Source organism: Mesocricetus auratus, unplaced genomic scaffold, assembly GCF_017639785.1.
Source record: "Mesocricetus auratus isolate SY011 unplaced genomic scaffold, BCM_Maur_2.0 Super-Scaffold_100003, whole genome shotgun sequence".
NCBI classification, from domain to species: domain Eukaryota; kingdom Metazoa; phylum Chordata; class Mammalia; order Rodentia; family Cricetidae; genus Mesocricetus; species Mesocricetus auratus.
The window spans coordinates 71,199,714-71,343,892 of NW_024429188.1; the positions used below are offsets into that span (position 1 = coordinate 71,199,714).

Sequence of the window (144,179 nt, forward strand, 5' to 3'; positions counted from 1 at the left end):
TGCACATGTGCACACACGTACATGGGTGCATGCATGGATGCAAGGGCACCTATGTGTATACTGTGAGGAATCCAAGTCAACATACAAAAGAAATATCTGCTATTGATGGCTAATCATCAACTTGATGGGATTTAGAATAACCCTGAAAACAAATCTCTGGGCATATCTATGCCTATCTAAATTAAGTTAATTAACATAGGAAGACATGGCCATAATATGCATTAGCATATCACGGGCTGGAATCTTAGACTGAATAAAACAGAGAAAAGGGAGCTGAGATAAGGTGTTCATCACTCTCTCACTCTCTACTCCCTGACTTCAGTTGCAATTTGACCAGAAGCCATGTGCCCCTGCTGCCGTGTTTTCCCTGCCACAGTGAATTATATACTCTTTAACTGTAAGTCAAAACACTCCCTGTTTTTCTTAATTTGCTTCTTGTTGGGTGTTTTATCACTACAACGAGAAAAGTAACTAATACATCTGCATTCCCATATTTATCATGACACTATTCATAATGGCAAAATTATGGTTCACCAAGAAATTAATGGATGAACAAACTGTGATATATATGCATAATTAAGTTTTATTCATCCATAAAGAAGAAAACAGTACTGATCTTTAGGGGAAATAGGTGAACCTATATACGTTATAGTAAGTGAAGCAAACCATCCCCATAAAACAAGTATTGCTTGTTTTTTCTTATATGTAGAAGGTGTGGATATGGAAACAAAAGATGTGAAACTAAAAAGGGATCCAGGAAGGATGTGGAAGAGAAAGGGAAAAAGTTGGGAGAAGAAATAATAATACATGTGGTGAATATGTTCAAAGTACCATATGTGTGTGTGTAGAAATATTATAATGAAGTGTGTCGCTTTGTATAATTAATATACACAGATAAAATACAATGAAAACATAGGTAATTAAAGTGTCGGCAGGCATAAGAGCCACTTACCAAGATATAGGAGAATTATAACTATAATGGCAACACCCATCTTCTCTTATGGTAAGATTTTTCTTTTGAAGCCCTATCACCTTCCAAGTAGTGGACATCTTTAATCATGTCTACACTCTCAAACTAAAATAATGCAAGTGGTTAGGCACATATTTTGTCTCTGGTACCGACTCCATACGCTCATGTACTCCACACACAGCATACCATTATCACATGTGAAATACATCACAGGTACTTTGTTGCCACTACGAAGCAGATAATTTAGGGTTTTTTTGGTTTCCCAAATTGACAATATTTGAATTTATGCTTATATAATATTGTTAGTGATCATTGTTAAACTCTACAGTATGTCTTTGTTGTATATATAAGAATTTATTTACTCTTCTTTGTTCCAAAGAAAGAATTGACTTTTTTAGCTCTGTCCCTCCTTCCCCACTCAAAAAAAATAGTAGATGGAAAATACTCCAAGAACTTTATTTTGTGTTTTTTGGTGCAGGCTAACATAGGATCATTCCTTTGACCTTCTGTGTCTTAATTGTTTCCAGGCCAGGAACAGGCCAGTCTCTTTCCAATGTGCCTTTCCATCTGTGAGACCATGTGAACATTTGTACATATACCAGTGGGTGGTATTCCAGTACCTAAGCATGTCTGTTTGCATTCTGATGAAACACCTATTAAAATGCAGTACCAAATCTCTGTCTATTGCTTTGACTCTAGGGCTAATTCTGGGGAATAAGATACAATTTCAATTTAATACAGGTGAGCAGAGATAACAGGAAGATGGAGATCCAGTAAGACAGTGGATTTCCTTGAGATCACTTTTAATTATCTGGAAAGAATAGGTCATGCCGAAACAATTTAGCCTTTAACCACTAAAGGCACTGTTTGTAATGGTCTGATGTGCCCCCTTGCCTCTAGCCACCCCCTCCAGTTGCAGCTGGAATGAATACTTGCAGCCCAAGTGTTAAGTCCCACAGAATAATTGTTTGGATAAAGAGAGCTTGTCGGAACTTTCTCTCCAGCCTTGTTATGCACAAAGCCAGAGCCTCTCCTGATGCTTCATTTTCAAACCTGAAGGCATCAAGGGGCAGCCAGGTCGTCTTTGTTTTACACTTTTTCCCAACTGACAGCTTCAACTAAAGCTTGCCCTTTTAAAAAATTAATTCTGCAGAGAAGTCCCACTGTGCAGTTGCCCCTGAAATGATTTATTTTGAAGAATAATTTTCGTGTGCTTGTTTAAAGTCGCTCATGGGAAAATCTTCAGCATCCCGGATGTGAAATGGGTTTACCTCCTTCTATAACGCTATCAATGGGGCTGGCAATAGTAGGGGTTACAATGTAAATGATTGGAGCCTGGATCCAGAAAGAGGCCTCTCTGTTAGGAAGTTGAAAGTTTGACATAGGAAAGGCAAACTGAAGTCCTTCCTGGAACATCAATGACCCTCACCAAGAGCTGCTTAATTTCAAGTTCTGAGACATTTCCACCCCCAATAAAGGGAAAAAACACTCTCCAAGACACATTGCACCAAAACCTCAATACTTTTTCCATAATAGCCTTTAATACTAAAATGCATTAAATTTTTGAAGCAGAGAAAACACATTTAAGAGGGAAACAGAGAACCACCAGGTAAAAGGAAACAATGTGGCAGGTAACACCATTTAAAACAGAACTGTAATAATTTAATAAAGCTGCTTTATCATCTTCATAAAATAGACAGAGTGGTGATTCTTTTTTGTCTTTTTTTTGTCTTTTTTGTTTTTACAATGATTCAATCACTGTGAAAATGTACATAACATACAGATCAGCATATACAACCATTTCATCTTCATATAATCAGCAACAGAGACTGCTTAATGAGACGTACTGTACTTGCATCCTTCTAAATTGCCACCCTGGTTTGACAGGTAAACTATAATAGTGTCATCAGGCTCATTCCCCTCACTAGAGGAGCGAAGGCGTAAGCCTTTTGCAACTAATACCTTAGCATTCAAATAGCACAAAGAGGTATTTGTTGCTGAATTTCTAGCTAGACCTAGTCTAGCTCTTGGTCATTAGTCTGTATCTTAGCCTTCCTCAGCTGAATGCCAGCCAGTGCCAGTAAACATCTACTTAACCAGTGCTGTAAAGGTGTTAGCTGGTTTGTTTGCTAGGGTTGACAGCAACACTCAGTTAGTAACAAGGTCATCTTTAATTGCCAACACAGCTGGAGCAACAGTCAGCATCATCAGATTTCCCTAATGACCTACAATGCTTTCCAATCAAGGTCAGGTGCTTCTGGGTTGTTCTTTACCAAGAGCGCCTTACAATGTATACTTCAGACAAGGTGGTTGATTTTCTTTGTTTTACAAAAGCAATGTGATTCCTATTTGAAATTAATTCACTTTTGCACAACAAGTGACCCACGGGCCAATTCCAGCTTCACAAGAAAACAAAGAGAGCTGCAACAACTTCATTAGGACAATGTGTTTTGCTCTGGAATATTTCATTATCAATATAAAGCCACCCAGTCCCAGTCCCACCCCCATACATCCCCTTTGAATATTACTTTGATACATACTTAAACTAAAGAACAACATCTCAATACACTTTAGTGTCAGCAGATACAATTTGACTCATGAAATGACATCCTTAAAATGTAATTTTACCAAGAAGGCAAACACTAGGACTGTATACAATGGACTTCTTCAGCTCATTTATGCCAGTTTTTCAAAGTCAGAAGGGTCTTATTACCCTGTGAAAAGAGCCAAGTGGACCAGACTTGTCGAGAGTGCCTTGGGGGAACATTTAGCATCAAAATGATCCCCATAAAATGGATTATGTACAGTAATAATCCTTTCTCCACCTTGGATGCCCAAAAAATCTATCCCTTCATCCCTGCCTCACCCCAAACTGCCCCTTGTATTTCTACTTCAAGTGGAACACTTGTGTTTCCTTTTTAGTGGTATGATAGGTGTACAGGGAAATGTCATCCGAATTCCCCTCTAGTAGCTATATGCTGAGACCACAGGAAGGTACTCTAGGTGGTTTCAATTTTCAAAGATTAGAGTTACATCTTTCATATGATCACCATGTCAACAAATTTGTATAAATGGCAACCTTAGATGCAGTTAGTCCTATGGGGCAAGTTTCCTCTGGAGCATTGTCCCATCACTCTCTCCTAGGCATCTGTAGATAGGAAAAAAATCCTACCCCAAAACAACTGAACAAGAAACTCTAAGGATTAGGCTCTACCAACCTGTGCTTTATCAAGCCCTCAAACTTCAGTGAGCAACTGACTCATGGATTTCTGTGCCAAATACTCCACATTTCTTATACAACCATTCTAGTCAGGGATAGAAAATTATCATTTCTAAGAAGTTCCTAAGTGATGCTGCGTTGAGAAGGTACTTTGAGAACCACTGTTCTGCAGGAACTACTGGATTCCAAAACCCACTATCTATTCAGTACCAAGACGGACCCTCACTTTTTCTACTGGCTTCAGAGGATCAACGAAATACTAAGTTTCATCCAGAACAGATTAATTTTCTAGTCTGCATAGGGAAAAGTTTCCACAGGGGAATTGTGGTTCATCTCCCCATTTCTTTTTGAAGATCGTGTTCATATGCTTAGAAGAAAGCAGTCAATCAACACAAACTAGATTCCTTGTACTGAATAAAGAAGTTTACCTGGCCAGGAAATTTTGAAGCATGTCACACGTCATTACCAAGGGACATCTGAACAAGTAGAATAGAACTCCCTGGGACTTGAGAACGAAAATTATTCCCACATGTTTAAGTGTGTAACATGTTTGCAGAAAGGGAAAATATTTGCTCCGCTGGCCTTGGTAGTTTTTCATCACATGTGTTAAAAAGGGAGGGGGAAAATCCCAAGTCCATGGGAAATTTAAGATCCTTGCACAAAAGTCCCATTTGCAAGCACAGCCTGGCTGTAGAACCTGCCTACAAAGCCCTCCTAGGATGCACTTGCACTACCATCAAACAATTGGAGGGGGAAAAGATACTTCCTTAATGAGAATTCTCTGAACATACTCAAAAAAGAGTTTGAAAACAAAACAAAAAAATTTCTGACTGCCCACTGAGAACAATGATTTTAGATGGACTAAGCTTGGAACTAAAACTAATTATGAGGACAAAACTTAAGAATTTTAGTTGCTTTTTTTAAAAAAGGTAAAAAAAATCAATGCCACTGCTACTCTGTTTTTAATTGGCTAGTAAGACAAGTGGCAGGCAGTGGCCTCTCTACATTCCAACATTCATTTCCACTTTCCACAGTCTTTCAAACTCCCTAGTTTTCACTGAGCAGAGTAAGAAACCCACCTGAAGAAAGCCGTTCAATCTGATTACAAAGTGGCCTTGAGATGTTATCTAACGAGATATATCAGATGGATCATGGTGAAGATCCGTCTAAATTCTATAGGCAGTCATCCTAACATAAACGGCACTTTCAAAAAGTTAAGTATGTTAATCCAATAGTCATTTGGAAGGGAAAATAAATACCTAATTCATAATCTCTACTATACCAAAATGAGACAAACCAGAATAGGAGAACGTATACGAAAGAAAATTAAATGAAGCAAGAAGAAGCTGTAAAGGTCTCTAACTGTGTCAGTGTCAGGGAGAAATTTGCAGCCAACCCAATATTTTGCATGAGGTAGTATTCAGCACTAAATAGGAAATAAGGATGAATTTGTAGCTTCATTATAGATTTCTTTTTCCCCCAGAAATCTTCTCCCCTACCTAACCCCATGCCCAGTGACATACCCACCCCCTCCCTTCCAACCCTCCCAAGTCCCACGAAAGAAAATACTCCTAGTAATGTATAAAGCTAGGAACTTAGGTAAAAATAATGAAAACATTTAAAAGAGATGACTTTATCTACCAAAACTTAAGAAAATAAATTCTTTTCTGAATTCTAGTGCTCTAACTTCTACGCTTTCTTTCTAAGTGTTCTCGAATTACAAAATCAAGAGGGGGGACCAAAAAAAAACCATGTTTCTTCAAAAGTAATTCTTTTAAGACAAAGATAGAGCAAAGGTGACGTGTTTCTTCAGTGTATTTTAAATAATGAACTCTTAGGCTGCAAGAATACTATGTTGGCTAGTGAATATTAATAGACATATGATAAAAAAAGGCGGCATTTGAGCAGTGTTAAAAAAAACCAACAAAAGAATGGGCTGGTCTGTTAGTTTAAAAAGGCATATTCCTAGCCTACAGCAAAAAAGAGTTAGCTTAATCTAAGGGATTTTTGTTTTAATAATTTCTTGTTCACATTTTTAATCAAAAAAGTATTAGTCATAAAAGGACGAGTTCAAGTGTCTGAGTGTCTCCATTTAGAAGGCACAGTAATTAGATTAGTGATGTTAGTACCTGTATTTTCCTAAGTGTACACTTCATACTGCTTACTCTACCATTATTTATAAGTCTAAGATAAAGAGCAACATGGAGGCCTGGATTCCAGCCCATGATGTGCTTTACCATCTAATTCCAATCATGATTGGGAAAACACTGAATCAGGAAGTGTGTGTCTAAAGAGATGGTAATTTAGATCTCAAAATAGACTCAGTCATGTTGCATGAGTTTCAGATGATTGGAGACAGGGAATTTTTCAGCCTGAAAACTGATAACTTCAGGAGTAACTTTCCTGTTCAGGGTCTGAAAATTAGAAAAAAAATGTATCTCATAAAATTTTCAGCACTATATTTCTGACAACTGCAAATTAGATAGCAGCATATCCAAAAATGACTTTCTACAATGATCTACCAGAGACCCGGGCAGAAGACTGAAAGGCAGGAGAAATCCTCTGCAAGGTGGTAAACAATCACTACATGGATAAAAAACGTGAGTAACCACTAAGTTACTCAACCTCTAGGTGTGGTGTTGCTCATTCATTTGCTGTCTCAGTTTTCTGCATTTTATTTTTGTCTGTATTTTTATTATTTTTTTAAGAAAAGAAAACATCAACCTTTAAAAGCCTTTTGCCATCACCACACACATAGCAATTTGCAATATCAAATACAACAACAGCACAGCTAGCAAAAGGGTTTTTAAAGCAGGGGCGTCCACAGCAAAGTAGCGGCATTGGAAAGTACTCGAGCTTCAGAAACAACCTTTTGGGGGCTCGATTTCACGTCACTGAATCAATGAGTAATACACAATAAATGACCAATAACTTGTCTACACTACAAAAAACAGTGGCGAGCTTATTAAAGGTGTCCAGAGCTTTTTTTTTTCCTTTTGTTTTCTTTTTGCTTTTTTAAATGTAATTCTTCACAAACAATGGTAATTTATATTATCATTTTGACATATAAAAATATATAAATTCAAACACTTAATACATAATACTTTTCACAACTGAATTGCCTCTGTTTCCCCAACATCAAGGCCCCATGAACAACTCAAGCCAAAGCTAATTTGCTCCAACTGATCACCCCTGCTGCCTGTTGAAACGAGAGGGATTGTCACGGAATGATAGTCACTTATACACAATACATTTAGGGAAAGCTCTACAGAGCAGCCACTCAAGAACCAACCATTGGTGAGCAATTAAAATGAGTAGCTGCAGCATCTTTACTAGCCATTGTGATTTCTTTCTCTTTACTTCCCCAGACGGGTTTACAGAACGATATCCTTCAGGCGCTTCACACCAGGAGATTCCTTGTCACGACCTTCCTTCAGAATAGGATTGACCTCATGCATGACTTTCTCACTGTCGGCTCCACGGGGCTCAGCTTCAGAAGGACGAGAGGCGCCATTGTTGGCATGATACTCCAGATCATGGGCTGGAGGAGCCAGGGCGACCATGTAAGACATGGAAGGCTTGGTGGGCAGAGGGCTCTTGAGATGCAGTGGGGAGGTGACAGGGCTAATAGCCTCACAGCCATTGCCTGCCTCCCGGATAGCGCTGTTGACTTTAGGGCTGCAGATGGTCACATCGACAGTCCTCTTGCCTTTCAGGATGGGACGCTCCTCAGCTGGGTGGTTGCTCACATCTTTTCCAAAGGTTGCGAAAGTCCGCTTGGTGGGGCCGCAGTCGTCATATGCCTCAACATCAGCAGCAGTAGCTTCAATGGACAGAGCGATGATGTTCCTCACGTGCTCAGGAGACTTGGAGCGGGTGGGCATGGGATTCCGGGGCATCCAGCATCTATCAGAGTGGCCAAGAATCCGGCATTCCTCCCTGCAATGAAATCCTTCATTCTGGTCTGTAAGAAGAAAAGGAAGACGTCAATTTCTTCAGCTTTTCCTGGAATCACTGCAACCCCACAGTGTTTGGGTCTCTTTTACATCCATAGGCCTTTTGGGAAATGGCACTTCGGATAGTCATTTATTGACTTTTGGGACTAGTGTGAAAAGGGGGATTTTTAAAAAGCTATAGATCTCTTCTAAACACTACTCTTTTTTTTTGTTCCTCGATGTTCCCACTGCTGACAAAGCAAAAATCCTAAAAAGAAACAAGTTATGATGAAATAGTATTTTTAAAAGTTTATCCTGAGTGTAAGGTGCAGGGAGTCAGCAGTTTTATCAACACCTACTGCTAAAAAATAACCTATGTTTGAAACTGCATTCAGCAGAAGAGGAAGTGGAAGCTTGGCTAGGAAATCCAATACTCACTCTATCAAAGACACTTGCTCATAGTTTTTTTAATGAACACTATCAACCTCTTTACACCTTAGCCATCAGTAAAACATGGTGCTTCCATTTAGATTACTGTGCATTCTCTTTAAAAACCTAATACATAATTTCTTTTTGACCATCAGTTCCAAAAAAACATTTCATTATAACATTGTTATGACTAGATTTCCCATCAGAAGGAATACATTGTGACCCCTTCCTTCCGGAAAACTCCTTATTTGTTTTAACCTTCACATTTATTAAGGAACTATTTCCTAAAGAAATACACACATAGTTAGTAGGAGTGCAAATTACAACAGCTATTAGGGAGAACAAAATAGACAGTTCCTCAAAAAATTAAAAACAGAAAAACTACATAATTTACCTCTCTCTCATTTCTGGACATATATTTAAAAAATAAAAATCATAAAGATCCCTGAAAAACCAAGTATATCATTATACTGCTAACATTAGTCAAGACAGAATCACCTGAGCTGCCCAACAGCAGGATAGTGGATAAAGAAAGCTTGGTGTGGATGCTTACTGAAATTATATAGCCATAAACAAAAATCAAAAATGAAATCCTATCCTTTGAGAAAAGTAGATAAAACTGAAGGTCATTTCATTGATCAAAATAAGCCAAGACTGGAAAAACAAGTGTCACATGTTGTCCTTCATATAAGGAAGCTACAAAAGCAGAAGAGTAATCATTAGAAACTAAGAAAGACACAGCTGAGGGGTGATAGAAGTAGACACAAAAGCACAAGTTCTAGAAGTCTAACACACAGCAATAGCTCTACAATTTACAATAAACTGGGATTGAAGTATCTAAAGAACAAGAAGCAGATCAAAATGTTACTACATTGATTTAAACAGTACACTTTACATATGTATATTAACATATCACAGTACACCCCTGTGGAGGTTTGAATAGGTATGGCCCCCATAGATGCATGTGTTTGAATGTTTCAACTATAGAGAGTGACATTATTAGGAGGTGTGAGCCTGTTGGAGTAGGTGTGGCCTTGTTGGAGGAAGGGTGTCACTGTGGAGGCAGGCTTTGAGGTCTCAAGCTACACCCAGTGTGGCACACAGTCTCCTTCTGCTGCCTGTGGATCAAGATGTGGAACTCTCAACTCCTTCTTTAGCACTATGTTTGCCTGTGTGTTGCCATGGTTCCTGCCATGATGATAATGGACAAAACCTGTGAAACTGTAAGGTAGCCCCAATTATGTCTTCCTTCCTTTATAAGAGTTGCCATAGTCATGGTGTCTCTTCACAGCAATAGAACCCTAACTAAGAAAACCCCCAAAATATGTATAGTTCATCCCATGCTACTGTAAAACCATAAAGGTTTTGTTGATTGCTTTAGCGCTACCATAGAAGATCTCCACAGTTTGAATTCCCAATTATTATAGTAACGCTTTTTTATCTTTCAGCTCAGGTTCATTCAAGGCTAAGTCTTTTATTTGCCTCTCAGAGGAGCTTTCTACAAAAACAACTTTACCAAAGTATGGATGAGGGGTTAACAACTGCCTGACCATTGAATAAACATGCATTAAAATGGTTTGTTTATAGCCCTAATTTTCAAGCTTAGCTGATGTTTGTGATAATCTTATATAAAGGTAACCTAATTAAAATTTTCATCATATTGTACCATGTTTCATAATATGATCAGCTTAATATTTAAAAAACTAAAACCCTAGGTAGGACTGGAAGTGGTGGGAAGACTTGAAGAAATTCAAAGGCAAAGGAATTCACATGCAAATACATATAAATTAAGTACAGGTGTGTCTACCATGCAAACACACAGAGAGAGAGAGAGAGAGACAGACAGACAGACAGACAGAAAGATACAGAGACAGAAACAGAAACATAAAGACAGAGAGAGAGAGTGCATAACAAATGGAACTTTATGCTGTGACCCCCATTTTTGTAAAAGTAAGAGCCTAACATATAAGGGTCTTTCCTGAAATGAGTCTATATATAGCACACCTGCCTTGTATAATTGTATTGTGTGTGTGTGTGTGTGTGTGTCGCACACGTACACATACATGAGTTCCTTTAATTTTTTAAAAAAGAATAAATGTCACAGGAGAGAAAAGCTTTTGGAAGTAGTTAGATGGCAAAGATTTCTTCCATGTTGAGTACAGATTTGAGGACAACTGTGAACATGACATTTGACCTCATTTAAGCTACTTACTGACTAAAGGAAAAACTCTGTATATCTGGGTGCAAACTTTACCAACATCTTTAATATGAATGTTTGCTGAACCATTTCAGTGTTTAAGAATGAAACATTCAAAATTTTACATATTTGAAAACAAACAACAAATGAGCATCATCACCAACAAGAGAAGTGCCTACCACAGAGCTAGAACAATTCTTCAAATGTCAGCACAGTTTTACATCATGACTGCATGAACAGCCATGCATGTGGAAAATGAAGGGTTTGCCAAACCCCTTTCTCCAGCCTTACCTTGCAAACTCCAAGGGATTCCATCTACTACTTTATCACAATTCAACATGCAATTCCTAGGGAGGCATGAAATATGAAAATAGTAGCAAATGTGTTTGCACATACAAAGAAGGCAGCACATGAACAGAAGAGTTGATACATGTCCTGTCAGTTTTGCCTAAGTCCTGTGCTTTCTTTGGAAGGTACTAGGATTGTTATAGTACAACAAAATATACAGCTTTGGAGCTTTCCATAGAAGAAAACCTTACCTTTTAAGGTATATCTGATAATTTTTCAAGTAACACCTATAAAAAATTAGTGCCAGTTTGGGGGGAGGTATGGGATAGATGGTGAAGAAGCAAAAATAAACATAGTTCAATAATTGACTTCCACTTCTATAAATCAAAACAAGTATCTCTAGAAGCCAGGAGAAAAATCCAGAATGCAAGCAAATTTCTGTTCTTTTTGTCCTTAAATCAAGGCACAAAGTTAGAGAGGCTTTGGCTTTTAAGCCATGAGCCTTAATGATCATGTGAGCAGATAAAAGGAAGAGATTATAGTCTGTCATTAAACTGATACTGCAGGCCACTCACAATTCTAGAGTATAACAATGGTGAGTAAAGTAGACTCTGACCAATGAAATCAAATTTTTATTTCTTATACTTTGTTTTCATTTTTACTATGAGGAAGCTCTCTTTAAATTTTGAGATGGAATTGTTTGCTCCACTATGAAATAGGAGAATTCCATCCATGTGTTACCCTCAATTCCAAGTATATTGTTCCTTCCCCATTCTAGATTACTTCAAATGAATAGCTATGAGGAAGCCTGGGTCTCTAGCACACATTGACAAAAATTAAAAATGCCTGATACAGATGCCTCCTAGATGTTATGAATCCAGGAAAGGAGAAGTAGTAACTCAGACTTTTTAGAGGAATCTTTGCAAAAAAACAGGGTTGCCTTCTGCTTATCAACTAATAAATAAAAAAATCACTGTCTTGGAAGAGAAAAACATAAACTAACATAACACCCTCAAAAATGAAATTATTCCAAGCATACTAACCAAGCTTGCTATGCTCATCTCAATTGCACATGAGATAGAATAATGCATATTAAATTAACTATGTGAGCTTATATTCACTATTCTCACTTATGCAAGTAATGACATAAATCTAAAAGGTCCATTTATTAATAATTTCTCATTTATGATTTAAATCAGATATTTATATTTCCTTATGCATATGCCATAGATAGTGAATTGCTGTTTATCAGTTTTGGCTTCTGATGGCGGAGTCCTTCTGTGTGTATGTTGTCCTACTGGTTGATAAATAAAGCACTGTTGGCCATTAGGGAAGCAAGATAGGTGGGACTAGGAGTCAAGGAAGATTCTTGAAAATGTAGTCAAGAGTGGAGAGTCATCCTGTGATCCCGGGAATAGGGGACACATGAGGCTGTGTCCATAGTAAGATAAGACCTTATAGAAATATATATTAGTAATTATCAGTTAATGATTAAGTCAGAGCTAACCGATAAGAAACCATAGCAAATGGCCAACAGCTTCATAATTAATATAGTGTCTTGTGTGTTATTTGGGGGCAGAGACAGCAGCAGGATGCAGGCAGCTGGAAGGAAGAACACACATTACAGGCTTCAAACAGCCTGATATTTGTGTGATATTTACATCCATCTTTTTATAAGAGAAGTCATAGTTAATACTGACAGAATAAATGTATTCCAAATCATAATTTAAGTTTAGAAAAGAAACTCATTGCAATATTAAATGTAAGAACATCACAATAAAAAATACCCCTGTGAATATCAATAAAGATAGATTGTAAAAAAAGGAGAAAAATAAAATAAAGAGAATAGTATTAATAAAGTTTATGTGCCTGTAATTACAGAAGTTGGGTGTTGGACAGAGGTGTGAAACTAGAGAGGAGCCATTTTGTATCACCCATCACAAATAGTCAGTATGCTGTCTCTTGCTCTAAAGTCTAATGATTTAACAATTCCCCGCTAGGGTGTCCCTAAAAAGCACATGTGACTTGATATTTTATTTCATCTTTATCTGAAAGTATTGGCCTAAACCTAGGCAAAGTGTAAAATTCCAAAACCCACAGATCGCTGTGATCATTCAAACTTGCTGTCATATACAGATGAGTGAAGACAGGGTTTTTTTAAAAGATATATTTTTATTTTACATGTTTGAGTGCTTTGCTTCTGTGTATGTAAGTAAATTGTGCGTATGCTTGGTGCCGGAAGAGGCCAAAAGGTGGTAGGGGATCCCATAAACCTGGGTTTACAGATGATTTTAAGGTGCCATATGGGCAGTGGGAAATGATCATTGCTCATATTCAAGAGTAACAACTGCTCATAACCACTAAGCCATTTCTCCAGTCCCAAGGCAAGTGATTTTTAATTCAAACATACACATGACTCAGGTTGACTGATGAATTTTTCAGTTAGTCCTCCCTACTTCTGAAGTCATCCCCAGGTCTTACAAATCAGAAAAAAAATACAAAGTGGGTGCATAAATTTGGAAGAGGGACAAAAATCATGGTGTCAAAAAAGTATTACCTTAAAATCACAGTTTTAGACAAATAGGAAGGAGAAGCAGAGATAAAGCTCCTGAAATCTACATGGAAATCAATAATTATGTTATTAATTGTTATCAGGACATTGATAAGAGAATTTCCAAGCATCTGGCAACAAATAAACAGTAAATAAATCATCAAAACATCAGTCTTGCAAACTTGTAAGAAGTATAACAGACAATAATAATTATGTCATGATGGATAAAGAAGTAATTCAGATAGAAAAAAACCTGAATATGTTGTTTTATACAAACAGCAAAAGTTTATACAGCAATTATCACTGTCTTTGAGAAACAAAAGAGCTGTCTTTTCAGATAAAGGCAAATAATGTGCTTCAACAATAGTCTATCCATGGCCTCTCCAAATTAAATAAAAGCTAATTCCGACTTTTCTAAAAAGTTTCAGAGTCCTGGAAGAATAGAGGAGCTTAGAGGCTCTCATGGGTTTCTATAGGTGTCCAGTCACAATGAATATGGTCAACAACACCACTAGTTCTTTACTGTGATACGAATTTTTAGTGCATTATCTCAAAGACCTTAATGATCAAATACAAGACTCCAACACTAAAATAGTTCAAAGCTACAGTTGCAAAAGCACTGTTACCGCTTTAAAAGTGATTTGTAAATAGGGAAATGTAAATTGAGTTCCAACTACTGCAGGTTCTAAGTAGCAACAGTAATCCAACATATAAACAAGTGATATTTTAATGAGAAAACCTTCCTGGATTGTACCAATACTCACCTACATAACTTATTCTGCAAAAAGCCCATGGGCAAGACAATCTACAACCAAGACTGAGTCAGTTTTTGTAAATTATAATGAAAAGCATCGTTGCAAAGATTATGAAGGAGGTAAGTGCCATTAAAATTGGCCACCTTTGCCCCATTAAGAAAATTTGGGATTGACTGGAGAGATTGCTAAGTGGTGAAACCCATTTGCTCATCTTCCAGAAGACCCAAGTTTGGATCGTAGTACCCAAGTCAGGTGGTTCACAAGTGATTGTAACTCCAGGACCAGGGAATCTGATGCCAACTTCTGATCTCCATGGGTACCTAGATACACATGGCCTATACTCCCACACATACACACAAAACATATGTTTAAATGATACACAATTTTTATAGGTATCCAGCTTGAGTAACTTTCTACTCATCTATAGTGGGGATTTTTTTAAAAACCTGCCTAGAAATAACTACCTATTTTATCATTAGAAACAGAGTCCCACTTTCATTAGGGATGACAATGTGCTTTGTTTTTTTTTTTAAATCATTGGACTTCCTTCAAGACAGGTGTGATCATATAACTAAGATCAAACCAACCTTATGGAGGCAGGATTTTGTGAAAATTTGAAAGAGAACTGGCTTATCTATGAGATTATTTGTTCTTATTTTTTCATGTTTTGTCCTACCTGGAACAAAATCATAGTGACTTTAACTGCGATCTATATTTTTCTTTTTCTTTTGTTTTTTGAGACAGACTTTCTCTGTGAAGCCTTGGCTGTCCTGGAACTCACTCTGTAGACCAGGCTGGCCTTGAATTCAGAGAAATTTGCCAAAACATTGCAATATCTATCTTAAAGTAATGCATTAACTCTGAAAATAATGAGCCTATGGGTAGCAAAACAAAAAGATATAAGGACCTTGGGATGCTGAAAATGTATAGCCACCTCATCATATCTTAACAACTCTTACAAAAGAGGCAAAAAATAAACTTTTTATTTACGGTATTTATTTTCTTTGGTAGAGTCTTTATTTCCAATAGATGAATACAACTCGTGGTGGATAACATTATTTCTGAAGTCCCAACTAGAATTTTAGTTTCTCAAGAGTGTAAGGAATCATTCAACGATACCTTAGACTAAGATAGGGTTCATAGAACCTCTCTTTCTTAGCACTCATCCCACTTGAAATTACTTGTTTAAGTCATAAAAGCTTTGCTTGCTTTTTAAAGTTCTAAATGAGCAAAAACTATGTCAGTCTGGTTTTTCCCCTACACAACAAAACTAGCAAAACAGCCACTACTGAGAAATAGTGAATAACAGTTTAACTTAATGGAATGATTTCTATAAAGTACAGAAAGAACAAAAAGAAATCTAGATTGAGCCTCAAGATACTATGCCAATGATGCAACTCCTGAAATTGGAAATAAATGTTCTAGCTAATAGAAACAGTATAGAAACCTAAAAAGTAATCTGTGTCACTTTGTCAAAGGCAATAAAAATGAAACTTGAGAAACCGAAGTTAAGTGACAAATGGTTTGGAGTTATTCTGAAGAGATCTAGCATGCATTTGACATCCAATTGAAAATATAATTGTTTCAACCTGAAAGTTTCTAATACTAGCAATAGTTATCAGTGACTGCATTGTGATAAATTAAGAACTTTTAACTAAGTTTAAAAGTGTAGTCTATGAACTGAATGTGTTGTTCAAATATCACACAGTTTCTTAACATCTATTGATAAATGACAATAAAATATAATACTAATATGACATCAGATAAGTCTTTCAGATCTACAGGAAAAGTTAGTGTACTCTGGAAAGATTATTCCCGAAAAATATTACAGGACTTCATTATAAAGTTTACGTATCAATCTCTTATACAGTGGCATTACCAAAAGGAAGAATTACTCAAGGAAGAATTCATAAAGGCACTTTCAATGCCTTTGGAGTTTGAAGAAAAAGACATCTATTCTGTTTCTATAACTTGAAAAAGCATTCAGAGTACTAATGGGCTCAATGAAGAAAAAAAGGATGAACAGGAATGCTGAAGAACAGCTAAGAGCAGAAAACACTATGGAACTCAGTCATTTTATGTTTGCTTGAATCTAGTTGATAATTTGAGAATTTGCTTTGCTTGAATGTTCAGATACAAGGAGAAAAGTACCTTCTAATTATCTAAAAAGTATCAATAAAGACTTGAGGACAACTTTTCAAAGTCAGAGGTGAGTGGAATTACCTTCACTTAATAAAGTCAATTTTAACCATAAAATACAGTATTCCATCTGTAAAACATGTAAAGGGACATCCATGAAGGCTGGCACAGTTTTACAGACTTAGGAGCCAATAGTACTAAGCCATCCAGTAGCCAGTCTAATTTTGATGAAACTAGCATTACGGATTTTATTACAAACAGCGACTTGTATCTTACTCCCTTCTACCTTTACTCCTTCCCTAAATCATTCATTTTGTTCTCCACTTCCCTAGCCTCCTACTTATCAACAGCCCCTTAGCCCTATAGCACTATGCTCTGATACACAGTGGACAGAATCAGTGGGGTAGCAGAATTGTGATTGACACTTGAAATACTGATGTGCAATTATTTGACAGATGTCAAAAAGTGCTCTCTGCAAACCAGTCCTTATCACTTGGAGAAAAATTTCTACATTTTTCACTTAATCTGGGTATACACATTAAGAAATTTCAATGGTAAAAGAGGGTAATTTATCAAATTCAGACAATTTTCCCTTTGGTAATTTAGAAGAACACTCAGTATATGGGACCCAAATTTTATGAAGTGAGGAAGAATAAACAGAGCTTCTGGTGGAGAAGGGTCAGAGTGGGAATGGGCTATCAAAAAAAAGTTATGAGAATGGTAAAGTGATGCTGCCAAAAACAGAGACCAAAAGAGAAAAAGTCATTCCTAATAGCCAAGTACGGCATTTCGGAATGGTTGATAAACACTATGAATTCTACAAAGGTTAGTTTTGGCTTGACACAGGGGAAGGCAGCTCAAAAGATTCATGATTCCCAACCTTGTCCCAGACAATTTGACAGACCAGCATTAGTTATCAAGTGCCACCCAACAGCCAGTCTCTGATGACAAGTGGTACATAACCCTTTATGCTCATTCATGGTCTGTTCACCTGCAATTCACTTATCACCAACGGAACATGGAAGTGGATTTAAAAGATGGCCCTTTCGGAATTCAAAGAAATCAAATTATCTTCAGTGGAATCTTTAGTGCTGAGCTGGTTGAAGGGACAAAGTTAAAACCTATTGAAGTATAAGTGCTTGAGAATTTAATATTTATGATAGATGACAGTGTGGCATGTGCAGTTCATATGAACTAAGTTGCATTTTGCCAATCACAAAAGTTCCAGGAATTTTCATTTTTGTACTGGTGCTCAATTCAATTCAGTCCAAGAAGAGCAAGTATCAAGATGTTTAGAAGTATAAATCATTTGTGCTGATTCATGAGGAGCAAGGAAATGAAGCAAAGGGCTACCCAGAAAAATAAGAAAGAGAAATAAGAAGTGGTGACAGTGACTGAGGTAACCAGAGGTTGAGTAGACTAAGATCTTTATATTTGTCTTCTGTGATGAAAAAAGTATGTGACAAAGAGCTGGGCTTCATCTAAGTGCTTAGAAACCATTTGAAAAGGCCTCTTTATAGATAAAATATGAGACAACAGAGGTCCCTGAACTATTCCCTATGGTGTGGAGCACTGAGATACTGAAATTCTGAATGACATGAGACTGTTTTCAGGGGTCTCGCTGAAAGATTCTTGACAGAATTAAGCCTCTTAGTCTATACATTAGGACTCTTACAATACCTATTCAGGTCTCTAAAAAAATTGATCCATTTGTTTGATTTTGTATAGATTAAACAAAGCCAGATCATTTTACACATTCAGAAAATATTTACCCTGCTGGAGGTTTGACATTGTGCTTACCGGGAGCTCTGAACCTAAACATAGCTATAATTGAGTTTCCCCAGAAAAAACAGACAAACTACTAGTACATTGTGGAGTTGTACAAAAGCCACTTTGAGATGGATTTGAGCTATTGGGTGCCTGAGACAAAAACACACAGTAAAAATAGCATAAGTGATGTTGTCAGATAAAGCAAGAAAAGACAGGGTATGTTAACTATGAGAAAAAATCCCTTGTAGCAGGGTTGGGAATATAGTTTTATGATAAGAGTGCTTGCCTAACATATGGGAGATTCTGGCTTTGACACTCAGAACTGAAAACAAAGCACTTCCATTTTTAAAATGAAAATTTCATGTTGGAGGTGGGAGGAACATCCAGCAGCAGTGTTCCCCTTAACAGGAATTGAGATTTCCTTCAGTTTAGTCCCAGGACACTTGGCGTTGTAGAAAGTACAACACTGGCCTTGAGTCAATAAACATACTGCAATTTTAAATTTCAGATTCCTTCGAGATTTTTTTAGTTCCAAACAGTTTGTGGGACTCAAGGGACAAATTAAAAGACTATGTTGGTAATTCTCCAATCACTCATTCGAATTTGAAAATAAAATGTTCAGTAAACGAATCATCGTCTCTTGCAATGACTAAAGGGGCTATCGTGCCATGTCTTTAGCTGTATAGCAATCACTGGAAGTAAGCAGGAATATTGGAGCATTGGTAACTGTTAGTTACCTAGGGTAGACTATCTGTTACCAACAGAAGCCTTGTAGAAAATTTTAGCACTATCTTGATGGTTCAGTGTAACTTCAGCAACCATCTGGAATACTGTCATGTGATGACACTGCTTCTGGGTACAGCAAACAGCACAATCATTAAAATTTTCATTTCAGATATCTTCCTGCAAGCTAATAAATTTTATAGCACTTTCAATCCTTCTTTCTTGCAACAAAGAAAAGCTTAGTTCCAGACAAATTAAAAGTAAATTGATTGCCTTAGGGAAATATATTCAAATATCACTTTTCTGTGCTAGAAATCTTTTGGAGTGGAATATTGGGTAGAATACTGAAATAGATGATGGAGATAATAATGTAAAACATATAGAAGTAAGTATATGAAAATGATAAGCAACACAGGAAGATCACTCAACTCATGAAGTCCTTATTTGCACAAGTAGTTAGGAATCAACTTAAAATAAAATGCAAATGTGTTACAGGGGTGCAGACCTAACATTTGTGCTAGAATTTATGAATAATAACTATGAATAATGAATACTAAAATTGAAGGGATCAAACATCACCTTCTGTTTACTTGTCATTATCCATCTCTCATGGACAGTGCTCAATTTCATTCTTTTGCTCTTTTCATTAAAACTACACAGAATTATTCTTTTTGGGTTGTCCACATAATCACTCCACTTAGAGGAAAGCAAACTGTGTGTTATTAGGTGCTCCCTCAAAATCAATTATCAATTCAGAAGAAAGATCAATTAATCTATTCTTTGAAGAAGTCTGAAAATGTAAGGGTGTCCTATATTTGCCCTATGATCATATCCGGAAGGAAACGGTCCTTACGCCTTTAACACATGCATGCCTCACTGTGACACTCCTTGCTATCAACTTCCCCAACTCCTCACTGATGCAGAGAATGGAGGCTCCAAAGAGCATTAAAGAAGATGTGCCATCTATTTGGGCCACAGCTGTGAGGACTTTTCCTGAGCTGACTCAAAACTATGCCCACGAGAGTAGCAGAAAACTCTTGGGCTAAAACAACCTGAATTAAAACAATGACACAGTTCTAGAAAAAAATCTTGTAGTAGCTGATGCACAGTAAACCTAGGTGGTACCAACAAAATCCACCCCTCCATTTCTCTTCATTCCCCCACTCCCCACATCATCACCTACACCACTACTAGTTCTTAACAATTATTTCCATTTATAAATTAAGACAAGAGAACAAATCAAAATATTGCTGAAAAACAGACTCGTAAGTTTAAATCCTGTGCCCATTTGCAGATACCTTTGGCATAATCATTTTTCTGAAACATTGCATCTACTAAACTCAAATCTTACTGCATTTTCCCCTTGTTGGTTAAATGTGTATCCTTCCTGACTGGATCTGTGAAACATAGAGCTAATGAGAAAATTCTGTGCAGTGGTGAGAGAAGCCTTGAGCAATCTGTGCAGAAAACAAGATAGCACTGGGAGTAGAGAATTGGAAGTTTCATTCAAACCTACATGATTTCCATTCTCTGATATTACAATTTGGCAGTTCGAAGGCAGGAGGTGCAAAAGTGTTTAACATGAAATGTTGGACTTTAGCATGAAAATACTCTAAGAGGAAATTGAAATTATTAATTACAGAAAAAGCTTCTTTGGCCCTAGAGCTTTCTTATCCCCTTAATTCAACTTCGATTTTTTTATTTGTTTCCATCGGTTATGAACAGAAAATAATCTGTCTTATTATTTAAAATGCAGATGAAATAATCAGCTTTGGAAAATGCAAATGATGGTGAGTTAAAGAGCTAAAGATCATCATTTACTCATATGTTAAGACATGGTGCAAGTTCTTTATCTAACCTCACATCCACAGACTGTGGAGTGGAGTGCTTTGGAAAGAAAGAAGAGAATGGGGCATATAAAAAGTAGTATTTAGAAGATTTCAGGAAGCATTCAAAGAACACTCTGAATACACACACACACAGAGAGAGAGAGAGAGAGAGAGAGAGAGAGAGAGAGAGAGAGAGAGAGAGAGAACACACACACAGAGAGAAGGGGAGTTGTACAGAGTTGTAATGCTAACATAACTTCATGAATAAGATGTTTATAGAACACTAACAAACGAGGGCACTGATAAGTGATTTTTTTTCTTCCCTTGGGAAATCCTTGCACTCTTCAGAGTACAAAGTTTTGTACAGAGTTTGTACAAACTGAAAAGTTCACATTTTTAACACTCGGTTTTCCAATCCAATATAGGAGATCCATGGCAGTTCATCAAACTACTCATGAGGAATAATTTTACCGAGACAAAAGTTTAGAACGAATCTAATTCCTTCTGTAGAAAGACACATATGAAGTCAGTGCTTAAGAGGCATTCTTGTGCTGTTCATCAGATTGAAACAAAAATTTGTTTTCTTGTCTTCATGACCATTAAAAAGAGTAGATCAGTGTTCACCATGGTGTACAAAGAACTTTGGGAGCCCATTCCACATGGAGGGATACTCTCTCAGCCTGCACACATGGGGAAGGGCCTAGGTCCTGCCCTGAATGAAATGACAGACTCTGGAGATCCCCCGTGGAGGGCCTCACCCTCCCTGGGGAATGATGTGAGGATTGGGCAAGGGGCTGGAGGGGGGCCTGGTGGAGGGACAAGGAAAGAGAGGTGGGAGAGGGAGCTGGGATTGACATGTGAAGCATTCATGTTTCTAATTTAAATAAAAACATATATTGAGAAACAAAGAATATTTTCTTCTGGTCATGTCTATTTACAAACGGAGTGAAAACTGAGGTGGCCTTCCTTCTGTGCCACCTAACTAGACTCAGGAGATCCAGAAAAATCATTAACAATAACTAATATTTAAAATTAAAAATAATCACAGTATCTAAATGTTTCAGAGGTTACCCAGGGACTTGGAAGAAGCCAGGGAAAAAATTGAAGAAAGCTATCAAACAGATTGCCCAGAAAGTAGATGTGACTGGTCATAGTGATACACACCTATCATCCAACACTTGAGAGCTACAGGCAGGGAGGTCAGGATTTCAAAGCCAGCCTCCAATACACAGAAAGTAAATGTGGCTGGCTGTGAAAGTACGTACCTATAATGACATCACCAGAGTGAGAAAAGGCTGGAGACTCACAAGTTCAAACTCAGCTAGTCTACAAAACTCTATCAAAACAAAAACTAACAGTGGAAGTTAAAGAGGATGCTCACATCTCCCCTTTGTTTAGGAAAGCTCTTGAACTCACTTCGGAGGAAAGCATCCATCTGTACTAGTTGCTTTCTTTTGACCAAACCCCACAGAATATTAAGAATAGGGGAATAGTAGACTGATTATGCACTAGACAGAACAATCCTGTGAAATGCACAGTCAGCTCCCACAGTGTATTTAAGACTGAATTGTCTTTACAAAACTTCATCATATTCATAGATACTGCATGAAAGAAGCTTCCACCGCTCAATGAAACTTTTATTACAACCTCTAAATATTAAGTACTTCTGTGGATTAATTCTCATTCCTGTCTGAATCTCATCTTCCTTGTCTCCATTCCATAGTGTTCAGCTCCTTTCTGCTGTGACCAAAATATCCACTCATCTTATAGTCTCTCTTCAGACGTCATTTCTCTTCCTTCTGCTTTGTAGCCTTGCCTTGTCATAGCAAATCTTTCTGCTAAAACTCTCATGCCTCGGTGAACTACAGGGAGTCAATTGAAAGACAATAGTAATGGGCAAGTGTCTGCCAGGAAAACCACTGATAATGGAAACAGTCCATTTTCTGGAGACATTTCCTCCTTCCCACGGAAGACCCTTCAGAATATGCCTGACCTTTCTGTGGGGACCCTCCTATTATTAGAAGCAGCTGTGCCTGGAATGTCCTTAGTAGGATATGTTACCAATACTGCTTACAAGATAAAAAATACTTTAAGGACAAGAATATTAGTTATACAATTTCATAGTCTGCATACCCTGTGAAAGAGCTCATATTTTAACATTTGCCATAAAACAAAAACTTTAAATCTTAGCAATATCCTCAGTTTCTAAAATGGTGTCATAAATTTGTATTTTTTCAAAAGGAAAAAAAATCCAGACTATTCAGAAAACTACTCGACTATTTGCTCAGTGGAAACTCATACCTCAATATAACAGTGGCCTTCTCTTGCCCTTCACGTCAAGATCATTGGGCCATCAGCCAAAGTCTAGAGAAGTAAGTTTCATCTTGGTGAATTGGAATCTTTAGTGTCAGACACAGTCAGCCTGACTAATGGGAGCCACAGCTTGCCAAAACCCACAGCCTCCCTGTCTGTTCCACTCATCAAATATGTTTAGAAGTCTATGGCACAAACCCAGCAGGCTACAGATCCCAATCAACTATCAATAGCTTAAGTGTAAGTGATTGTGGATGAAGTACAAGCCAAATGTGTTTCCCTTTTAGTTGCAGGAATTCCAATGCTGTTATGGCACCCATAATGCTCACATTTAATGATTCAGACAGCATCCACCAGCTAAGTGTTATGGGATGCTCTGCAATGCTACAATTACAGCATGCAGCACAGTTAATAGGTATCTCAGTTTGAAGTTTCAGAGGCAACACATGGACAATATTGACAAGACGTCCCACATGTCAGTTGAATATGATGAAAGATGGAGGTGTTCCTGTATTTCCTGCTGGGTACTCTGCAGGCATGCTTCCATCTCTTTGGGATCCCACAACTTCTGAACAAAAGAATGCCTGTATGTGTGTGGATGTCTCAGTGAATCTCTGACTTCACTGGCATTCCGATATTTATCATCAACAATAATTTACTGAACTTCTTCAACTTTCTACTTTTTTACGTGTGTTTGTTGTCTATTTTTATTTAGAAACAATGATTTTACATATCAATCCCCCGTTCCCTGTTGCATCCTCCCATGCCCCCTACCAACCCACTCCCCACCCACTCCCCAAGAACAGTGAGGCCTTCCATGGGGGATCATTAAAGTCTGTCACATCATTTGGGGGAGGGTATAGACCCTGCTCCGAGTATCTGGGCTGAAATAGTATCCCTCCATAGGGAATAGGCTCCCAAAGTCCATTTGTACACTAGGAATAAATATTGGTTCCACTGTTAGAGGTCCCACAGACTTCCCAGGCCTCCTAACTGGTACCCACATTCAGAGGGTTTGTTTCAGTTCAATGCTGGTTCCCCAGCTTTATGACTGGGGTCCATGTGCTCTCACTAGTTCAGGTCAGCTGGTTCTGTAGGTTTCTCCAGCACAGTCTTGACTCCTTTGCTCATCCCTGCCCCCTCTCTGACACCTTTCTACTTTTTAATTCTTGTAGAATGACTCAAACTCAGTGCTTTACCAACTCAACATTCTTTTCTTAATTTAAAGTTTCCCATCCTATAAACATTTTCAGAGACAATTATTTGAAATGAATGGCTCAGGAAGATGATCATGCTTTTTTATTTTATGACAATCCCATATGATATAGATTGGGGTCCTATCCATCTCCATTACTATCTTATTCCACTCCCAGTCCAATTGATTCCCTTCTCAACAAGCTCCTTCCTACTTTACTGGATTTTTGCATGTGAAGGTCTTGTACATGCACCCATAGTTACTATGTGTTCATGACTGCAACAGCCTTGTTAGGTCCTGAGACAGCATGTCATAACACTGCCCCTATAATATTCCCCCTTTTCTTTGATGCTCCCTGGGCCTTGGAAGGGTTGATGCTGATGTCCTGTTTAGGGCTGAGTATTCCACACAGCCTCTTCTCAGTCCTTTGTCCTGTAATGAGACGGCATTAACTATCACCCACTGCAAAAAGAAGCTTCTCTACAAATACGTGGAAGAGAATTTGTCTGTTTAGCAAAACATCAGTAGTGTGTAATCCTACCAACCCTGGGCCCGTGGCCTTCTCATCCAGAGGCTCTTGACCAAGTTTTTATCCCAGCCATGAGTTTCCTCTCATACAGCAGGCTCAAATCCAATCAGAAGGAAGTCCTTCAACAACAACTTGTATTAAAACTGAGTAACATTACCTGGCTTATACCTAAATGAAATGCCATTTCAGTCCACTGAAAAAGTAATGGTTTTCTTTCTCCCCTGATCACAAATACGTCCTAAAATCCACAACCACTGGGAATCCAACTATCACTGTTTTAACCAGTGATTATCTTCCCCATGAATAATATGGAAAATCATGAAGGCTTACTATCTCCTCAGAAAGGTCATGCTTTGGAGCTCAGGCATATGTATGCATAAGTGACTCTTGAATCACTAAGACTTATACCACTAAACTGAACAGATTCAACTTCCTGTATAATTGTGGAGAGAGGCATGGAGGAAGGGTTCCAAGGCCCACAATATTTGTGTTTCTTTTGAAGGAATCACATATATTCTATAATAATAATGCTCAGATTTTTGAAGTCTGTAAGATTATATATCAATTCATAACAAATCTAAAGAACAAAGCTGATTCGAGTTGCTGGTTACAAGATCAAATTTCTCCAATCAACTAAATATTACCCACCCTTCATTCCAGTCACCACATGGAAGAACAAATGGAATGTAAATTCAGCTGCAGTTTTAACAGGCATTTTTAGATTTTTGTGTTATTTTATATTTCCTTATTTTGTCCACTACCTCACATTTCTTTGTTTCCTACTGCAGCATCATGAGGATATGATTTTTTCTAACCCTTGCCTAGTTCCCATCCCCTACTGATATGAAGCTATAAAACAGTATAATTAACTCCAGCTGCCCCATCTTCACTTCTGACTCTAGGAGCTGAGCAAGCCGACCCCTCAGGGTGTGGACTAAAGTGGGTGGAAGAATGTCTGGCTCCATCCCAGCCATGGTGCGCCTCACCCAAATTGCAATCCTCCCCCACTAGACAATACTTAAGTTCTGCAATCATGTTTACACAGCTGGAACTGCAACTGCACAGCCCCTGAAAATCATGCACAGAAGACTAAGACTGCTCCCTGCCTCATTCTGAATTTAATCCTATTTCTTGAAAGAAGAATAAATGAATGTATTAAATTCCCAATGTCATGATAAGGGTGACTGGGAAAGAGCCTGAACACTCTCCGTCTGAACAGAATGTTCATTATCATGATTGTGGCAGCCCAAAGGCATGAGGATTTCTATCTGCTACTAAATAAGTAACAGTCAATGATAACTTCCTCCAGATGGAACAGCGGTACTACCAGAAAACACGACCACCCACTTCAGAATTCATTTTATCATTATCTTAAAAATGACAGGGTAAATGACTTTGGAGAAACAGGGTTTCTTGCCAGTCTGGCACTTGAAAGTATAGATGAGTCTGTTCTCCCCTTCATAGAACCCCCTGCCTGAAATCTGTCATATTCCAGCTCACCAATGCCAAGGAGCCTTCCCCACATCCCCATCAGTACCTAAAGTAAAGAAAAGATAAGGTGTAAGGTTGATCCCAGCTTGACACTGTGTGTACTGACAGCCTAAAGCCACAGAAGTCCTGAAGATTGCAAACTGCTGGAGTTAAAAAAAAAAGGCAAACATTTCTGCTCCAACCCTTTATCCAAAGGCACGATTCTCTCAAGAAAAATGTGGCATTACCCATATTTCCTGGAGCAACTCAAGACTTAACCTGCTTCACATCAAAGGGAAAGTTTACACCTCCGCAGAACATCAGAATCCAGTCTTTCTTGGTGAATTTGACTTGTGCAAACGGAAATTCCCCTTCTAAGGGCAGTCTAGCTAAGGGTCCTAATACTGTGGGCTTTGAAGCAATGCCTCAGTCCATGCTCTGAGACTTGATGGCACTGTCATGGAAGGTACTTAAAAATAACCATGACATGTTGAATTTTTTCAATCTGGAAGAAGAGACTAATAAGACTAACCTCTTGAGATTGATAGAGTAATTGAAAGAAAAAAGAAAAGTACATTGAGCTTTAAAACTGTGTGGCAATGTAGAAGAAGAATTCAATACATTCTGGGTGCAATCACAGAGAAAACTAACTCATTGGGAGCTATGGAGTCCAAGCTGGTCTCATAGTTCATTATGTATCCAACTACTACTGGGATACAAAGAAAAGGGTACTAAGAAACACTTTCTTTAAAAGACCCCACCCACATTAGGCTACAGCGATGACCCAAATACCACCAAGGTCATTCTTTTGTGTTGTACTTATATTGAGATGCAAGTACTATTTGAAAAGGGGAGAGCAGTTTAAGAAGTTCTTGGAAATAATTAGGACCTTGAAGAAATAGAGCATTGAACAAGTAAATTTTTACATGGATAACAGGAAAAAAGCAAATAAAGGATGTGAACTCAGGGCTGTGAATAGAAGGGTTAGTGATAGAGTGAACTATGAAAGCCTAAACAGTACAAATAGTATTTGGTCCTTGGAATCTCAAGTGGAGGCAAGATGCAGGAAGACAGATATAGTTACACTGTGCACACAATTGTTTCAAAGACTGAGCCTTATATACCCCTGAGAATGTGAGAAATGCTATTTCACTTGTGTTTGCTTTTCTTCCTAGTCACAGGGCTAATGTCTTTGTTACAGATCTAGTCTTTTAACACAGGGAAACATATACATGCAGAATATATTCAAATTCAAAAATCAGATTTCAGATAAGAAATATTGACAAGATGCCTAATATGCTAAGTATGCACAACTAAATTGAATGAGGCACTTGGGACCCGCAAGCCAAAGAGGCCGCACCACTCACATTTGGAATGGTGGTACTAAAGCGACAGTCCAGAAAGTCTTGCTGTTGATTAGCAGAGAGAATAATGGGAGAAGGGAGGCAAGGAGGAATAGAGACGTTGACTTTATATTGTGAAAGCAAAAGAAAGGCACAGTAAGAGGAAATTCTAATAATGAAAGTGAAAATCTTAAAATTAAAGGCCAGAGAGATATGTAAAGTCAGAACACCTAGTGAAAAAGAACAATCACTTTCTTAAATAGAGGTACATAAAACTAAAACAGAAAGATGGATAGGCAAGAGGGCCCTATAAAATCAAAGTAGAGAGCCTGTGACAAATGAGGCCTATTTAATTGAAGGATATATTTATGGTGTCTTATCCTCTATTTCTTCACTAAAACCAAATCATTGATACTAAGCTAAGTTCTCCTCATAGATCAGTATCTCAAAAGGCTAAGCAATGGAATCACTGAGAATAGTAAGGTAGAGACAGTTCTGAAAGATTGATGAAGCCCATATACCACATGTATTATGTCTCCAAAAGACTTAAAGAGCTTCGAGATAAATTGGAACAACTCTGGCCATGGGGTTTTGGTAGGTCTTACAGGAAATGGGCTAGTAGTCCTGAACTAATGGCCAGTTAAGAAATCAAAGGAAAGATAATCATTCCATTTTGAGAAAGGCAGAGGCAGCTGCCAAAGCATCAGAGAGGAAACAGCTGCGTTGTTCACTTAGGGGAAAGACCTAATTAAGTTGAAAATTGCAAACTATTCAGAAATGGTGAAGGAAGAGGAGAACATGAATTGGATGTATAAGGAAAAGAGGACCACTTCCACAAAAACACACACATTTGAAATCTAAACACATGCAAATAAAAGCCAAAAAAGGAGGAAGAATCCCACAAAGTTTAACACAACCTAAATGGACCAGGTTTTTTAATCTCCGTGCCCCTCAGAATAATGAAAGGATTTTTAGACCCAACGCCTCATAACTAAGACTCAGGTTTCCTGACCTGCCTTGTTCTATAGAAACAGAGAAAAGTTCAAACTTAGAGTCCTCCAATAACCTTTTCATGCTAAATAAACTCTAGTATTTTAAATAGGACATTAGCAACAGTGAGCCCCTCTGAGTTACCAACCCTACTATAGAGATAAAGGAATGAGGGGCTCACAGAGAAAGAAAGGTCCTGGAAATCATAGCAGGAGTTAGTGCAGATTCAGGAATTCAATTCATGTGTTTAAACTGGACTTTCCCCCAATCTACAAAACAACGATAAAAACAATAAAAAAGGGTAGGGGAGAAATACAATAATGACTATTTACAAATCCAGATGACCATGGTATATTTTAACAATGTGAAAAACATTTTTGCATCATCACTGAGAAATGGTTATTTCCAAGTTACCAATATGTACACTATCACACACAAAAAGCCCGGCATGGTAACTCATGTCTGCATTCTTAGCTCTAGGGAAGCTTGGCAGAAGGATGGCAAATACAAAACTATCCTGAGCTATAGAACAAGATCCTTTCTCAACAAAACGAAAGTGAATCCAGAATAACTGTGCCTCAGGCAACCCGTATTCCAATAGGGCAAAAAAGAATACACAAACTGATCCAAAAGAGCCCAAATCAGAGGAAATGAAGAGGAATAGAAACTAAAGACTGATTTTAGCAGGCATTTGGTGTGGTGTGAGATTGGGGTATATACCAATGGGAGCAAGAAACCAGCAAGGATAGAGAAGGAAAGAAGAAAGAGTTAACCTGTGATTCAAGTGGCATATTGTGGAAAATCTGATTGCCAGTGACACAGATAACACATCAGACCAACTAATTTAAAATGTAAGAAAGTGAAAGGCCTATGGGGCCCTTGGGTAGTAGATCAGTATTTATCCCTGGCATACAAATGGAATTCAAGTGCCCATCCCACGGTGAGGGATGCTCTCTCAGCCTGGACTCTTGGGGGAGGGCCTAGGCCCTGCCCTGAATGAAATGACAGACTCTGGAGATCCCCCATGGAGGGCCTCCTCCTCCCTTGGGAATGGAGTGGGGAATGGGTGGGGGGCTGGAGAGCCTGGTGGGGGAGCAGGGAGGAGGGGAGGGAGAGGGAGCTGGGATTGACATGTGAAGTAAGGTTGATTCTAATTCAAATTTTAAAAAAAGAAAAAAAAAGAAAGTGAGAGGCCAGAAACTATAAGGATGCTGATGCAGTAGGTACACCTGGTACTAAGAAACATGTTCATTGGGGCAGTTAAAGCAAACCCATTATTTCCTTCATTTCTTAGCAATGCTTCTTATTCCCAGATCTTTTTGGCAGCATGCTAGATTCTGCTGCATTTTTTTGAAGCAAAATATCTTCCATACTGAAGGAGGAAGCCCTGTCACACCAATGATGAAATTTCCTGCCAATCCAGTAGCCTCTAAGACTTCAAGTAGAAAAACAATACCATGGAGTCACATATGTAGGCAACAGAAACTTACTTCTGATCTGTGCTCTGTGTTACAGCCAATCATTTCACAACTAGCATCTGTAGAATGGCATACGTGACAACTTGCCTGGGGAACAAAAATTGGTAGATGACAGAAATTATTTAGTAGTGTTTAGAATGAGTTAATGAATACTTGTTCATTTGAGATCACCTATGACTTGTGGGAAAAACTGGAAGTAAGAAGTAAATTAACTCTACCATACGAAAGAAGTCACAAAAATTGTTCAATAAAAGATAACTGACTATAGAAACCTAAGCAAAAAGGTTCTGTGTCATTGACTGTATCTCCGTTTCCTATAAAATATATGAAGTTGTCCCTCAAAGGAAAGAGCATTGAACAAGGATAACCTAAAGACAGGAGGCTTAGCGAAAGACCTAAACAAGAACTATCAAGGTAAAAGTATATAGAGAGGAGGGAGGAGAGACTGTAGTTAAAACAGCAATGGCCCTGTAGAAGAAAAGGCTCAAAGTACTAGTTTCAGAAGAACAGATGAACCGTGAGAGGTACAACCTGTTAGCCAAGCAGAAGGAAGAGTTGTCTTAATCATTAAGGAAAACAGAGACAGTTAACAACTAGGAAAGAGGGAATGAACTGACAATTAAGTCCACTGTACTCTTAAGACTTATCCGATCCCTAATACTAGGGTCAAAAGCCTCTTCTCTGGTAGACCTTCACCAGATTTTAGTTTAACTGTATTTTTTGATAATCAAGTGACCTGCTACTTCAACTTTATTTTTTTTACCCCAAGCTTTATGACATTGCCAGTGAGTTGTTTCCAACAAATGAATGCCAAAGGGAGGAAATTAAGATGAAAGAACAATTACCCCTCAAAGCAAGCGCACCATACCATCTGTTAACCTGAATATGGCACTCATTACAGACCCACTAGCAAATGGCTATGTGTTCAGGAATCTGAAAAGGTTGTGCCCTGAACCCAAAATCAGATAAAAGAACGCTCAGCAGTGGAAGGGCTTTAACAATTACTAAGGCCCTCTCTCTGGTGCATTTATAAAACAGGCAAGCCGTGAATCAGCATGGCAAAAAGCAGAGTGTCAAGTAAAGATGAGATCAGCACAGATCAAGCAAGGCTACTCACAGGACTTCTATTTTGTCCATATTATAGAGTGGGAAAGAGACATGGATGAGAAGGGGGAGCTGAAATAAGAAATGATTCATAGGGATTCTTTGGCAATTCCATTTGAGCACCTACTAAAGAATAGGCATTGTACTAAAGGTTTGTCATATATTCCCACCGAATTCAATTCCCACCACCTATCTCCCTGGCAAATTCTGCAAATAGTCTTCATTTACACAGATGGGCAATCTGGGCAGGCATATAACATGTTTATAGTCACACAACTATTAATCTGGGGAATGTAATAAGACCCTGAAGTCCCTGACTTTTAGGTCAGTGCCCTTATTGGTAAATGTGATCACACTGAGATGAAAGCGTTCAGACCAACAAGACATGGAAGGGAAGGGCATAAGGGTGGAGGCAAGCAAGCAATCTGATTCACAATTACAGTACCCTAAGAAGAGGTATGATACAAGTAAAAATCACCATGGTTATTGATCTTAGCCATACTGCTCATCATTCCACCTTATAGACATGTAAGCTGAACTTTTGAGAGGTTAGTGATTTATCCAAGGCAGCGTGATAAACAAATAATATAGAAACTACAAGTCCTTTATCCTACTGAGCCATGTGCTATAAAATTATTTTGGGGAATATAATTCCCTTTAATATTTTGCATATAGCGCATGGATTTAGATTTTTTTTTTGGTTTTTATGAGACAGGGTTTCTCTGTATTGTTTTGGAGGCTGTCGGTCCAACCTGGCCTCGAACTCACAGAGATCCGCCTGCCTCTGCCTCCCAAGTGCTGGGATTAAAGGCGTGCCCCACCACCGCCCGGCTGGATTTAGATTTTTAGGTCTAGAAAAGTTATGTACTTCCAACTACATTTTTCATGGAATGTCAAATTATGAAAGGAAAATTATTTTCACAATGAATCTGCCTCTTTAAAACCATAGTGCTGCTCCTGTGTTCTAAGTTCTTTGTGTATATGCTTAATTGAACACAGTTCTCTTTTATCCCTCTTTTCCATTTGTATATTGACAAATGCAAATACATCATAAGATCCTTCATGAGTCAAAACTTTATGCTGAAAGATTGCATCCTGCTAGCTAGATTCAATAGCATAGAACCAGTAAGGGTGATCCATGTAACTTACAGGAATACAAGACAAATAACTCCAAGGAAGGCAAGGGTAGAATTATTTTTTCATTTATCATTTCATTTATATGAGTGGCTGTCTCCTAAGATTTTAAAACTTTGTAAGAGCCTGTGGTTGAAAGGTTTTTTTTTCAATCACTAACAAATTCACTTTCCCCACTCCAAAAAAAAGGCAGAACTCCAGAAGCACATAAATTCCCATCGTTTCTCAGATGACAGTGTCCCCATGGACCTGCTGTGAGCTCATTCATATGGCAAGGAGATATGACCTTTCAGGTAGGAGCTGGGCATTTTTCACTGCATTGTTAGAAGAGAAAAAAGAACAGAAGGGATTCTTTATATTCTCTATTTGTAGGGTGACTTTTTAGAAGAAAACTAGAAATGAAAGATGTATTTTCTTTTCTTTGGGAAAATCTGACCATGATGTAGGGACAGCGATAGCAAACAAAAGAATCACAAAGATTTCTGCCACTCATCAACTACTTAAGAGTGATTAAGCAAGAGGGGAGCAGGCAAGACCTAGGAAAGGCTAAGTAGAGTCACTGCCACCAGAGATTTGCTTACATCACAAGGGGGCCAGAATACATGCATTATTATTTAAATTAGCCCAGACATCACTTCAAATATTTCATGTACATCCTATAATCTTTTATATCTCGAAAATTACTGGATAGGGAATGTAGCTTTCTAACATCTACACATTTCACAATGAATAAACTATTAAATGTTCTTTTGGACAGTGATAACTCTGGACAAACTGGTGAGGTTGTCTGGTCTCCATTTTCTACACATTTCCCTCCTCTAAGATTCCATTCAACATGTAGAAATCATCCAGCTTTCATACCTTCCTAATCCCCAGTTTGGAACAATATCTAATAGAAGTCATTAAAAACTTAATATGAATATGAAAACATACATTCGCTCTTGTCCTTGTGGGATGCCTGAAATTCTAAATATGTCATAAAATGAAATGTGTCAGCCTCTATTCAAAGGATTCCAGACAACAGCAAGCAGATAAGGAGCATGGGAGAATAGGGATGTCAAACAAAATGGAGAGGTTAGCTCACTGACTCAGTCTACTGTTTACATTTTGGGGTACCTACTATTGGCAGAAAAGAGACAAAGTGTTTTACCTGATTCATCTCACAACTGCCCAGATAAGTAATTTCTGTCATTCTCCCATTTTGCAGATGAGTAACAGTAACTAAACTGAGGCCCACATTCATCAATTGCCAAAGGTTAACCTGGAAATGAGATTTGTCATATTCCAAAGTCTATATTCGTTTTCACTATGCTGTGTGGCAAGACTAGCAATGTTGATCTTGAATATAATGGAGTATTATTATTTTGTTTTGTTTTGTTTTTAGAGACAGTTATTCTGTGTAAAAGCCCTGGCTTTCCTGGAACTCTCACTTTGTAGACCATGCCGGACTCAAACTCACAAGAGATTCACCTACCTCTGCCTTCCAAGTGCTGGGATTAAAGGCATGCACTAGTAATCACTACTGCCAAGCTTGGAGTAATATTAAAGTATTTGTATTTTCTCATTAGAGCCAGCTCATAATAACTACACCATGTATTTATAAGACATTGTCTATCTAGACGATTCCAATGAGAAGCAGAATTCTCAGGCTTACCTATAAAGGTTAGTTACATCACATATATTAAAGGAAGTCTTGATTATATCTCATTATATCTCTGCCAATCTTAGTTTCAACCACAGATATGTGTGCCTTACTTCATGTTTCTCTCATCACACCGTTCTAACATTCTGTACATTTTTCAGTCTACAAAGAGCCTGAATTTACTCCTCACTTTAAATGACTCCCATTCTTTGGATTTTAATTATATGCTTGTCTAACACTTATAGTTTATATAAAGGATAAACAATATATTATAACATGTTACTAATCACAGTGATTCCAGACACTGTTAGGATTCAAACATTCACCTAAGGTGATGTCACACACCTTTAATCCCGGCACTCAGGAGGCAGAATCAGGCGGATCTCTGTGAGTTTGGGGCCAGCCTGGTCTACTGGGTGAGTTCCAGGAAAGCCAGGGCTACATAGAGAAAGCCTGTCTCAAAACTACAAAACAAAGGATTCAAATGTTCTATATTAATGACAGTGGAAAATTAAGATGCCATAAAGACTCTTAATAATGCTGCAAGAGTAACACATGGTTCCAAATCTGAATTTCTGGTATAAGAATTTTAAGCTCTAAAGAATCCTGAATGATGATTAATATCATTCTCAAAGATGTTCTACTTTTCTAAATCAAGTATGACACTGTCTAGCTTTGTAAACGTCATTTAAGAGACAGCTAATTCCTCATCTAGATACTCAGTCCCATAGAATCTCTAAATCATTTATTTTCGATACTTTTCATTTAGAATACAAAGGAAAGAAACCACGAAGGGGTTCTGGAGATGAATAAATAAAAACACGGTCCACGGGGTCCGACATGTTTCAAATTTTCACAATGTTATTTTTTAATGATATACTTATTTGCAAGTGTTGTAAATACCAAACCAAGTGGAATGGGGAACTAGAGAAAGAAATAATACTCTCTTCTATATACAAATACAGTATTGTGAATGGTGAACATCTGACATCCTATCCTTCTGAGCTAAGGAGAACTTCAACTTTGAAGATGTTTCCTCCTTCAAAAGCTACAACAGTCATTCCTTGACTCAGTGTTCCAGAGGAAGCAAACACAACTTTAACGTCACTCAAGCAAGCAAGAGAAATTCAGTCCAAAAGACAATGCAGACAGGTAGTCTAATAGGCTGGCTATGGCTATGTGTTGATATATGATGAATACATGGTGGAAACAGTCTGCTGTCCATTTCTGTACTATCAGAATCTGGAAAACATTGTAAATTATATGACCACAGATATTTTCTGGCATTTTACTTGCCACAAAATTAAAGATGAACCCCTAAATTTAAATGGTCAGTCATTTTCCTTCATAATGGAAAACAGTGTACTAACCTAATCCTTAACGTGAGTGGGTTTTTTGAAGAAGATTGTACAGCTAGTTTTAAGGTCACTAATTGACATCACAAAGGAAACACCGGACATAAATAGGAGATGGTGAGTTTGAAAGGTTGGTTTCTTGGTAGCTGCTCTGGTAGTCCAATCTGTTTACAGACTCATTAGCTGAATAGATTGATTAGCAGCTGAATCCAGGAATTACTCATTTGTTGTGTTAGCGGGAGACTAGTGTGATTTGATATACCTAACATCAAATTAACTAGTGCCCAATAGTAATGTTTTCTACATCAAAGAAAAAGGATTCCCTTCTGTCCAATATCAGTTTAAAACAATTATAAATCTGAAAGTGTTTGGTGAAGCTCAGAAAGGTATAATGAAACCTTCTACATTGACAGTCCACACAAACAAAGATCTGCCTATAGTTCTTTGAAATTCATTTGGTGCTTAAGCATTGTATTTCTGAGTTCTCATTTTGCCACTAAGCAAAATCACACAGTACACAAAAACTCTGACTATAGAGAACTCACAGATAATCACTCAACTTTTCTGAAATGTACAAACAGTTTGATGAGCATTGAGTCCAGAAAAATAATTTGTACTTTGAGCTGCACTCTGGACTTTGTCATCAATTTGTATTCTGACATTAATACAGCTGTTCAACTGTTTTGTACATCAGTTTGTCTCCCAGAAAGAAAAATGGAACAGATATTTATATGCAGCGTGTCTGCAATAAATGCTTGAATTAAAAGGGCTAAATTTTCTGGCTAGTCATGGCAATAACAAAAGTTGCCCAAGTTTAAAATAATTTACTTTTGCATATCAATGAAGGTTCAGTTTCTGTCTCTGGCTTGCTTTGGTTTATCAGCAGGGTACAACCTCACTCTTAGAACCTGGAGGCATTTTTTGTTTTAATAAGCTCATTTTTCAATTAAATTAAAATCAAAACCATTCTTTTGGTTCATCTCCCAGATTAAAGCTAACTGACAGCCTCATTAATGATTAAAAACAGCAGGTGGTGATGGCTTGGAACAGTTTGACCAGTCTAAATATCTTGGAACCTACATCATTCCCTTTCTCCCTCTTTTCCATGTATTAAAATGGAAAGATTCTGTTGTTCACATAGGTTGGTAATTTTACAGACCAAAGAGCCAGGAGGAAAGCAAGTTGTCTAATCGAAGGGGAGAAAAATATAGAGATTGAGAGAATGGCAACAGAGAGGTTGGAAAAAACATCTCTGGCATGGAGTTTGAATTTGTAAACTAATGTCTGGGAAGTTGCCTTGCTATAATCAATTAGGGCTACCAAGTTTTCACAGGTAATTAGAGCAACGTATGCTTGTGGATTTTCACTTAAAAGAAACAGCATTATAAATTATCCTTTTATTCAAAGCAGATTTCAATTATACTCCCACAAGACTTAGAGACTTGATTCTAGGCCATGGTTTAGAAAGCCACTAAGGCTTAACCAGTTGTACTAGGAGCCCATATACTTGTGTATAGGGTTCCAACTTTAACAATAGTAAAATATTCCCTATTAAATTGAGACAAGATTGCAAGTAGTCTCATTTGCCACTGCAGTGGTTATTACTAAGATTAAAATCAACAAAAGTTGCAATTAAATTATGTCTATTATATTTTGTTTAGCAGCCTGACTGTTGCCAAAACTTGTGGAGAATAAAAGAGTATAACTATTATTTCTGATTACAAGGACCCTTAAAATACAAAGTGTCTCTCAAAAAGCCTCTTCAGAAAACCCTCAATCTCCTGCAATGCCGTTTTGAAGTTGTCACCTATACATACATGTCTATCCTGAAAAGATAATGTTGGATACCCCTAGAGGTCATGTCATTGGCAATCTTTTTCTTTTGTTAATTTAGTTAATTGATTCTCTCTCTCTCTCAGGGGTGGATGTGCACACGTGTGAGAAAGGATGGTGTGCACAACTGTGCATACAAATAAAGACAAGAGTAAGTTGTCAGGTGTTCTGAGCTTTATTATTCTTTTGAGACAGGGTCTCCTGATAAACCTGGAGCTTGTCTGATGGCCAGCAAGCCCCTGTCACCTTTTTATTGCCACACAGACTGGGCTACAGGTGTGGGAAACCATACCCAAATTGATACCTACGTTCTGGGAGATTTAAACTCAGGCTCTCATGCTTGAACATAAAGCGTTCTTACCAGCTGAGTTATCTACCCAGACTCTCACGGACACCCTTTCTCGAGTAACTTTGAAGAACAATTCTATATTCTCTTCACTTAGCAGAATAATTGGCTTTTTAGCTACTATTCTTCCCAGTTACAAAAATAGTCTGTCTTTTCCACTCACCTCGAGTTTTAGAAGGTCATGTATGACCAAAGTCTAGATTATTTAAGACCTTCGAAACCGCTCTGAAAGAGCCTGTGTATAGTACTGCAACAAGTAATGCTTCTCTGGGCCCTAAAGACCAGCTTAACCCTTGTCTGACTTGGTGTTTGCTGTTTTTTTTTTTCCAAGCTGGAGTTTTAATGTGGGGAAAATCTTACATGAAGAAAAAGTGAAAACAATTCTTGTAGAAAATTTACCTTCTTAATGTGGGTGTATTAAGCAAGCTTTCCCTGGCTCAAAGTGTACTAGCAATGAGACATCAAGTGAAGACAGAGATTATAAACAACAGAGGAAAACCTACTTCTTCTTCTCTTCTCTTCTTTTTTTTTTTTTTTTTTTTTTTTTTTGGTTTTATGAGACAGGGTTTCTCTGTATTGGTTTGGAGGCTGTCGGTCCAGCCTGGCCTCGAACGCACAGAGATCCGCCTGCCTCTGCCTCCCAAGTGCTGGGATTAAAGGCGTGCGCCACCACCGCCCGGCGAAAACCTACTTCTTGATGAGAGAAAAATATGTATGGCAAAAGAAAAGCCATTTTGCAAAAGATGATGTATAATCCTGATATTCTTTAAACTACTTCTTAAACTGTCACTATACTTAATTCCCCATACTTACTTTATAGTAAATGTAGTAAAAGAGAAAGAACCAGAAAAATACAAATATTCAAATACCATGTTCAGACTCCTGATTCTCTATCCTGGTAGGTTATTGTGGTTCTTAGACATATTTTTGAAGACAGAAATGAGTTACATAAAAAGCAATTTTGATAAAGGACAATGATCTTCCTATTTTATTGCACCTTTTGAGCATGTGAAGCAGTCAATAATATAGCCTTTTATACTATGGGTCACAATCCCATATAGGTTCATGTTTACTGAGTGCAGGGATTATAAAAAAGGACAATATTAAAATGTTTCTGGACCCCCAACAACCACCAAGAATTCAATTGAATTCAGACAGCGCTAGTTCACATTGAATCCTACAACAGCATTGCAGCTCTGGTTCTCAGAACACAACATGCACACTTCGCACTGTGCATAACATGACACCATCCAACACTACCTAATACCACCTGAAGCACCTTGGTCATAATACCAAATGGTATGAAATCTTGTGTTTTTATTACACTGTTCTTCTAGAAACATCGTGACTTAATCACACAGAACAAAGGCTATTTAACAATTTTCTAATATCATCCCTCAGAGTATATCAAATTAGTAGATTTTTAATTATGCTGTCTTTGAATATTTTATTTTGAAAGTTGATGTTTGAGTTCCTGACTTGAGTTTAATTTTTAAAAATTCATTAAATGAAATCTGTCTTAAGACATAATACTGAAGAATTCTGAGAAACAAATACACATCTACCATTTTCCGCTATGTATTTATGCAAAGCAGTGTTCACTTTATTGAAGTTTGTAAAATCAAAGTATTTGTCAATTCTGAAAATGTTAAGATTTTCTGTAACTTGAAATATAAAATATTCATCAAATATTTAACTCTGTAAAAATAAGTAAGTACTTTCATTTTATTCGCATACAAATTTCCTTTCGTTTTAATAAATGGTGAAATTATGTGTATAAAAATTCGCATTTTAAAATAAAATTCTCTATGATTTATTAACAGTAAATGTTTTGCTTGTACACTTAATTGGTGTACGTATGTACTTCAAGTCCTTACATATTTTTTAGAAGTGAAATAAGGTCATGAGAAGAAAAAATTTAAGAAGCTGACATTTTGAGTTTACTCTCATCTGTTATCCTACTAATAGTATATCCATTCATCCTGGCCTATAGAACTTACTTTTGCAAGAGACATCTGGAAAAGATTCACCTAGAAAATCACCCAAATAGAGGATAATTTTATCTAGCATACAATCTTGGGGTCTGGCTTCCTGATATTTCTCCAATGGGATACCATTGCACCAAAGTATCTTTTAAAATGCATTTTACTTTCCAGTTCAAATAATCTTAATTGATTCTTCACTGATCATATGGCAGTCTATTCCACACTGGACCATTTATGCTACTGGTTCATAAACTCCTACAGAATGAAACTCTGAGTTGTTCATTGTGCTCTCTTTGTACAGCCTCTATCCTCTGGTGCTTGGAAACACTGAAATTCATAATGCAATCTAGTCAAGAAAGCACATGGCATTCTTTGGATGAATGATGATTATTTTATCATAACTTGTATTAAAAGTAAATTTTTAAATGACCTTGAATATGAAACAACTAGACGTTCCAAATAGATTACAAAACACAGTGTGGGTGTTTGTGTGTGGAGCGTGGGGGGGTGTTTGTGTGTGGAGCATGTGTGTGTGTGTGTGCATGTGTGTGTGCTCATGAACGCACGTGTGCACACACATGCAATTAGTTTTCCTATTTGAAAGAAGATAAGCAGCTGGTTTTATTTCAAATATCTTGCATGGACAAACTGATAATAAAGTATTAAAAAGAAATTCTCTGATTAAAAGGGTTATACCAAAAAATGTTAAAGAATAAATGCTAACATCATGGATGTTTCCATTAGTTAAGAGCAACCTTTTATTTCAATGATTGCATTGCCAATAAAATATAAATAATGCTTTCAGAGGGATCCTATTATTTAATACAACAATATAGTTGAAATAAATAAAAAGCTCCACTTCTCACCTCTCTTCCTAACTTCAAAGTTATCTCTGACACTGGGAACAGATATTTCTGGGTATCAGAAAAGAAGAACAAAGCATTGAATACATATAAGCCAGCAAGGTAAGAAACCAATCATCCTCTGGTGAAATTAAACACAGAGTAACAGCAAACTCCACCTCAGAGCAAGCACGTTTTTAAATGTTTTCTAATATTATTGTGAAAATTATAACATCAAGAAATATGTTTCATGATGCTTTCATAAAATAAGGTCTTTCTTAGTCTTTTGTATCGCACAATATTAACAATTCTATCATTGAGATCATCTCAGTAGACCCTAAATAAGTCAAAGCAAAAATATGGTATTTTGGCAGTCAATAACAGCAGAGTTAACACATTCAATTTCCAAAGCCTTACACCTCAAAAATATTGTTGGGTGACAAATGGCAAGATGGGTAAGCAGCTATAGACTCTTAATGCCAAACCTGATGGTAGAACCAATTTCCCTTCACAAGTTGTCCTCTCACCTGAAACTGTTTGGCACTACAAGACTGAAAACCTCTCTCTCTGTCTCTCTCTCTCTCCTCTTCTCTTTATCTCACACACAAATACATAATAAATTAAATAAATGCAGTATGATTTTAAATTCTAAATGAATATATGAATATTAATGTGTTTTTGTGTGTATCATTCCTGTTTAATATCAAAATACTATAATACCTGGGGGAAAATGAATCAGTCTGATAGATGTATATGTAGCAACATTGTAAATGTGATTCTGTGTTCAAGTAATTAATCATTTCGGTGGGTACATTTGTAAGAAGATGAAGATATTTCTACAAGTTTCTATAGGAGCAAAACTAGAGATGAAATAATCACATGAATTGTAAAACAGTCTATCTACCCTCAAAGATGCTAATTCAGGTCCAGGGGGATCTAATCAACCTCTTTGTTGAAGTAAAGATAAAACTTTTTGACAGCAAATGTTATTCTGATAAAATGGAATTTTCAATTACTCTATGAACATCTGGTCCATGTTACAATTTCTGGAGCCCGGCAGCACACTGTTTTCCCATGTCACAAAATATTCTCCACTGAGAAATCCTTGTTTTGTCAAGAGATTAATTGACATGAGTGTTTGGAAATTTAGTGAGGTGAGAGGGAATTTGGGGGATAGGTAAGGAGATAAAGAAAGATGTTTAGTCACTGAATTATAATTTCACTAAAAGACTAAAGAAAATGAAAGACATTGGTGTTAGAGTATTGAAAGTGCAAACATATTAATACACTTGTGGTTGACAGCAGTCTGCATGGGATGAAGACTCCAGGACATTTTCATAATGACTTTGTAGCAGCAGTCACATTAGGTGCAAATCAATTTCTTGTGACCTATGTATTATGCAGAAAATATGTTGACTGATATTTAGGTGATAAGCTTTGTAAATAAACAAGTTAAGTAAAATGCAGAAGAACCTAACACTCTCCAAAACAGCAATGATTATCTTGCATTTGGGTGTCTTTAGAAGTGAAAAACAGATCAACATCACTGCAAATTTCTGTGCCTTGCTTCTATTTGATACCAATTAGTGTGGGAAGGAAACCAACCTAGTCTTGTAGTGAACTCCAAATTAGGTGCATATTAGAGCAATTATAGTCATCTTTTCAGTAGATGAATTTATAATCAATAATTAAAATCATAAGGAAGGAAACTGAATGTGATTTGAAACAAATTACTTGGGCTTGGAACTAGTACACAGTTCTAAGCTATGATTCCCATAAACTTCAGTGTTCATATCCATATTACACATTTAAACACAACGCAATGTCCTCATCACCACAAACGACCTTGCATAAAAGGTGAGAGGGAAGCAAAATGTCTATGAGCCCCAGCACTACTCAACTCAGAGAAACTTTGACTAAGGAGAGATTCAATCTGGTAATTCTCTCAATTATGCAATAAAACCATGAGCCACTGCCATATCTCTCCACCCTTCTTGTCAATTTCAGGCATTTAAAGGAGCCAATATTCTTATCTTCTCAAGAAGGTGGTAAATTTACTGAATAAAATCAGATAGGTAAAGCATTGGTTAAGAGATGTGATTGTGACTTCCAAGTTCAGCATCACATCACCTCAGGAGCCAAGTAAGAAGATAAGCCTGCCAAATGTGACAACACTTACTTGTTCTCAAGGTAATTTGAAACCAATTGAGAGATAATATTCTAAACAGTACAGTGTTAAAGATGTCCCATTATCTTCCTTTTTGGAAAGTCACAAGATTCACAGGGCTGGGGACAAACCTCGATAAGCCACATTAATTCATGGGCATGATGGATGGCAAATAAAGTTGAAATTCTGTGGCAACCAAGGAATTAAGCCAAGCAAGTTCATCCACCTCCTGACCTGTTTTCAAACTTGTTAAGAGACACGCCAAGGTTCAAAGTAATGTAGAAAGCAGAGGCTCTTATCATTCCTTTGTTACAATTCTGACCCAGCTCACAAATATATTTATGTGAAGTCATCAAAACACAATCCAAACTTTCCAGGAACTAGGCTTTTGACCTTTGAATTTGAAAGTCTTTTAGTCTCCTTCCTTCATTTAACATAGTGATTCTATAAAGACTATCATAGAAAAGCTACTGAAAACTAAGATATTTGTGCCTATACTCAAGACAGAAAATCACCTTGTCATTCATACTGAGCATGCTTATGCTATAGCAAAGTTATAAAAATACTGAAGAAACTTGGGGCAGTGCAATGAACCTGGGACTCCAGTGTCTCTCAAAAAGAATGGAACAAATAGAATTTGTAGCTTTTTAAATATTGACAATACATATGAGATCATAAACAAGCCATTCCTGCCTGCTCAAGAAAAAAATTGATACATAAAAATTTTAGTTCGATATTCCCGTGATTTCCCATCAAATGCATGTTCGCACGTATACAGAAAAATAGGCAATACTAGTGTTACAAGTAGAAATGTCATAAAAAGATGAACAGTTATGACCTCCAAGGTGAGCCAAAGTCCCCAATAGAGTGGTGTAAAGTGACCTTCTTTGGTAGCATTTGGCATGATGCTGCAGTGGTTCTCAAAAAACCAAGAGAAGTATCAGATTCAGCTCAAGATCAAGCATGTTTGGTGAATTCACCCAGTGAGTGCCTTTCAATTACTGAGCCTTAGGATAAAATAAGATGCACTCACATGAATGCAGGTTTGAGGCAATAAATACTATAAAATGCTAATGGTTGGAATAGCTGTTAGCTTTTGCAGTAGAAAAATCAACCTAAGGTAACTAGTGACAGAGTTCCTGTGGCAAGCCTGGAGTTAATGTGGAAAACACAGTTACATATTACTCTAAAATCATCAGATGTTGCGGGGCATCACAGGTAAAGATGAGATGTAAACAGGAGTTCAATACCTTTTGTCACTCAAACTGCAAAGGACCAGGTCAAGGGTTGACTCAAAGTTTTGCCATTGTTAGAACAATAAAAAAATGAAAATAAAAGCATGTAAATCAAATACCAGAAAACAAAAGGTTGTCAAAATAGTATATCAAAAAATAATGTGTCTATGTGCATTAGTGTGTGTGAAGTCATTTTTATGTAAGAGAGTCTTTGTATACTATCACATATTTGTTTTCTAATATTCAGTCTACACAGTACATATTGCAACCCATTTGTAACAAACATTCAGAACATCTAGCTGCAACCCACTGATTGTTTTCCTCAAGAAATGTGACAAAAAATTAAAACAGATGTTGGTCTAGCCAGGCATAAAGCAAGAATCAATTACAACTATTTTCTTTCCTGGAGTCATTTCATTTTAGAGAGAATCTAACAGAAAACCTTTCTGATCTAAATGAAGAACACATTTCTTTGAGATACACATGAGTAGGAAATGATACATATCTGTCTTTATACTCTGAGAATTAAATTGCCTCTGTTTCAGCTATATAAATGTTTAATTTTTCATCCTTAGTCATATAGTAAGATTTCTGAGGAAGTATATTATCTCTGCAGATGTCACCGCTCTCCAATTAAGGAAAGAAGCAGGGTACAATTGGTAGTGACCTCTCTATATTATAGACTTTGACACTTGAGTCTCTTGAGGAGGGAATGGATTAGACAATTTAATAGAATCTACAGTTGCTAATTTTTTCCATGAAAAACATTTTGTTTTGTGAATCATGCATTTTTTGGATTCATTTAGAAAACCAAAACAAAAGAGTTTAATGATGTTTACAGTGAAATGAGACAGCTGAAGACCAGCACGTAATCACCATATTTTGTTTTCTCATCTTTAAGACTTTTAGCAGTAGGGCTTCCAGCTGAGCATGAGACTAGCTTTTCTCAAAACAGCCAAGCATTCTGAAGCTTCACTGAGCCTAAACACCAAATTGAATTCATACTTCTTAATTGGGAAAGACAGGCTGTTTGCATACCATGTTTACATCAGTAAAATATTGAAAATGACATTTGTGCCCAAGTCCATATGAACAATCTGCCTTAACTGAACTCTGCTAGTGTTTTCATACACTGATTTCTGCCTATCACAGTTTTAAAGAGCACTTCTTCACAAAAGTACTTGTGTCTATGATCATACAAATCGATGCTTTTCATATGTGAGTATGTGTCTCCTGACATGTGCTTTGCCACTCACTCATTTCACAATACCAGAAGGCTTTGTATTAACTCAGTCATATTCTCTTAGTCTGTCTTCCCTATGACTAATGGCATGGACTTCTGCAGTAGCTGCATGGTTTTGGAATAGCAACCCTGTAGGCAAAATGGAAAGTCTAGCAGTTTCTGTCCTCAGGAAAAAAACTACAAAATCTGTGGGCAGAGAACAGAGTCTCTGGGAAAAGTTCTCCAGACTACTAGAAAAATAAACCCCACCCCTCTAGTCTCATTAGGGCTGTGATCTATGCAATTTAACTGATCGGCTGGATCCACGCACTATAGTATAACAGCCATTTATTCTTGATGAGAAAGCATCTGCTTACTTCCTATGTGCTCAGTGCAGTTATTATTAAAAAGGAATGTGAATCCAGTCACCTTAATCACCCTATAAAACGCCCCAACATTTCATAAGGAGGTAGACTTATCCCGATAGATGTTGTAACACCTCAAATCTCTCTAGAGGCTGCTGACAAGTGCACTGCAGTAAGTAGTACAATGTGTCCAGAAAGATTCTGGCTTCTTTGGAACACATAGTTTCGATTTAACATTGCCCATCCCTTACCATGGTCAGGCATCTGAGATCCCATGGAGGTCACACTGGTGTTCAGCACATCATTCACAGCAGTATCACAGTACAGGCTCCTCTGGACATCATGCTCGCTGTCAGTCTGGTCGCTCTCCTCATGCCCACTATCCTTCAGGCTGTTGCCCTCCAGGTCCTTGAAGGTGGAGCTGCTGGGTTGAAGAAAGTATATTAATTTACAACTGTGATAGATCTGATTTTTAAAACTGTTCCAAGCCAGGATGATGTCAGCTCTGTAAGGAGGCCAGCAGTGGCTAGATTGTCCAAAAGGGTAAAAATATGGAGGAGAGACATTTATGTTTGAAGATAATGGAACTTAACAATAAAGAGAGGTTCTCAATATTGGATGCTGATACAGCTAATATTTTCATTTGCTTCTTTTTAGTGCTTCACTACAGACAAGGCGGAAGAAGACAGAAATCTAAAACCACTTCTAAAGAGTGTCACCATTGCAGTTTTTCTATTCCAATACAGTTAAAGTAAAGTAGAAATAGACAATGTTTTCTGAGAAATCACTGTTTATGAGTTACTGTTTTAAGAGAACAACATTAACATTTTTAGCCATTCGGGCTATATAAGGAAAAGGTGATAATAATATTACTATTTGTAGATGAGATAAAAGAGATACATAGAAGTTAAAATAGCTTGCCCAAGGTCACATTGCTGGAAAAAAAAGTGTAGCACATCTAAGATCAATCCTAGCTTGTCAGGTTTCAGTGCTTAAATCTTAACTGTTATGTAAATTGCTTCTCTAGAGATATCTACTAATCATCAACTATAAAAAGCAAAAATGGCAGAAATTGAGACAGTGTAATTAAAATTAAAAGAATGATCAGGATTGGAGAAACCAGGTCAGTTTCCTGGTTGTTTGATTGCTTGTTTTATTTTCAAGACACAATCCCATTTTGTACCCCAGGCTGAGCTGGAACTTGATAGATAGCACACATGTGCCTTTGAACCTGTGATACACCCCTTCATCAGCTTCCTCGTGCCATCCCGAGATTAAAGACCTAAACTGTCACATCACATGGCTCCCCTGTCAGTTTTGAGTAAAAATGGCAGAGGGACCAATTCAAAGAAAAGGAGTTCTGGCAATAGCTGAAGAAACTGCTGGTGCAAGGAAGGTGTTTGGGGTAATTATATGGGTCTATTTGACTGAACCAAGGGTGATCCAGGTAGCTAGTTAAGTCTTATTTTGGAATGTGTCTTTGAGTGGGTTAGTTGAAGAGATTTTCATTTAGATTGAAGAACTGAGTAAAGCATGTATCTTTCCCCAGTGTTGGTAGGACTCATCCAATCCATTGAAGAAGACCTGAAAAGAACAACAGGCAAAAGGTTGAATATCCTTTCTGCTTGACCTGGGACATAATATTCTCCCATACTCAGTGCTCCTCAGTTTCAGGCTTTCAAGCTCAGACTGTAATCTCTACAACTGGGTCTCTAATTCTCAGGCTTTCAAATTATACCATCATCTCCTCTGACCTTTTAGCTTATTGGTGACAGAGCACAGAATTTCTGAAGATTCCACAACTGCATGAATCAACATCTTAATTTTGAACATTCCCAGACCAGCCTCTCAGAGACATAAGCACATTCACTACATATGATAAAGAGTTATGCCATGGAAACAAGGATACACTGTCACACTGCACATTTGTCCTAAAGGAAGCACACAGAAAATTAACACATGACTAACCTGGATGTTCAATGCTTGGTGACATAAACACAAAAAGTGAAGGATCAAGAGGGCAGTAACTGGAAAGACATGATTATTACAAAATGAAGGTTTTGATGATGTAAGGCGCTGTCCTGTTAGTTAATTATTTCAGAAAATATATCTGAGCTTCAAAGTCACTAAAGTTCAGTCACTCAACAGGTCAGTTCATTCAGCTTCTCCAAATTACATCACAGAGATAACTTGGTCCTATCAACCTGCCAGAATGCAGGTCTATTTAAGAAAATCCTACAATTCTTTTATGGTAAAAAAAAACAATTGGAAACTCATGGTTTAAAGGTGTTTTACCATTTCTAGCTTCATGGTACAGACTCTTTGGTTTCCTGTATGTACTAATCCAAAGTTTAAATAGATTCAAAGACTGTATTTTAGAAACAAAAATTGGCCCTGCCTATGGCACTCGTATACCTCAAGAGAGAACAAATAACCTGCCTAGATAATATTACAGGCTGCTCCATTTTTATAACAAATATTAGCTTCACAACCTATATCATCTGGTTCTGAAACATAATGAAAAGCTCTTTAAATCCTCAGAACAAAAACTGCCATGTTAAGCCAAAGAACTCAAGTCTAAATTGAATGCATTTCAGCAGTTGCCAAAATTTGCTTGAGATATATGATGGTGAGTGAAATAGTCTAAAGACAAATGTAATTGGCCATCCCTTAGCATAGGGCTTCTTAATCCTGGCACTATTGAATTTTTAGGTCACATAATTCTTTGTTGTGTACATCCTGTGCCTTATGAGATGTTTAATGGGCCTATTGGCCTTTGCCCATTAGATGCCAGTGATGATCTCCACCAAGCTGAAACATGAAAAGTCTCTCCAGGAAGACACTGCCATATCATCCTCAGTTAGAACAACTGTTCTATATTTTTTTCACCAGCATTCTTGTAACATAGTATGCAAAAGAAAGAATTGAACTTGGCTTTATGAGGGAAAGTGATAACCCACAATCTGCCACTTTGTTTGTGTGGCTTTGGGCTCTATATCTAATCCTCAATTTCCTTGCCTTGATAAAGTCTCCCTCATAAGACCATTCTGAGAACTCAGTGAGATACTTTACATGAAAAGCCAGGTAGAAATAGATGTTCAATGAAATTACCTTTATTTAAAATGATCATTACTCTGTATTATAATGCCTCATTCACATTATAATTAAGCAGTATGGCTATGGTATTTATGAGATTGGAAATATTCTTATTCCAATCTTCTGAAAACAACTGTCAGCCATTGATAATTCTATTTCTCTTAAAATTTCAGAAACAGAAAATATCTCTTCTGTCAAATATGTGTCCTTGCTTTATTAATGATAAGAACTATATGACTTGATGCACTTTTCACTTTGTCTTGGCTTCTCAAAACTGTCAAGCTAAGCATAATATGTAATTGCACTGAGTTATCTTATCTCCCTGATAGCTGGCGATTTCTATCACACTTCTAATTGGTTTTAGATCTGCCTTTTAAAAATTTGGTCATCTATTTTATATGCATCAAAATGCTGCAATGTAACTCAGGGCTTCTGCTTTGTTTGTTTCTGCTTTTAAAAAGAGTAGAGCCTTCATCCAGTAACTGACAGAAGCACATGCAGAGATCCACCGCCAAGCACTCTGGGAGATCAGTTGAAGAGACGGAGGGGGGATTATATGAGCAAGGGGGTCAAAATCATCATGTAGAAACCCGAAGAGACAGCTGCCCTGAGCTTGTGGAAGCTCACAGACTCTGGACCTACAGCTAGAAAGCCTGCATGAGACAAACTTAGGCGGTCTGCATCAGGGTGACATTTGTGTAGCTTGGTCTTTTGTGGAGCCCCTAGCAGTGGGACCAAGATCTGTATCTGACACATGAGCTGGCTCTTTGGAACAGGTTCCACATGCCAGGATACCTTGCCCAGCCTTGATGCAGGGAGAGGAGCTTGGTCTTGCCTCAATCTGATATGCATGCTTTGTTGACACCCATGGGAGGCCTGCCCCTTTCTGAATGGAGGAAGAGTGGATGGAGAACAGATGGGAGGTGGGGGAGGGGATGGCAGGGGGAGGGAGGGGAAACTGTGATTGGTGTGTACAATAAATAAATAAATACTCAAAAAAGACATAAAACATTAAGACTTAAGAATTAGCTACTAGGGTCTAAGGAACTGCTAGTGTAAGCAATAGAAGAAAAATCAAAGGTATAGCCACTACCCTCTCAAACCTTGGGACAGTTAACTCATTTAAAGATCTGTTTGCTGATCTGACAAACTAAGTGCCACTTTCTGTGATCTTGTAAGGACATTTAGTGGCTTAATGAATGGATTTGTGTAAGGCAGTTTAAGAAACAGTGAGCAAGATGCTGCAAACAGTAAAACAGCTTGGTAAATGGCTACTCACCCACAACAAATAACAATTTATGCCAGGCATAAAAAAATGTTGATTCCACTTGATTTATTACCTGCTTACCTCTTGGGAGATGAAAAACTTGTAAAACAACTTTTGTGGAACAATAAATTAGGGGCACCTGTTTCCAATCATATTGTAAATGCAAATGTTTCTATTACTGCTCTGGTGGACAACAGAGGTACAAGTTCATTTTTAAACACCTAGAGCAGGGTTCTATACACAAGAGTTCATCAACATATGTTTGATGAAAGAGTATTACATTAATATTAACCTATGTGTGCCCTTTAAAATTTTACTTTTGCAAAAGTTAGAAGAATCTGAAAGTAGACAGATTCCAATAGGTTATCCCACATACCTAGGGAATGCTATTTGCAATTAAGAAGAGAAAGTCAAAAGAATATTGTAACTGGCTTTAAGGAAGTGTAATCTAGAGTGTTTTCTGGACCACTTCTATCATTAATCACCTAGGAATCTGTTAAACTCAAAGCTTCTCCAAGGATGGGGTTAAAGACTGCCTTTATCAATGCACACTATTGTTTAGAAACTGCTGTTTTTTGGTTTTTGGTTTTTCGAGACAGGGTTTCTCTGTGGCTTTGGAGGCTGTCCTAGAACTCGCTTGGTAGTCCAGGCTGGTCTCGAACTCACAGAGATCCACCTGCCTCTGCCTCCCGAGTGCTGGGATTAAAGGCGTGCGCCACCAACGCCCGGCTTAGAAACTGCTGTTTTAAAAGAACGTTTGCTGCTGCTTCATTTTAATGGGAAAATGATGTTTCCTTCCACTACTTTTTGCCTATTCATCTGACAAACACATACGAAATATTTGCTATATACATAGCACATACCAGATGCTACAGAACTCTGGGAGAGTTTTGGCAGTAAAGAAAATCACCATGTATAGATTAGAATCCAGGGTTCATTTTCCTTTCTAAACTGCTTCTGGCGTGCTGCTGCTCAGTTACTACTGTGTTTTCTTTGAGCTGCAGTCTCATGTTCTGCTTGATATGGCTCCAAAAGCACTACAGGAGTAGATATTAGCCAGCAGTGCAGAGAGCAGGCTTGAAGAAAGAATACTACAGCCACGGCAAAGTAGCACTGCTGGCCTTCCTTACTCTGAGAAGATAACAAGGATACAAACACAGTGGGGGAAGAAAAATCCCACTCAGAAAAAAATCCGCACCTCATTCAGTTTGCTAAGCTGGGAATCTCTCAGAAACCAGCTTGGGTATATCTTCTAGTTGCATATAATGTTATAGAAAAATATTAAACTGCAGAGATATAATGTTGGAATTCCTCTGTACAGAAAATGATGGGAAATCACAGACCTTCTTTGTCCCTTCCATATCCACTCCTCATGCTTTTCAATTTTGATTTTTGTCTATGAAACCTTATTCGCCTTTGGATTTCTGTTGAGATTACCACCATGGATGCCAATAATAGAAAATGAGACAACAGAAGATGGGGTTTAAGGTGCTGAATGTGCTATGGAATCACTTCTTCATGACCACAGCCCTCAGCTTACCAGAAATCATTATTACTTCTCCCATGTTTCTCTTGATGAGTATTTTCAGTAGTATTTAGAAAAATGAAATAAATCTTTCCCCCATCTTTTCACTATTTCATATAGAAATCCTGACTGTTTCAAGAAAGGACCAGACATGTCCAGTGCTCAACTACCAAATGCAGACAGGTGTGAAAGACTAAAAACTGTCTGTGTATAAGCGTCTGACCAAGAAAGCCCAAAAAAACATTCTAAAAAGCATTCTTGGATAACTAGAAATTGAATATAAGATGATAAAACTGTATATGAAACAAATTCTAAGAGTTAGGCTAAACTTTGCCTGACATTTTTAAACTTCATAGATTTGCTAATATAATTAATACTGATAACAAGATTCAGTATTTCCTGTCCAGGAGCTTTTTTCAAATATGGGTCTTCAGAAAAATATGTACATCTCTTAAACATCTTGGTGAGCCAGCTGATGACTCTTCCCACGGCTTTATCCTTTGGAATCAGTGTTATATTAGTCACCACTGAAATTTCTACCAGTTTTATACTTGCAATTGTTATTCTCCTGAAAAGGATAGCACACAAAATATCCTGTGTCTTTCTAAGTATTGGCATTTGTCTAAATGCAACTGACCCCATAAATTCTAAGACCTGACAACATTGTATGTGTTCCCAGTCTTTCAGATGTTTCCTCTTAATTAGGTGGTCCCTGGTAAATAAGCTGCTATCTTTGATTTCAGGTTACATCTGGAAATATTTCCTCCAAGAGCTCACTCAATTCAGGGTGTAGCTTTTGTGCGCATGTGTGTATAAAAAAATACATGTAAAGTAATTAATCAAAATCAGAGGTTTCCAGTAAGTCTCAAAGCTGTCGTGGAAATGCATGTATCCCCAAAGCTAAATCCTTTAACATAAGTCTTTATCTCATAAGTCTGCTTTGTAAGTTGGATATTTGGAGCTGATCTAAGATATGCGGGTCCCCAAGAGTCTGAGCCTTCTACTAGGCTATAAAAATCAGGCTCATGTTATCAGTTTAACCTAGTCAGAGAATTTCTAGGTACCCAGAATGAGCTAGCTCCAGAGACCTGTAAGGATCAAGCAAGCCACTGTTTTTACCAGTTCAAAAAGAAGCTTTGAAAATAACAGCCCTGAAGTAGGAAACAAAGCAGTATTTTCCTGCAAAGCCCCTCTAATCAGTATATGTATAAAGGCTTTTTCTTTCTTCCTAAAATAAATTACTTAGATAATTTTCAATTCCTTACCTTTTGTTCAGAGGATTCTTCCCAGCATTTGCAAAATTTTCTAAATTATGCTATGACTGATAATACAAGGATATCCATTTTAAGATGTCTAATATTCATCACTTAAGGTCACAAGTTATCCCAAGTCAATATAGAAAAATCTACCATAGTTTCGGGGTTACTGCAACATCATAAATTAAGCTGGATGTGAATTCAAGTTTCTTGTACAACAAGCAATGATTTTTTTCTCACTTTTATTGGGGGGGAGGGGAGATTTTGAGACAGGGTTTCTCTGTGGCTTTGGAGGCTGTCCTGAAAGTAGCTATTGTAGACCAGGCTGGTCTCGAACTCACAGAGATCTGCCTGTCTCTGCCTCCCCTGTGCTGGAATTAAAGGCATACACCACCACCACCCTGCCTTGTTTTCACTTAGATTCACATTCTTACAGTGATATAAATTGATAGGATTACAGCCAGCAAAATAACAGAATTCTCAGATCTTTTCCACTGCAGCTGTAATATACCCTGTTTGCTCCTTTGTTTTCTTGCTATTATTTTAACAAACATACTCAGTGTTCAATGTTAACTGCAGAGTAACTACTGGATCATTCAAGAGGCTATTTACATGAAACAGTAATAAAAGCATCATCTGAATGGTCAACTTCTGGGAACTTTGACTCACAAAGTTCTGTCTTTTGCTTTATTCTGCCTAATCTCATCCTACTCCCAATTGCAAGAATTTAATGTCCACCATACCAGGAAGAATCTTGTCAATATTCACATCTGCTTTGTATTCAAACTACAGCTAAGTAACTAACCAATCATACAAATTTCAGATTTCAACAAAACATTTCAAAATGCCTTGACAAGTATTAAATTGGAAATTTTTCTTTTCTTCGCTCATCTAGGAAGCATTATAAAAAGATATTTCATCTGTCATTTAAATATCTTTAAATTTTCAGAACTGTCAAAACAATGACAATCTCAGAACATACTATGAGCTCCACAAGAGAACAAAAGTTGAAGCCTACTAGCATTTAAACTGGGTAGCAACAAAAATTTGGATAACAGTATGATTTTGAAAGATTTCTAATTTTTCTAATATTTATTCCAAAATCACCAGTAAAATATTTTATGTCATCCCAATTTCATTTTTAATTTTGTGTATGTTCTGATGGAAATAAATATGATGAAAGGCCAACAATGGTTGTCTTTGTGTCAGGGAATTAACAATGATCCTTAGTTTCTATGTTTTCTCTATATTTCCCACACTTCCTACCATAAGCACGTAGGCTTTCATTATAACAAAGGGCTACAGTTCTTAAAAATTTAATATTTTGGGATTTTTATATTAAATCAAGCTAAGCAGTAGGAATGTGAAAACAAGCCAACATACCTTTTGATTAAATGGGCACGGCTATTCACGTAGTTAGAGTCAAAGGAATAGTTTTCAGTCTGCAATAAAAAGAAAAAGATTAAAAGATGATCCGTAGTAAGAGTCCAAAGGTTCTACTTAAAAGGATTGTTTTACTGTGCAAAGCAGTAATGGGGAAGCAGTTTGATGAATGCCTTCTTTGGAACCCCCAAGTGCCCTCCAAACCAGCATCTTACTCCTGCAGACCAGGGTGGGCTTGATACAAACATTCTCTAGAATATGGCTGGCTACTGACCATGTAACCACTTAGAGACAAGAGACAGTATGACTCACAATCGTTACAGAAACTAATTGCTTCCCATTCCCCAGTGGAGACCATTTTATGCCCATCGAATTGACTATAAGTTCAAAGGTATTTTTATTAGAAGTAGATAATTAACATGTTAAAATATTTATTCCAAAGATATGGAAATGCAGCAAGGTAATCCCCCACTGTGGATTTAAATGCTGTACTTCCCTTTGTTTTAAGACATTTGCTCAGCATCAGTTACACAGGATGGCTTTCATTTTATCACAGATACAAAGGCAAACAAGTATTATGCCCAAAACAGGGTAAAGGGCAGTCCACAGGGGGTACCAAAGCCTTTCATGTGAAACATGAAGTTTGCAAGCAAACGTCTGTCTCAGCTCCTATCATTAAAACTCCACTATGTAATCTGGTTACAGTAGCTGGCTGGATCAAGGGCTTTACAAAAGCAAGTGCAGGGTACCTGAAAGATGAAAGAGATGGGAAAACAGCTTTTGAGCACTGGGAGTCTGAACAGATTGAAGGGGGCAGCCTTAGAATGGGCATAAGCCAAGGAAGTATCCTAGGAAACTTGATCTTACACCCAATGTTAAAAGCACAACTCTTGTTGAATCATTGTATGAACTCCAAATGCCCAAACACATCTCTTCCCTCATCCTGCCATTCAGCTATTCCCACCATTCTTTAGAGGCCTTTTGCAATCACTTCAACTGAAAGTGCCTGGAAATGGAAATACAATAGCTATCTAGAGAACAAAATAGCAGATTCTTTTCAGATGACTACCTGTCAGACACTGACTGTACTAGGCTGTTAGATGCAGTCCTTACATTCAAAGATTCACAGTTTGATAGAAGAGAAAAATGAGGCAGGTAATAGCAGATCCAGCTACCACATGGACACTAAACAGCCAACAGTTAAGGTAAGGGTACCCTAGATATCTATTGAGTAGAGTAGGTAGGAAGTTGGCACTAAATAATTGGGAGGAAAAACAGGAGAGAGAATTGGAAAGGAAATAAAAACTCACCAGTGTCCAGCAGTTACACACACATGTCCTTGTTCCCTACATGGCCCTCACTTGAAGACAGCCTGTATAATACCTACCTACACTGTTTCTGTCTAAATGTTTAGATACACTTCAGTGTAAACACAAGTAACTTCTGATGATATTGGAAGAAATGATTTGAAAGAATAAAAATTATGGTCCGTCCACTTCTAATTCATTGATTAGTAAGTGAATGCTGAGACTGCGACAAAAGTGTAGAGACTATCTTGGTACTATGACCTTAGCATTTGCCATAATAAGTTATTCAGGAGTCACTTAACGAAGAAACATTTGATCTACTTAATTTTACCAACATAATGGGCAAAATGGTGTTAAGTGTGGGTTGTCTTATTGTATTCAGTGTAATACTCATTTTTGGGACTTTCAATCTAGGGTTTCTCTGTGTAGCTTTGGAGCCTGTCCAGGAACTTACTCTATAGACCAGTCTGGCCTTGAACTCACAGAGATCCTCCTGCCTCTGCCTCCAAAGTGCTGTGATTAAAGATATGTACCACCACCACCCGGCTACAATACTGAATTTAACAGTAATTTATGTCCAAAAACTCATGCTACCCTGTCAAAACAGGGAACTAACTGAGCACTCAATGATATACTTCCTTGTTTCATGGTAAGATCTTTGTCAAATTACTAAACTTCTCTGTGCCTCCGTTTCCTCCTATGTGAAGTACAAACCATAGGAACATGATTCGAAATAGAGGTTCAACAGTATTTATCAAGGCTCACGATGAAATTCTACACCAACACTGCTTTCTATGGAGTTTGACATCACAAGTAGAATCAGAGATGTACTTCATTCTAGTAAAGAAGCGAGGCAAGGCCAAACTTATTGGATCTTTACAAGTAAAGAGACAGAAAAAAATACATAGATACACAAAAGCACTAGCAAAACAGAAACGAAAAGTAGAAGATATTAACTGGTCTTACAGAAAACTCAGGAACAACATACTAAGCTGTCATGTTAAGAAAAACATACTTTCCAGCAAAAATTTTACATGTGTGCACAGGTGAAGGCATCAAATTTCTGTGACTCGTGATGACCTGACATCCATGTACCATGCAAGAGTAACATGTTTGAGTAGAGAGAAGTAAACATGGAAATGTTATCTCTGACATTATCTCTAGTTTTGATTCCTAAGGGAATAATCTGTCTCACCATGGTGTAACCCACTCACTGTCAATGAGTTAGTAATAAAGTCTAGAAGTCCTGGTTATAATGACTGTGACAATTCTCCTCACTCACTAAGGTACACAGATTGACTAACCATTGACAGATGCAACAGGTGTGATATGACATTCAAGGTAGAAAAATATCATTGAACTTTATTGTCTTCCCATATCTTCCCTCTTCTTTAAACTTAATGAGTAATCTTCCCAGGCTTGTGAATCCTGAACTCCAAATGTGAATGTTCCATTATCCAAAGCAGCAGATGGACCATGCTGCATCCTAGCAAAACTTTCTCAGAATGAGTGGAATTATTCCACCTCATCCATTGTCTTTTACCTTTACAGTTTAAGTCCATAAAGAAGTAGCTTGGTTTCAATTACAGAAACATTCTATGCAACAGAATCATTCACATTGAGAACAGAATCCACTACTATCTTCAGTACTACATTCAGAACAACTGAGTTTAATATCAAGAAACCTAGCTCAGACTGGGGAGATGTCTTAGCAGGTAAACCATTTACTGCACAAGCATTAAGACTAGACTCTGCATGCCCTGGGTCCACATAAAAGCCAAGTGTGTGTGGCAGCCTACCTGTAATCCTCTGGGAGGGAGAAACAGAGAATACCCAGATCATGCTAACTTGTCAGATTTGCTGAAACCATGAGTTCCAGGGACAGTGAGGAGCATGACTCAATGTCTAAGATAGAGAGTGGCTGATGGAAGATACTTGACATCAGCCTCAGGCCTATACACACATGCAAGCCTACCACACATACATGCATATGTACAAAAGACTTTCTGCCTCATACTTGGTCCAGGTGTGTACTCAATCCAATTCTTGTGCACTGAAAGAATCAATTTTTCCTCATCTGGTGAAGTGAAGAGTGATACTTAGAGCACCTTGCAAAAGAAATCATCTTTTCTTAATGAACTGGAATAGCTTTCACATCTTACATGAGTGGTTCTCAGCCCTAAGTGCACATCAGAATCATCTCAGGACTTTTTTTTTTCATATTACATTCCAACCACAGTTCTCCATCCCCCTCTCCCCCCTCACCTCCCTCCCTGACCACCCCCATCCACTCCTCCCAAAGGATAAGGCCTCCCAAGGGAGTCAACAAAGCCTGGTACATTAAGTTAAGGCAGGACCAAGCCCTTCCCCCTGCATTAAGGCTAAGCATGGCATCTCACCAAGGGAATGGGCTCCAAAAAGCTAGTTCATGCCCTGGGGATAGGTCTTTGTCCCACTGCCAGGGATCCCACAGATAGTCCAAGCTTCACAACTGTCTCCCACATATGGGGGACCTAGCTCGGTCCCATGGAAGCTCCACAGCTGTCGGTTCAGAGTTCATGAGTTTCTATCAGCTTGGTTAGAGTTCCCCATCATGATCTTGACCTCCCTTACTCATATATCCCCTCCTCCCTCTCTTCAACTGGATTCCCAGAGCTTGGCCTGGTGCTTGATTGTGGATCTTTTTTGTATCCGGTTCCTTCAGTCACTGAATAAAGACTCTATATGGATAGTTGGGGTAGTCACCAATCTGGTTATAGGGGAAGGCCAGTTCAGGCATCCTCTCCACTACTGCTAGGAGTCTTAGCTGGGATCCTCCTTGTGGATTCCTGGGAATTTCCCTAGCACCAGGTTTCTCCCTGACCCCATAATGGCCACCTCTATCAAGAGATATTTTTCTTTGCTCTCCCCCTCCCTTAGCTCTACCATCCCATTCCCTTATGTTCTCATCCCTAGCCTTGCTCCCACCCCCGGTTTACCCAGGAGATCAGATCAAATTCCCCTTCCTAGGGTAATCCATGAGTCCCCTCTTAGGGTCCTTCATGAATTTTTAAAAATGTATCATGTACCAAAGATACTAAGATAATTGGCCTGGAATGCATACTACTTTTAATGTTTCCCTGACAAATCGAGTGCACCTCCATGGTGAAGTCCAAATGTCATAAACAGAGAATTAGCTATGGGCTTTGGTCAAATGTCCCACGTTTGTTCATACAAGCTGATTATCAGCTCTCTGCTGATCATATGATAGAACTTCTGGAAGTTTATCAGCCAGGGTGATCTTAATGTAGGAAAAAAACCACAGAAGGAACAGACTTTTCAAGAAATAATAACAGAGTTTTACTTTTGTGCGTGAATATATTAGCTCCTGGTTAGCCTTATTTAATCAAAATTTGCTTGACATTATTCCAGTCCCATCTCTAAGTATTCTAAATGGCAAATAACATGAAACATTTGAAAGAGAATTTTTTCTCTAAATGTCACTTTAATTTCACTAGGAAATGTCCCCATCTCTAATGAGACAGCCAGGTTAACACAGAAACACAGCAAAGAGACAAGAACAACATTTGTTTCTGAAAACGTAATTTTGACATTAAAAATGGGTCAAGAGCAAACTTTAATTTCTAGTCTTGACAGGATATATGTCACTTTTAAATCACCCAATACACTCAAAAATCCTTTCTCTAACTTGAAGCCCTTTTCCCTTAGAAATGCACCAAGAGTAGACTTGTTGGTCTTGAATTAGTGAAACCTTGATTTTTCTACAGATCTTAATGAATATTTCTAGATAGCTGAGATGTCTAGAGGTTAGTGATTTTCACCTTTAAGAACTGAAACTACACTATTTCAACTTTTCCTACTTGTTTCTGAAATGTATCACCAAATTGCCCTCTGTATAGTATAAAAAGCATAATTTAACCTTTTTTTTGGTTATTTTGGAGTACCCATCTAGACATAAAATACCATGATGTGCAAAATTAAACAGTACCCTCAATGACCCCAGAAAACTATTTTCGGTGCCTCACAGCTTTAATTGAAGGAGAACCCTTAGTGTTGTTGCTTCACAGGACCCTTTTGCCACTTTACCTTCGATGCCTTTATTCTACTGTGTTCTTGGAAACTATAAAATGACATGTCTGAGCATAGTCCAGAAAGTGAGCTAATAAGTTCTGGGTAGAGAATATGGAGATGTACAGGTTCTAAAATAGAAATTCCATGGCCTACAATACACTGACTTTTGTGCAGCACCTTGGGTTTTGTGGCTTCTTTGTGTTTCGCCTACTTAGGCACCTTCTTTGTTTGTTACATTCTTTCCTCAGCATCCTTCTGGATATATGAGATTTAGAGTGAGACTCTGGGGGTGGGTGATATGTTATATTTCTATGTTAATAAGTCTGGCACATCAGAAGTCAAATACTTCCACTTTGTCAGGCCCTCAAGGTAGCAGAGAATGCCCTACTTTAATTGTCATTTTGTATTACTTTTACAGTTCACTGAGTTGTGCCCTAGTCTCTGGAAGAGTGACTGCAGCTCTCTCAGCACTACATTTATCACTAGAAGAGACTTAAACCCTAGGGAGAAAGAAGCCCAAAAAATGCAAATATCCAGGACTAGACCCTCTGCCCAGTGGCACAAATCCCGAGGCCACTACAACAAGCTATAAAAAGGTTTCAGAATCTTGAATTAAAACAGAGATTTTCAGACCTAAATGTTTGTATTTTAAAAGCAAACTGTCTTTTAAATTGCATCTTACAATTCCCACCCTACTGAAAAATCATTAAAACTATAATTCACTCTTTTTAAGTGGTTAACTCTTAAGTCATCTTAGTGATTCAAACTTGGAAACTGAAACTGAAACCCCACATCAGATGCACAGCAAAGTGATTTTAAATTGCTGCTTGCTTTCTTAACAGCTAACTTCCAATAATGATGATTGTGCCCACTAATCAATGATGAAAAGACCCATAACCTGTTCCAAAATTTAATAATGTTTTAGATATTCAAATGACCATTCTTTCACAAGTTTTTTAATGAATTGACAAATGACTTTTTCCTGTTTCCTATGCCTGACACATTAAAATGAAAATGTAAATTCTGCACAGTGATAAAGCCAACGTGCCTCCAGGTAGAATGTATATTCAAAGACTCATCCAGCCACACAGGAACAGTTAAAATAGGAATTCCTGGCAGCAGAATAAAAGACACCATCCCAGAGTTCCTGTCACTAAGAAAGACAACTACTAAGCACAGTCTGATGTTTTATACACACCCAAGCTCCAGGCCTGACACACAAATGCACATATCTGAGAGCAGGCAGACATGCACACACAATTTGACTATAAAGAGCAGTGTGTTGTCAAGGGGAAATCTAAATTTTCTGCTAATGGTTGTCGTTCACTCACAGATGACCTTGGATTGATCATTTTATTCCTAGAGAATTTAACCTATCCATCTTCAAAGGGGGATTAACCAAAATTATCTTAATGTTTCCTTTCAAACTCAAAATGTCTAGGCTTCTAAACAAAGCGACTCTTACGAATTAACTCATTAATTCATCCATGCAATAATTATGCTCCAAACATTTAAGGGTAAGAAATAGCCATAACTTGTAGGAGCTCACAAGCTAATAGACTTCTTTCCAGGGATCATCACCCTAATAAAATGCACACAGTGAGACTGTCACATAGCTGCCCGCAAATACAGGCATATAACTGTATAAAAGCCACTATAATACAATCTCAGGAATTATATCAGTACTTTATAGAACTAAATAGCATCTTAACAACTTGATCATGGTGGATGACTCACACAGAAACCAAACTGGCCTTTGTAGTTGTTACGTGTGCATAACACACATCATAAATGTAAGAAATGTCTCTGTCCTATCAAACATTGTAAAATTCTGAAGATTTTAGAACCAGATCTTGATGCTGTCCTCTTAGTGCCATCTCCACATTCTGTGGCCCCTGCCACTGTTGCTTCATTTCCATTTGTTTTATGCCTCAGCCCATTGTGTCAAATGTTATTTGGATAATCATTCTTGCTGACTACTGTCATCACGATACTTCTTTTTTCCAGACCTGCAGTGATTCCTTATTATTAGCATAAATGTGAATAAACCCACCCTTAGTTAAGGAGGCATCTGGCATGAGAGTTTTACTTCCTCATTTCTACCTTCTCTCAAGTCTAATACATGTCCATTTCTGATCACCTCATATGCTTGTCATGTCCTTATACTCTGATTACATATCGCATATGCAATTATGCATTTTCTCAAACATGTGAGTTTTCCAATTTGGCTAGAGGCTCTCTTTTGAGGAACCTATGTCACCTACAACAACCCAAGAAGTTATGTGATGCTTTGAGAATAACCAGAGAAAAGATGCAAGTGATTAAGAATAAGACTACTCACATGTAAAGGTAGAGGAGCAATTCTGTTAACCAAACGTGTTCGTATTTTCTTCAGAATGCCTTCATCCTGCATACTGTCTTCACTCTTATATCTCACCCAACCTTAACCTCCTAAGTACCTACGGTCTAAATACTACTGTCATGGATAAAAGATGATATAGGTAAGTGTTTTCTGTCCTTCTAAGCCTATTAGTACTCTGAACATGTCTAGATATAGCAGTGATAATCCATGACACATTTTTTTTCTAAATCATGGTAGAAAAGAAGGTAAGTATTCATCTCTCTAGACCTCTGAGACACAGCCTGACAGTGAGGCATGTGATAGAGAACTGTTGGATACTACTGAGTTTCAGGACAGGGCTGTCAATAGGTAACATGAGCTACATAGTTAACACACAACAATTTGAACTGAAAGAGCTTCCTATGTAGCATCCTTTCATGGTCATTCCAAGTTTTGCTGGCCCTACTGATATAGTCAGACTACACAGACTTGACAGAGATGTCCTCGGAAAAACTATACTCTTTGGGTTGAAGTTGTATCTTTTGAAGAGCAATCCATGTCCTTTTCCAACAAAGGTCTCTTTAACAAGCCTTGTAGTTTTCTATAGGAATCTGCATGATTCTAATGCAAGCGTCCTGCTGAAAGACTGGATTAAATGTGGTACCATCAGGCAAGCAAATACAGGCTTCAGCATAAGGTCCTTGAACCTTTCACTAAGTCTTTGATGGGACATAATACACTCTGATACAGGGTCTGCTTATAGAATTCTCTCTGGAGCCACTTAATACCTACTGTTTGTAGCAACACAAAATCAATAAGGCCACAGTATGAGTAAATGCCGGTTAAGAGTAAACAAAATGAAGTCATAGAAGACAAACTACATCATCCCACATATACAAAACTCAACTCAAGGATTAAGTAGCTGTCAACCAACCACATGTTGAAGCACCATCCCAAATATGGAGCAACAACACATTAAAGCTATTTTGCAGGCAGGCACTGGTACAGAATGCTTTCATCTCCAAATATCAAAGTCCTTTACAAGCAGGTGCCAACTGTTACCTTCCATCCCTCTAAAAGCCAAGAAAACAAACACACAGGATAAGTACTACAGCCAGTTTAAATACTGACTCAGCTGGAACATGCCTTAACAACAAGGATGACAGGAAAACCACCAGGAACACTGTTCCTGGCATTACCTACTACTGAAATTGAAAACAAATATAAGACTCATAACATCATTAGTGAAGTAACCAGCCTGTTTCATACTTGTTTTTCCTCAGAGTGACATTTCTTGGCTGCTTCTAATGAAAGGATGAGTAGGGTGCAGTCTATCAGTTAGGCAAAGGAAAGAAAACTTGGTACTTGGCACACTAACTGAAGATAGTTCCCCAGACCTAGCTGGAGGACCCAGTCATGTGAACTAAGAGATGCATGCCTTCCTTCCCTGGAAACTTGGTGAGCGTTTCAATTGTCATTTGGAGGCAGAGACAACCATCTTGAGAATGTGATAACTTGGTATAATTTATGCAGTAAGTTCAATTTCAGAAACTATTATATGATAAAACTTATACAACATACAATAAGAAATCTATACTAAAGAAAACAAAATATGTCTAAGACCTCCCACCAGCAAAGACAATTAGGGATCCAATGTATGAGTTACATTGGATCCTGAGCTCCGTGACTCAGAGAAGGCTCTCGATTCTCGGAACATGAGGTGGTTCATTATTTTCCATTAAGTTCTACTTTACCAGTTCCTCAATTTCCTGCTAATTTGCAGCTATAGAGAGCCCTGGCTGCCTTTAGAGTACAATTTCTATTGAGTGAGCCTTGTCAGCTGAAAAGACTTTCAAAATATTTGGAATGTAAGTGGCAGGTTGCCCTGCCCCTGTGGGCCAAAACAACACCCCCAAATTCAGTTCAAACCCCAATGACATTATTTAGATTATACATCACTTAAAATGCAGTTGCCTCCATAAGCTTATTTAAGGGTAAAAGAAGAACAGTCTTTGGCATATCACTCACTCTAAACTCATTTCCCTTGTACCAGCTTGTTTCTCAACTCCATGACATGTGATCATGCTGGCAAGAAACAATGGAGCAATCTCCTATCTTAAAACAGCGACTGCATTCACTTCTAATATTGACATTTCTAATTAGATACAATAGATCATTTTCTTGTTTGTGGTCAATGAGACTCTCCATGGTTCACTTTTGTTGAAGACATTCTGGTTACTGTTATGGCAAAGAGAGTAGACTCTCAACGAGCCGGGATGAATGGAGAGAAGCATACACACATGCAGTATTCACATGTATTTTCTGCCACATATATTTACACAGATAATTTCTGAATTTCTAAGTACTGATTTCAAATTTAATGAGGCTCATGCATTTCTCAAAATTGGGGCTGCATGGTTGCAACCTCCTAATTATGACTGTAGTTTAAATAAATGGCACTTTAGTCTATACAAATTATTAGGTACTGAATGAAACCCACAGTAGCTTCCAGTTTCTAGTGTCAAAAGAAAGCATTGCAGGGAAGCGATATTAGGGGAGAAATTTTATGAGCTATAAGTGAGAAGTAATAAGAGCATTCAAAAGTTGTGGTGGCAATGTTAACTCATTCTCAAAAACCCCCTACCAGTCTTCCCAAATTTCAACAGACCTTCTCATTTTCCATATGAGAGAGGGGTGAGAAGGAGGAGAGCATACGAAATTTGACACATGTTGAAGATAGAAATTCAGCAAAAGGCTACCATCTGATGTGGTGTAGTGCCAGCCATGCATGGAGAAGGCCATTATTGCACCTCACAAAATAGCTAACGTTATCAGCAGCTTGAAATTGTCCAAGTATTAGCAATCTGTAATGCAGTTATGGAAAGAACCAACAACATAATTATTAAAGCACCTTGTATTTATATGGAACCTTTTATCACAAGATTTCCAGAAGGTTTAATGGGGGCTCTGATAAAAAGGGATCATTTCCCCCCACAGCTGAGACACAATAGTCATTCTGCACTAGTAACAGTAAATATAAAGGGTTGCTAGAGAGAGGGGAATTACTAAACCTTACAGAAACCATGAAGGAGACAGATTATTTTTAGACAGGCAAAAAAAAAAACCCATACCCGAATTGGAAACTAGGGCTGACAGTAGCTACATTTTCTACAGAGCTCATGGCACAGAACTGAAGAATTTTGCTTATCATTCAGCCAGCAAGACTTCGGTGAGGTGCTTAATGACTGCAATAGAGCAGGTGCCTCTTATTAATAAGAATTAGCATTTGAAAATGAACACAATGCACAAAAGTTGCCATTCTTTTCCTGGAAGCCTTTTAGCTAACATTAACTAGCTAATCCTCCTGCTACCATTATGAGCTAAATAAATATTATTAACTCTACTAATGGCATGACAGAGGGAGTGAAGAAATTCACCCTCTACTATAGAAGGGCACTGAGTCTCTGCCACTAGAATTTGAGACTAGTCACTCCAGGTCCCATATTCACACCACCAGGCCATACCTCATTAAGATTCTGGAAAATGCAATGAAATGGAAATAATTAGGACTGGCTGACTGAGTATACTACTTGGGAGAAAAAAAATCCCCAGCCTGCTTAAACATGACAAGTCCAAGGGCAGTGAACACAACTACGTCAATTCCCTCCCGAAGGAAGATTAAGAAATAATGAGGGGGAACTCCTCACTCTCCCTCTATCATCAGACTCCCAGCAGCACAAACCAGGAAGAATTCCAAACTCAACTGTCAAAAAGCAGAACACTGTCAGAAACATAACACCACGCTGTGTTAGACAGCACAGTTCTTCAACCTGAGTCGTTTATGTCTCCCTTCTTTTGCCCACATTCTACTAGCCACCTCCCTTCCCAGCTCTTCCCTGATCTGTTTTCCAAGTAGATTCAGGGCTCTTTTTCTTTCATTCATTCTTAAGTAGTACACTCACTCCTCATTCTGGATAGTCCGATATTTGGGTCTACTTTATTTCTATTTTGTTTTGCTGGTATTTTTGTAATGTGGTCTCATGTAATCAAAGTCAGCTTTGAACTCATTTCCTCCTGCCTCCCAAGTGCCAGGATGACACATATGTCTGCTTAAAAAAAGACATTGGATCTGGGCTTAAATCAGTACAAATAGGTTTGGCAGTAATTTTTTAACTCACACATGTACACTTTTTTATCATGAGGGAAAAATAATATATGTTGTGTTTAGATGTTTAAATTACTTTTTCCTGGAATAGCCAGCTACACAAGGCAAAAGTCACCCTGGAGACGGTTTACACACATGGTTCTAGGCTTAGAAAAGATCATAGAATAATTTTTAACTCGCAGGAAGTTTTTGAAATAAAGGCAATAATGGTTCTTAGTAGATGTTAAGCTTGTTAACATCATGGACTCTCCCTAATTCTTAATTTCCTGAATTACAAATCTGTGAACTAGGAAAAAGAAAGTGCGTGTTCTAACCACCTTGATAAATTTGCTATTAGGTCAAATGGAAAAATATATGGGCAAATGCTTTCTAAAACTGTGATTCTACAGACATGTGGCACGTCTTATTATTATCTCATAAATTTGCTTTCTCTTGAATATTTGTTTCTACTTCTAACTAAATTCTCACTGAGAATTGTGAATACTTTTCTCTACATTTTTCTGCTGGGATATATTATCTTATTCTTGTGTTATTAACAAAAATATGGTGAACAATCTCTCTTTTGTCATATAGGACTTTGTGTGTGTGTGTGTGTGTGTGTGTGTGTGCGCGCGCACGCGCGCGCGCATGTGTAGAGTGAGAGTGACAACTAGCTTAGAGTAGAAATGACCTCACACTATCAAAAATCATGTGAAAGGCAAGATATGAGACATTTTAAAAGCTGTTATAACTAGTTTTCTTTCGCCCCATTTCCTTCCTTTGTTATGATTTAACTGTCACAGAATATCTTTTCTTAAAAAAAAAAACTCATCCCAGGGTTAAGTAAAGCACATTATCATGCATAATTCAGCGCTGTCAGCTGGAAGTGAGCCATTGCAAGGCTAGTTTAGTCTGTGGGTAGGAAAACAAGATTGAAGGACTGGACAGCTGCACCAGAGACCATTCAGGACCAACTACGGGCCTACTCCTTCAGAGCTGCACTATGTTTATTTTATTTTATTTTTTATTTAAATTAGAAACAAGCTTGCTTCACACATCAATCCCAGCTCCTGCTCCCTCTCCTCCTCCCTCCGCCCACCCCAAGCCCCCAAGTTTATGTTTCAAGAGCTCAATAGTCACATCCATCTAGTAGCTACAGTTCTGTTTGTAGACCATTTATATCACCACAGAAAGTTCTAGTGGCAGCAGGCATGTAAAGAGTTGGTGTGTGACTCAGCATTCTCCAGTACTGAAATGTAACACACTTAGTGACCTATAGAATATACTCACCTCTCTCATATTGCAGAATACTTTGTATTGCTTATCTGCATATTACCCACACTGAACCGGACACTTTTCAAGGCTAGGACTGTATCTTCAGGGCTTATCAGTGATACCTGCACAAAGTAGATACTCACAGACTGAAGTCAGTGGAAAACCACCATCTGGGATAGGAATATCTCTCACCTGTCTCTTCCTGAGATTGAATCGGGAATGTTAAGTTTTATATGCTCTTTAAAGATTGACTGTTTTGTTTCTGAGACTGGTGTGTGTTTGAATATTTCGAGAATTTAAACAGGAGGAAAGAATGGCCTAAATCAAAATCTGAATTTTTGTTTCCTTATCCCTGTTTTTCCATCATTTTCATTTGTTCAAAGTATCATTTATAAGTCTAAAACATAAAACAAACTAGTGACCTCCATTTGTTCCTATTAGTATGCCAGTATACAACACAAATAATTCTGAACACAATATAATCCTTCAAAGAGAGTGTTTTTACAATCTAATAGAATTTAAAACATCTTTAAAGCTATGGGTCTCACTGACTGTACTAAAAACCATTATTTTCTCAATAAACATCCAGTATTTGTATGGCAATCGTTTTTATAGCTCCTTGTGTCAAATGATAAGTCTTAAGAAGTGAAGAGGCCCAGCACTCGGGAGGCAGAGGCAGGCGGATCTCTGTGAGTTCGAGGCCAGGCTGGACTGACAGCTTCCAAAACAATACAGAGAAACCCTGTCTCATAAAAAAAAAGTGAAGAGGCCAGGGGATGAGGGGAGGAAGAGGGAACTGGGATTGACATGTAAAACAAGCTTGTTTCTAATTTAAATTTTTTTAAAAAGGCACTTGACTTTAATCCCAGCACTGGGGAGGCAGAGACAGAGGCAAATGGATCTCTGTGAGTTTGAAACCAGGCTGGTCTACAAGAGCTGGTTCCAGGATAGCCTCCAAAGCCACAGGGAAATCCTGTCTTGAAAAAAAAAGGAAAAAAAAAGAAGTGAAGAGGCAAAGTCTTATTATTCCCTTTAAATTGATGGGGAAAATGAGGCTCACAGAGTTTCTGAATCTATGGTCAAGTAGCTGAGTATTGAAAGAGTCAGAGCAAGAGCCTCTACCCACTGCTTCCCAAACAAGGGGTGTGACCTCTAAATTCATAGAGAATAGGAAATAGAAGCTCAGTTAGTGGCTTACTGCTTTTATTTTCAATCTATAATCCCTTTTGAAATCTATCCACCATAAATTAAAGAAGTACATCCTCTTATGCAATATTAATTCTTTCTTCAGCTTATGATGGAGTCTTCAGTTGCTTGATTGCCAAATGTGGTCATTTGGAAAGGTTTTAAAATCATCACTGGATCCTGACAATGATATGCTATCTACTGTGGACTTTGAAGAATTCATTTTTGGTCTCAGGACCATGACAAAATCATATATTCAAAGATCACTAAAATTCAATAGGACTTGATCTCCCTTATTCCCTGTCTTTTCTCCTTCTCCATAGCCCTAAATTTATCCCAGACCCTGAACATAGACAACAAACCTACAAGCACAACTCTTTGTTAGAAACCTAGGCCTGAGTGCAGAACTCATCTCTTCCAGCACTAACGTCATAGCTCATCTCTTTACACTTGCCCAGCTCCTTCCTGTTATTTCGCCAAAGAAGTCCCAGAAGAATAAAACCTAATGCTTAAAGTCCGCTCAGCTAAATTTCTCATGGGAAAAAGTGAAATTTAGTGCAAATGATATTTATAAATCACTTTTGTCAATTTTCTGTCGTTTAAGAAAAGGAATTGTGCCTACGGAAACTGTAAAAAGAGAATATATGATCTACCCAAGGAAAAAAACTATCTTTAGCTTAGTGATTGGGAGATGTGGAATGATAAAGCCCTCTGAAATACAGCCTCATTCTAGCAAATGACTTGCTTGGTTGCCACTTAAATTGCTCATCTATAATTGCTAGAGATAAACTGCAATCAAAATATAGTATCTTCTATTAGTTTTTCCCACTGGGGGTTGTTTGATCATAGGGAGATTATCCAAAAGGTAAATTTTCTCATTTTTACTGCCTCAGTGGAAACTCTCCAGTGTTTAGTTGGCTAAAGGGGCTGTATTGGTGCTAAATACTGCATCCAGGAAGCCCTTTTTTTCTTTCATAATAGGACAGGGCAGGTAACTGTGGGTGACTAACAACTAGGTAGGAAAGGAAGAGTCTGTTCTGCCCACATCCTAATAGCATCCACCACACACTTACTTGACTCATCCATGTTAGAGTTCTTTGTGGTTGGGTCTTCACTCATTCATAATTTGATGATCATTCTGATAGAAACAGACTGCCTTACACAATTTTTAAAAAGGTTTGCTGGGCAAATTGTGATGTAAACAAGTTTACATGGGAAGTATTAAAACTACTTAAGAGAATAAATTAAACTACTTTAGGAGCAATTTACAAATAATAAATATGTTAATTGCACATTGCTCTTATTTATTCATTAAAACAGGTCCAAGGACTTCTGCTTGGCAAAATGTCCTGGCAAGGACTTTCTTAGTCTATTTCTTATTACTCTGTGAACTATAAAGAAATAAAATTGCATTTATTTTCTATCTGTACTTCTGACTGGCTTTCCCCCAAGTTAGTCTTGATTAATCAGAGTTGACTGTACTACATAATAATAAGCACAATGACAAAGCCACTAGTCCAAGTCAAAAGACATTAAAGACACAGAAGTTCCTATACCATGTTTAAGATCTGTGTTTGTACAAACTACAGGTATCCACTGATACAAAAGGTTAGATAGAGGCAATCAGATGGTAGAAGGGAAAGCAAAAAGTGATAAATCATTCCAAGATCTCACAAACTGAAAAGCTTTGCCTCTTGCTTTCTGGATGTACTTGAATATTGCAGAACAAATGGTAGCTAGGACAGCTTGAAGCTGAAAATTTTTATGCAATTTAACAGATCATGTTAAGAGCAGGTGCAGGCTCCATGGTTAGTACTAAGGATACAGACTGCCCTCAAGGAGCACTCTTAATATCATGTGACTGAGAATAAATGAAGAGGCAATTACAATGCTATGCTGTGGGTACTTCTGTGGTTGGTATCTGAGTCAGTTTATACTGCTAAAACAAAAAGCCTAAGATCAAACAATCCACAAAGAGCACAAATTTATGTTCCAAAGTTTTAGAGAGCAGAAAATCCAGCATTAAGGTGTCAGACAACTGCATGTCTGGTGAGAGCTATTCTCTACTTCACAAATGGTACCTTGTTGCTGCATCCTCCAAAGAAGATAAATACTAGCTAATTCTTTAAGGCCTGTTATAGGGGCACTAATCTCATTCATAGAGGTAGATCACTCCTAACTTTACCTCCTAAAAGCCCCGCCTGTGAATAATATTGTATCACATCTTAGGTTCAAACTTGTGAGTTGGGAGCAGAGGTAACACAAACATAAAATCCACAGTTAAGCATAAGCAGAGTAGAAAGCAACAGAGAAGTGCTTGCCCCTAGAAAGCATGTGCCATGGAGACTTCCTTCAGATGTGTGCAACCTATAAGATAACTGAACTGGGAATGACCTTTGCTTTGAAAGGGGAGTGCTTTGCTCTAGGTGTAATTCTTGATTTTGTGATTCAGATAATAGTATGAGGATAGAGAAAGAGCATAAGCCATGCTTAACAAAACCAAGGAACCTCTCTACAGCCACAAATCCAGCTGGATTTGGGTTGGCTCTTCTCTAAAGTTTGGAGAACAAGTTAAATTCCAAACTAGTGCAAAAGAAATCAATGTCCAAAGGGTTAGCTAATTAAACCTCAGAGATTTATTTTTGAGCCAGCAAAGGTTTTCTCTGGTGGTCAAATGTTCATGACTTTCAAATTCTTTTTGCAGCCTTTGCATAAGGATAAGTCCTGAGAAAAGTAGACCCTAGCTTGAATAATATCTATTAAAACCTACTCTAGCCCCCAAGATAAAAAGGCAGGACTAGAGCCCTTTCTGGCAGTAGCCTGTAGGTGGAGACCTTCACTTTCCTCAGTGGATCAGATGAGCTCTTAGCCCTACCATTAAAGACAGCTGTGCCATTGCCTCGTTGGATGGAAAAGAGAGACAGCAGTTTCTTGTCTCGTTTTATATGGTTTAGGGATGTAGTTTTTATGTTTTTTTTCTATTCTTCTCTTGATTGGCTAGCTCTGTGCCTTTACTCCAAAAAGAAACTCAAGTGCTGTTGGGTCACCCTCATGCATTCCATGTATTGATGGAGCCCTAATCACCCTATCACTACCCAATGAACTGTGTCACATCTACAAACCTCATCCTACATAATGCCCTAAACAAAGGGAAAGTCACAAGAAGCAAGAGAAATCGTGGCTCAGTGGCAAAATCTCTAGACAGAAGGGTGTCTCTGTGTCTTTTCTGCATGAATAGCAGAGTCTGGAAGATTCTGAAGACAGAATCTCAGGCAAATAATGTACATAGTGTGTTGCTGTGCAAACATGGATTACTTTTGTTTCTTCTTTCCCCTAAGCTTTCTGCTGTGCTTAAAAAGACATGAAAAGATAGAGAATGAATAAATAAAAGTATGAGTGACTGATCACCATTCTGTTTTCTAAAAAGAATAAGGACTCTGTAGCAATTAACTATTTCATAGGATTTACCTTTTGAAATTTTGTTTTCATAGATTAATATTTCTTCTGTAATTCACATTTATTGTCATTATTATTACGTGTCCCTTTTAAAAGGAATGTGTAACACCGAGAAATCTCAATTTTTTTTCTTCCATGTAGCTATTAGAGAGATGGGCTAGGGAAAATAAGAAAGAGTATTGATAAAGTAGGTGAACATGATCAAATACTATTATGTACAAAATAAAAACTTTCATGTTGTACAGTTCTCAAATTCTCTCTAAAAGACAAGTTAACATCCAAGATTTTCATAAGTCATTACTTTCTTCCTAGCCCCTAAAGGATGCCCCTATAAGTCTGCAGAGGGTGTTATCTTACTCTGTTTTGTATAACAGAATATCTGAAACTGGGAAGTTGTATAATGAACAGAAATGTGTCATTTTACAATCCTGGATGTAGAAACATCTAAGAAGAGAATGACAGCATCTGATTGAGGTTTTCTTGTCATAACATAATGGAAAGTATCACACGGTGATAGACAGCAACAGTAGGACAAGTTTGTTCTTCTATAAGAAAATAATTCATGTGGTATTAAACCCACTCCCACAATAAAGGAATGGATTCACTTACAAGAGCTTCACTCTTGGGATTTAAGAACTTCTCAGATGTCCCCCTCATAGGACTTCAATGAGTATCAAGTTTCTAACACATTAATTTTGAGGAATACATTCAACCTACAAGAAGTCATGCTATCAAGAAGATGGAAGACAGCATGACTACCATTAGTCTTACCCTCTCAGAATTCTTCTATTTTCAGTGGTGAACACCTGTTTCTTCATAAAGAAATGTGATCTAGAGCATTTAACAAAAGAAGAGTAAATTCCCCAATCACACAATGGACAACTGACAAGTCTCCACACCCTTTACCCATTTCCTGACCTTTTAAAAAGTTCTTTATAGTCCATGAAGTGTTCCACTTAAGAGAAGCTTTCAGAAATTAACATCGTCGTCATCCAAATGTATTCTGATCAGGAAAGACTTCAAAGGGGCTGATGTTCCCATAAACACAAATATATCATTTGTTTCAGTTGTCCATTACAGCATATCTCCATTTCTAAAGACTCCTTCTCAGCTCCCCTATAAACTGGCATCAGAGACTACTTTCAAAATAAATCATCAAACAGTCAAGTAGAGATGCTGAGGGAAAAGGGGACTGAAAGGCAAAGTAATCTCTCAAAAGAAATTCTACAAAAAAAGTCAAGTGGACAGGCCAGTACATAGGTCGTCAATATGCCTAAATGTAGACAATTGGAGACTTCCAGATCTTCACTTATAAACCATTAATTACTTCTGCTCACCAAAACAACTCCATAGCACAGTAAAAATAGAAAGCAGCAAAACTAATCTGTTGCCTACTTAGTAAACTGAAAGAAAAATGGCAGAGGAACTACATTGCATTGACAGCCATTTTGTTGGCCTTTATTGAAAGTCAAAACTCTCTATCTGCACATCTTTTGGACAAGTCTTTTGTTCTTCTATCTCGCCCACTCACCTCTCCACACTATTAAGAATTCAGTAAATATAGTCAATTATTCTAAAGGTGCCAAAACTCTCATTTCAACTGGTTTCCCAGTTAATGTACCATAGCAGAGAATGAATTGCTATTACAGAGAACTAAAAATAAAAATGTTTCAGAGTCCATAATTGGCTTGTCTTGTTGGACTTTTTAGGAAGCCAAAGTACAGTTCCAGACTATTAGCCCTTGGTTTGTAGGAGAATAATATATTTCCTCATTAAAACACTTCGCTCTCTACAATTTAGAAATAAAATGTTGCATTTTGTCCTATAATTTTTCATTTTTACAGGGTTTTGAAGCTTTGGAGGCACAATGAAAGAACATGAAAAAACAAATAGCAAGTCTGCTGTGAAAATCAGCCATTACCTTCATTAATGTTTGCCCTCCTCCTAAGTCTATTTTCTAGCAGCTCCAAAATTCACTACAGCCGAAGGTCTTTTTCACTTGTTTCAAAAACAGACTACATGTTTATGGGTTTGTGTAAAGATGAATATGTTTAAAACAAAATGCCAGTGATTAGCTAGGTTAGAGCTCATGGTATCTATGTGCAATTATGACCACCACCCAACTGAAATCACAAATCCGTGGATCTCCCTTCACAGCCTAATCCCACTAAAGCTTGCTGCTTTGCAATCATATCATGCAGTAATCCTCCCACTGGAGCCCAGTGAGCCCAAATGCCTAGTGGTCTACCTGTGGTCTTTTGCTTGTCTCCATGAATATATACTGTGTGTTAACAGGAATATGACTTTTTACCACACTTAGAATGATTGCAAGAAATTATCTGTGTGATGCTTTTTATTGTTTCATGAATTGTGCTCTGGATTTCTAAAGGTAACTCTCTTTTGTCCATAAAGGAGCTTAGTAGGATATAAGAGTACATACGAGAGGCACTAATATGAGGAAACCAACAGCCTAACTGTGTAAAGTTATAAGCAACAAAATTAAGATTTACCAAAGACTTACCTAACCTGTCCATTTAAATTTACAAATGTTCTCCAGTCCTCACTATCACATTTTTTTAATTATTGGTGTATTTTTCTCCATAACACTTACCTTCCAAACTAGTACCGCATTTCCCTTATTGATTGTAATATCCCCATTTTTCTATGACAATGTTTATATCATGGTGCAATGTTTATTTCTTGCCCTTAGAGCCCTGAAAATAGATCCTCACACAAATTAAGCATTCCATAAATATTTGGCAAATGAAAGAATGTTCTTTATGTATTAGGCAAATAGTTGTGTTAAATTTTTAAATGTTAAACGCAGGATACAATCAACCGTTTTTAATTTGGTGACAATACATCATAGAAATGGGCCTAGAAACCCCTCCCTTTCTTTCCTGTTTTCAACATCACAAGTTGTAAGCACACAGACCTGACACATGCCTTACTAAGCCATGGATACTCAAGAGAGAACCTAACCACCTACACCTTCTTTGCATCCTGTGTACTCTGGGAGTACTACCAAGACACTCTTAGCAACACTTTACCTTGTCTTTTTCAACAGAGCACTTACACAGAAAACAGAAAGAGGGACTGACTTTTCCTGTTCATGAGACTCTAGCATGGCACTGGAAGAACGTGCACGGGCTCATTTCTAAGGTATTAACCTGGTGCCATGTGTTAAAGCTATTTTGTTAGAGATGCCCTCAAACTTTAATTGTATGTGTCAGGCAGAACACCAGTTTCTAACCTAGAAGTCTCAACAGCCAGAGAAAGGCCGAGAGGGAGAGAGAAAGAAAGGGGAGAGGGAGAGGGGGAGGAGGAAAAAGGAAGGGAAGAAAGAAGGAAGAGGGAGGAGAGAAAGAGAGAGACAGAGACAGAACAAAGAATGAGAATTTCTGTTCAATGGGAATTCAGTTCATGAACAAGTCACCTGGAATTTGCAAAATCCTAGAAGCTTGGATGAGGTGTGTTCGAGCTGGTTTGACTGAAGGCTTGATTATGTGAGACATCAGAAAAATTACACAACTTGCATGTAAAATTACACAACTTATATGCACTTTAGTTTCCTCAAATATCAAGCCAGGCTCTTAGAATTGTTGTAAGGATTAACTTAATTAATACATGAAAAAATGCACTCATTGACACAGAATAGGTATTGAAATAAGGTCTTCAGTTCGCTTCTCATACCCCTTCTTATTTTAGGGAAAACAGGAAAAATAAATTTTCTATTTAAAACCATTACCAGGAATCTCCAATTCCTTTTATGAACAATGGTATCCTCAGAAAGAATGACTTCATTAAAGGAAACCGATTTCCTTTGTAATCTCTCCTTCCTTTGCACTAACAGAAGGAAAACAGCTTAACATTCAGAGATGTACAAAGAAGAAACTTGGACTTTCCAGTCTATCTACTTGGGGAGGAGGAAGAAAAGGAGAAAGATCTTCACAGCTACATCCTGTTTGTTTCTTAGAAAAACAAAAGAGCAAAACCACCATCAAGCAACATCAGATGATCCCCAAGGCACTAAAGACAAAAGGCCTCCAACAATATTAAAACTTGAAAAGCCTCAGAGGGGCAGAAACCCAGGTGAGAAAAACACCCAACTTCCTGTGAAGAAAAAAAAATGAGGCAAGGAAACGGATACTGTGGACAGACTGCAGAGCAAGGCAAGAAAGTTCTAGATGAGCCAAAAACAAAGCAGGGCCATGATAAAGTGGAAGGCAGAGGGATGGTCCCTTGAGAGCTCTCACAGGTGACTGAGTAAAAGGAAAGCAGTGGCCTCAGGGAACTGCTTAGCTACTCTTCTTAACTTTTCAATGTGCTTTGTGCTTGCTGACTCTCAAACACCCAAGAGTAGGAAGAGATCCAACAAAATAAGGCTTTCTCTAGGGGAGCCACCTTTGAAGGGTGGACAGCTTTCGTTCATTTCAGAAGTAGCTTCCATAGAAGGATTTAAACTTTTGGTCAAACTTTACCTCCCCCATTTGATACCGCTTAGGCAATACCTTGGGAAAAGGGGGCCAAATAACAGATATTAATTACCCTAATTAACCCAATTCAAAAGACATATTTGTATGGCTGTCATGACAACTGCTTTGACTAACTTGCCAAGAATAGCTTAGCTGTCCATTCAAATAAATCCCTGATAATTACCAGTCTAGTTTACTGGGCTTCTGTGATAATAATAATTAGTGCTACTGTGCAAAAGGTCGCACTAAACAATTTATGAATGATGCATTTTGCATGGTGATTATGTGAGTCACAGGCAATGTACAGAATGTTCACCATTATGCTATTAATATGAAGGGGGTGGTTGGATTTGAGGCAGTAGCTGACTCTTTGGTCTTTATAGATTAAAAAAAAACGAGCAGGAGAAAAGTGGGGAAATCTGCTGATAAGAAGGCATATCCAAGAAGCACTGGGGTATTTGTGACTAAATATTTCTCTGAATCTATACTCCATATGTTAGGATCACAAGTCTTGGATTCAAAAGAAAATCAAATGTGAAATATTTTGAGTTATGAAAGTGCACGTCTTGGTGGGAGGATTTGTTAGATTAGGAAGATAGCACATTGCACAAAAGGAGCTCAGAAGGTTGGTAACAGTATTCAGAAAGAGGAAGGTCAGTGTTGAGATGTGCATGTGAAGCCCACACAGTAAATAAGTTTCCGAAAAGGAAATCTCCCTATCTTACTGGGGATGACTATGGTCAAACAAAAAGACATTTTATTTGAAGATGAACATGTTATTCTAATGAAACAATGATATGGTCCAAATGCTCCAAATAGTAGCAGACCTTTGGAAAATGAATTCTGAATGCTGCTGTCATGTTTCATCCTAGCAAAACCTCTTTACACTAAACAAGTTAGATTAGGAAATATGGATATTATACTCTGTGTTTTGAACATGCACTTTTTCTGAGTAGATATAAAAGCTGCATATATTGAAAAAGCGATTGCTTTCCATTTTGCCTTATTTTCTGGTTCCTTTCTTTCCAGGAATTTTAAAAGGTGGTACAAGAGACTAGGGAGGAGTGCTTTGGGGGTACTGTCTTATGGACGATGTGGCTATCACACTCATGAACACACAACAATTGTGGTTACCAGTACAAGAACAAACCAGACAAAATTCGGGCCTACATAGGGAGGTGCTCCCTAGGCCACACCCATTAACGAGGAGCTATTGGCAGTTTAGAACTGTTGGAAGGATGTGGCCACTGGTAGGCTGCCCATACTCCGGTGGATGTCCCCACACACAGGCACAGATGGGGAGCACTCAATGAACTGGGGGGGCATTATCAAGACAGACAAAAGCATGAACTTGGCAGGGGTTTCATTACGGATAACACAGAAGAGCTGTAGGAGAGAACCGAGGAGTAGATAATATGATGACTTTATACTGTATACATGTATAATTTTTTTTGGTTTTACGAGACAGGGTTTCTCTGTATTGTTTTGGAGGCTGTCGGTCCAGTCTGGCCTCGAACTCACAGAGATCTGCCTGCCTCTGCCTCCCAAGTGCTGGGATTAAAGGCGTGCGCCACCACCGCCCAGCATAAAATTCTTTAGAATGAAGAAAAATTGGGAAAAATCGTTTGAAAAAATAATAGTAAACTGGGTGGGTCTTAAATCTCAGCGCTCAAGAAGCAGAAGCAAGCAAATCTCTGAGCTCTAGGTGAGCCTCGTCTACTTAGTTCCAGACCAACCAGGGTTACATAGTAAGACCCCGTCTCAAAAATATATTTTAAAAAACAAATAAATAAAGTAGGGGCTGGAGGGATTGCTCAGAGGTTAAGAACACTGACTCCTCTTGCAAAGGAACTGGGTTCAATTCCTAGCATCCACATGGTGGCTCTCAACTATCCATGACTCCAGTTCCAGGTAATTTGGCACCCTCACACAGATCTGCAGGCAGGCAAAACAACAATGCACATAAAATAAAAAATAAATCATTAACAAGTAAATAAATACAGTAAATATTCAGCCAACATCTGTGTTTTTATTTAATGCCTATGTCAAATAACTTTAATTATTGCTATGCTTCTTTATAAATCACTATTTGTTATTTCAAGCTTTAGACTAGGCTATGAGTACAGTTCACATCAAATTAGAAATTTGGCGTTAATGAAGCACTCCAGTTGAGTTGGCAGAAAGAGACACAAAACACATCCCTTGGTTGCCAGTAAACTTGGATTAAAAAAAAACTACAGCAAATTCAGAAAAGGAAGGTTGGTTGGTGGTAATTACTGGAATGCTACGGTAACGCACCTGGAAAGAGGCCTGACACAGAGGTCAAGGAATGTGAAGCAGCACGAGGAAGGAATCCGACAACAGTCACACTGCTATGAAAGGTGAGATTGGGAGTTCGCCCCCAACTTGAGACTCTGGAGAGCTAAAATTACAACTGCTAATGCTTCTTTCACATCTGGGTGCCTGTGGGAAACCACAACTCACTCCACTTTGTATTAGTTTTTATCCTTAACTTCTAGGGATGAATAAAATTGTGCAATATTTTATGTCAAAGCATGTCGAGGCATGTTAGAGAACAGTGAACACAGGAATTATTTCTCTTTGCCTGATAACTATCTTTTTGAGCTCTCATGCTGTGTTAAGTCCCTAAGAAAATAAGACTGTTAAGAGAGTATTTTAAGGTGGGCACAGGAGGAGGGGAGGGAAAGGGAGAGGGACCTCGTACTGACTTGTGAAGCAACCTTGTTTCTTATCTAAATTTAAAATGGAAAATAAAAAAAATATTAATATAAAAAAAAAAAAAAGAAAAACCAGAGCCCTAGAAATTCCCTTGTGCAGTCACCAAAAAGAGAAGCAGGTTAAAATAACAGTTGATGCCAAGGGTTTAGATGTGTGTGTTTATGTAGCCTTTTCCCTTTGTGAATTTTAAGTTTACACATTTGTACATTTAGGTAAACTCATGATTTTCTTTTTCTTTTTGTTTATTTTTATTATTCTTGTGCATTTGTGATATTGATAAGCCAACAGATGTAGAGGGAAATTGTGAAGGTAAATAATGACACAGAAGACTGTTTCCTAATTGGACCTGTGCTTTCCATCTGATAAAACTGGATAGCAAAGAACATATGGGAATTAATGTGGTTACTTCTCCAAAATTAACCTATAATTTCAGCTCGTATCAGCTAATGTTTTGAGACTTCATTGTAAGTGTGTGATCTGCTTGTGTTAGGTAAAACCCTTCAGCTCCCACATGATTCACTAAAGAACTTCATTGGACTGCATTCTTTAACAATTCATAGATAATCCAAAACAAATGCAAGGCAACCACTGTGTATTTACTTGAAATTTTCCAAAAGCTAAGTTTAGAATGTGTTTGAAATAATGATTACTGATTAAATGTTCTTTTTTATCATAAGGTTCCAGATATGCCACTGTTACATTGATACGGGGATAAATGTGATATTGCTGCCCTTAGAGATTACTAATTTTGTCCTGATTGTCTAGCTCGTTGTCCCTCTTCTCTTATTACTTTATTCAAATGACTATTCCCTTGTAATTGTTAATACTACTTATCCAGTTGACAGAGTTAAGAATCACTGAGGAGATTAATCCCTGCATACGACTTTTAAGAAATTTCTAGATTGAGTTGAGGTTGGAGAACCCACCATAATTTTTGACACTGCTATTCTATATCTTGGGGTCATGGGCTGAATAAAAAGGAGAATTTGAGCTGCAGATCTGCATTTTTCACTTTTCGATTCCTGACTCTTCATGCAGAATGACAAGCTATCTCATGTTCCTGCCATGTGGGACTACACCGTCAAAATGTAAGCAAGAGTAATCCTCTTTTTCTTAAAGTGTTATTGTCTAGTATTTTGTCAAAGCAACAAGGAAAGTAGCCAATACATCTTTCAAATGATTTGTTTTTAAAATTTCAGAGAGAAATGCAGAGTTTTTAAAATGGTATTAGTTTGCAGATTTTTATGGCTACTATACAAGTGGGGTTGTGTCAACTTATGCCGATAAGTCAAATGTTCACTATGCAATTTTATGTCACAAACTATGAATGTTATTCACAGTTTTAAATGGTGGGAAAATTCTAAAGGAAAAATGATACTTTTGTGTCTGTTAAAATGAATATATATTTCCAAATTCAATATCTTTAGGAAGAGGTGCTGGGCACACTTCAGGTATTTGATTTATGTATTGTCCAAGCATATGTTTGTGCAACAGGAACACCTTGAAGTTCTGGAGCCTATACTGTGTGTTCTCTGTCTTGTAGTGTTTTCTTCGTGCCTTTAATAGAATTCCTTGTTTTCTGTGGATCTTGTTCTAAAATGGTTTATGAACCGAACAGATCAGACGATAATGGCCATCATTCAAGCTAAGACATAGAGGATAAGCCCTAGGTACCAACTTTCAAAAGTATCTTCATGGTGACACAGAATGAGGGATTGTAAAAATGAATGGACACTGATATCACAACACACCTCCTAAGTGAGGACGCTACAGAAGAATGTCACAGCAGCCCATGTTGAAAGACTCTCTGCTTTCATGCCATATGTTCAGATATGACTCGTCATTTTGCATCAGAGTCTCCATCCATGTGATGTCAGAAATACTGTCCACACTCATGGTATCCAGATATATGACATACACCCTTATCAATTAAATGTGCTATTGTGAACAATGGAAAAAAAAAAAAAAAAAAAAAGAGAGTATTTTAAAAGACCCAAGTGTTTTGTTCCCAATTCTGTCAGTAACTTCAGTGGATTCTCCTAGATGTTTTTACTCAATTGTACTACTTAATTTTTTTTCATTATGGGACAAAGAGTTGCCATTATAATGAACAAGCTGCCTTTTAAAGGGCTTTATGCCAAATACCAAATGGTTTCTAGAAAAGGAATAAAGCCAACACTTACCCTTCATGTAGCAGTCCTTTATCTTATGCTCTGCTCTGCCCTGGCCTCACTCCAGGAGCTTACACTCCTTGAGTACATGGGTTTTCTGCATTCCTTTGCAAATGCTGTGTCACTCAGCATGGACACTGATGCACAGATGCGTGCTTCCACACAGCTGAAGTAAACTGAATCTGTGAGCAGACATAACTGCCCAAGGCACTAAAGTGTGAGGTCAGAGCTTGCGCAGAGCTGCACATCAGAGAATGTGCAAGAGAAGTAAATCTGCAAGTGTGTAATTAGCAACCCGGTGACTGTTCATGAGATAAAGAATTCAATACGACACAACACCAAACACAACTTAACAAGCAGCAATTCGTGTAAGGGAACTTAATACTCTATGTGTTATGGAGAGAAAACTCCTGCTAGGCAGTGAGGTGTAAGGGAATCTAATCTACTATGAATGTAGACAGCCTAATAGGGGTTGATGTGATTGGAAATGCAATGTACTGGAGTAGAAGGAAACCCAATACAGACTAGTAGTGAAGAAGGAATAAGCTTTGCTGATTAACCAGACTGGTCACTGGAAGTTTTCTTTGTTCCACAAACACAAAATCAAGCAGGATGAGTATTCAGCACAGGATGGCAAGTCTTTTGAGAAAGGTCAAAATGACCCTGACTATACAAATACTTCTCTGAAGTTGTTCATTTGCATCAAGGAGCAGCCTGAGCCCAACTCCCAATGCTGCTCCCATCGTGCAGAAGCCATCCAAAAGTGAGCAAGCTGGAAGTCCCTCTTACTCCATCACAAACAGTTACTTGGTAAATGTCCTTTGTGTTGATTAGTGTTGTGCTAGCACACAAAGCAATAGTGCTTCTGTTGGGTGCAGAATCTAGCATGTGATCTGTCCAAATGAACCTCTGAGAAAGAGCAGATACCTTAGTGGCCCAAAGGGAAAAGCTGAGAAACATTAGAGTGGAGAATAATTCTGATTTTTTTGTTTTAGTAATCTGTTCTTCAATATAGCTCTTTTCCAGGCTCAGTCACCATAAGAAAATTTACATGAAAAAATGACTTTAGATGACATGACCATTATTTATGAGAAGCCATAACTATGCTTGATTCTATACATAGGCAGAATATGCTAAAGTAAATCGTAGCTGTTCCTCATATATAACTATCATTATGAGACTAATTGGTTATAAAGCATCCTGCACTTGTATTAATGGGCAAGACAAGGTAGCAACCAGCAGCTAGGCAATTCTTTGTGGCACCAGAATCATTTGAGCAGACTGGAACAAAAGTCAGGTTAAGACATCAGAAGGAGATTGGTGCTTGGGGCAGATGGATGTGAAAGGGGGCTCTTGTCAGAGGACTACACTGAACTGCATATCTCCTTTGTCCCTGAAGCTGGACTCCGGGTGTCTTCTTTGATTATGTCGTTGACACAAACAAGTCTCCACTTTCATCACTGCTGCCATGCAAAGACACCCTTGCAGGGGCTCAAACTGGCTCTCCTCCGCCTCTCACATATTATCCATAGACTTGGCAGACACAAATGCAGATCTTTCTCTGTGGCCAGTGAGTTTGGACCCAGACAGATCACAGCTGGATACTCTGACCTTGGGCAGAGTAAAGAGGGCACGCTGTTAAGAGGAGACAATCCTCTGTGGACTGCAGCAAGGGGCAGATTCAATGAGGAAGACATACCGGGAAGAAGCTGAATATCCCCCCTGGCCACATCACCCTCATGATTAGGATATGTCAGGAAGCGGGGCAGCTGCTAGCAGGACAACAGCCGGAGGAGAGCAAAGAGGAGCCCAGACTGTCTGCTTTGCTACTGGCAAAACAAGTCCTTTCCAAACCAGTCACGTAGGATACTAGCAACTCCCAAGATGTCTCTCTCTCTCTCTGTCTCTCTCTCTCCTCTCCTTCCCCAACACACACATCATACACATGGGGGATGGGGAAGGCATGTACATATATAGAGCTCATCCCAGATCTCAGGAACAGTTTATTTTTTTCCCTCTGATGATTCAGACAGTAGCCTTGACCCACCCTTACAAAACAAGGGGAAACTGATTGTCCTTGATGGAAATATTACAAAGAAAAAGAAAGAAAAAATGCATTCCTATCTCTGAGGAATGTAAAGATGAGATAAAGACAATAAAATGACTGTGGCCAAGGGAATAAAGGCTGGGTTTTGGTGCCTTTGTGCGCCCTCTGCTGACTTTCAGGCAGAACTTCATAGAAAAAAAAAGTTAAGGGGAAAAGAAACCGAGACCGGAAGCAGAAAACAGGGAAGGAAAGAAACCTTTCTTCTGTGAAGTCTGCAGTTTGTGTGCATGGGTTGGGAGGTGGGGGATTGAAAACTAGTTTCTTGAATTAATATCAAGAGCAATCAAAAAAAGTAATCACAAATGCTGCATTGCCCCTTTCTGATTCCACATGGCTAATGTGACTAGCTAAGCCTTGCATGTATCACACATACCTTTTCACTGAGCTGCATCAGCACACCGCCCACACACATGTATGGGTGAGGCAGAGTGTCAATAAACCGAAGACCACTGAGCAGAGAATGGAAGGTTTGTCGCTACTGATCAGCCATCGGAAGTTGGCTGCAGGCTGCTTCTTTCTTTGTCTTGAAATAGGTTTCTTTGCAAGGGTGCTTTTCAGGAATAAATTTCCTTTTTGCAGAATTCGTGGTAGACTCTGGTATTAGAACCACAAGCTTCCTGTCTCAGCTCCTTTCCCCTTTCATAACCAACGTGTTAGATTCAAGATGTCAACACTCAGATTCAGAGCATCTTACAGGAGGAGAGGATCACTTCCTGAGTTTAAACCAAAGATTTCATTCCAGATCCACACCTCAGCAACCACAATGCCATTCCATCACAGCTCTCAACCCTAAAACCTCTGGCCTCACCCTTGAACGGTGAGATCAGACATGACAACCCTGATTCCCTAGACTGGGTGGGATCAGCCTACTTTTCTCCCTCATGAGAATATATACTTTTCTCTCAGGATATTGAATTTTTATTGGTGGTGTTTCATCTTCCCACTCCAGGTAGTCAGGGATGTAGCAGCTTTGCTTACCTCTGTTTAACCAGTATCTAGATTCTAAAAGAAGGAAAGCATGGAATTAGATAAACAGGCCCATGCTAAACCAAAATCACCCAATCAACTTAAAAGATTTACTGGGATTGATTCAACCCTTAAGAAAGCTTTGCGAAGCATCTCCCCTAAAGTCTCTGTTTTCTTGGTATCCTTTATCTCAAAAAGTCAGATATACTTTGCCATTTTAAGACATGCTGGCAGAAATCTTATGACACAGCCTGCTTTCTGCTTCAATCACCTCTAATTTTGTTTTCAAATTCCAAATCCAAACACTTCTCTCTGCCACAACTTATCACTGCAAGTGTTTATGTTATGTTTATTAATTTTGCAGACCAAAGAATTGATAAAACATTATCTTGATAATATGATTTTATTGTATCCTGCAAACAGGCTATCAACTGATATCAAACCAATTAATACTGAGTTCTAGGTACTCCCATTTGGTCTAATGATCACATACAGTACTTACAAAGTCTATTTTGCAGAAATTAAAGTGGTTAAGAATCATATGATCTATATCTGATCTTTAAAATTTTGAGCAATCTTCTTTATTTTGCCTGTTTGAATCCTTATCTCTAAGACAACTGCCTATACATGACTCTCTGTGTAATTTCTAAAGTTTGAAACCAAAGATACACTATTTTAAAATTCACTTTCTGTCTAGTAGGTGAATAAAGACAAGATATTACCCAGCCTGCAAGTGTTTGACAACCATAAGACAAAACCAGATGTCTAAGCCTAATGGAACTTTATATACCTGACTTAGAAATGGGCTACCACACTGCACCAATGGAAACATTTAAAACCTGTACGGCATACACCAGTCTTAAAAAATATCAACAGCAACAACTCTGACAAATTGAAACCCCTAGAAGACCAAAATTCTTTTGATCCTCGAAGTTAGATTTTTTTTTCTCCAGTACTCAAGACAGCAATATTAAACTTCATTTGGGTTTATGATGACTTGATTTACTATAAAAGGTGTTTCTCTCCCCGTGGCTCTTTGCTTCTCCTAAGAGAAAGCACAGCCTATGGAACATTTTAGGTAGGCTGTCAGTGTTACAGGGCACAATGTATACGATCCACTTCTCTCTTGGCACATCATTATCAATCACTAAATTACCTTTAGCCTGAACAAGAAAACAAGAATCAAGTGGCATGATCTGTTTATTGTAAGGAACTGATTCAAGAAGGACATGCAAAAGGAGCTCTCCACCTGGTGCGAATCATTAGATAAGCTTTGCATTTTGTACATTTCACAATCATTAGGATGATGTAATATGGGCAATTACACACAAGCAACTAGAAAGTTGTCGTCGAAAATAGCTACAGCACAGCTGAGGTTTAATCTGGCCCTGTGGTTTAGAGCAAAGCAACAACCTACCCAGTACACAAAGCCAGTACAAATTCGAAGGAAACCTGGAGCTGCAATTGGATAGCGTTTTAATCATATGTGCCTGGATTACAACTCTGTAAGCTGCAGAAGAAGGAAAGGCAGCCTAGCTTGGAAAAGCAGAGAGTGGTTGGTACTCAATAGCTGGATCAGGTGGGGAAAATATCTAGCCCTTTAAGAGAGAAAACTGCTGTATAAGGACTATGGAGTACCTGAGTAGGAAATAGTTACAAAAACTACCTACTTTTGAAGGATTTTAAAACAATTTTGATTAATTTCATTGCTTTAAAAAGATACTGAGGCAGACTAAAACTCCATTTGATCACTACCCCTTTTAGATAACTACTAATGTTTTATGAATCATTTTCAAATCTATCTCCCCCTTAATTATTTTTGGATTAGAATATTTTAAAATGACCCAAAATATATTTTCCCTGAAAATACTTAAGTAAGGAACTCTGATACACGAAGACTTTTTTTTCTTTGTACTTGGACCACATTTAGAGTTATAGGGAAATTAAGAAGACAATACAAAGAGTCTCCATGTATGTGGTGCCTAATGTTATTAGCATCTTCCATTAGTATGGTGAGCATGTTGCAGCTAATAAATAATATTAAGAAATTATTATTCAGCTACCTATTATTTCATTGACAACAGTTCACTTGCAGTAAGAATGTTTTTCTTTCAACATTCACACACTTTATCCAGCTTCAAAATTGTAGGAGAGAATCAAGCTTTTGCTCTCCTCCCTTCACCAAGCCTCCTGGCCTTTCCCTAAAGTATAAATTGGTCCCCAAGTGGCCAAAGTGGAATTCAAGTCCCTGCTCTTGGCCACTGCTGTATTTCATCCTGAAACTAAGAACATGGTATAAAATATTTCTAGTAGGAACTCATGTCCTGGGTTGAAGAAAGGTGTGTCTGACACAGAGCACTTTCCTGGGAACAGAAGTTCTTCACCATGGACTAGGTACTTCAAATTCATTTGTAAGTCACTTGCATGAAAGCAAGAGAAAAAGCAGTGGCCCTGAAACAGAACCCAGGTCTGCAGAAGCAGCAGGTCAGAGGAGAAGAAAGGTTTGGAAGCAGTATTTATTAAAGTGCAGGTCACAACCCCAAGCCAGTGGTCCATGAAATTGCCATATCCAGAGCTTCCTAGCTAATGGAGATGCCCAGCACAGAGTCACATAGGAGAAAGGTTGAAAAATGCCATATTATGGCCTAAATTGATATCCACTGACTCTGGGAAGAAAATACAAGAGGGATAACATTAGAAAAGGGCCTTTGGCTCTCTCACCAGCCCATCTAGCTGACTTTAATTCATGTAGGACCTTCTCTAACTTTAACCGGAACTATCAAAAAGCTTTACAGTAAAGAACAATGAGAAACCCTGAAGGAGCCAATATGAGCACAGTAAATACTACTATTTAAAAAGAAAATTTTCTAACTAGTACAGAAAGGTATTCTGGAATGGAATTTATTTGTAGTACTAAAATAAATGGAAGTTTCCCTATTTTCACAAGTGGATAGTGTTGACCCATTGACATGCATTGCTGATTACCTCATTCCCAACTGAGAGAACCTGAATACATTCCTAGGGAAAAGACAGATGCTGCCAAAATAGGTACTAAACAGTTATCGAAGGCTTCCTAGGTGCATTAGACCTCAATACTCACATTGAAGTAGTCTATAGATCTGTGAGGTAGTCACTATTGTTCTTATTTTCTAAATGAGCAAGCTGAGGCAGAGGGAGTAACTTCTAAAAACACACATGCAATAAACCAAAATAACTGCTACATGAACACCTAAAGTGACAAGCCATATCTAAAAACAAGAAGTGCTTAAGACAAAATGGAGATGCCTAAGTCAAGCCTTCTCCTCCTGACTCTGCCACCTCTTTCTGATGAGAACATGTAAGAGGAAAGCAGCTGCTCAACATACAAAACTCTTAACAAAAAAAGTGATGAGAATTATCGAAACGTACTGATGCCATTAGAACCAAAAATGACTGAAAATATCTGATAGTCCTAATTATGTGTCCAACACTTTTTAGTCAAAACCTTAAAATTTAACATCATTTCAAATTTCACCTGAGAGAATTAAACAGAAAAACTAAAATGTATTTAAAAGGACAAAGAATGAGGAGAAAACTTCCATGTGATCTATTAAAATCTGTTATAAGGTATTTAATAATTAAAATAGTATGGTGGCAGTACAAGACTACACAAATAGATCCAGGCTTATGTATAGCTTAAAATGCCCCAGCATGCATAAAAACTTGAGACACAATATTTTTAAGAAGCACCAGAAAATGGAAAATGGGGGGGAGAGTAATAAATAGTAGTGAATCAACCCCTGATCAGGCACAAATACCTGTAATTGTTAACTCTGCATATGCACAATAAATTTCGTAAAAGTACTCAATTGAGAATATGTTTTGTGGCTTTCAAACAACAGAAGAAATCACAGATTCAAAGATAAAATGTTGTCTATGTGTCCATTCTAAAAAAGTATAGCTAGGTTGTAAAGCTTAGCGTGATCAGTGTTCTGGGTTTAACACACAGTAAAAAGTCACACGACAAACTGAATAGAAAAATTGTACTAAACAACACAAATTATTTATCTTAAATATATGTATGTGTATGTATATGCACTATACTAATTATTCCTCATTGATGTGCTATTATAGATATCAAATAACAAAGCAGTTTTAAACACAAAATTAAATATGCATTTTCTTATTTTTCCTCTTTTATTGAAAATAGATTCTGTTTTCATACATCTATTGATTATAGATTATAATTTCCCTGCCTTCTACTCCTCACAGTTGCTCCCCAGCCACCTCTCCCTTCCATATATACTTCTTTTTTGTCTCTCATTAGGAAAGAATGGGCTTCTAAGAGATAGTAACCAAACATGTCAAAATAAAATATAAGATGCCCTGTGTTGCTGCTGCAGTCTCTGTGTATTCATGCACCTTGCTTAGCTGATTTTGGAGACCTCGTTTCCCCACTGTCCTCCATCCTCTCCATCTCTCACAATCTCTCTGCCTCCTCTTCCACAGGATTCCCTGAGCTCTGGGTGAGGAATTTGAAGAAGACCTCCCATTTATACTCTCTTTCTGCATGATGTCTAGCTGTGGTTGTCTGCATCTATTCTCATCTGCTGTCAGAGGAAGTCTCTCTGATATTAGATCCACATTTTCATCTACGAATTCAATCGTTCTCCCTTCCACTCTAGCACGTATTCTCTCTGTTGGTATTCTTCCAATAGGTACCTACTCTAATTAATTACCCATTTACATTTTCATATATATGCATACCAGCAAAGTATATCTTCTTTTTCCCCTCCTTTTAAAAATGAAGTTTTACAATGCTGTACACTTCCTAAATCTTTGCATCATTCATTATATTTAGAGCTTTGTATATCAATACATAAAAAACGTTCATTTTTTTCTCCTGACAGTTTCCAATTTTTCTTGTGTAGATTGTGTGTGTATATTTATAGCCATATATGTACATACTATATATTATGTATGTATCATGCTGCACATGGTCAAGCACGTCTACATAATGAATTTCTAAACATGAAATTTCTAGGTTAAAGTGTATGTGTGTTTGCAATTTTGAGTGAGATTGACAAATTGCTTTCCACTGGGACTCATACCAATTTAACTCCCACAAAGAATGTATGAGACTGCCTGTTTCCCCAAGCTTCCCATATTGGCAGTGATGGTTAAGATATAATGATGTGACTAGGTGGTACACGGTTGTGGTAGAATGCTTGTTTAGCAGGATCTATGCCCTGGGTTTGATCCCCAGTACTGAAAAGTAATACAATAATAATGCTTTGTGAGTACAAGAAAATCAAATCATACACAATTCTGGGGGAAACACCGTAGCACTTTAAACTTTTAGATCAAAACAGCTTCACTTCTATGGAATTTATTCTGAGGAAATAAAGTGCAAAACATGATTTAGGTATAAGGATAAATTTTTAAAAAGTTAAATAGCCTCAAGGTTAAATGTTAGAGACTGAGTATAGATAAAACCTACCTGTGTAATACAAGAATATAATTTAGCAACTATAAAATTTACTTACAGATATTTTCTAGTTAAATACAAAAGTTCATACAGTATGCACTACAAAGCTCACACCTTAGCTTTGTCCTTTGGAAATGATGAATAATAACTCCTGGATTCCATCTTAGCAAAGTAGCTTTCCCCCATTCTTTTCATCTGCAGTCTTTTATAAAATCACATGTGTGTTTTAAAAAAAGATTTTACAGCTCTGTGTAAAGTGATATCTTAATAAATAAAACAGATGTTTGATGGTTTTATACAGAAATCCATTGAATAAATATGATCTCACCTCCAAAAATGTTCACAATATAAGGTAATGATAAAAAGAAACAATCTCAACATTAAAACCATTGAAGGTTTTCTCATTAATTAAACACACATTTGCTGAACATTTTTTATATTGTCTCAGGAGTTGAACAGAATGTCAGTGTGGCTACCTTGGGATAGAATTACGGATAACTTAACATCTTCAAATATTATCAAAAGTTCATTTTATTTCACAATTGACATGAATTGATTTCATATTGAGTAACCAATAAAATCAATCATAAAAGACACTGGGATCCAACCCACTTCCCCCCCAGAGAGCAACATATTCCTTAATAATCGTCAAGCAAAAATCACATACTATAATGCATTCATTCCCTAATGGTATTAACAGCTGTGTCTTCAAAGATGTCAACACGTTAAAAAAAATCACAAGTTTGTTGGAAGGAGCTCTTGTGTATGCATAATTTCTTGTATGTCTCCATCTTCCTTATGTCAGAACTAGTGAACAAAACTTTCTCAGATACAACATGTAATCACTCCTATTTTGGCGTAACAGCAGCCTTGAGGGTGGAGGATAGATGGTAGGGCAAGACCTTTAAACCTATCAAGGATTCATAAGCAAGTTTAGAATTGGGCCTTCATACATATCATATGGATATTATTAACATGTAAGTGACAAGTGTAAATAGAATCAAAGGAAGAGAATAAATAAATTCCCTTATTTTTGTCATCACCTTAGAGAGGTTCCTATTTACTTTAGTGGTGATATGAATTTATATAATATTACAGGTTTTATCCTATGGTTTACTATATTAACTTCCTCCAAATCCAGGCTTAAAAGCAATTAATTATTTTTATTTCCTGGAAATTCTCTTCTAATCCAAAATCTTTTATCATCTCATCACAAAGAAAAAATACTAATCTTTTCTTTATGTTAATTCATACTCAATTTTTAACATTCTCAATATTTCTTCCAATGAAGACAATTTTACATTAAGAAACCTACAAATGGGGTAGGTGTTCTCCTCAGTTTATAGTCCCTTCTGTGCTATCACACATGAAAAGTGAAATAGATCACTATTTCAATAAAATGCAAACTTACAATTCAAATCTTAAGTCATTTGGTTCAATGACTGCACATAAAAGAAATACGGCCCTAATGAAGGCTTCCCCACTTATGTAATGGGCTGTCTACAGATTTAGGCTGTAAGTGTTTTTGAGTAAAATATGGCAAACACTTCATTCACAATCTGGGTGACCTTGCAGGCTTCTCTTCTATTAGCTTTGGTTTTACGAGACAAGGTTTCTCTGTATTGTTTTGGAGGCTGTTGGTCCAGCCTGGCCTCGAACTCACTGAAGTACACATTTTACATTTAGATGTGTGGCCTGCCATGAGAGGAAAAAAAACTGGTCACTAAATAAGCTCTGTTTTGTATTTCTGGTGTTCCAGAGTACACCTCTTGGTAGAGAAGCAATAACATGATTTTGCCTGTTTTAAAATAACTGAACCCATTCTACCTTACTGAAAAAATGGTTGAATTTTTAAATTTCAGCATCTTAATGACCACCAATTCATTAACTCCCTCTCTATGATATCATTGGGCCATCATGTCAAAAAAAGTCTGTATGTCTCAGAACTAAGGAGCAGGGGCATGAAATCAAACAATAAAGAATAGTAAAAGGAACACATCCACAAACTCTTCCTTGGGTACTAAAAAGAGTACTGACAAACTCTTTGCCTAAAGTGGTCTTTTTAATGCTATAGGCTTTAGCATTTCTACAGTATTAAAATGTGTACAGGTTGCAGTTAATGATTCTTATATTAAAGCTTCTCATCCTAAAAAATAAAACTTAAAACTTTTAAACCAAATGTCTAAAGCTAATGAAAGCAGTCTACTTTTGCAAGAACATGCATGTGGGTATGAAGAAAGACGAAAATATTTTTTCCTAACACTATTTCCCACGTTTTAAAGGTGAAGACTAAAGAAAAGCACTAGCTTTAAATGTAATCCTTTATGTCAGTTATTAATTGGGAGGAACCTCCAAAAGAAGAAATATAAGAGGAAAACTGCCAAAATTTGATTGAAAACAAAAATAAATATATTTGTAGCGGGGTATTAGTGGAGGCTCATGCATTTAATTCCAGCACTTGGGAGGCAGAGGCAGGTGGATTTGTGTGTTTGAGGCCAGTCTGGTCTACATAGAGAGTTCCAAAACAGACTCCAAATTTACAAGGACTCCCTGTGCCATAAAACCAAAAGGCCTCCTCAAAACAACTTATATAATCTATCTATGTCATCTCTTTGGTCTTAATACTCACTGTATAGTCTAACAGCTATTTTTTAACTAATTGGCTTCCCCAAAAAAAATTCATGTTCAATTAAATGTAGAACATGTGGAAAATCAGAAGAATATACATGTTAGCCTGATTTTTGGTATTCTGCTACATACATCTGTATATTCAGATAAATTGGTAACCTCTCTCTCTCTGCTTCAAAACAATTGGAGCCAGTGTGGATGTGTTGTTCTCTTTTCTGTTCTGCTTCTTTCCAGTTTATGTAGATCATGAGCATTTTACTCTATCACAAAATATTCCTCAACAATTATTTTATGCCCCTCACACTATTCTAACATGTGTGTATATATTGAATCATTCATATAAAATGATACTTGAATATTTTCCATGTCCTAGTTCTATAAATTATACTGAAATTAACACCATAAATTTCTATGCAAATATAAAATTATTTCTTTAAAATTACAAAAGTAGAAATATTGTTAATGTGCACTGCCAAATTGCCCTCAAGAAAGACATGAATTTCACTGATTATACTCTATGTAGCAGTATTCATGCGCTTGGCGCACCTGAGTTGTTTATTTTTTTCAATCTTTGTTAATTTGATAAGTAAAACCTGGAATCCTTCTTATTAAATTATTTTCTATGATCCTTTCAGGTGATAAGTTGGTGAGGACAAAGTTGTGGAGACTTTGCCTTATATTTTATACACTTCTTTATTACTTGATCTTTTAGGTAATAAGCATGCATCATTTTTTGCAATTAAAAATTAACAATGGCATTCCATTTCTACTATTGACTAACATAATTGAAAATTTTTCATATGGCATGGCTAGTATCTAATTGCTAAAGATGAAATATTTATACATCTATTGCCATCTTATAGCTTCCTATGAAAATACCTGCATATTTGCCTTTTTATTGATTCATAGTAGTTAGCTTTATATAAGGGTATTGTTTATCTGACATGTCTCCCCTGACCTTTGTAAATCAGTCCTTCTCGATACAACATGTATGGTATATTCTTTATTATTTTCCCATGTCACCATCTAAACTTATTTATTTGCTTCTACTCAAATGTAAATTCTGTGGAAACTAAAAATTCCTTTGCTCACTTTTAAAGCTCCAGTGCTTTGAGTGTCTACCATACAGTATGCACTCTACAAACATTGGAAAATTAGTGAATTAATAAATATAGAGTTTTTAATCATAGAAGCAGAATAGAATGATAGCTACTTGAGGTTGTGGATGGGGAAAATAGGAAGAAACTGGCCAAACAGTATGAGGTTTTGACTATAAAAAATATATTCTAAATGTCTGATATGCTGGAATAGCCACTTTACACTGCATCATACTCTTAACATTTGCCAGGAGGGTAAGACTTAAGTGTTCTCACTATTCTAAAAGTGACACCTCTATGAGATAGTGGATACATTAATTAGATTGGTTATGGAAATCATTTCACAGTACACATACTCCAAAATATCAAGTTATGCACCTTAAATGTATATGATTTCATTTACCAAATAATGAAATACACTTTCATGATTGCTGTTTAAACTTAAAATATTTTCTCAGATTACATGTTTTTAATCTAGCTTATGAATTTCTGAGACATAGACTTCACTAAATTCTACACAGAGAGTAAAAGCTGTATTTTTGGTTTGTGCCTATTTCCACTTCCTCTTCATTTTCAAAATTAGATATTTGACTTCTAATAATTGTAATCAAGTTTTCACTTCAACTCTTTAAACTGTGCAAGAAATTTATTTTGTGATATAATGGAAAATATGTTTTTAATTGTCAACCAACGACATAGCACCATTTAGTAGCATCTCTCTTTGTCACCACTGATGACCTAAGCTATGAGGGTGAGTACTTCCTATTTCTCAGATCTGAGCACAAGAATGGTAAAGACAACATGATTACAAATCATTAGTGACTGGTGAATGGATGGATGCTTTCAAGCTAAAATATTTTTTAAAAAGCCTAACTGTGAAACAGCACTTCCATTCACTAAATTCTAGGAGCAAGTCATCACAGCAGGCCAGGTTTTATCTAGAACAAGTGAATACCTCTAAAGAGCTAAATTCATCAGCTGCAAAAGATAGTCAATAAACAGCAGACACTGTACAAAGGGAATGATACACAGTTGACTTGCCTCCCAAAAGACTTCAGAAATCAATTTTTCAGAGGTTTTCAGTAGACCACCACTTCCCAAATTGATATCCACTGACGTCCCCTATCCCAGAAGTAGCCACTGACTCTCGAAAGAAAAAGACTGTCATACTGCAAACAGTATCCCAAATCCCACCGAATGAACTCTACCAGCCTCCAACAAGGATCGGGTTTAATAATTCTGGAACCAAATCCAGTTTGCAAGAAAATCTACCTCAGTTTTTTTGGCTCTCAAGTAAAACCCCAAGTGCCCTGTATTGATTCTATGAGGCCACGTTAGCCTCCTCCCATGGACTGAAATTAAAAATAACAACAACAAAAATACATTTTTATTGAATTCTGGCTCTTTGCTGATAATCTATAGCAAACAACAAAATGAGCAAAGCCAAGCTGAACTGTCTGTCGTGCCAACAAATCCCACAAAGAATGACAACCGGTGAAACATATTGTTAAACATGAATTATAGCTAAAATATTTATCTCAGGTGCAAGGTATTGAAATGAGAAAACTTTCCAAGTGGAACCTTCAAACAATTGTATTAGAAGTTTCATAATTTGGTTAGATTAACCTTAGAATGGAATAGAAAGCTGCTTATTCCATTATGTTAGCCTTTGTTAGTATAAAAGATAGGTAATTTATCAGGATACACAAAGCCTTTCTCAAGAATACCTAATGTTAAAAGGAGGGCCCACTGATTTCCAGCTTAAGAGTGTTTAGGTGGGGTGATAATCACCAACAGAATTCATATATACATGAATCTGTTTTCTCTGCAAAATCCTAGTTGGTTAGGCAAGAGGGGTCCATCTCCTATTCATCCCTAAAAGAAATACATGTGAAGTAAAAGAAGATGATGACGTTCATTGCTGCCTTTGTAGAAGAATTGGCATTGGACCAAAAGACATACTTGAATGATGAAGGTTTTGTGTTTTGATACTCAGCACTGACTACATGGAGAATATGCTATCCTCATTTAGAAGCTACAGAGTCATGTCTACAGTGTCACTAGCCAAAGCTAAGCCCCTTACCCTCAATACAACCAACAGAGTAGGCATTAACACCAATAGACTCAAACTTTAATGCAGTCAGCTTTATGAAGTTCTCCAAACCAATGCTTCAGAAGTCCATAAAATTGTTCTCGGAGAATGAGAGACTTGAGATACACTGACCCACACCCTTTATGTATTATTTGGGGTTCAGTATAATTTGGTATTTGTTTGGCTTCTTCAAAATTATTGATGTTTTTTATTCTGAATTCCTTATTAATAACACCTTTCAAGAAAGAAAAACTCCTTTTTATGAGGTTGTGAATATTGTTTCACCTGTTTTACTGGTGTACTTCGCCCTTATCACAGGACTGCAGATTGCTACATTGTTATCTTTGGGGATACAGTGACTCAGGTTCACACTCTAGAAAGAAACTGTACTGACAGAGTTTTCCAGGTTCAACAAGTTGGGAAGAAAAAATGTTGCAGGTTTCCAATACATACATTTTTTAATCAGGTGCCCCCAACTATGCGACTATGCATAGTCACAAACCTTTGCAGTTCCGGATTTTGCTCCACTTTCCATGATCTCTTCTTGAGGATACATGATGATCAGATGTAGATCATGCAATAATGCCCAATGTCAAAGCCTTGATAGAGTGCCAGCTTTTAACAACTTTCCTCTAGCAAGTCACCACAGGATGCATAGTTTGTAAAAAAAAAGAAAAAGCCATTTCTTTTTCTTTCCACTTCAAGTATACCCATACCACACTGCTACTGCAATGAAGCATACCCCCTTTTCCATTTCTTAAGTATTATCAGTGGAAGCAAAATTCAAAAGAGCAACCTAAGATGTAAGAACACATATCCCAATAGCAATCTCACAAGCCGTGAAGAAAATTGGTGTTTCAACTGTAGAATTTGACATTTGTTTCTAAAAGGCTGTAACTACTTTAAATTATTTTGCAACTTTAAAATCATTATTTAATACCGATGTCAACATGTTCTCTTTCCTAAGCTCTTAGGAACAAATGTGACCATCAGCATACTCTGTTACTTGAAAATGTATGCTTGAGAAAATGGAAAAGCACTAACTGAAGACGTGATTAGTATAGCAAACTCACAGTAAATGCTGGTCATTTGAGTATAGTGTGTCCATGTCTTCACCACTCTCTCTGTGATTGGCAACACAGAAGGAGCTGTCCTCCAGTAAGTCAATAAGCATTACCTGTAGCCAAATGCAAACACCCCCCCTCACAGGTGTCAAATTTTCAATATTACTGTGATAATACAGAAAATTTTAGTTATTCAAAAATTGCTCAAGGGTTAAACCAATGCCTCTGATCACAGGTGGTCTCCCTACTCATGTGTCCTCATCAGAAATGATTTTATAACAAAATACCTATACATTTTGGCAGTCTAAACCAGTCAGATTTCTCCAAATCAAACCATGAAAATTAATGAGGAAGAGGAGGGTTTTAAACAAGGACAAACTCAAAAGAGACAAAACAAAAAATCAGTCCTCAAGAAAAAATTTTCCAAGAAATATGCATATTCACTCTAGGATATACTTAAGATGAGCTTCACGTGCAGCAGTGGCTGTCTTTCAGCATCTAACTCAGAATTCTGAATTAAAAGTCATTCCAGAAAGGTCTATCCTTGGCCTCACATTCAGGTGGTAGCATTGTCTTTGTCACATAGGCAACTAGCAGAGGGTAAAAGAGTGGAGAAGATAGCTCTGATGTTATAGATGCGTCTATGACCTGCCCAGGCCACAAAAACTTACCATAAAGGCAGAGAGAAGCAATATTTGTTCTACACACACACACACACACACACACACACACACACACACACACACACACCACAGTAAAGAAGGATCTAACTCTTCTATGAAGCCCCCCACCCCCTACGCCCCGCCATATTACATTTTGTTCAGAAGAACAAAATACAATATGAGAAGAGGTGCCCTTCATGCTCTGGAAATCAAATTCAGGAGCAAATGGCCTAGAAAGCTGAGGCCGCCAAGGCCGGTTCCTGGTGATCCTGAAGGAGAGCAGCTTGCCACAGAGCAAAGGCCAGATGGGGCCCAGTGGGAAAAGCTGAAAACTGGCCACCCTGGCACTCAGAGGCTTAATGGAGCATCAGAAGACTATGCACAAGAAGAGAGCGCTTAAGCATCTGACAGCAAGAAACCCTGGTGCTAATCCACTAATGCTGAGCTCGAGGAGCACACAGGCTTGACATCAAACTTCTTATCTGTTTGAATGCCAAATATGCACGGGTCTCAAGGTAACTGCGCCTAAGGCATGTCCGTCAGTCTCTTTTCTGTTGAAAATTCATTCTCTCCCTTCCCAAATACTCAATTTAAACAAAAGTTATAAAGGAAGCCTTTCATATTTCAAAGTAAGTTTTGGGTTCTACCTAATCCAGAGAATCTTCATTGACTTGAGGGCCTTTTACATCCTAAAGGGAAAAGGAATAAACTCAAGAAGAGAAAGAAGGTCAAAAGAACTAAGAACATTCCAGGCAGGTTTGTGCCATCCATAAGCTTAGGAGGAGTGGTGCTGGAAGGGAATGACTGGACTAAACTTGGGAAGATATACATTTTATTTCAATTATTTTAATCTGTAGTAAATTAAGTATAAATATTTATTAAATCCACGTGGCATGTATCTGTCTGGTCTAGATTCTATGTATTTTAACTATTACATAACTGCATTTTTAAGTAAGCTAAATCCAACCAGGAATTAACCCATGAGAATTCAGGGGCCAGTTACCTTCCAAGGGAATAAGGAATTTGGCCCAGCTTTCAACGCTTATGTAAATCTTGCCACAGTAATGAGCCCCGTTTTAAGCAAACAAAATATGTAAAACTCCAGACTTGCAAAGGAAATCAGTTCAGAGCTGATCTTCATATTATAGTAGGAGCCTTTCCTTAAGAAGGAATCCAGCTTAGGTTTCTTTAAATACAGCAGGCCACCCTGGTTAGATAACAAAAGGTCTAATTTGCAAAACAAACACTCATTGACTGTCAGCTTTTCAGGAACACACCTACCAACAGCGGTTTATCTCGAGAACCTCTAGAGAGGACGGTTGGTTTTCTGTTCTGAGAGACAACACACTTGGAAGCTGAGGAACTACTGTCAAGCTACCTGTGGTATAGTTTGGCCACAAATACATGGGCCTGGGGCAGTCATTTGCTTTGGGGTGGGGAGTACTAGGCATTGAAGCTAGGGTCTCATGTATGCGCCTGAAATATATTCTCGGCCCTTTTGCTTTATTTTTTTATTTTGAGGTGAGAATTCAGTGAGTTGCTTAGGATAGTCTTGAATTCACTCACTAGGCCAGGCAGGGCTTGAACTTGAGACCCTTCAGTCTCAGGCTCCCTGGAACAGCTTTGCTGCCAAGCCCAGGGCATTTGCCTTTCTGTAACTGCATTTTCTTCACTGTAGAGTCAGTCCCTTCTGACAACTATTCCAGGAATTCTATGGAACTCTGTGGCTGCAGCCAAAATCTTAAGCAAAACATTAAACGAGAGCCAAAAAGGCTTCTTCATGGGAACCCAAGCTCCTGGAGCTGACACAGTCTTCTCACCAGTGACAAGACTGTTGCTCATCATTTCTCTGGGGGACACAGGGAGGCAAGGCATGAGCACACTGGAAGCTGGTGACCCCACTAAGCAGTCTGAACAAAAATCACTCCTCATACTCAACAGGAAATGAAACTTGAAGAGCATTTCCCTCTGCAAACAACCAACCCTCTGGGACTTTCGCTTCAAACCTCTCAATTGTTTGAAGCAAACGAAGCACACATTAAAGGCCAGCCAGTCACATATCAAGATATCCACCCTCTTCTCCATGGGGGGAAACGGCTGCTCCAGCACCAGCTCCTACCTCTCAGACACAGCCCTCTTAGATGCCTTTATTTATCCACATCTGAGACAACATCCAACCAAGCATTCCCCCCCGCAGTCATGGAAGCTAAGACTCATAAAAAGAGGGGTCAGCATCTGAAAGTCCAAGCAGGTACCTCAGATCTACTGCTGTACCATAAATGAAAGACTCTATCTAGTTTTGCCAGGAGATAACTCCATCTTTTTGCATTCCTCTAATTCCTAGTAAGCAAGCTATCTCCTACTTGCAAAGTTTCAACATCTGGGCACAGTATATAGACTCAATCGTAAATCAGGGCGAGTTTAGGGAGGAAATGGGACAGCCCTTTCACTTTGTTAAGTCTGACTAACAGAAGAAAAGCAGGTTAGACCACAATGGTCCCATGATGAGAGAAATTCCAAAGCCCCAGAGCCTTCTCTGGAAAATGTCCTGCCTCCAGAACCCTGAGGGAAAAATATCTCAGGATCATTAGCAGGCACTCTGGCTAAGCTCAACTTCAGTGAAGGTGTACAGGGAGAGAGATGATCTCTCAGGTAACCAGTTAATTGCCAATAAGGAATGATAATAATAAATTAGCAAATACTAATGTAAACTAACTCAGTTCTGCAGCAGTTGCGTGGAGACGACAGAGGAACAGTTTATTCTGGAACACATCTTGCTGGCTGGTGTCCGCTGGGAAACGCACTGCCTAGGCTAGATGTGAAACGGGCCAGTAAACATACTGTAGGTAATGGGTGGCCCAAGAATATCCAGTGGTAGAAGTAGAGCCTTTGAGTTTTGAAGAAAGCCAAAGGCATTGTGGGAATGCATTGTTTTCCACTGCTTCATCCTGTAGCCTCAGGATTTTTGTTGACCTTTGACGTCAATGAATCCAACAAGGAAACATTTAAAAAAAAAAAAGCTAACCTCACTGGAGGAAAGGTTTGTTGGCTTGCTTTAACTGCAAGTAACACTGTGTGGTGTCCATACTATCCAAACTAGCTTTGCCATAGTTACTAGCTTTCTATCGCTTTTCTGGTTCTGTTTTCTGTCTGATTGGCTTCTAGTTATCAATAGTCCAAAATTTTTCTCAAGTCATTGCAAATCCCTAACTTCTTTGTTTCAAAGGAACAAAGCATGCTGAGTTATTTCTTTCATTTTTAAAATTCTTCTTCAAGGCCTAGATGATGTTTTATTTTTCATAACGTAGCATGCATTCAAACACTTTTGCAGAATACCCAACTGTCATACATATTCCTGTTCTGCACATTCCTCCTCTGCTACATTACTACTGATAAAGCTGTTGCACAAACAACTGGCATAAAGCAAACACACACACACACACAAATTCTGATGTTTCACACCAAACATGCTACATTTTGTCAGCAAATGGTTTCAACTGAAAACATAAGAAGAAAATTGAAGATTGAAGGTATATCAAAACAGAATTCCCCTGCATCTGGGAATATGGAAACTTTGGAAGTTCTTGTCTACTATCCATCATGCAGACTGTCAGCTCCAAATCGTTCAGGATCAGAAACTAAAATTTTAAAAAGTGTCACAAAGGTTAGATACATTTGAACCACTTCACCCATCTTGAAAGTAAAAAGAGACAGGCTCTACCCAAATCTTCATTCTTCATGGGAAAAACATTTGGTGAGCCCCTACTCGCCAAAAGGGCAATACAAGAATGCTAATGTGCAAAGGAATAACGTTTTCTAGAACCCAGAAGCACTCACTCACTATTCATGCTTCCAGTCACATAATATTAGATGAAGAAAAAACATGGCACACTAAGAATTCACAGAATAAATAAATGTATTTTCAGAAAAATATTAAAAAACTAACAAATGTAATATATTTCTAATGTTTTTCTTCTTTCTTCCATCTTCTACACACACACACACACACCTCATTCTCACATAAAATTTATAAACTAAATAAACTAGTAAGTATGCCAAGGAATGTGAATCTCCCCTTCCAAGTTAAAACAGTTAAAAGGTGCACAGCATCACTAATTCTCAAAAAGAAAAGCCTTCTGCAAACAACAAAGATGCCTTCCATTTTACCTCCTCATATTTGTATACAAAACCATAAAATTGCCATAGCTGGCATCCCAAGCAACAGCAGAGGACAGGAAAACATTCATATCCAGTTCAAATGGAGGCTATCTATGCAGTACAGAGGCTAAGTTCCAATTCTCCAGACCAGTACTCCACTCCCTTTACCTAATATACCTAACCACATTCAAAGTCATGTTCCCATGTTGTTTGATCTGACAATGTTCAAAGGTAACCAGGTTTATGGATGAAAAGGTCGCCTTCAGGGCTAAGGCTAATTAGTGGTAGAGCACCTGGCTAACATGCACATAGCTCTTTGTTTGAGCCCCACACCCAATTCTTCAACCAGCACCAAGTCTAGATAGTTCAACAGCAAATTTAAATCAAACCAGTATCAAGCTTGCCTTGGAAGAAGAAGTACTAAGTAGCATACAAAAGAACAGGTGGTCAAAAGCTACCTTTGTATTGCTTGCTTGGCCATTGAATCCTTTGAGTTATCTTGGCTTTCCAGCCAAATTATGAACACTCTAAGGGCAGATGTTTCTTTCTTCTTACACTTATTTGGATCTCCAAGCTTCCTGCTACATAGCTAGGGACACTGAGCATTACAAAAAACACTTAATGATTTGATTTAATGCATTGGTGATCCATTTCAAAGTTCAGTGGAGTGGAAGCAGCAAGGAGCAAACACAGTAGTTCTGAGTCTACTCACTTGTCTAATTACTATTTCAAATAAGGCCTATCACCATACAAATAATAAGGGAAGTGTGTGTCATAAAAGGTAACACTGCATAAGAATCTAATATACAGTGGTCATTGGTCCCAATCTGAAGAGTAAGAATGTCACATATGCTTAGGAAAGGGACATCATCCAGAATTTAAACTGTATTATTTGTCTCTTTCTCTTAAGCTATCTAACGTCAAAGATCAAATGTTTTATCTTTTCATCACTAGCAAATAGCAGATAAAGTATTTGGAACAGTCTAGCCATGCAATAAATGCTAGTTGGCTGAGTTAATGAACAAACAAAAAAATGGTCTCATGAAATAACATAAAGAATAATTTTAATGTCATGATTTAAGAATCATATACTTACTACATCATAGCACTTATCATTCAGTACTATAATTGCTTCATAAATGATTTGTGTCTTGGATGGATTAGTCAATTTATGAGCAAAGTATAAAGATAGGACATACATCAGAACATTATTATTTTAGGAATTCCACTGCACAATATAGTAATATTTAACATCCCATATTGCAAACTACCTGTTTACATGCTGACCTCGTTAGAATGTGCATTCATTGCATTCATTGCTGCTTTTGTTTTGTTTTGTTTTGTCTCTGGAACTACAGATTCTACAGCAGTACCTTAAAAGGAACACACACTCAACAAATACCAGTTGAACAAAGGCATCAATCATTCCTGTTCTTCCCATTAATGTTCAGCAGCCTCTAGTTTGAAAGAAAAGGTAAAGTGTCCTTTTCCCTATTCAAAACTTCATGGTGGATACAGATTAAATATCTTGGTGGATGCTTGGCTATGACCTCTCCAAGACTATGTACTGGAAATACACATATAACCGTGATCTAACACTACACATCAGATCTGTGCAATTTTGTTGGACAAAGGGGCTATCTGGCTTTGAGCATCAGGGAAAGCATCAGAACTGAGAATTTAGCTTTCTGAAAATCTTTGTTTTATCCTTCCCTTAGAAGAAACTCTAAAAGGGCATCAAAATGAAGGTGGTCCAAGAAATCATAGTGACTATCTCCTCCTTCTTCCACATATTCAATAGATATCCTGGCTCCCTTTTCTTAGGAACTTGAATTGATTGTAAAATGATCACTAAATCTTCAGGATTCAATGCATTTTTGTCCATTTCCCTGAGCAGTAGCAAACCAGCAATGGAATACACAACAGTAGCTCTTATCATCTTCATTGTTCAATGATCACTATGAATCAATGGTCTGGCTAAACCATTATCTACGCAGAGCCAGCCTAAACTCCTATTTGGATATAAGAGCCTGGAGAAACATAGTCATGTAAAAAATCCCATTGTCAATGGTAATTCTCCAATTTTCAAGTAAAAAATAAATTCCACCTTTTTAGAGACACTTATGAATCACACACACTCTTTACAATTCATGTTTTATTTTTCCTTGGTAAAACTTTCAATAATAGATGTGCCCACTTTTGTAGATGAGGAAACAGACTCAGAGAGGTTACATAGAAAAAGGTAACTCCTTGATTCAAAATCATGGTCTATTTTATTCCACTACAAACCCCTTACCACTTGATCTCTGTGGCTGAACTATTAGTGGTCCACAGCATCTCTCCAAGCAGCTTATGGTTGAGGCCCTAGTTGTACTAAGTATCATTATTACTTAGAAGTAACTTTACATAACATAATACTAGACTTTCAATAATTCTTTATGAAGTTAGGTACTTTGAATGCTGGTGCATTTGTTGACAACAGAATGTTATGATTTGCTCATTAAAAATACTGCTTTTCCGTACTGTTAATTCTGGCAGGAATTGTTTTCCAGGAAGTAGGAGACACAATGCAACAATGTAAATGCTCCTACTTGCCCTTTTCCCTACAAAACTGATACAAAAAGTACATTTTATGTTCACAGGATTGTCTAGGTATGTCAGTGTGAATCTTTTCTAAAGGCTGAAAGTACCACTCAAACACTAAGAAGTACAGGGCAAGATGATCTACTCCCCCCTTTCTGTGTGATCTCTCTGAGTCTGACCAAGTTCCTCAGCATCTCTCAATTCATCTTCCACCAAAGAGAAATCTACCAAGATACCTGATTGTAAGTTTCTAATGAGATGATGCTTGGAAAGGTACCCTGAAAAACTGTCGAAGTGCACTTGAAATCTACAGAATGACTTTCGTAGTGACCAGAAAGAGAGCAAATCTCCCAGAGTATCAAATTTCTATCCAAATGGGGGGGTGTTAAGCAATTCACCGAAAATGAAACCAACTTAAGGACATATTTTTAGTCTTCTACGCATTTCCCCTTCTCATGCCCCTTTCACCATCACTAGCATTATCTCCCTACTCTCGCCAAATATTTCAATAACCAACAAACATTTGTGTTTTTGAAATTCCTCCTTGAAAACACAAACTGAAGAGAAAAAGTTGATTCAAATTCATGGCTACTTCACACAATATTCATATTCGTGACAGTTTCAACGTCTTCAACCATCAAGCGTTATTACCAGATCTGCTAAAAAAAAAACAGCAATGTGACTTTTAAATTTTATTGCTTGCATCCTTTTAACCATAGCCTCAGCAAGATGGTGGAGAACAGTAGTATGAGAAGAAAAAAGCAATGTTGGAAGTGGCTTTATGATTCTGAAGCAGGAGAGGAAACTGGAGTTGAAGCATTACAGGGCTTCACTCATTTTCAACCCTGTTTGGCAACGCAAAACTGCTTTTCTCTCCAAGCTGGTACCACTGGCTTTTGAGCATGCATATCTGCAACACGTGGAGCAATCTTTTACTATGCTGGGCCATTATGAAGTCATGTCAAGGCTCAGATCATTTGAGTTCAGACTCCCAACACCACTCCTAACACAAAAACCCTGTTTGTTAAAAGCACTCTTTGCCCCAAAAGGCACTATTAGCAAATATGGAGTATGGAAATGGGCTTAGACAAGGGATATGCCTCCAGAATGGCCCATGGTGTATAGCAAGCAGCTTCAGAAGGAGATCTTGGAAGACCTCACAAAACCACTTAGCCACACTCACCTCAGGCAGGGGCACACCATTGATGATCAGATCGGGCTGCTGGGGGCCCTGGCTGTTGAAGGAGTGATGGTAGATGTGGTTGGCAGTGGTGTTGCGGGTATTCTGGTTCTCCACATTCAGGAAAGTGCTCTCAGAGCGTCGGCAGCCCAGGGGCAGTGTCTGCTGGTGGTAGTCGAAATAGTTGAGGGACGAAGTAAGGGAGGAGCAACTGACAACATTCATCTTGTCTGTCTCCTCCACGTCCCGAGGTACAAGGCGGATGTCATTCTTACTAATTTTTTTCTTCTTACTTGATTTCTTTTGATGCCCATAGGAGTACTCAGCAATTCTATGTGACAGAAAAGGCAGTACGAATAGATAACACCTTCCCAGACCATATACTGATGAATAAACATTCAGCACCCCAGAGGGTTGCACCCCATCTCTGCTCCAGCTCCTTATTCTGGCGCATTACATCATCGGGTTTCTCCCTGTATTTTTTGCATGCGAAAACAAGCTGAGGGCCATGAACTCTTCATACTAAACATACTAACCTCCCACTAACCCCTCCCAAAGAAATCTTCATATCTTAGATTCGGAAGTTTTCATTGTGAGTGACCAGTGAGCAGGGGTGGGGGATGGGGAAAGTTGAGCCTATGGGAGAGAGCATGAAAATGCTCAAATCTGAAGCTTCCCTGCAACCCAAAGGACATCTTGGGTGAAGTAAAAAGTAAGTGCCAATTTAGCATAAAAGGAGATAGAGGGAAGTAAGAAAAGCCCTAGCCATTGCCTCCAGGAATTTGTAGTGTGGCAAACACCATGGATTAGCTTCCTCTGTGATTAAACTGACCACTTTTAGACTTGGGTAGAGGTTCAGACCCTGTCCTCCAACAGTTCCTAGCTGTACTCATCCACACCCTCCTCCCTGCCTTAGCCCAGCTCCCTTCTACTTCCCACCCTTCCCCCTCCTCTCCTAAAGAAATCTGATAGCCAAACCCATTTGAATGAGGGGAAATGCCTTTTTACCTCTTTCCCCTTAGGCTCACTTTCTCCTCTGCCTTTTTGTCTTGCTCCTCGCTAATGGGAGAAACCGAGATGCAATGCAGACACTTGCTGTTTTGTCCTTTTATAAAACAGCCGAGGAGACAAGTGATGGTTAAACAATTACTGCAAAGGAATTTAAAGGTTAGTGTATTCAGCATCCTTCTCCATTCAGGTGTACCTACAAAAGCAGCTGTGCTGCAACTGGAACATAAAAAGCTCAATTTAATTAATACTGACACAGACCCAGGAACGTGCACCAAAGACACCAAGCATTAAGAGACTTGTCAAAAGAAATACATTAAAATGTAGCCAGATTCTCAATGTCATGTATTACTTTGCACATAATGAATTCAGCTTATTGTTTGAGAATTCAATCTCTAAGCAATAATCAGCAAAACAATAAGGTTAATAAATAATACAGGTTGGACTCTACAAGGGAAAGAGTGTGTCTGCATTCTCACTCAACAAAGATAATTGTCAGAATACAAAAAAGGGAGCCCAATTCAAGCAGCAATTGCAGATCATCTCACAAGTCTCATAAATGAATGCATTTCAGGAAGAGGTCCTGCTGCAGAAGCAAAGAACTGGGAACCCCTGCTTAATCACATAGAAAGATAGGCTCCTGAACTTCAGGATGCTAAGAAGTCTGAGCAGATAGGGAGTTTGCATATCTACCCATATCTACCAGGGCAAATTATTACTCTGTACCTGGGATCTACCTAGGGCTGAGCAATTTATTTCATCTCACCCTTTTGCTCTCTGCCCAGTCTGACTTGAAATGATTGCAAATTGATGACACAGAGGCTGAAGAACAGATAAAATCCCAAAACTCAGGACTAGGGTTACATTTCTTTTTTAATCTGTTTACTGAATCAATGGGAAGTTCTAATCATTTTGTTTACCCATTATGGGTAAGTTTGGCAATGCCCCATCCAATTATTCAGCTGAGGCATTCATTGCACAGCCCATTCTGTATTGACCAATTATTTAATTAAACTGTACTTCATTAATCGCAAGCCATAGCAATGAAGAGTGCTTTACAAAATCCACATTTGGGTGAAGCTGGAGAGCACTGAGATTTGCACTTTTCCCCCAATTCAAATGCTCTCTTCCCTGTTTAATGATCTCCCTGGCAAGCTCTCAGAAAGAGCTCTTACTTCTGGTCATATATCACCAAGAAGTGGCAAAGCCTTCAATATCTTTATTTCAAGTTGATTTCTTTTTCATCATGGGAAGGGTCTTATGCATTTACTTTTTGCTGAGGAAATGGTTTAAAAAGAGTCCCCTCCATCATTATCTTCATATAAATAAAATTTTATTGACCCTGCATTTTTCTCCTATAAAAATCGCCATGGCAGTCACAGGTTTCAAAGGTAAGAGCAATATTAATTTCCATTTCTCCCATCTGAAGTGACTTGGTACTGAAGGAAAGAAAAGTCACGGCCATTTCACTAGTAACAGGATTAAAGCATTTATGAGGCATTGCAGCTGCTCTTTTATGGCACCTGATTGATATTCATGTGTGGTTAGCATTTGTCTACTAACTTGTGTAATGCAGAGAATAGTAAAAGGGAAACAATAATTGCATGGCTGTTACATATTCAGGGAGCTCTGATTCACAGAAGTGTGTATTTCAGACGGTGTCAGATACAAATCGGACCTACAGGAACATATTTTGACTGATTAACATGCAAGCACAGATGGCACAAAATACAGTGGATGTGTAGGTGTGTTGAAAGCACACACAAGCACACACACCTTGGCTGGAAATAGCAGCACCATTCATTTTCAGCAAAATAAAGAAAATAAAAATAACTTTTTTCAACTGTTTCGATGAGACACTGCTGGAAAAAATTATATGCATTATCCTAAATAGGATTCTAGAAATTCTTAGACTTATTTCTTCAATCAAATTGCAAGAACTCTTCAGCAAGAACCTCTAATGTGCTAATCAAGACTTAAAAAATATTTCACTACATGCTATTCAAGTTTCTACATTTCTCCTCTCTGTTCTTTTTCCTCTCCTCTTGTTTCCCCACCCCCAGACACATCCTACACACACTTCAGAGAAACTGTAACACAATAGCCCATAGTGACATCCACTGGTAGGGACCAGATCTTAATGCCACAGCACAGTCCCACATTAGAGGAAAGCGTAGCCAACTCTAGAAGATTGGTATATTTAAAGAAACATCTGGATGCAAAGTCTTGTCTCTCACTGGGATATTTGAACTTCACACACAAACCAAGCAGATATTTGAAAACATACAGATGTCTGACAGAATTTCACTTTGTATAGCCAGATGTCTGGGGACTAGATACAAAACGAGCCAAGAATACACTAAAAACCACTAATGACCTGCTTTCTCTCTTCCTCCTCCTGTTTCCCATCATAAACTCTCACTCCCCAGCTCTCTGGAGTATAACCCTACAGCAGGACAAGGCAGTTGTCAGTATTCCACCTCCCTTCAGTTCTGGTCTGCAAAACACTGCTCCAGGAAAACCAAGCCCTCAAATCATGACACATAGAACTTTTGCTAAAAATATGAAAATCTGTCTCTCTTCAGCTCTCCCTCCTTCCCTCATTTCTCACTCCTTCTTTCTCCCTCCCTCCACCTCATTTTTTTCTACCTTAACTTCATTGGAGACAGCTGTGCAAATTTTAAAATGATAATTGCTTTTCTGCTCATCATCATTATGTGACAGTATCCATTCAAACAGTAAATGATTGTCTTCCAGCAAATTGTCAGATCAAAAGAATTGATAAACTTGGACTGTCACAAACTTTTCACCCTCCAAAAACAAGCACAGTGAGTATGCTGCATGCATTAAGTAAGAAACAAAAGCATTGGGGCTTTTACACAGACACAAATACACCTTACTCACTCAAAACACCGAAGAAAAGAAAGAAAAGTTGGCTCTACCTGCAGTTGTAGGTCCGGATCTCTTTGTTGTCACGCTTGCACTTGATTGCCACGAATATCATAGTGACAAAGAGGATGCCGGCAATGGAGCCCAGAGCAATAATGAAAATCAGGGATAAGTTCACAGAGCCCATTGACTCTTGGGCATCAAGAGCAGGGGACAGGTATATTAGGACAAGGGCAGAGGCGGAAAGAGACGTCTTGCCATGGTCATGGGCCACCACTATCAGCTCATAGGAAGCCTTGGAGTTCTCATTAAAGGTGCGAGTGGTTCTGACTTCACCGTTGACCTGGTCTATTTCGAAGAAACCGCGGTCACCTTCTGTCATATCATAGGTGACTCGGCCATTTTCACCCTCATCATAATCATCTGCCTTAACTACAGTCACCAAGTAGCCTATGCCGGAGTTTCGAGGAATATAGACCTCAGCAGTGCCATTGATCAGGGGTGGGGCAGTGATTACTGGGGTATTGTCATTGACGTCGAGGATGATGACCCTCACTGTGGCGTTACTTTGCAAGGAGGGCAAGCCGCCATCCTTGGCCAGCACCTTGAATTCGAATGCCTTGGTCTGTTCATGGTTGAAGGATCGTAGCGCATAGATATCACCAGAGTTGGGATTGATGGAGACGTAGGTGAAGACGGGCATGTCTCGCACCTGGGATGGCACAATTTGGTAGGAGACACTGCCATTGAGACCCAAGTCGGGGTCGCGGGCAGAGACAGAGAGCAGATAGGCGCCAGGAGTGTTGTTCTCCTGTACAATGACTTGATAGTAAGGCTTGGAGAAGTGTGGGTGGTTGTCATTCTCATCAGTTATGCGCACAGTAAAGGACTTGGCACTTTGCAGCATTGGCACACCGCTGTCTCGCGCCTGAATCGTAAGATTGTATTGGTCATGCTGTTCGCGATCCAGCCGTCCATCAACAAGGATAGTGGAGAAGCTCTCATACTCCTGCAGCCGAAAGGGGACATTGCCCAGCAAGCGACACTGCACTCGTCCATTGAGACCTGAGTCGCGATCAGACACCCGGACCAGGGCAATCACGTAGCCCGGGGGGGCGCTCTCGCTCACCTCCACAAGCTCGCTATTGACAGACAGTAGGTTGATAATTGGCGGGTTGTCATTAGTGTCCAGTACGCTGACGGTGACTTTGCAGTGTGCAGGAATAGAGTTGGGACCCAGGTCCTTGGCTTGCACATCCAGTTCGTACACGTGGCCCTCTTCATAGTCTAGTGCACCTGTGACAGTGACTAGGCCGCTGTGTGGGTCAATTTGGAAGAGTTCACGTGTGCGGTCATTGACATAGCCGTAGAAGGAGTAGACCACCTGGCCATTGGTGCCCTCATCTGGATCGCTGGCATTCAGGCGGATGACGGGTGTATTGGGAGGTGAATTCTCAGGCACGCTCACTGAGTAGGTGGACTCTCCAAACACCGGGTTGTTGTCATTCGAGTCAGTCACCTTGATGCTGAGGCCAACTGTACCCAAGTGTGGTGGGTCACCTCCGTCGAGTGCCGTGATTCGAAAGCTGTAGTGTGACTGCGTCTCGCGGTCCAGGCTCTTCTCCACCACGAGTTCAGCAAAGCGCGAACCGTCACCCCGCGTCTTAATCTCCAGACCAAACAGCTCGTTGGGTGTGAGCTCGTAGGTCTGCACACCAAAGCTGCCCGAGTCCGGATCATAAGCGCTGTCTAGTGGGATGCGCGTGCCGGGACTGGCTGCCTCAGAGATCTCTAGTTCAATCTGTGCGGCCGGGAAACTGGGAGCGTTGTCGTTCAGGTCCTTGATCTCCACCTTAATCACACAGATCTCCATTGAGCTGGACATGACCTCTAGCGAGATGATGCACTTGGGGCTCTGGCGGCACAGCAGGTCTCGGTCGATCTTCTGCTTGGTGACCAACAGACCTGAGCTGGGGTTGATGTCCACCAGGTGCGGGGCTGAGTTGGACACCACACGGAACGCAGAAGCCTGCCGCGGATCCAGCGCGAAGCCCGCCTCTCGCGCGTCCTTGGCCACGTTAGCGATCACTGTCCCGGCGCGCTGCTCCTCTTCGACCGAGTATTTAAGGTTAATCAGGGCGGCCGCCTGCGTCCACAGGACCGCCAGCAGCAGTAGCACCGGCAGCAGGAGAGACTCCATGGCTGCGCGGGGCTCTGCCTGGCCTCGCCTCTCCACACCCCTCCGAGATCGACGCCTCCGGCGCTCCAGCTTCCCGCCGGATCGGGCCGCCTGTTGCGCGCGCCCCGTGGCCCCGGAGGCCGCGGGAGGAGTCCCGCCCAGGGCGGCCCGGCGGCGCGCGGGATGAACCCGCGCGGGCTCCAATGCTGAGGTTGCAGTGGACTCGGAGGGGGCTTTCTGGGGGTCCGGGGGCTCCGAGGGGCCGAGGGGAGCGCCGCACGGCCCCGAGCCCCCTCCCTCCAGCCCGGCTACTCAGTTTTACCCCTTCAAAGTTAGCCGGGCGCGACTGACCGCAGCGGTGCAGGGCTGCGGGTCGAGTGGCGCTTACACGCCCCAGATGGCCACAAGCTGTAGAGTCGGGACCGTACTTGGGGCGCGGACGCCTAAGACAGCGGGAGCGCAGCCTTTCAGGCACTGCCCGACCAGCTGCAGCGCACCAGCACTGGGGCAGGCGAGCGCGGAGTCTGTGCACCTGGCATGCGCAAGGACCTCCCCCCCAGCGCACCCAGCTCACTGCGGAGGGAGCTCCCGCCCGGTACGCGCCCTCCGGGATCCGGGGGGGCCACTCTGGCCTCTTCGAGGCCTGTTGGGGAAGAGAGGGGGGATCGTAGGCAGAAGTCTGAGTTCCTGGCAAGATCCTTAGGCGCCTGGGGATTTGGCTGAGCTGGAGGGCTGTCCCGGGGCGGGCTGTGGAAGGGGGAAGGGAGAGATGCGAGAGCGCTCTCCCAGGCGCTGAGATTGGCGTCGGAGGGCGTGGGGGGCGCGTCTGCCCAGGATCCGAGGTGGACACAGGGCTCCTCCCACAGAGCGGTTGAGAGGCTGCGGGCGTTTCTATCTCGAAAATCAAAGTTACCTACGCAGCCCAGGCCTCCGCCTCAAGTTTATGGAAATGGAAAGATGGCAATTTGTCCAAGAAAATCAAAGTCCTGCTCTTTCCAATTGTCCTGGGGGGGAGGGTACGGGGAATGGGAAGGTGAGGAAGAGAAGCTACTACAATACCGGCCAGAAGAGGCGGGGCTGCAGCTGCTGGCACCCGGGGTTTCCTTGCCTCCCCAGGTTTGGGCTGGGGTGTCGCTCCAAGGACCGCAGCCGCTGCTGCCGCCGGCGCCTCCGCCGCCTCCGCTGCTGCTGCTGCCGCCGCCGAAGAAAGCCTTCCTTAGTTCAGCTGCATGTCGCCGGGGTCCGCCTCGGCAGCTGCCAGGGTCGACGGCTTCTGTCGCCTCCAAAGTTTACTTGCCTGAGCGTCTGGATCCCATCCTCCAGGAGAAGCGCTGTCTGTCCACCCTGCTTAGGGCTTCCTCCCTCCCCGGCGCTCGCGCGCTAGGGAGGTCTGTCTGTCTGAGTGGGGCTGTGTGTGGATGTGCCAAAGGGAGGAAGAGTGAATGTGTGGATGGGAAGTGTGAGTGTGAGTATGAGAGAGCAGGAAGAAATGGGATTGGGGTGGGAGGTTTGCGATCTCAAATGAATGGGCTCAGCTGGAATGCCGGAGAGGAGAGAGAGCCGCGGGCCCGCGAGGGGCTAGGGAAGGGGATGCCAGTGACCCCCGGGCAAGCCAGGCATGATGAACGGTAGCTAGTGCTGCCGTCTGCGCTGGCTAGTCCGTCTCCCCTCTGAGCCAGCCGCCGCGGCTACTGCTGCTGTTGCTGCTCCTCCTCCCGCTGCCGCAAACTACTGGCCACGGAGTCTGGAGAGAGCCAGAGAAAGCCCGAGCAGCCGAGCCGGCTACGCCAGGCACTAGCCAATCAGCGCGCCGCCCAGCGGGCTCTTGGTCTTGGGGCGGGACCAAGGAGCTAGGGGGGAGGGGAGGGGAGGCGGGGCCAAGCGGAAACTTACACACCGGCCCGACCGAGTAGAGTACCCTGCCCTGCACAGCCCTTGCAGGGGGGGGGGGGAGCCTGACTGGCGCGGGACAAGCGGAGTTAGAATGGGAGGGTGGGCTGTATTTGAGGTGTGCTGCCGTTGAAGCTGAATCCACCTAAGAGCTGAGCGCCTCTTGTATCTCTTGTTTGCAGAGATTACGGAAAAAAAAATGAGGATTTGATTTTCTTGTTGTTTATCTCCCTCATGTATCTTCTTATCTTAAATGCACCATTCCCTTTCCTCTGTCTCTCTTTCTCTCTCTTTGTCTCACCGTTCTGCATTTCTGTTTCTGTTTTCTCTTATTCTCGGGTAGAGGAAAAAAAGAGGAGCAAGCGCCCCCGCGATGGTCATTCATCAAGCTCTTGGCTAGTGTGTCTTCACTTTTGCCAAGAGCAAGGCCGCCATCCACCCAAACCATTATCCCCTATCTCTCCTCACTGGGAAGATGCGGCACTCCCAGGAACACCACACCACACACACACACATACACACACACACACGCAGGAGAGAGAGAGGGAGGGAGGGAGGGAGGGAGGGAGGGAGGGAGGGAGGGAGGGAGGGAGCCTTTGGTCCGGTTCAGCTCACTCAGGTCTATACTTAATCAGTGACTCAAAAAAGAGACTCCAAGGGTTCTGGTACATTTTCTCGCCCCTCACCCAACACAGTCGGATAATTTAGCTCCCTATAAATAAACTACGTTTGAGAAATTCAGCGGAGCGGACGCCACCGCGCCGCGCCGCACCGCTCCAGGAGAGCCTTGATCCGGATAGAAGCTGTGCAGAGGGCGCGCCATCAGCCGAGGTCCCAGGCAGCTCTGAGCCCGCGCGCTGCTGTGGTGGGCACTCAGCCTTCCCCCGAGGCCTGGTCTCTCCTGGGAATGCCAGGTCCCCCTGGGCAGCGGTGGCAGCTGCAGCGTGTGCCAGTGCTGGGAAATGGGAGGCCGGCGGTGGCCAGGGTTGACATCAAGCTTAGGCTGCCTTGTGAACCACAGGCACACTGGAGACAGAGGGGGACTCCTCCCCGCCCAAATCTAAGGCTCTTAATTAAGATCGCGAGCTGAAAAAAAAAAGCGCCCTCAACGACCAATTTTTCTTTCTTTCTTTCTTTCTTTTTTTGAATTACAGATTGAGGATGGGGGACAGCTTCTGAATTCACAATTCTTGGGAGAGCAAACCTTCTTTCTGAGTTAGTAGTCTCTATTATTTGAGAGTCTCGGTTGAACAAACTCATAATTAGCTCAGCGACTTTGGCCCGAGCCTGTGAGCTCAAAATGAGACTAGTTTTTTTTTCCTTTAAAAACATTAAACATGAAAAGGAAAAACGCATTTGGACACATAATGGATTTTTTTTTTCAAAACTGCCATCTTCTTTCCGAGAGCAACTCAGCTGCTTGAAAGAATATATCATCCAAAAGGAGCTAGTTTAGCAGCCTTTACCTTGCCGTGGGTAGGGGGAGGACAGCTTTCTCCCGCAAAAAAAAAAAAAAGGAATTATTTTGCCACTGAGGTTGAGACCGGACCCTCTGAAAGTGTAGCCAAGGCCAAGGGGAAAGCTCCTGATCCGCTTGCCTCGTGGGGGGTCGCTTCACATTAGAAATGTAATTCAGCCCAGAACATCAGAGAGAAAAATCGAGTTATCTGCAGTAAGAATCATTTCATTTTGATCATTTAGAGCGGCGGGTAGACAGCAAAGAGGGTGACTTCAGGGAGTCCGGTGGCCCGCCCGGTTTTCTGCAGACATCGTTAGAGCAATGGGCAAGTCGTGGAAGAGAATGACAACATGGCAGGCAGCGCGGACGCACATCGTGGGCTGCTAAAGGAAGGGTTCCATTTGATTTATCATAGTTATTTACCTTTGATGTCAGCGAGTGGGAATGAAGTGCAGCTTGGTCTAATTAAAAAGGTCTAAAAAGGCATTTGAAATGGGTTTGCTATCTGATCACGGGATGCGAGTTCCGCGTTTGGCAGCTTTCTAAAATATTGCTGGGAACATTTAAACAGAACAATTAGCAGCATGCTAAAATGTTTTCATGCTATGCTTAGAAGCTCTTAGCTGTAAACTTTAAGGCGATCTGTTCCCCTTTAAGTTAAAAAAGGATGATGCTGCTTCCTTGTGGCGAAGGCTGTCAGGAACCCGCTGATCAATAAAAGTAAACTGGCGCCTCCACGGCTTGATTGAGCGGGAGCAAAGAGTCTGAGAAGTAGTCTCGGCCATTAACAATCCCCCAGGTAATGAGAAATGGAAGAATTACTCAGGTAAAATGATTAACATTGCCATGGCATCTGAAAAGATGCACACAACAAGCTAAGAAGACTGCGGACCTCTTACCTTAGGGAGTGCTAATAGAATGTCTATATTCTGCTGTCTTTTTAAAGATAAATAGGAGAATTCAATTCATGTAGAATGTTGTTACCTTTGTAATTGCAATCACATTGTAAAGACATGTTCTGCCTTTGCAAAGACAAACCTCTTCACTAACGCAATGGCACCGTTTCCCCGGCTTCCTGCTCACTGCTCACATTCCAGGCACCTCTCTTATTCCAAGCAGAGCACCAAAGTACTTTCAGTTACCAAACTGCTTTTACAGAAGGCCAAATGCTGAGAGAGGCAGGGGGCGTTATGTATCTGCTTCCCTTCTTTCCCATCACCTCCTCCACCCTCAAGCTCACAGTGATAGTTACAACCCCCTGAACACACAATAGCTCTTCCATCCCCCACTCTGTGTCTATAGATAATCCTAACACCCTTTGCTTTCTGACTCGTTTTTTCCCCTAGTACAGACCCGGGATTATTGCATTCCAACAATGATAATAACTAAACGAGGGGCGCCAAACCACCTTCATTATCGGGAATTTATTAGCTAGCTGAATAAAAGCATCTGCATGTAGATAATAAAAACAAAAAAGAAAGTTCTGTTCATTTTAGCTTCTGCTTACTTCAATTCTGAATGGATCCCCGCCTCCTCGGCCTCTTTAGAGACACAAGAGGGCCATCTAGTGACTATCCCTGGTATTTTTTCATCCTACTACTGTAGAGAAACAGGAGGCTCTGGGTACTAGCTTCACAGCCTGCCACAACTTTCTAGGCCAAGACAGATCCTTAGGCTACTGAGGTCAGAATCAAAACTGGTTAAAGGCATTGCGACTTTGTCCTTAGAATTTCGTGCACGCCACTAAAATAGTCCAAAATAGCAATAGAAGAAACAAAGATGGGGGGATCCTTATCTTTAAATCAAACTGATGTGTGAGTGTAACTTTGGCTGTCCCAAGACTCAGAAGGGCAAGTCTCACCAAGAAAAGTTTAAATTGATGGTAGGAACTAAGATACCAGGATATGAGGGACTGTATACCTAGAGCTTTCAGATATATTTTTACAAAATTATTTTGTTTCACTCTCCCAAAAGAATAGTATTCAAATGACTCATTTCCCTTGCTCGCCACCTCTCTCCCTCTTCCTTCTTTTCATCTCTGACCTTGCTGAAGAAAACTGGAAGTCTTGTGGCTTGAATTTTCTTGTTTCATCTCATGAGTATCCTATTCCTCAAATAATTTAACTGGCTGCCTGGTAGCATTCTCTTTGGGAGGAAAGGATCTACTTAAAAGCTAGCCAAAGTCAACGTCACTTTTCCTTACTACGTATCTACTCTCCTGGCTTTCAAGAATGCATAGACTAGAAGAATGAAAGGGAATAAGCAGAAGGAAACTGGAAAGTGTCCTTACTAAAGGCATCATCTTCTTTAAGCTTTGCAGTAACCCTGGGAGGTAAAAACTCTTTGCAGATGTGGAAGTTGAGTTGCAGAGCAGTCCAGTGATTTGCCAAGATGACCTCACTACACAAAATTCAACCACTTTCCTTGTGAAATCAACAAGTGCTGGCTGTGTGCCCAGCATTGTGTTAGGGACTAAGGGGTTTTCTAAAGATGGACCTAGTCCCTGTGAAGATTAAAATTCAGTTCATTAATTGAATAACAGCATGTAGTTCTATACATTATAAATATTCCTTGAGAAGGAACTAAACTGGGGCTTATTATGTTGACTGCTTCCTGAAATTCTAATCCCTTCTACCCCAAATGATTGCCCAATTTGTAGTGACTTCCCCTCCTCTTCCCTGGGGCAACAAGAACAGCAGTCAGGGATGTGGGCCTGTGGAGCAGGAATGAGGTGTGGTTTCCACTATGATGCATGCTGTTTCTGACCCTTTTGGAACACCAGGAAAACTAGCGACGGTGAAGGGGGACAGGAAAAGATGTTAAGGTCCCTTGTACTTTTTCCTTTCTCTTCTTGCCAAGCCCCACCCAACCCTTGCCCTGTTACAAAGGAAAACAGTGACAGCAGGAGTTGCAGCATATAAACAAAACACAGAAAGTGTTCTTAAGTGCTAAAATGGTTCACTGTGGTCCTAATGCCTGCCTTTTCCAAGAAACACAGAAAAGGTCATGGACAGTGGAGACTAAAAGGCTGTTAATCACTCCAAGTCTTCACATTTTGACAAGGCCAGCATCCTTGGAGAAGCTGAGTCAACCCTGACCCCAAGCCTTATGCCTCTCTCTTTAGGAATTCTGTTTCCCACAGGACCAAACCCCTGCTGTGGCCAGACTCATAACTGTCCTTAAATAAACACACATCAGGGGGACCATTTAATTAGCAAAGGCTAAATCAGCAGATCCATTTCAATAAATGACACTGCTCTCTAACACCTTCTGCACTACCCTGCAGTGATCACCTGTGAAGTTTAGACAGCACCATTTGGGCTCTCAGCATTATAGCCTCTGTCTTTCATGTGAATTCTCTCCAAGAGGATCCCAAACGCCAGCTTCCTAGGTGCAACCTCATGCCAACTGTTATTGTTCCCACCAACGCCAGCACACTGGGAAACAGATAGCTTTCCCTACAAAGGCACTCTGATCAGATCTGCACAGATTTGTCACTGTGGCCTCTCTCATCCATTAGGAGGAGGAGGATAAGAGTGACATTCCACAGCCTCCCAGAGGAAAGGCTTTTGGCACCTTGAAAGCTAGGGGTTCGCAAATTAGAGATCTCAAAAGCAAATTGAAAATTGGACCACCCTGCTTCCAAGAAGAGGGGGTTAAAACTAGGCATGCTTTCTTTTAAGAAAATTCCTTTTTATTTTTGTTTAACATTTTTCATCACTACTGCAAATCCACGAGGCCACAACCTAGTTAGAGGATCCCAGGGACTCTGTACCTGTGTAACTCACTTAGATTCGAGCTCCTTTTGTGAGCAGAGCTTTTGGTTCTCAACCTAGATTCCTCTATCTTTAAGCCAATTCTGGTTCTTCTAGGGTAGTTCAACTAAAAAAGAACTGCCGTAGAAATGCTACATAAAGGAGTGGTTTAGGGTGCTGAAAGGGACCTGATCAATATCAGCTCCACAAAATATGCCCTGAAGATCAACTTTACACATATGTCCATTCTTACTGTTTGCTTTGAAAATGCTTACATGACTGGTGAAAACAGATCTTTTAAAGACTTGAGATACATGCAGGAGCTGAAAGTGTGTGTGGATTATACACAATAGCACCTGGTAACACTACATTCAAATGACAGATAATAGCAAAAACAACTTAGAAGAGGAATAAAAAGTCAAACTGATGAGCCAATTCCTTGAGCTTCTTTACATATTGAGGGCAAAAGATGATTTCAGCAAGCCACTAAGGTTATTGAATGCTCTTTAATTTTAGATAGCCAGGTCGTCTCTAGGTTTCCAAAGCTTCTCCTAGAACGCAGAAGTAGCCTCCTGTAGCTCTCCAGTAGTTCCAGCTGCTCCATCAACTGATTTTTTTAACTAAACAAGGAAACTTAGTAGTTGACTAATGTTCATATAAGAAAGAAAGAAGGAAGGAAAGAAAGAAAAAAGAACTAATAAACAGGAAGAACTGTCAGTTTGACAGCTGCACTTGCATTATCCAGCCTAGCAATGTAAGTACCAAAGGCATGTCACGTATGCCTCTAACAGCACCATGCACAGTATCTGTTCAGGTTGACAAGCCCTGGGGCAGTGGCATGGAAACTGAAAGAGGGAGATCCCAGAAGGAGTCAGAGGGAGCACCATAAAGGGGACAAACAGCAGAAGTGACAGAAAAATCATTTCGGCAATAGGGAAGTTATACACTTTTTTTTTGAGTGCGACAAAAACAATACCTTGCCATCTGGAAAAGCATTCCAATTTGGGGTCCAAGAGTTTGCATACTGGTGCACTGAGCTTGGGGAAAACGCATATTAATTTGTTTCCTGCAGCTGGATTCAGAATGGCCATAGATGGCCAATGACTTTTCTTCTAAAAGCTAGGAGTTAGAAGGGGAAGGGAAAATGTCCTGTAATACAGGAGACCACAGCTGTGCTGAGCTTAGCTGATTTCTTTCAGCAAAGATCACAAAATGTAGCAACATCAGTACCAGACAGTATCTGCTCTGAGATGGCAGCCTAGGCAGCAGTGAACGAATTAAGTCTTGTGCCTAATGATGGGTTGGTAAGAGAACTAATGATCTTAGTGGGAGAGGGCCCAGCTTGAGGCCCGCAAAGCTCTCCATGTTCTATGCCTTGGGAAACCGTGGAACGTCAGAAATCCTTGCTGTCTGGCTGTGCAGTTTCATTTGGGGGAACAGGCAATCAGTTCTGGAAGGCTGGCCGAATAGAGTGGACAGAATGATAGCTCAAAATGAGATCCATCAATGACTTCGTTGCAGCCCCAGCCAAACAATCAAAAGCAAATAGTCAGCTTCTAAAATCAATGTTTCGTGAGATGATGAGCCAACCAGTGGAGTTCACGAGAGGTGGGATGGGAAGAACTGAGAGGGAAAGCAGAAAAATTTTTCAGGCTACCCACCAAAGCAAGCAAGTTGCATCTCCTTGAAAAGGCAAATTTGGTTCCTAGCAAAATCAGAACTGCAGTCTCCTAGCAGAACAAAACAAAAGAGCAGGGGGCGAGACATTTTTGAAAAACAGGAAAGCATTTTGGCAACAATCACAGGAGGGCTGGTAAGCCATTGTGCTCTTGGGATCCATCTGCTAAGCTCCAGAACATCCTCTTCTTTCTCCACCCCCATCTAGCTCTCAGATTGCAAACACAGGGTCAAGAGCAGGGTCACTTGTGAAGAAACAGTAAAGTGGAAAAGACGGACTCAGCCTGAAGTTGAGAAGAGCCCGGATCCAATTTGTTTCACTCATGAAGGATGTGGTGGGAGAGACAGGCAAGCCCTTTTTCTGGTGGCTGTGCAGGGGAACAAGAGTGGATGTAATTACATTAATAGAAAATGCATTTAAAAATCAAAACTTGTGTGCAACTTCTAATCAACTGCAGCGCAGGACCATAGATAAGAAGATAGTGACTGCATTTTTAAGGACCTGAATAGTTTTACAGCTATTAATAATTTTGTTAGTCATGCAATAAAAGCAAACACTAGCAAGGTAATCAAATTGCATGCTCCATAGCAGAGATCAGGGCAATCTTTGGGGAGGGGAAAGAGTTTTTCTTCAGTGCAGTATATATGAACACATCTCCTCCTCACTTCTCTTCCTAATATAGAAAGATTATAACTTACTTCATTAAACATTATATAGATGTGTAGATTCATAATCTACAACTGAGAGGCTTGTCAATGAAAAAGAATACTTTATCTCATAGTCTGAGACCACCAGAGTAAGACCCCAGGGGTGACAATTACCATTAAGAATTAAGACTCAAGAGAATTTATAACACAAATTTAACATCTGTTTAACATCTTTTGTTTCTTTTATTTTTATTATGATCTTTTCCCTACAGGAACTCCATATTTATTCCAGTCTGGCTTTAAATTTGCCATTTTCCTGCCTCAAGTTCCCAAGCACTAGGATTACATGTGTCACTGTGCTTGGCTTTCAAATCTTTCCTTGTTCATTTCAGGCAGCACACACACACACACACACACACACACACACACACACACACACACACACACACACAAAGTCCCCCTTCCTTTACAACTCAGTATTCTGAATATTATGTAGTGGACTATTAATCTGTTACAGTATAAAAGTTAGAGTTTTCTAGCTACAGGAAGTAAAATAAACATTTTATTTAGTTAGTTTTCTTTTCTTAGAGAAATAAATAGCTGTCAACATCCACGCCAGAAGGGTTCATGGACAGTTTTGGAACTTGTGATCAATGAAATCTGATCCTCTCTTGAGAAATGGAGCTCAACTTAAAGTTTAACCAAAGATTTCCTACCAGAGGCCATCTCTCTTTGTCAGGAAGCCTTTGAAGACCCTCCCAGGTTTCCTGCTCAGTATTGTTTGATCTCCAGTGGACATTAGATTGTTGTAAAGCCACTTTATAAATGAAAATTACTCTATGAATGCAAAATAAATTTGTTCAGCCTGGGCAAGTAATTCTTGATTTCTGCAAGTTCCCATGATGTGGTCTAAGATCTAGACAAGGAAAGATAATTCAGTCTCTGAAAGAAATTTCTTTTTAATGACAATGGTTATGATGGTGAGTAACTACTTCTTTTCTGTTCCTTCAAATGTTCATTCTATTACTAATACACTAAAGGGATTTCACGTTCTGATACATCTTTATGCGATGTAGATCCCTTATCAATTATAATTATTTATAAATTCAAATCCAGTTATCAATTCCCATTTTAAGTCAGTTTCATTAGAAAATATTACTTGATTTGCCTACAGTGGATACCATGTACTCATAAAGTATATTAACTGGAGACATGGGTCCTGCCTTTCACATGCTTCAGAAAGTCTGTCTGTCAATATTCAAAAAGAAGAACCTGAGCTGGAGAGATGGCTCAGAGGTTAAGGGCATTGGCTGCTCTTCCAGAGGTCCTGAGTTCAATTTCCAGCACCGATATGGTGCCTCACAACCATCTATAGTGAGATCTGTTGCCCTCTTCTGGAATAAAGGCAAGCATACAGAAAGAGCACATTAAATAAATAAATTTTAAAAAGAACCACAAACACAATGATGTATTTATCTCAGCAGAAATGTTCAGTATTGATGCACATGGATGGGTAGTAACAGAGAAGCTGTGGTAATGCTTTTCCAATGAGTTAAAGGGTGCTTATGAAGTCATATACACTACCATAAGTCATGTGTTGAAGAAGCAAAGAGGAATATAATTTGACTCAAGCATTTATTCTACTAGCATTATTGAAGTGTTGTGGTGCAGGCATTAAGGATACAAGATCTGTGGCTATTCAGATCAGGATTCATGTATTGAATCTACCCTTTCTCTAGCTGAGTTTCATTAGGCAAATGAATACAATACGTATTTCATAAAATTGTGGGATTACTCGAGATGATGCCTATGAAATTATTCATATGAAGTACTTCATTTTATACATGCTTACCATAAAGTGTAAAGTTATTGAGCTTTATCAGTCTTATTCATAGAACACCAGGATGCAATGTGGCAGATACAAAATTCAAAATCTCAGGTTACTAGTAAAGAAGAGGAGGCTTCTGCCCTCAAGGATCTCATGGAATGTTTATCCAACAGATAATGAAAGTTGAAGTTGTAAGAGCAGGTGCAGGCTATTATATGGAAGTGATTGCTATGATGAAGAACTAGTCATCAAAGACTTTTGTGCTGTGAAACAACAGAGTATCATTTCTTTGATTTGGGATTAATGTCAAAGCATTAATGTTGGCTTCTTCAACCTTTGTCTGCTTCATCTACAAATTAGAGTAACTCACTTCTTTTGCAAGTCCAACTCGAGTACACTGTACACCATTGCAGCCTAACGAGCAGTGGCTACTGTGATTCAGGAGCAACACTGACATCCGGACATTGTAAGGCTTGGCTTCTTAAACTGGCCTGCGATCCTATTTAAGGTTCTGTGACAGAAGTAAACAGTGTGAAATATTTAGCAAGATATTTGAAAAATATTGGGCAAGATATTTGGATGCATAACAAGTTAAAATTAATTGGAAATAAGATGTGTAGCAAAGTTGAGGTATTTCAGGCAGCACATGCCTACTGTATTCTGTGATTTTACTGTTGCTTAACATTTGGTACACATCATGTACACTTTATACATGCAGTAGCATGCAATGGACCACCAAAGAATACTCCATGAAACACATCAGCTCACATTCAGGACCACAGTGGTTATGAATTGCTTTGGATTAAGTATACACACAACATGTTTTACTAATTTTTATTTATTTAAATTAGAAGCAAGCTTGCTTCACATATCAATCCCAGCTCCCTCTCCTTCTCCTCCTCCCCTATCCCCCCACCCAAGCCCCCAATCCGTACTCGACTCTCCAGGGAGGTTGGGACCCTTCATGAGGGATCTCCAAAGTCTATCATATCATCGGGGGCAGTGCCTAGGCCCTCTCCCATGTGTCCAGGCTGAGAAAGCATCCCTCCATGTAGAATGGGCTCTCAAAGTCCATTCGGATGCCAGGGATAAATACTGATCTAGTACCTGAGGGCCCAAAGATTGCTGAGGCCACCTAACTGACACCCACGTTCAGGGGGTCTGGATCAGTCTAATGCTGGCCCCTCCGTCATCAGTCTGGGATCCTTGTTCAAGTCAGCTATTCCTGTGGGTTTCACCTGCCCAGTCATAACCCCTGAGGTATATTCATACTTATTTCCAAAGTGGCTGTACAAATTGGCACTCGCAGCAGTAGTGGAGGAGTGTTCCCCTTTTTCCACATCCTCCCCGGCATAAATTGTCTTTGTTGTTTTTGATTTTAGCCATTCTGACAGGAGTGACATGGTATCTCAGAGTTGTTTTGATTTGCATTTCCCTGGTGGCTAAAGATGTTGAGCAAAGTATCTCTCAGCCATTTTAGACTCCTCTATTGAGAATTCATTCATAGGTACCTCCCACTTTCTCTTCTAAGAGGTTCAGTGCTTCTGAATTGATGTTGAGGTCTTTGATCCATTTGGACTTAAGTGTTGTGCATGGCGATAGACATGGATCTATCTGCAGTCTTCTGCATGCCAGGATCCAGTTATACCAGCAGCATTTGTTGAAGACGCTTCTTTTTTCCATTGTATAATTTTAGCTTCTTTGTAAAAAATCAAGTGTTTGTAGGTGTGTGGGCTAATATTAAGGTTTTCAGTTCTATTCCATTGGTCTACCTGTTTATTTTTGTGCCAATACCAAGCTGTTTTCAGGACTGTAGCTCTATAATAGAGCTTGAAGTCAGGGATGGTGATGCCTCTGTAAGTTCCTTTATTGTACAGGGTTGTTTTGGCTATCCTGGGTCTTTTGTTTTTCCAAATAAAGTTGATTATTGTCCTTTCAAGGTCTGTGAAGAATTGTGCTAGGATTTTGATAAGGATTGTACTGAATCTATAGATTGCTATTGGCAAGATTGCCATTTTTACTATGCTGATCCTACCTATCCAATAGCTTGGGTGATCTTTCCATTTTCTGGTATCTTCTTTAATTCCTTACTTTAAAGACTCAAAGTTCTTGATATACAGGTCTTTCATCTGTTTGGTTAGTGTTGCCCCATGATGATTTTATGTTGTTTGTGGCTATTATAAAGGGCGATGTTTCTCTAATTTCTTTCTCAGCCCATTTATCATCTGTATATAATAGGACTACTTATTGTTTTGAGTTAATCTTGTATCCTGCCACTTTGCTGAAGGTGTTTATCAGCTGTAGGAGTTCTCATGTAGAATTTTTCAGGTCACTTATGTAAACTGTCTTATTATCTACAAATAGTGAAAGTTTGACTTCTTCCTTTCCAATATGTATCCCCCTGATCTCCTTTTGTTTTCTTATTGCTCTAGCTAGAAATTCAAGTACAATATTGAAGAGGTATGGAGAGAGTGGTCAGCCTTACCTTGTTCCTTATTTTGGAAGAATTTCATTGAGTTTGTCTCCATTTAGTTTGATGTTGGCTGTTGGTTTACTGTATATTACTTTTATTATGTTCAGGTATGTTCTGTTATCCCTGATCTCTCCAGGACCTTTATCATGTAAGGGGTGTTGGATTTTGTCAAAGGCTTTTTCAGCATCAAGGGAGATGATCATATGATTTTCATTTTGCAGTTTGTTTATATGGTGGATTACATTGATAGATTTTCATATGTTGAACCATATCTGCATCCCTGGGATGAAGCCTACTTGATCATAGTGATCGATTTTTTGATGTGCTTGGATTCGATTTGCTAGTATTTTATTGAGTATTTTTGCATCAGTGTTCATGAGGGATATTTGTCTGTAGTTCTCTTTCTTGGTTGTGCCCTTGTGTGGTTTGTGCACCAAGGTAATTGTAACCTTGTACAAAGAGTTTGGCAACAAAACTTCTGCTTCTATTGTGTGGAACACTTTGAGGAGTATTGGAATTAGCTCTTCTTTGAATTTATGTTAGAATTCTGTACTGAAGCCATCTGGGCCTGGCCTTTGCTTGGTTGGGAAACTTTTGATAACTGCTTCTATTTCCTTAGGGGTTATAGGTCTGTGTAAATTGCTTATCTGTCCTTGATTTAATTTTAGTAAGTGATATCTATCCAGAAAATTGTATTATGCTGGAGATGATGTGGAGAAAGGGTAATACTCCTCCACTGCTGGTGGGAGTGCCAACTCATACCCCCACTTTGGAAATAAGTATGGAGTTTCCTCATGAAAATGGGAATCAGTCTACCACACGATCCAGCAATTCCATTCTTAGGCATATACCCAAAAGATGTACATTCGTACAACAAGGATGTCAATTCCATTATGTTCATAGCAGCATTATTTGTAATAGCCAGAACCTGGAAGCAGCCTAGATGCCCCTTACCTGATGAATGGATAGAGAAAATGTGGTTCATTCACACAATGGAGTACTACTCAGCGGAAAAAAATGGAGTCTTGAAAAGGTGAAGGTACTAGAGGAAACCATCCTGAATGAGGTAACCCAGTCACAAAAAGACAAACATGGCATGTACTCACTCATATATGGATTTTAGACAGGGAGCAGGGGAGTGCCAGCCTACAATCCCACTGCCAGAGAATATGGGAAACAGGGAAGACCCTAAGAGAGATATGCCTGTTACCCCAGAGAGGGGAACAGGACAGGATCTCCTGAGGGGAATGGGAGTATGGGGGGAGGTGAGAGGGAACTTGGAGAAAGAGAGGGGTTGAAGAGGAGGGGAGAATAGGACATGGGGTAGCAAGATGGTTGAGTTGGTGGAAGAATAGAGGAGAGCAGGGGATGAGAGGTACCATAATAGAGGGAGTCATTATAGGTTTGAAGAGAGATCTGGCACTAGTGAGATTTCCAGAGATCTACAAGGATAAAAACCACTGGCAAACTAAGTAATAGTGGAGATGTCACCTTAAATGCCCTTCCTGGATATTGAGATTGATGACTACCTTATGTGCTATCCTAGAGCCTTCATCCAGTGGCTGATGGAAGCAGAGGCAGAACCCCACAGCTAAACACTGAACTGAACTCCTGGAAACTAGTTGTAGAGAAGGAGAGTCATGTGCAAATAAGTTAAGACTGGGCTGGTGAAACCTGTAGAAACTGCTGACCTGAACAAGGGGGAGCTCTTGGATCCCAGACTGATGGCTGAGAGGCCAGAATGAGACTGATCCAAACTCCCTAAATTTGGGTTTCAGTGAGGATACCTCGACATTCTATGGGGTCTTGGGTATTTATTCCTGGCATACAAATGGTCTTTAGGAGCCCATTCCACATGAAGGGATGCTCTCTCAGCCTGGACACATGGGAGAGGGCCTAGGAGCAGATAGCAATAATGGTAGCTGGAAGTCTAGTGCATTGTATCCAAGGAATTAAATCTCAAAATATTTCATGGAAGCAGAGGATAGGACAAGTGAACAGAACCATGCACGTAGCATGATTATTTGTGGCAATATATTATTTATGATTTATTAAAGCTTGACTGAGAATTCAGAAAAAAAAGCCAGCCTCAAGCTATAGAGATCAGGCAGTGGTGATACACACTTTTAATCCCATTGGGCATACAGTTAGGTGGTGGTGGTACACACTTTTAATCCCATTAGGCATACAGCTAGGTGGTGGTGGTACACACCTTTAATCCCAGGACTCAGGATTAAGAGTTAGAGGGATCCCTGTTAGTTCAAGGCCACAATGACTACACAAAATTGATCCAGTCCTAAAAGAAACATCCTACAAAAAGGTGATCTCAGCACTTGGGATCACATGCTTTTAATCTCAGCACTAGGGAGGTGGAGACAGGAAGCTGTGGCTGAGTGGAGAAACGAATATAAGGGAGAGGAGACAGGAATTCAGAGCCTGTTGCCTATGAGGATTCGTGGGGACAGGATTGTCATTTCAGCTAGGTAGAGGTAAGATCTACTGGCTTGGCTGCCTTGCTTTGTAAATCCTCAAGTAAGCTTTAATAAATCATAAAAAATATATCACCACAATTCTCAGAGATTTGGCTACCTGTAACAAGAGTACAAGAAGTAATACCTAGGAATTGAACGTTATACCAACACCAGAGATTCATCTACTATAAAATTCACACTAAGATAAAGGGACTTTGTAGTATGTACATCACTCTTAAATTAGTTAATGTGTCTGGAACTTCATAATGTTGCATTCAAGTCTTAGACATAGCTTAGATGATTGATTGCTGCTCTCAGCCTGGGACTAGAAATGAGTCACATTAGTAGACTTAGCTGAAAATAGCTGGAGCAGACAAATATGGTGGTAAAAATAGGAATGGCTAACAGAGAGACTCCCAAGTGTTTCCCTGGCATTTTGTTTACAGAATACCGTCCTTGAAGTAAAATGCACAATTGGTTGAGATCTGGGAGTCTTCTTGATTTAAGGAGACTGTATGGTACTAGGAGCTGGAGGAACAAGATTTATAATATTCGAATTGGTTAGGAAGATTGCCATATATAATCATTCATTCATTTGGTAAATTGAGTTCTTACTGTGTGATAATCACTGTGGAAAGAATGACCAAAGCAACTGTGACTTCTGTTTTATTGCAACATTCAGAACAGTAAAGGAAAAATTCAAACAAATTTATAGAAATTTCAGGTTCTATCAAATGATATGAAAGTCACAGACTAGACACAAATGATGGTGATGATGACAATGATGATGGAGAGAATAAGGAAGAGGATAAAGATCCAGTAAGCTACTGTTCTGAGTGATTTTTACACTGAGTGATTTTTACTCTGAAAAGCACACTAATTGTATATTAGACAAGTAAGGAAAGTGAGATGTAGAGGGGCCAAATAACTTGCCTTGAGTAGCTTTGATAACCAAAGTCAGAAAACTGATATATTGTTCTAGACCATGCTTTCTTATCTGTTACACCAAAAATGAGATAGCAGAAATGAATTATAGGGAACCATGAACAGGAAAGGCCTCATTAAGGAAATAGCATTTAATAATGGATCTACAGATCATATAAGGCAGGCTCCATTGATAGGGATTAATAAATGTCAAGGATGACCTGTCAAATGAACCTTATTTTCTTCAGAATGTTTTCTGGAGATTAGACTAGGAAGATTTTAGAAAAAAGAATATAATAAGACCATATAGCCAAAGGTTATACAGAATAAAGAAAAATCAGGAGACAGAGATTAGTATGAGACCTAGTGGTAACAATGAAAAATGACTAACTCTGAGAACTCCAACAGTATAACTATAAAACCATGTGTCACAAGGATTTACATAGTATTGGGAACTGAAGGTCTTGGAACAGAATTCTCCTGTGAACTTGTACAATTTCTACTTGTGTCAGATTTTATAACTCTACCAGATACATGTTATGTTCCAAGCCTGACTTATCTCATTTTAGGCCTTCCCTTGGCATAATGAAAATTAAATATATGTCTAAAAGAAACCAAATGACCAACACTGACAACCAATCTTCCATGTGAACTCAAAGAATGTTTTACTTGAAGAATAAATCTAGAAAATAATATCATCTTGATGCTATCCACATGCTTGTTTTAGGGTTGACAGGTGGGAGAGTTTCAAAGGGTCACTCCTTTCTAAAACACTGTTACTGTTTGAATATGTATGTCCCTTGGAATTCATATGTCAAAAGAGGTAGCTGAATATTTGGGAAATGATTAACTGACAAGGGCAAAATGATCACAAATGTGATCATCAAATTTATGAAAAGCCAGGCCTTTTAAAAATTAATTTTGCCTACCTGTCCTTTCTGCCATGATTACACAACCTTTGTCTCCAGTGAAAGACAAACAACATAGCATAATATAAGAAGAAGAGAATCACCTTCAGCAGATAGTGAAACTATAGCACCTTGGTCTTGAACTTCCTGGTGGGCAGACTAGGAAATGTATTTCTATTCCTGCTATTTATAAATTTCCCAGGTCCAGTTATTTTGTCATAGTAGTACAAATGGCCTGAAATAAATTATCTGCCCATCTTGCACTAGAAACCATTTATCTATAAAAATCAATCACTACAATTTTCCTAGTCACAAAGAATATAGTATACTAAACAACTAAATGCATTATTAAATCACCTGCCATGACTCACAACTAAATTCTGCCAAGAAGAAAAACTATAGTTGTCCCAAACCAGTTGCTAGGAGCATAGACAGAACACAAGAAGGTAAGTAGCAAGGTCATCAGCAAAGTAAAATGACAGGAAGCTGAAGACCAATCAAATTCCCCATATACTACCTACGTCTTACAAAGTTCACTGACTCTGGATTCTAGAGGTAATTACCACAGAGGTTCTCAGTATCCTTTGATAGGTACATGTTTTAGGACAAGAGGTCCACAAGAAGAGATCTACTGCCATTAGGCCACTAGATTTTACATATCCCTGAATTGATCAGACCAAGGTTACTAATATACTGCTTTGTTCAACTTTATGACTGGTAAAAAGTACAAAAAGCCTGTTTAAGGATTTGTTACTGTCAACTTCATATACTGTAATCAGTACCTGAGAAACCAAACCCTATTCCATAAAATCTACAAGCTTTTAAATAAAATATATTTTTTCAGACAAGATAATAAACCTGTGAGTGACTTGCTCTGGGGAGTAAAGTGAGGACAGTCCTTATTCCCCCATCCCCAGACCTAGTACAGATCTATTTCTACAAGTAAAGACTAACTTCTAGGTCTTGCAGTATCTCAGCCTTTACAAATGCCTGGTATCATTGGAGTAATGTGAATTCACATCAGGTAACTGAGCTACCATCAAGCTTATCCACACTGTTGTCCATCGACTCTACCAGGAATGTTTTGTCTAGCCACTCTACAGCTGGTATCTGCATTAAGGTCTCAGGAGGTTTTCATGTCACTAAGATTGGAGATGGATCTGACTTACTCTTTTGTGGTCTTCTGCTTCAAAGAAGTGTCCCCACTAGAAAATAGAAACACTAATCTCAAAGTAAATATTTGGAGGTGGAACTTTTAGAGAAAATTAGGTCATGAGGATGAATTTAGTGCCCTTATGAAAGATAGCTCAGTGACAGCTAGGAACATGATATCTATGAGACATAAAATATTGCAGCACCTTAGTGCCATGTCCACATGCAGCCCAGGAGCCATTACATACATTTGCATCCCAGGATAACTATTAATGCAGCCCAGTACAAACCTGTAAACCAAAAAATCTGCAGGATTTTTACAATTTTTAGTAATTCTAAATCACGGTTCTCAGATGAAAATGACATGTCACAATGTTAAAAAAAATTGGACATACCTGATGATATTTCCTAGACTACTAAAATGAGAGAAATAGATCTCCATTGTTTAAGGCACCTATTTAAAATGAAGATACAAGTGATCACCAGTCTTCATGAATATCTGGACCTCTTTCCTAATCAAAATACTTTAGACTCTGGCAAATATTTGTTCTTATATAAGTCACTCATTTCAGCTACTCATAACGGAATAATATGCTAATGACTTATGTTTTGTTTAACCAAACAATAGTATTATTCATTTAATAATGTCAATTAAGTACATATTTAGATAATATTTGCTAGTATATATAAAACTTTATAGCCAATGAACTGTGGTTCAAGAACAGTAAACCACCAAGGCAGAAAAACTTGATTCATTATAACAATATAAGATTGGAAATGAGACCCTTGAGTATTGACCAGGTACATTGAAGTAGAGATACCTGGTTTATGTGACTAACAAGCAATGCTACCGTAGGTACTTTTCTGTCTCTATCCCTTCTTGTCTGAAAAAAGATAATATCTACTTCATAAAGATATGATAGAAATAAATTAAGCTATACATATAAAATATCTAAAATAATGCCTTCATAAATAAGTAAAATTGTAGCCGAGCGTTGGTGGCGCACACCTTTAATCCTAGCACTAGGGAGGCAGAGGCAGGTGGATCTCTGTGAGTTCGAGGCTATCCTGGTCTACAGAGCGAGTTCCAGGAGAGCCTCCAAAACAATACCGAGAAACCCTGTCTCAAAAAACCAAAAAAATAAGTAAAATTATGGATTTTATAAAGTTATCTTCATCTTTTAAATTATTCTGTGTTTTGAGGATTTAATAGTTGCTTTACTATTGCTATGAAATGACACCATGACCAAAGCACCTTATAGAAGAAAGAGTTTATTGGGACTTAGTTTCAGTGAGTGATTCCATGGCATCAGGAAGGCAAACATGCCATAAGAGAAGTAGCTGAGATCTTATATTTAATCCACAAGCACAAGACAAACAGAGAGAGGCTGGGAAACTAGGAATGGGTTTTTGAAACCTCAAAGCCCATCCCCAGTGACACACCTCCTCCAACAAGGCTGAATCTCCTAATCCTTCCCAAATAGTTCCCCCAACTGGTGACCGAGCATTTACATATAAGAATGTATGGGGTCATTCTCACTCAAACCATCATGTAACCAAATGTATTTATTCCATTCCAGGGTTCTTTTTTGTTCATTTTTTTATTTTTTGAGACAGTGAATCTGCCTGGAATTCACTATGTAGTAGAGGTGATCTTGAATTCCTGATCCTCCTGCCTCCACTTCCTGCGTGTTGTAGATAAGATGTTATTCATGTTGTTTTGAGACAATGTCTGCCCATGTAGCCCAGAGGTAAAGTGCATGATACTTCTGTTTCAGTTTCCCAAGAAGCTGGGATTACAGACATATATCACTGTTCCTAGCTGGTATATGGTTCTAAGACTATCAGAGGCACTTTAAATATCAAGATTGCTACTACCTTCAATAAGTCAGTATAGAAAACTTTATAACTGTAATAATTCAGAACAGCAAATCTGGTATGATATTTCTAAATTCAATTGTATTTGCAAAATACCTATTTCCAATTAAGATCAAATTTGCAGTTTCTGGGTGGACATAAACAGAAGAGGTCACTGTTCAACCCACTACACTGAGAATGTTTATAATCTTCCTCTGCTTCAGCTTCCTTATTAGTAAAATACTGTGTGCTCAACATATTTTGGAATATCCAAATATTTGAATCCATATTTTTTACAATTTCCCATCGAAGTGTGATGAGGGAAGTCCTTCTGTGTGTATGTTTGTCCTATCAGTTTATAAAACAGCACTGTTGGTCAATAGGGAAGCAAGACAGATGGGTGGATTCTGGGAAATGTAGTCAAGAGTAGAGACTCACCATGTGATCCTGGGAGGAGAGGACACCTGTCTGGTGTTCTTGGTCAGATAAGACCTTATAAAATATATATCAGTAATTACAGGTTAATAATTAAGTCAGAGCTAGCCATTAAGAAACCATAGCAAATGGCCAACAGCTTCATAATTAATATAGTGTCTCGTGTGTTATCTGGGGGCTGAGGCAGCTGGCGGGAAAAGGTACACATTACAAAAGTATAATTATGCTATACTGGTACAGAATAGTTCACAGAATAATATCAGAACTATGTACGTTTGTTGTTTGAGCAGATCAGTTAAAAAACATTAACTGTTAAAAATATTAACTGCCAACTCCCATTCTGTGCCAGCACTGGTATATATTCTATGACAGTGAGGATTGAGTGTTCTATGTATTTTGAGTAAGTACTATCTTGCACCATGGGTGCTCAATAAGTGTTTGTCATCATCTTTCTCATAATTATATCACAGGTTGCCAGCAGAGATAGCTAAAGTTTATTACCGCTCTGTTTAGAGGCAGTCTCAGTGGGGAAAATTCAAAGGAGAAGTATTTGTTCGCCACTTACCATAGATTGTCCCATAGCATCTACGGGAGTTTCACATGCTGACCACTTAATATTCCAACCTGTCACGTGACTGTGAATACCAATAATACTGATTCATTTTTCTCACCTATGAGAATGAGCAAATATGAAGAAAAGCATTCATAGAGCAGCATCAAAGTATCTTGGAGGACAAAGACTTCAAGAGTCTAGAAATGACAGTCTTACTTCATGAAGAGACTGTGTGAAGTCTTGATGAACTAGTTTCACAAGACATACACATTATTACAGATTGGGTAGTTTAAAACAAAATCTCCTTGCAAATTTGTAAGATAGAAGCATAAAATCAAATTGTTGTAATGGTCGTGCTCCCTCTGAAAGTCCTAGAGCAGAGTCTGCTTCTTGTTTCTAGGGAATAGTCCCTCCTAAACTCTGGTACTTCCCATCAGTCCTTGGTGACATTCTTGTAGCTGAATCTCTGCCTCAGCCATCACATGGACTTCTTTCCATCACAGGGTCTCTTTACCTCATTTTCTTTACAAGAGTATTTTTCATTGCTTTTAGGGTCTATCCTAATCTAATATTTGATTTTAATTACCTTAACTACATCTGCAAAGACAGTCTTTCCATATAATGCTTAACTCACAGGATCTGAGCAGGCATGGAATTTAGAGCAGAAGATATTATTTAACCTTTTCTACCAAGGAATGCCACTTAATCTGATTCAATTTCCTTATCAGTAAATTGGCAGCCATGTGTTTGTCCTTGTCTATTATACAAGTAGAAGTTGTACCTTTGGGGAAAATAAAAAACAGAATAGACTTGTGAAATTGTGCACCTACATTTACAATCCTTCAAGCTGCTTGAAAATATTTTATTTCCTCTCTCTAAAATATAAGTCAAAGAGGAGAGCAGGTCCTGAGGTCATAAGAGTGGAAGAGCTGTCCCTGACCCCTACCAGCTGCAATCTTAAGGAGATCAGGCCCTGCGCCTCAAACTGGCAGCACAATAGAGTCAACCCTGTTTGCAGAAGTGTGGGTGAGCCAACCCTGAAGATGTGAGTATGGGAGAGATGTCCACATTAATCATCTGTCACGAGGCATTATGGGCAGGGGAAAGATGTCCCCCCATCAATGCCTGAGGCAAGTGGGAAAGCTGACCCCGAGATCATAAGAGTGGAAGAGTTGTCTCTGCCCCTCACCAGCTGCAGCACTCGGAAGAGCATTTCCTACACCTCGCCTGGGTAACACAGTAGAGCTGGTCCTGAAGTTGTAGATGTGAGAGAAATTACCCTGAGGATGTGAAAGGCAATTAGGAGAAATGGCCCCATCCCTTGCTATTACTGCAAGAGGTAAACTCACCAGGGCAACAGTGAAGGGCTCATCCAAAGACAAGGGAGAGCTGGCAGGCTGACCAACCCTGTAACTACTCAGGCCCAGAATCAGAGTTATGTGTTGGCTTATCCCAACATCCATTCCATCTGTGATCTCCTGGATCATGGGGGGGGGGAATGTCAGTGTGTGCTGCAAGATTTCTATAACACAAAGCAGCAACGGGATGTTCAGGAAGAGTCCCAGTGATGGCCCACCACCAATCAATTAGGTATAACAGAGTCCAGGGACCTCAAACCAGATGAATGATTGTTTGGAATGAACGCCTCCATGTAGAAATCTATGGAAAGGGGGGTTTAGGCATGACTTACTGTATCACACTGAAGCTTCCATGATGAGATTCTCCTTTTCCTCCCTTTCTTCTCTTAAATTTTATTTTATTTTTGTGTGGAGACAGATGGGCAACATCAGGAGACATCATGTGGAGACGTTATATGAGAGACACAAAGAAAAAATACAATGAAAGTTAAAAAATATAAATCAAAGGGACTGGAGATATGGCTCAGTTTTTAAGAGTACTTATTGCTCTTGCAGAGGACCCTTGTTAGGTTCCCAGTATCCACATGGTTGCTCACAACAGTTTGTAACTTCAGTTTTAGGTGATCTGATGCCCTCTTTTGTCTTCCATGAACATACACATAGAGTAAATGTTCATATATATAAACAAACATTCATACATGTAAAATAAAAATAATGAATCTTTTAAAAACACAAGTCAAATTCTTGAATAGTATTTGTGGTTGGTTGGTTGCCATATGAGGGGCAGTTGAAAGGAAATAAAAACATTGCATGCTCCAAAAGCTACAGGTAGATTTCCATAAAAAAAATCTGACATATATTCTATGTTATTTAACACAAACATTATTCAGAAAAACGTGACTTGTGAAAAATGAAATGTACTATCCTAGCAATAATCTTTCAAAGCAACAATAATAAAGCATAGACTGTGAGGTATTTCACACAAAAATAATCCAAGCACCCTCCCCTTAGCTTTCTCTGTAGAATAGATATAAATCCAAGGATACTATAAGATCAGTCTCTGGACATTTCAAGTAGCTGCCTGCACTTTCCAGACTCATTTAAAAACTGAACAGTATACTGTTCAACTTCCCTGAATCGAATATAGAAAGAAGTACACCAATAAGTTTATCATTATTTAGAGCTAATGAACAATGAGCTGTAAGTTTAAGTTGAATAAATGGTATGTTCTTGGCTATACTTTCCTTCTGCATTCTTTCCATGTGTTTCAGTGAAACTAGTTTTTGGTGTTCCCTGTGCTCATGTGGGAAGACGTGTATATCATATAATGATATTTTTCTCTCCACTAAAATGAAAAGAAATGCAGCACAGAAAACAAATCAAGAAATACACCTTTGGGCTAATCCTTTAGTGGTTTTCCCTGTTCGCTCCATGTCTTTAATGATGTACTGATCTGCCATACCACAAGACTGAGAAGATCTATCCTTTCTTTCAGCCCCAAACTCCTACCCTTCAGTAATAGTGTCACCCAAATTAGAATTGTTTCCTATGAAAATTAGGCAGCCAAGCAAAAATTGTACTAGATATTTACCCAAACAACAGATGGCATCAATTATCACTTTATTTTTTCTTTATTTTTGAGAATTTAGTACATGCATACAGTGAAATATAATCACATTTACCCCTCATTTTGTACCTACCACTATATTTTCCCCCAATATATCCCCTCCCATCTTCATGTCATTTATAGATAGAGCTATGCCAAACTAGTGCTGTCCATTGCATAGGTGTGAGACCATTCAATGGAGCATAGAAAACCTACTCATGGCATATCCTCAGTAAAGAACTAACTGTTCTACCTCCCTCAGTAAGTATCCACTGGCAATAGCTCTTTAGAATGAGATGGTACCCGGGATCATCTACTTCATCTCTGTCAGGATTTTGACTGGTCAGGCCACACTTTTAAGGAATTGTGTAAATCTGATCACTTGGGAATGTCAGAATAGTCCATTTCTTTGATTAATCAGACTGACTTGACTTCTTAAGCACTGAAATGAAACCAGATAGGCTGGTTGGTTTGGGTCAGTATTTGTAACTGAGATCTCCTTAGTTCTTTCCAGAAGAGATACAGCTATCTTGAATAATAGTATAGGTTTACTAGGGTCATACTGGAATATTCAAATAAGGCATATTTATTTGACACAGTCTCCTCTAAAATATTTTGGATACAGTACTTATGACTCTGGAATACAGAATCTCTACATATGTCATTTAGATAGCCTTTGTGTAGCATCCGTGCTGTAGTTAGAGCCAGCCTAGAACCATGTGTAAATTATGTGAATATGCCAAAAGATGTTAATTTCGTATTTGGTATTTCAAAAGCAAACTCAAATGTTTGGGCTTTCTACTCTTATTTTACAGTGTAGTATACCTTCTATTTGGAGTTAGATTTAGTGCTGAGAACCTCTAAATGCCAACCTGACCGTGATAGGAGCACATGGTCCATATACACCTTTGTTAAAAAGGCATTGGAGGAAAAAGGTATACAATCTGGAGGTTTAAAGTTGAACAATTTTCTCTACAATCATAGAACCATTCCCACTGATCCTATCAGAAGCTGAGTGTCTATTTGCAGCGGGTCAGTTCGGGAACTAAGATAAGACTCTCAGACTAGTTTCCACAGAGCAAATGCCAGCTGGTAAGCCCTGTTTACCAGGCCATGACAGGTCTGCCGAGCAGAAAAATCCTGTGGAGAGGTGGTGGGCGAGAGGATCATGACTTAGCTATTATGAGATGGTCCAAGGCCTCAGAACTGCCAGACAGGCCCCTGTTCATAGCACTCAGATTAGCCAAGACCCCAAGCAAACATTCCCATCAACCAGTATTTAACCTCCTGGTGCTGAGTTGAGCTTTCTTGATTCAATGGGGATGATGGGAAACGTACAGAATCAGTAGGGCATGAGTCCTTTACAGGCTCTTGCCAAACAGGTTAAGGTTCACTCCCTGAGAACAGCCAGCACAAATCGTATTCAACTTCACAATGTGATTAGGGGCTCACATTTCAACCACTCAATCAAGAAGATGTAGTACACTGAAATTCAGTGTGTCTCCTTAAACAAACAGAGGCTTCAATTTTTACTCCAGGCTTTTGCCTGTCTCTGTTAGACAAATATGGAAATCCAGTTCAGAATTTTACTTCTGTCATGGACTGAACTATTAACTCCAAGAGTTGGCCTAGCCAGACAACACATTCATACTCGAGCCAAGGCACTGACTTGAAATAATATAGTAGCCAGGGCTTTCACCTCCAGCAAGCACAGGTAAATCCTGGATTAGCGGTCCTTGTCATTCTTAAATGGACTACACATCTCCTGCTGCTGGACCATCATTAACAAATTTCCAAAGGGAGAAAAAAGGGAAATAAACAAGCCACTTGCTGAGCACACATGTGCTCACAAAACACCTCCTCCTCTGTTTCTCTTGCCTACTGGGATTCTCACTTCATGCTGGTTTCTTTGAGCAGTATTTTCCTCAGTGCCTTTTTATACCAACAAAAAGTCCCCCTCTCTTCAACTTCTCTTTATTTGCCTTCCAGCAACATGGCGTCATCACCTCCCACAGTTTTCTTCTTGTATGCTCTGTCTACAGTTACAATTCGTGCTTTGAAAAAACAGAGCTCTTCCATCCCCTACTCTTTGTCCTTCCCTTCCAACACACACAGCCCTAAATAAAAATTCATGCCATTATAGGCCTGGAGATCCAGGCATGTGCATTTCACAATGCCATAATCATATTCAAAGGACTAGCTAGCTCCATTTCAAAATGAATCCTGAAGAAGGAATTAGCATAGGTGTGCAAGCAGTTCTGAGCTTGGTACCAACTATGTGGCTTTAACAATTCCATGATAGTTCTCTACACTTCTCTGTTGCCCTCTGTTAAAAAAATACACAGAAATATTGAAATGCCAGTCACCTGCACATTTCACAGGACCCTTAGAAATCAGTTGAACCAACAGAAAACATCTACAAAAAGTGTAATGGGCCCTTTGAATCTCTCTTTGGAAAAAAACAGGAAGAGTCTTCATCATAGAAGAAGGCTGATAAACTATGCCTCCGTAATTCAACTTTGATTGTCTTTTCACCTCATTGTTTGTCCACAAGTGCTGTGGTCTGGATGTTCATAGTTGCCTCAAAATTAGTATATTAGAACATAATCCCAAGTGAGATGGCATTAAATAGTGAGGGTTTGAGGAGGTAAGTAGGGAACAGGTATAGAACCTTAACGAATGAGATTAGTGTTGCTATAAAAGGAATCAAAGGAAACCTGGACAATCCACCATTTGAGGATACAGTAATGAAGAACAGGCTCTCAGCAGACACCAAATGTTCTAGTACCCCCAGAACCATGAGAAATAAATTTCTGCTGTTTATAATTTATCAAGGCCAAAGTCTTTTGTTATAGTAGCCTGAGCAAAGTAAGATATCTAACAGTCTAAATTTCAATCATACTGGTGCCTTTAAAGTCTATAACTCTAGGCCTGATTCTCTGTTAAGCTCTGTTTTCATATATCCAATTGCATGTTTATTGTGTATCTCTTACACACTTAAGTGTTCTATGGATATTTCACATGTAATTCATTCCAAAGAACCTTCTATTGCTCCTTAATTCATGAGTAGCATCCTTAGCTTTTGAATTATCTTAGTAAGAAACATGATTAATATTTTCCCTATTTTCATCTCTATCTAGTAACATCATCTCTACTGCTGTAACATAACCTTTTGTCCCTTCCTTTCCATACCCACTTTGTTCCTGAATGCCATCATTTTTCATTTCTATTACTGCCACAGTCTCCTAATGGCTAATGAATCTTCACTATTGTTAATCACCCTTTGTACACTTGTCACTAGGCTTTCCTGTACCAGCCCTATGCCAGCCTTTATTATTATAACTAAGTATTGAATAGTGTCAGGCACTGAGCTAGGATTTCTCAGTCTGTACAATCTTATTTCATTCAAAAAACAACTCATTATGGTATTAATATTATTTACAGAAGAGGAAAATAGATTTAATGACTAATTTCAATTTAATTGCAAGCCCACAGACTCTATAGACTATGTCCTTTCCATTGCATTATATGGTGTCCCTTTGTATGTCAGTACATCCAGACTTCTTCATTGGGAATATTTGGTCTTTCTATCCATTTTAAACTACAGTTTTAAATTTTACTTTTGTTTTTTGTTTTGTTTTTGAGTTTTGAAACAAAGTGTTACCATTTATCTCTGGCTGGTCTACAACTCAATAAAAAGAACATGATGGCCTCCAGTTCATAGATCTGCCTGCCTCTGCCTCCTAAGTGATGGAATTAAAGGAGTAGACACCACATGCAGCTGTACACTATGTTTTGAACACAGGTAACATATATGCTGCCATTCATTCCTGCATCTCTAGGACAAAGCACAGAATCTGTTGTCTTCTGAGTCAATACATAAGCACTAAATAAAAACACTGAGTGACTTAAAGCCATCAGAGAATGTTATTCAGTAGTTCATATATCTCTCTTTTTCTTACTTTATGCTCTTACTGGGGTAATAGTTTATATATCTGTGGTGATACATTGTTTATGATCTAATAAAGTCACTGAAGATCAGAATGCAAAGCTAGTAACAGCCATAGAAGCTAGACAATGGTGGCCCACACCTTTAATCCCAGGACTCAGAAGACAGAGGCAGATGGATATCTGTGAGTTCAAGGCTACCCAGGGCTACATGAGAGTGAATCAGTCTAAAAGAGAAGCAGAGCTCATGTCTTTAATCCCAGCATTAGAGAAGTATATAAGATAGGAATGGAGTCTCAGATTCTAGCATTCAGTCTCCAGCCACGCTGACAATTCATGAAGCCAGGATCGCACCACCACCAACCCACCCCCTACTCCCGTGCCCAAGTCTGAGGTAGAGGTAAGAGCTAGTGTTTGGCTGCTTCTCTGATCTTCAGTGGCTTTATTAGATAATAAATAGCAGTATATCACAACACATATCTTGACCAATATTAGTTGTAGTTTGTCTCTATAATCTGGGAAGAAAGTGCCAGACTCTTTTTGCTGATTCTTTCTCAATTTCTCTTATGATAGACCAAGATCAGTTTTGAGAAGCTAGATTTCCTTGCCCAGGAAAAGTTTTCTTCAGTCCCAGAATAACCAGGAATGTGACTTAGAGGACTTTGGTTTACCACTAAGATGAAGGAATAAAGAGTGGCTAACTTCAAATCTCTCTAGTTTAAGAGGCAATAACACTATGCCTTCCTGAGATAGTCAGAGAAAATCAGTCTTACCAAATATTACACATTTTAACCAATAGAATTTGGCCACAAGCCACCATTTTGTTTAATGATGCAAGACATGCTCTTGGCACTTGAACTCTAATAAGGACTGTTCAGGCACTTGGCAGCACACATTCTATCAAGGGGTTTTGACAGCAAGAAAGCAAACAAAAGGACAATTTAAATGTAACATCACATTGACTCAGACTGTCACTCAAGTGCCTACCAGCAATCTGACACCAAATCAATAGTATTATGGTTCATTGAAGTTGGATCAATGGCTTCGTGAAGTTGCAGAGCAGCAGCAGCAGCAGTAGCACAATAGCATACTTCATGTCTCCTGCCTGTTATTACAAAGGATATAATCACTGTCTGGCTTTTTGAGTGCCAAAGCCTTGGCACACTCCTGCCTGAGGACTCTAGGACTCTAATTGCCATCAGGACATGTTTTAGATTACATTCTCCCCACCTCTTCCTTCTATTCTGTCTCCTCCTCCTTCTGGTAGTAACTTGGAAAGTATTTCACCCATCTCTACCTAAAAAACCAGGGATAGCCCCATCTTTCAGAAGCTCTGTGAGAAAGCATGGCCAGAGTGCAATATCCCAGAAAAAATACTATTTTTCCTTCATCTTTTTGAGACAAGATCTCACTGTGTAGCCCTGGCTTGCCCGGAACTCCCTTTGTAAACCAGGCTGCCTTGAATCCCGAGAGATCTGCCATCACTGGTTCTAGTTTGGGGACTTTCAGGCGTTTCTCAGTCACATAAATACTTATGTATTCAATTTTTCTTGACCCTGTGACCAACCAAAAGGCTTATGTTTTCAACTGATGGAGGATATTCCTGAAGTAGCCACTTTCCAGGGATTTCCCCGCATTTCTTCATGTGCCCCCCAACATTACACATTTGAGTATCATTTTAAAGACATTTCTATAGAGGAATTTAGTAACTTGTACAACTTCATAAGGCTTGTGCAAATATAGCCTCCCAAGAAAGATAACTGAAGAGAAAAACACAAATTTTGAAAGTTTCCCAGTACCCTGGAAAGAGGTACCCAGGAGTCTAATAAAGTTGAAAAGCATCCAGTCACAGGCTAGAGCAGCAGTAGACAGGTGGCTTGGACAGGGGATACATTGATTTCAGGGCTCAAATGAATCTCTCCCCCGTGCCAGAGCACCTATTGCACTTGCCAACCGAGCCAAGGGCCTGCACATCAATGAGATGAGGATGAATTATTGAAAAGCTTCTGTATAAAATGCTGCACTCTGCCATTTCCTACAAATCAAATTATCGAGGGAGATATTTGATTGTAAACATATTTAGAAAATGATTTCATTGTCGTTAGGTTGGTTTTGCTTGCAAAACCCCCCACTTAAATTTCGTTTGCATTAAACTGCTACAAAGTTAAAAGGTCACACACACACACACACACACACACACACACACACACAAAGCACTCCCAAAGAGGAGTTTGCACACCAGCTACAAAAGCAAATAAATTCAATCAGCAAAAGATGAAAACCTATTATAAGCAGAAGAAAACCCTTTAAATCATGTTTGATATCCTTAAAACAGAATTGCCTCCTACTTGCCCAGGCCACTAACACATAGTTATGCTGAGAACATATGTTATTATTTCTTTTTTTTTTTTTTTTGCTTTTAACATGAAGAGACCCAAATTCTATTTATAGGTCTCAAACTGCAAACCCAACAGTAATGAACAAGTTCCCCTGTTGTCAGTTTCAGTCACTGCTCATCTTCAGAGACTACTCTCTCCAGAGATGGAAGTGTGGCTCCTCCCTGCTGTAGGCTTTCCCCATAGGCACAAAAGCCCACTCAGCTAAGACTGAGCAGCTTCTGTTTCTTGCTGCCTTGGGCAGAACAGTCATCAGAAAATGAGGCATCAGATGACCCAAAGGCCAAATTGCTTCTGTTGAGAGACTTGCTTAATGGCATTCAACTAGGATGCCATTGCCTAAAGGAACCTCTCAGCAATGCCTTTGGCACTAAGCACTTAAAAAAACAAAGAAAGGATGTGGACTTCCCTGCTGAGAAATTGGTGCCAAGGAGAAGAATCTAGTAAGAAGGGTGAAGGACACATTAATTCAATAGTCATTCTTTATTTTCAACTACATTTTGAGTTCTTGCCATATATCAGGTACTAAACCTATCACAGAGCTGTGAAATCCCATCATCAGATGTCCATAGCCCTCAGATTCAGTGTCCCCTTTATAGAATAATAGTAATGCATGCATGAGTTGTTGCAGTATCCTGGAATTTGATCAGTTGGAAATATGCCTGTAAGGAATGGAGAGAAGTCTCAGTGGGTAAAGTGCCTGCTGGGCAATCAAGAGGACCTGAGACCAGATTCCCAGACTAATGTCAACCCCTGGGCATGATGGTGTGTTCTTATAACCACAGTACTTGGGGCTGCAGAGACCATGGGCTTTATGATCTGATACTCTAGCTGAAACAGCAAAAATAGGCCCAGTAGCAGACTCTGTCTCAAAAAGTAAGATAGAGAGTTGTGGAGGACACCTGGAGTTGACCTCTGGAGGGCCTATACATGTGAATACATACATGTGTATGCCACATGTACAAAAACACCTACACAGAGAAATAAATGCAAAATAAAAAATTTGAAGTAAATTGCTATCTGTTTAGCCATGTATTTAGCGACAGTTCACCTTGTCCAAAGATTTAAACCAAGCACAATTACTAATCAGAATGGGGATAGTAGAGAAAAAAGCAGGGGAAATTATGCTTTTTCCAAGTCATGTAGCTAATATGACAGTGGGGGTATTAGAGGAATAAAACACATGTGAATCCCAGGATTCATTCACCAAGGTGTTTTCACTAGAAGTAAATATGGCCACTTCATATACTAAGTGTATGTATCACTTTCCCTTTTAAAAATACTTGACTATCTGTGCACTTAGTGCAGTATTGAACAACTTTGGAAAGTAGAAATAATGGCTTATTTGATACATCCATTAACTGATGAGCTAATATATGTGAGCGTCTGTGCTAAGTAAGTATTTTTATAGCTTTTCAATTGAGCTATCACAAGAACACCATGTTTCAAATTATCTTGTATGTGATAATTTGCAAAGGCCATTTAACATACAGGAAGTGCTATCACCTAATAGCTACTGATGCCTTATATGTAACTTAAATAAACAACTTGTAGATAAGTACAGCCTTAGGAAATGTTACTATTTTAAATTGTTTATCCCAATTGTTTTCACATTCTTGGTAATTGTAACAAGTACAGGTACCTACTAAAGGTCCACACAGGGTCTGAAGAGATGACTTGGTGGTTAAGACACTTTGCTGCTCTGGTATATCAGGG

The 144,179-nt window shown here is 39.0% G+C and overlaps 1 protein-coding gene across 5 annotated transcripts; it reads right to left on the bottom strand.

Annotated features, from left to right (window-relative positions):
- Positions 1 to 2,489: 2,489 nt before the first annotated feature.
- On the bottom strand, positions 2,490 to 111,154 carry Pcdh19 (protocadherin 19). Of its 5 annotated transcripts, none has more exons than XM_013115242.3 (6): positions 109,000 to 111,154; positions 106,058 to 106,198; positions 105,053 to 105,380; positions 53,882 to 53,940; positions 45,606 to 45,775; positions 2,490 to 8,154 (listed from the first exon to the last, which is right to left on the bottom strand). In XM_013115242.3, the coding sequence occupies exons 1-6, from the start codon at positions 111,144 to 111,146 to the stop codon at positions 7,565 to 7,567; spliced, it is 3,435 nt and encodes a 1,144-aa protein (XP_012970696.1). In that variant the 5' UTR covers positions 111,147 to 111,154; the 3' UTR covers positions 2,490 to 7,564. The 5 variants fall into 5 exon arrangements, with proteins under 5 accessions (XP_012970696.1, XP_005072563.1, XP_005072565.1 ...); XM_005072506.4 differs by having other exon boundaries at positions 45,606 to 45,778; XM_005072508.4 differs by lacking the exon at positions 106,058 to 106,198.
- Between the last annotated feature and the right edge of the window lie 33,025 nt (positions 111,155 to 144,179).

Excerpts from the sequence above, each read along its gene's own strand:
- Pcdh19 (XM_005072506.4), bottom strand. The coding sequence starts at position 111,146 with ATGGAGTCTCTCCTGCTGCCGGTGCTACTGCTGCTGGCGGTCCTGTGG. Across the intron at positions 53,941-105,052 it reads ATGGTGTGCCCCTGCCTGAG|ACTGAAAACTATTCCTTTGA; the intron begins GTGAGTGTGGCT and ends TTTTTATTGCAG. Across the intron at positions 8,155-45,605 it reads ATCTCAGATGCCTGACCATG|ACCAGAATGAAGGATTTCAT; the intron begins GTAAGGGATGGG and ends TTCTTCTTACAG.